Genomic DNA, 144,179 nt, shown 5'->3' with positions numbered 1-144,179 from the left:
TTTCAGGTTTCACATTAGAGACATTTCATGGTTCTGCACTGGTTGAGGTCTAGTAGTATAAGAGTTGTATAGAGAGGCTCAGGACTCCTGGGGCACAGAGCACAGCCATCATCTGCTCAGATTTCTCTTAAAAGTTCCAGAGGAGCCATATGCCGAGTCAAGGCAAGAATTGGGTTGTATGTAACTACCTGCATCTCGATCCAAGGTATGTCTTAGCTTTTATCACAAAGTGAGAAACTATAGATTTTGCAAGACAATATCATAAACATATCATACCATCTTATTTAAGTTTTGTCAACTTAGTCCTTTTTTCATAAGTAATAATTTGACCACAATATTTTACAAACACACAGCACATTATATGAAATGAAATAAGAAAAGCAAATTGTTTCATTTGCCATTTAACTTTTCTTTAGGTCAGTAGAATGACATAGGATTATGGAGACCTAAATAAAATTTACTTTTTCTTAAACTAAACCGTTGCTTTCAGAAAGAAAGTGCAGTGGCACAGATACTCTCCATGGGAATTTTTTCTGCCCCATTTGAAAAGTTAAGCCAACTACTCAGCAAGAACTTTTGTTCAAATAAAATAGGAGGTGGAAGAGTTGTAGCATTGTTAAAGGCAGCATAAGGAGATGTGATTTGTTCAATTTTCAAAATATGGTAAAGGGAAATCTATAGTTCTCTTCCTGTGTACGGAAAAACCCAGTTCTTTCCTCCTGTGTCTCGTGTGTCTCCTTTACTCCTCACACCGAGCAGTTTACTTCTGACACTTCTGGTTGCCAGATGTGTGGGGATTCCGCCTCCGCCCCCCACCAAGAAGTTCTCTGTGACACCACCTGAATGTTCTACAGTTTAACTCAATTCTGACACTATCTATCTGGAGATACTGTCAGATTCCTCAGGTTAAGGGCTCAGTCCCACAAGACTGTTCCACCCTACTTCAGATGCCAGTCACAAGTAGTAGGTCCCCAGGTTACCCACAACTTCTGTCCAGTTTGGCTACAAATCAGAGGTTTCCATAACCCCTTCCTTGGTTTTGACTTATTCACTAGAACAGCTCACAGAGCTCAAGGAAACGCTTTCTTGTGTTTACCTCTTTCTGGTGAATAGCCCCCATCCAGGAGCCTCCCAGAGTTGCCTCATTAGAACAAAAGAAGCTCCTCGTGATCTTATTTAGGGATTTACGAGGCTTTTAGAAGCCCTGTATCAGGAATGGGGTGAAAGACCAAATATTAGAACAAGAGATAATCTTATCACTTAGGAAATTACACATATTTTAATAGCTCCATGCCAGGAACATGGAACAGAGACCAATATATATGTATATTTTTTTCTGTTAACTCACAAATAGTTTCTTATCTGTAATTTCTTTCTAGTCTTTAAAAAAAATTGTCTATACTTGAGCCTTGTGAAAGAACTGATCTCTTTTCTTTTAAAAAAGATCGATGTTTTCTACCTCAGTATGTGACATTTAAATGACCACTAAATTTAATGTGTTCTAATGTCACTTTCCCTAAAAAAGATGTGTGCTATTTTTTTCTGCTATATGCTTAATACTTATATTTATTAGCATTATCCTGAATGTCAATGTGAAGTTTCTGGAACAGAGCAGGTTACTCTTTACTTAAAGAAAATAATAACTGTACCAACTTCCCTTTCCCCAAATTCTTATCCCTGAGGTGGAGTGATGAGAACCAATGTGGTGCTACACATAGTGGGGTCCACCATATGTGAGGAGCCCCCAAAAATGAGCCCCAGCATTTATACAGGAAAGAGAGGCAGCCTATCCTGCTCACCAGACTCACCTTGGAGACATAATGGGGAAGATACGGGTTCTTAACTCTTGGGAATGTAAGTAAATTTCTCATGGAGGAAAATTGGACTAGTGTCTCCAACTTTCGAAGCAGGGGATGCCCTCATGGTCTCAAGTCTTCTCCCTCTTGAGATGTGAACGTGTACCTCCTGGGAGGCACATTTCTCTGCAGTGCTTCCTGCCCATAGATTAACTTCCCAGCTTGTTTTTTTTCTCCCAGGTCCCAAGTTTTAGTAAAAATTTCTCAGAAAGCTCTAACTATGTAGAAATAAGAAAAAGTATTTTCTCTATAGCTCCACATCTTCTAGGTAGTCACTTTCCATATTGGCTTATCTAGCAAATTTGTGGAGCAGCTTTTATTTTTCTTTTACGTATATAAGATTAGGACAGATCATATACCATTGCAGACGTGACTGTGGAATGTGTTGAATAATTTCATAGCTAGCTAAAGTCAAGCAGATTGCGGAACAAGGCCCATAGGGCACTGGTTGCTGCAAAGACCATCAAGTTTCAGCGCTTGGTCTCAGCATTTTTATCTTTCAAGTAAGTGAATGGTTTCAGTCAGCTAGACCATCTTGAGAGTGATTGGTTTGAAGAGAAGTAGGAAAGCAGACTCATTTTAGAGTGCAATCCTAGCCCGAGAGATCATTTTGGATAATAGTGGTAGATGCTTTTTTTGTTTTGTTTTGTTTATTTGCAGTACGCGGGCCTCTCACTGCTGTGGCCTCTCCCCATTGTGGAGCACAGGCTCCGGACGCGCAGGCTCAGCAGCCATGGCTCACGGGCCCAGCCGCTCCGCGGCATGTGGGATCTTCCCAGACCGGGGCACGAACCCGTGTCCCCTGCATCGGCAGGCGGACTCTCAACCACTGCGCCACCAGGGAAGCCCTAGTGGTAGATGTTTTTAAAGAGATTTCTACTCATTACACATCGCAGGTAAATGGGTAAGAGGAGGATAGATATTAAATTCTGTGGGAACATTTATTATATTGGCATTTGACCCACAATGAAATAAGCCACTGAGCAGAATGTAAGTTCCATGAGGACAGGGATTTCTTTGTGTGTGTGTGTGTGTGTGTGTGTGTGTGTGTGTGTGTGTGTAATTGATGTATTTTCATTACCCACAGAAATGCCTTGTTCATAGCAGGCTCCTAATGTATATTACATACATGAGTGAATGAATGAATGATAGTAGAAGGAATTAGGAAATGTGAAAAAGACTCTAGTATCATTTGAAGGATGCTGGTCTTTTGGTATCACCTTATTTTGATTACTATTGGCATTTAACACATTTTTTCTTATTAAAATTATATCCTTCATTTGTTTCCTTTGACAGAATTTTTAAGATACTCATTTTCTCTCGTTGGGCAACCTCTTACTTTAATAAATTACAACTATTGAGCTCAATTCTTAAATTGTACCCAGTACCCAAGGGCTCTATCTTTGTCACCCCTCTTTCTCTATCTTTTCCCTGGATGATATCCTAGCCCTTGGCTTTGACTACTCACTATGTATGCATACTTTCTAACCTCTCGCTTTTAACATGGACATCCCTATTAAATTGTTCCTTGATTCTTTGTACTCAGAGTGTATAAAGCTGAATTTATCATCTTTCTTGCCCAATAGGCTTCTCATCCTATATTTCTTCCTTTTGTGACTGGAACCAATACTTCCCTTAGTGCACAAGCCCAAAACAAACTCCCTTCATTTCTCTCCTTTGCCTTAGAATCTATTATTCAAAATCACTGGTGGAGGAGGTCGTAGAGAGGATGCAATTTCTGGTTTATTCGAGAGATGACCTCGGACAGTCAGAAGGTCCTCACTCTCCCCGGCCCTTGGAATGAGGTTCTGCCCACTTCCTACAGTGGGAGACGTTTTCAAGGATGCAGCCTTGAGAGAGCAGTGTGTTATTGAGACCATCTGGATGAGCCCAGTTAAGGCCCCCATATAAACTTTTAAATTTCTGGCGGGTATATGGGGAGATCTACTTGCCTTGTGATGCCCAAGACAAGCCTTGTAAGGAAGTTCTCTTGCCTATTAAACCTGCCGCCTGCCTTCCCAAAGGCGTCTACCTCCCTCCTCTGTCTCTCCTTGCCTTCTGTGTCCGGGGCCAGTTTACTTTCCTTTTTCATCCACTTCAGTGGTGCCCCTTTGTTGCTAGTTTTCCTTGCTTCCCTTCTATCCTTTAGACTTCTGCCAAAGTGATCGTTCTAAAAAAAATAAATATGATATACGTTCTGATTAAATTTTAATTAATAAATTTACTTAATAAAGTTAACTTTCAAGGTATTCCTCAAATCTTCACTTTCTGAACTCTGCCTTCCTTGAAAAGCCTCAGATTTTACTCTCTTTACACATTCTTGGTTCCTATCAGTAATTCATTTGTTATTTTATTCAGTAGTCAAATATTCATTCTTTTTTCTCATTCAGCAATTGTTAAATGTGAACCTATGATGACACAGGGGGATTTTGCTATGAGCTGAGGCAGCAGCAGAGCACAAAACAAAGTCTGTTTCTTCAAGGAGTTTTCGGTATACTAAGAAAGGTTATAGATAAAGAAGCCAAACAATTACACATTAATCAGTGACGTAAAGAAGAATTACAGAGTGCCTGTAACAGGAGTGCTTGATGTAACCTGTGAAGGAAGGAAGGGTATCCCTGTGGAAATAAAATACATTCGAAGCCATGAATAAGGAGGAATAGTGAACTAGGTATGAAGGGGGAAACATCATTCCAGGAAGGGGAAAAGATGGTGAGAAGACCCTGAGGCAGGAATAACCATACATCTGGAGCAATCTGAAAGACAGGACGTCCATAGAGGAGGGAACAAAGGGAAAAGAGGCCACAGTCCAACGTGCCATGCTGATCTATCGCTCCCTCCTTTACTGGGTAGTTAATATTTCAAAACTTGTTAAAATATCCCCACCTCCTCTATGAGCACCTTGATTTTTAAAAATTAGTTCTTTTTTTTTTTTTTTTTTTTTTGTGGTACGCGGGCCTTTCACTGTTGCGGCCCCTCCCGTTGCAGAGCAACGGGCTCCGGACGCGCAGGCTCAGCGGCCATGGCTCACGGGCCCAGCCGCTCCGCGGCATGTGGGATCTTCCCGGACCGGGGCACGAACAGGTGCCCCCTGCATGGGCAGGCGAACTCTCAACCACTGCGCCACCAGGGAAGCCCTACAATTAGTTTTAATTGGAGTATAGTTGATTTACAATGTTGCGTTAGTTTCAGGTGTACAGCAAAGTGAATCAGTTTGTTAGTTTTAGTGAATACATATACATATATCCACTCTTTTTCAGATCCTTTTCCCTTATAGGTTATTACAAAATATTGAGTATAGTTCCCTGTGCTATACAGTAGGTCCTTGTTGGTTATCTATTTTATATATAGTAGTGTGTATATGTCAATCACAATCTCCCAATTTATCCCTCCCTCACCCTTCCCCCTTGGAAATCATAAGTTTGTCTTTTGCATCTGGAGAACTTTGATTTTTACCTGCTTCCTTTGTGATCTTAAAACACCCTGTGAAGACTTCCATCATAAACTTACCTTTTATCTCTCCCACACTATAATTATGAACTCCTTGTTGGAAAGAACTGTCTGCATCCTTGAGGCTCTGCACAGAGTGTGGCACATGGTAGGAACAATGACTCTGATGTAAGAATGAATGAAAGTCTGTAGATGAGCACAGGCACTGTGGATGCTCGTTTATGAAGTACTACACCAAATAGCTCCTCTTATGTCTTTTTTTATTAACATCTTTATTAGAGTATAATTGCTTTACAATGGTGTGTTAGTTTCTGCTTTATAACAAAGTGAATCCGTTATAAATATACATATGTTCCCATATCTCTTCCCTCTTGCGTCTCCCTCCCTCCCACCCTCCCTATCCCACCACTCTAGGTGGTCACAGAGCACTGAGCTGATCTCCCTGTGCTACGTGGCTGCTTCCCACTAGCTATCTATTTTACATTTGGCAGTGTATGTATGTCCATGCCACTCTCACTTTGTCACAGCTTACCCTTCCCCCTCCCCATATCCTCAAGTCCATTCTCTAGTAGGTCTGCGTCTTTATTCCCATCTTGGCCCTAGATTCTTCATGACCATGTTTTTTTTTAGATTCCATATATATGTGTTAGCATACGGTATTTGTTTTTCTCTTTCTGACCTACTTCACTCTGTATGACAGACTCTAGGTCCATCCACCTCACTACAAATAACTCAGTTTCTTTTCTTTTTATGGCTGAGATATATTCCATTGTATATATGTGCCACATCTTCTTTATCCATTCGTCTGTCGATGGACACTTAGGTTGCTTCCATGTCCTGGCTATTGTAAATAGAGTTGCAATGAACACTGTGGTACATGGTTCTTTTTGAATTATGGTTTTCTCAGGGTATATGCCAAATAGTGGGATGCTGGGTCATACAGTAGTTCTATTTTTAGTTTTTAAGGAACCTCCATACTGTTCTCCGTAGTGGCTGTATCAATTTACATTCCCACCAACAGTGCAAGAGGGTTCCCTTTTCTGTACACCCTCTCAAGCGTTTATTGTTTGTAGATTTTTTGATGATGGCCATTCTGACCGGTGTGAGATGATATCTCATTGTAGTTTTGATTTGTTTTCTCTAATGATTAATGATGTTGAGCATTGCTTCATGTGTTTGTTGGCAATCTGTATATGTTCTTTGGAGAAATGTCTATTTAGGTCTTCTGTGCATTTTTGGATTGGGATGTTTGTATTTTTGATATTGAGCTGCATGAGCTGCTTGTACATTTTGGAGATTAATCCTGTCAGTTGCTTCATTTGCAAATATTTTCTCCCATTCTGAGGGTTGGCTTTTCATCTTGTTTATGGTTTCCTTTGCTGTGCAAAAGCTTTTAAGTTTCATTTGTTTATTTTTGTTTTTATTTCCATTTCTCTAGGACGTGGGTCAAAGAGGATCTTGCTGTGATTTATGTCATAGAGTGTTCTGCCTATGTTTTCCTCTAAGAGTTTGATAGTGTCTGGCCTTACATTTAGGTCTTTAATACATTTTGCGTTTATTTTTGTGTATGGTGATAGGGAGTGTTCTAATTTCATTCTTTTACATGTAGCTGTCCAGTTTTCCCAGCACGACTTATTGAAGAGCTGTCTTTTCTCCAGTATATTCTTGCCTCCTTTATCAAAGAAAAGGTGACCATATGTGCGTGGGTTTATCTCTGGGCTTTCTGTCCTATTCCATTGATCTATCTTTCTGTTTCTGTGCCAGTACCATACTGTCTTGATTACTGTAGCTTTGTAGTATAGTCTGAAGTCAGGAGCCTGATTCCTTCAGCTCCGTTTTTCTTTCTCAAGATTGGTTTGGCTATTCGGGGCCTTTTGTGTTTCCATAAAAATTGTGAAATATTTTGTTCTAGTTCTGTAAAAAATGCCAGTGGTAATTTGATAGGGATTGCATTAAATCTGTAGATCGCTTTGGGTAGTATAGTCATTTTCACAGTGTTGATTCTTCCAATCCAAGAACATGGTATATCTCTCCATCTTTTTGTATCATCTTTAATTTCTTTCATCAGTGTCTTATAGTTTTCTGCATACAGGTCTTTTGTCTCCTTAGGTAGGTTTATTCCTAGATATTTTATTCTTTTTGTTGCAATGGTAAATGGGCATGTTTTCTTCATTTCACTTTCAGATTTTTCATCATTAGTGTATAGGAATGCTAGAAATTTCTGTGCATTAATTTTGTATCCTGCTACTTTACCATATTCACTTATTAGCTCTAGTAGTTTTCTGTTAGCATCTTTAGGATTCTCTATGTATAGTATCATGTCATCTGCAAACAGTGACAGCTTTACTTCTTCCTTTCTGATTTGGATTCCTTTCATTTCTTTTTCTTCTCTGATTGCTGTGGCTAAAACTTCCAAAACTATGTTGAATAATAGTGGTGAGAGTGGGCAACCTTCTCTTGTTCCTGATCTTAGTAGAAATGGATTCAGTTTTTCACCATTGAGGATGATGTTGGCTGTGGGTTTGTCATATATGGCCTTTATTATGTTGAGGAAAGTTCCCACCATGGCTACTTTCTGGAGAGTTTTTATCATAAATGGGTGTTGAATTTTGTCGTAAGCTTTCTCTGCATCTATTGAGATGATCATATGGTTTTGCTCCTTCAATTTGTTAATATGGTGTATCACGTTGATTGATTTGCGTATATTGAAGAATCCTTGCATTCCTGGGATAAACCCCACTTGATCATGGTGTATGATCCTTTTCATGTGCTGTTGGATTCTGTTTGTTAGTACTTTGTTGAGGATTTTTGCTTCTGTGTTCATCAGTGATATTGGCTTGTACTTTTCTTTCTTTGTGACATCCTTGTCTGGTCTTAGTATCAGGGTTATGGTGGCCTCGTAGAATGAGTTTGGGAGTGTTCCTGCCTCTGCTATATTTTGGAAGAGTTTGAGAAGGAAAGGTGTTAGCTCTTCTCTAAATGTTCGATAGAATTCACCTGTGAAGCCATCTGGTTGTGGACCTTTGTTTGTTGGAAGATTTTTAATCACAGTTTCAATATCAGTGCTTGTGACTGGTCTGTTCATATTTTCTATTTCTTCCCAGTTCAGTCTCAGAGGGTTGTGCATTTCTAAGAATTTGTCCATTTCTTTCAGGTTTTCCATTTTATTGGCATATAGTTGCTTATAGTAATCTCTTACAATCCTTTGCATTTCTGCAGTGTCAGTTGTTACTTCTTGCTTTTCATTTCTAATTCTTTTGATTTGAGTCTTCTCCCTTTTTTTCTTGATGAGTCTGGCTAATGGTTTATCAATTTTATTTATCTCCTCAAAGAACCAGCTTTTAGTTTTATTGATCTTTGCTATCGTTTCCTTCATTTCTTATTCAATTATTTCTGATCTGATCTTTATGATATCTTTCCTTCTGCTAACTTTGGGTTTTGTTTGTTCTTCTTTCTCTGATTCCTTTAGGTGTAAGGTTAGATTGTTTATTTGAGTTTTTCTTGCTTCTTGAGGTAGGCTTGTATAGGTATAAACTTCCCTCTTAGAACTGCTTTTGCTGTATCCCATAGGTTTTGGGTCATCATGTTTTCATTGTCATTTGTTTCTAGGTATTTTATTATTTCCTCTTTGATTTCTTCAGTGATCTCTTGGTTATTAAGTTGTGTATTGTTTAGTCTCCATGTGTTTGTATATTTTACGGATTTTTTCCAGTAATTGATATCTAGTCTCATAGTGTTGTGGTCAGAAAAGATACTTGATACGATTTTAATTTTCTTAAATTTACCAAGGTTTGATTTGTGACCCAAGATATGATCTGTCCTCGAGAATGTTCCATAAGCACTTGAGAAGAATATGTATTCTGTTGTTTTTGGATGGAATGTCCTATAAATATCAATTAAGTCCATCTTGTTTAATGTATCATTTAAAGCTTGTGTGTCCTTATTTATTTTCAGTTTGGATGATTTGTCCATTGGTGAAAGTGTGGTGTTTAAGTCCCCTACTCTGTGTTATTGTCGACTTCCCTTTTTATGGCTGTTAGTATTTGCCTTATGTATTGAGGTGCTCCTATGTGGGGTGCTTAAATACTTGCAATTGTTATATCTTCTTGGATTGATCCCTTGATCATTATGTAGTATTCTCCTCTGTCTCTTGTAATAGTCTTTGTTTTACAGTCTATTTTGTCTGAAATGAGAATTGCTACTCCATCTTTCTTTTGATTTCCATTTGCATGGAATATCTTTTTCCATCCCTTCAGTTTCAGTCTGTATGTGTCCCTAGGTCTGAAGTGGGTCTCTTGTAGACAGCATATATATGGGTCTTGTTTTTGTATCCATTCAGCCAGTCTGTGTCTTTTGGTTTAGGCATTTAATCCATTTAAGTTTAAGGTAATTATTGATATGTATGTTCCTATTACCATTTTCTTAATTGTTTTGGGTTTGTTATTGTAGGTCTTTTCCTTCTCTTGTGTTTCCTGCCTAGAGAAGTTCCTTTAGCATCTGTTGTAAAGCTGGTTTGGTGGTGCTGAATTCTCTTAGCTTTTGCTTGTCTGTAAAGGTTTTAATTTCTCCGTCAAATCTGAATGAGATCCTTGCTGGTTAGAGTAATCTTGGTTGTAGGTTTTTCCCTTTCATCACTTTAAATATGTCCTACCACTGCCTTCTGACTTGCAGAGTTTCTGCTGAAAGTTCAGCTGTTAACTTTATGGGGATTCCCTTATGTGTTATTTGTTGTTTTTCCCTTGCTGCTTCTACTTTTTTTTCTTTGTATTTAATTATTGATAGTTTCATTAATATGTGTCTTGGTGTGTTTCTCCTGGCATTTATCCTGTATGTGACTCTCTGTGCTTCTTGGACTTGATTAACTATTTCCTTTCCCATATTAGGGAAATTTTCAACTATAACCTCTTCAAATATTTTGTCAGTCCCTTTCTTTTTCTCTCCTTCTTCTGGGACCCCTATAATTCGAATGTTGGTGTGTTTAATGTTTTCCCAGAGTTCTCTGAGACTGTCCTCAATTCTTTTCATTCTTTTTTCTTTATTCTGCTCTGCAGTAGTTATTTGTACTATTTTATCTTCCAGGTCACTTATCCTTCCTTCTGCCTCAGTTATTCTGCTATTGATCCCTTCTAGAGAATTTTTAATTGCATTTATTGTGCTGTTCATCACTGTTTGTTTGCTCTTTAGTTCTTCTAGGTCCTTGTTAAACGTTTCTTGTATTTTCTCCATTCTATTTCCAAGATTTTGGATCAACTTTACTATCATTGTTCTGAATACTTTTTCAGGTAGACTGCCTATTTCCTCTTCATTTGTTAAGTCTGGTAGGTTTTTGCCTTGCTACTTCATCTGCTGTGTATTTCTGTCTTCTCATTTTGCTTAACTTACTGTGTTTGAGGTCTCCTTTCGCAGGCTGCAGGTTCGTAGTTCCCATTGTTTTTGGTGTCTGTCCCCAGTAGCTAAGGTTGGGCCAGTGAGTTGTGTAGGCTTCCTCATGGAGGGGACTAGTGCCTGTGTTCCAGTGGATGAGGCTGTATCTTGTCTTTCTAATGGGCAGCTGTACATCTGGTGGTGTGTTTTGGGGTGTCTGTGGCCTTATTATGATTTTAGGCAGCCTTTGTGCTAATGGGTGGGGTTGTGTTCCTGTCTTGCTATTTGGTTGGCATAGGGTGTCCAGCACTGTAGCCTGCTGGTCGTTGAGTGAAGCTGGGTGCTGGTGTTGAGATGGGGATCTCTGGGAGATTTTCGCCATTTGATATTATGTGGAGCTGGGAGGTCTCTTGTGGACCAATGTCCTGAACTTGGCTCTCCCACCTCAGAGGCACAGCACTGACACCTGGCTGGAGCACCAAGAGCCTGTCATCCACACGGCTTAGAATAAAAGAAAGAAAGGAAGGAAAGGAGGGAGGGAGCGAGAAGATACGGTAACATAAAATAAAATAAAGTTATTTAAATAAAAACTTATTAAAATTTTTTTAATAAAAAGAAAAGAAAGAAGAGAGCAACCAAACCTAAAAACAAATCCACCAATGATAAAAAGTGCTAAAACTATACTAAAAAACAAAAAAAACGGACAGACAGAGCCCTAGGACAAATGGTAAAAGCAAAGCTATGCAGACAAAATCACACACAGAAGCATACACATACAAACTCACAAAAACAGAAAAAGGGAAAAATATTTATATATTTTTGCTCCCAAAGTCCGCCTTCTCAATTTGGGATGATTCGTTGCCTATTCAGGTATTCCACAGATTTAGGGTACATCTAGTTGATTGTGGAGCTTTAATCCGCTGCTCCTGAGGCTGCTGGGAGAGATTTCCCTTTCTCTTCTTTGTTTGCACAGGTCCTGGGGTTCAGCTTTAGATTTGGACCCGCCTCTGCATGTAGGTCGCCTGAGGGCGTCTGTTCTTCGCTCAGACAGGACGGGGTTAAAGGAGCAGCTGCTTCGGGGGCTGTGGCTCACTCAGGCCGGGGGGTGGGGTGGGGGGGGGGGGGGGACACGGAGTGCGGGGCGAGCCTGCGGTGGCAGAGGCCGGCATGACATTGCACCAGCCTGAGGTGCGCCGTGCGTTCTCCCGGGGAAGTTGTCCCTGGATCCTGGGACCCTGGCAGTGGCGGGCTAAACAGGCTCCCGGAAGGGGGGTGTGGATAGTGACCTGTGCTCGCACACAGGCTTCTTGGTGGCGGCAGCCGCAGCCTTAGCGTCTCATGCCCGTCTGTGGGGTCCGCGCTCATAGCCGCGCTGGCGCCCATCTCTGGAGCTCCTTTAAGAAAGTCTCTTGTCTCTTCGGCAGGTCCAGACTTTTTCCCGGACTCCCTCCCGGCCAGCTGTGGCGCACTAGCCCCTTCAGGCTGTGTTCACGCTGCCAACCCCAGTTCTCTCCCTGCGCTCTGACGGAAGACGGAGCCTCAGCTCCCAGCCCCGCCCTCCCCGGCGGGTGAGCAGACAAGCCTCTTGGGCTGGTGAGTGCCGGTCGGCCCTGAAACTCTGTGCGGGAATGTCTCCGCTTTTCCCTCCACACCCCTGTTGCTGTTCTCTCCTCCGCGGCTCCTAAGCTCCCCCCTCCGCCGTCTGCAGTCTCCGCCTGCGAAGGAGCTTCCTAGTGTCTGGAAACCTTTCCTCCTTCACAGCTCCCTCCCACTGGTGCAGGTACCGTCCCTATCCTTTTGTCTCTGTTTATTCTTTCTTCTTTTTCCCTACGCAGGTACGTGGGGGGTTTCTTGCCTTTTGGGAGGTCTGAGGTCTTCTGCCAGCATTCAGTAGGTGTTCTGTAGGAGTTGTTCCACATGTAGATGTATTTCTGATGTATTTGTGGGGAGGAAGGGGATCTCCGTGTCTTACTCTTCCGCCATCTTGAAGTTCCTCACCTCCTGTTACATCTTGACCTGAGAATATTTGTTGCAATGATTAATTGGTATTAGAATCATACATGTCCATAGTTTAAACCATGTATCAGTCTGTCAGTCTCCCTGTCATATTTACAAAGATTTAAGCTCCCCAAATGTTCAGAATCTCTCTGAGACTCAAATGGAATGGAACTACAATTTTCTTTCCTCAAGGAGCTGTATAGAAAGTGGAGAAACTCTTCCATATGGATCTGCAGGGAATGTATTATTTCAAGTATTGTTTTGCTCAGCACCTTAGAGACCAGCTGCTGAGAAAAAAATGGCCCTGTGAAAAGAAACCTGAATGCTAATCAAACTGTTGCAGCTGCCATTATTAGCTTTGCAGGGCAGATCTTATATATATTAAAGCAGACGTACTTCATCTACCCAGAAATTACATTCTGCATCTCACATTGGCTTGCTCTACCTTTTGAACTCCTTAAATTTCGAATTTCCTTAGCGTCTATACTTACCGCTTTCACGTAGATTAATAAAATCCCATTGGTAATCTGCATGCCTTGTTTACATGAATTTCTTGTACGTGAATAGGACTTTGATTCATGTTTAGGACTCACTGATTCATGTTTAGGACTCACTGACCGTGTGCTCTATTTAAGCAGGAGTATGTGTTGTAATCAATCATGGACCACTCTAAAAACATTTTATAAAAGCACTATAAGGCCCCAGCATAGCATAAACTCAGGAAATAAAAACCACCATCCCACAACAGAGTTTCAATTTATACTCTCTAGCCTTTACAAATGAGATTTTAAGGTGTAATTTAGAGATGCATATTTTAAGAGCATTTATCTCCTTTATACTGTGTGTGTGGTTTTTCAATATAAACAATCATGTGTGAGAGAATTCTCTTAGACTTGAGCATTTGGTTGAATAGTTTGTATCTCTAAGGAGAACACCAATCATTGATGAGGGCTGCACAGCTGCAGCCAATTCACACTACACATAAAAGTATTATTGGTTACAATTTTGGATTATCGATTTACATGGGATGCATGTGGCTGAAATAGTGCCTTGAATTCCCAGTTGGGAAGAGTGGATTCAAAAATAGGTTTAAGCAGTACATTTACATCACGTGCACTGTGTTTAATTCAGATTAAGTACTTAGAAGTTACTTTTTTTTTAAATACTTAAATTTCTTAAAGATATGCACACATATATATGTAAAATATGTGTATGTATATACATATATCTTTTAAAATTAACTAAAATTAGTCACTTTTTTACACTACTGAGGAATGCACACAGAGCTAAACATCCCCCTATACAAATCCTACTTCTATTTCTACTCCTATTTCTACTCCTGTTAATGGTATGTAATGCTTATTGAACATCTGCTCTGCTCAGTTATACTTTACATTTATTCACAAAAGTAATTCTTATGACAATTCTATTAGAGAGATAATTCTGTGTTTATTTATAAATGTATAAGTTGGGATTTGGCAAACTGCCAGAAGTTATATAGTTATCTGGCAGGAAGTGGACCTAGATTTCAGAACCAGTTTTTCATCTACCATGAAGCTGGGAATCTTGCTATATTCTGTGTAACAGTTCTTTAGTCTGTAGTAGGCACTTTTTCACATGTTACCTAAAAATAATATCATTACCATTGCCCCTTAAGATGAGTATTATTGTTATTTTATAGATGACAAAATCAAAGTTATGTCAGGTCAAGCAAATTTCTCATACAGATGCTAAGTGACATGGGATCACTCTGAGTGCAGTGTTGGCAAGTGTGGGAACAGGAAGAAGTTAGGAACCTCTTTCAGTAATCTAGGAAGAGAAGGTTGGTGGCAGTGAATAGGTAAGAAGTGGTCATATTATGGATTGATGACCCATGGTGCATCAGGAAAGGGATAAGTCAAGGATGACTCCCAAAACTCTGGCTTCAGCAGATATAGGTATATATTGGTACCACTTCCTAAATAAAATGTAAAACATTATGAAAGGCACACTCCGGGTATGACCGCAAAGATTTCTTTTTAAATTTGAAGTTCCAGCATGATATCCAAAAATCAATTTACAGGAAGTTGTTGGTTTTTTAGATGGGGGCTTCAGAAGAGAACTTGGATCTAGCAATATCATTTACGGGTATGTTAGCATTGGGGCTGTCACTGAAACCACTGAATAACTATTGGGGGAATGTCACACAGTGAACTGAGGACAAAGCTAAGACTGATTCCTAAGAAATGCCTATGTTTGAAGATCAGGTATATGAATCAGAGCCCGCAAACAGTAAAGAAAATGAATAAAAAATGAAGCAGAAAAAAATCAGAGAATTTGGAGTCATAAAGTTCCAAGGAGGAGGTTTTCTTATAAGGACTTCATATTTTTAGAGCAGTTTTATGTTCACAGCAAAATTGAGAGGAAGGTACAGAAATATCCCATATATCCCTGCCTTCACACCTGCATAGCCTCCCCCCCATTATCAACATCACTCTGCAGAGTGGTACATATGTTACAACTGACGATGTAAGCATTGGCAAATCATAATTACCCAAAATCCATATGTATGTTAAGGTTCACTCTTGATGTTTGTACATTTTATGGGTTTGGACAAATGTATCTCAGCATGTATCCATCATTATGATATCACACAGGGTATTTTTCACTTCCATAAAATTCCCCTGTGCTCTGCCTATTTACCCCTCCCTCACCACCCGTGTCCCCCAGGCAATAACTGATCTTTTTACTGTCTCCATAGTTCTGACTTTTTCAGAATGTCATATAGTTGGAATCATACAATGTCTAGCCCTCTCAGATTGGTTTATTTAACTTAGGAATTTGCATTTAAGTTTCCTCTGTCTTTTCATGGCTTGATAGCTCACTTCTTTTTAGTGCTTATATTTATCCCTTCATTTACTGAAGGGTATCTTGGTGGCTTCCAAGTTTCGGCAGTTATGAATAAAGCTGCTCTAAACATTTTATGTAGATTTTTATGTGTGCATAAGTTTTCTACTTCTTCGGGTAAATACCAAGGTATGTAATTCTTGGATCATATGGTAAGAGTGTTCAGTTTTGTAAGAAACCACCTAACTGTCTTCCAAAGTGGCTGTATCATTTTTCATTCCCACCAGCAATGAATGAGAAGTTTCTGTTTCTCCACATCCTCGCTAGCATTTGGTGTTGCCATTGTTCCAGATTTTGGCCATTCTAATAGGTGGGTAGTGGTATCTCGTTGTCCTTTCAATTTGCATTTCCCTGTTGACATGTGATGTGGAACATATTTTCATATGCTTATTTGCCATCTGTATATCTTCTTTGGTGAGGTATCTGTTAAAGTGTTTGGATGATTTTCTAATTGGGATGTTTGGTTTTTTATTGTTGAGTTTTAAAAATTTCTATATATTTTAAATATGTCTTTATCAGATATGTCTTTTTAAACATTTTGTTCCAGTTTGTAGCTTGTCTTCTCATTCTCTTGACATTGTCTTTTAGAGAGCAGAAGCTTTTAATTTTAATGAAGCCCAGCTGGTCAATTGTTTCTTTCATGGATTATGATTATGGTATTGTATCTAAAAAGTCATTGCCATACCCAAGGTCATCTAGGTTTTCTCCTATGTTATCTTCTAGGTTTCTTATACTTTCTTATTGTACATTTAAGTCTGTGACCCATTTTGAGTTATTTTTGTGAAAAATGTAATGTCTATGTGTATATTCACTTTTCTTCTATCTTATCCTAGTAATTCTTTACCTTCTAACTGGAGTTTGTACCTTTTGAACACCTTCATTCAGTTACCCCAACTCCCACCCCCTGTCTATGGTAACCACAAATCTGATCTCCTTTTTTATAAGTTTTTGGTTTTGTTTTGAGGATCCCACATATAAGTGTGCTTCATACTGTATTTGCCTTTCTCTGACTTATTTCACTTAGCATAATGACCTCAGGGTCCATCCATGTTGTTGAAAATGGCACGATTTCCTCCTTTTTTATGGCTGAATAATATTGTGCATATGTGTGTGTATGTGTGTGTATATATATATATATATATATATATATATATATATATATAGCAAAATTTCTTTATCCATTCATCTCTTGATGGACACTTAGGTCATTCATGTCTTGGCTATTGTACTTAATACTGCTATGAACATGGGGGTGCAGATATCTTGACATAGTAGTTTTATTTCCTTCAGATACATACTCAGAAGTGGAATTGCTGGGTCATATAGTTGATCTATTTCTCATTTTTCTGAGGAAGTTTTATACTGTTTTTGAAAGTGACTGCACCACTTTGCAATTCCACTAACAGTGCATAAGGCTTCCCTTTTCTCCACATTCTCACCAGCACTTTTAAAAATCTCTTGTCTTTTGATACTAGTCATTCTAACAGGCATTCTGACAGGCATGAAGTGGTATCTCATTGTGGTTTTGATTTGCATTTTCCTGTTGGTTGGTGATGTTGAGTATCTGTTCATGTACTTGCTGGCCACTTGTATACTTGTATATTTTCATTGGAAAAATATCGTTTCAGGTCTTTTGCCTATTTTTAAATTGGATTATTATTATTACTTTTTTTTGCTATTGAGTTGTATGAGTTCTTTATGTATTTTGGTTATTAACCCCTCATCAGATATATGGTTTGCAAATACTTTTGCACATTTCGATTCTTTGTTTGTTTGTTTTGCATGTGGATATCCAGTTGAAGAGACTATTTTCTCTTCATTGTATTGCCTTTACTGCTTTTGAAGATTCCTATATTTATGTGGTTCTATTTCTGGGCTCTCTATTCTGTTTCGTTGTTCTATTTTTCTGTTCTTTTGCCAAAACCACACTGCCTTCATGACTGTGGATTTATATAGTAGGTCTTGAAGTTGGGTAGTATCAGCCCTTCAACTTTGTTCTTCTGTTTCAATACAGTGTTGGCTATTCTGGCTCTTTTGCCTCTCCATATAAACTTTAGAATCAGTTGGCCAATATCCAAAAATAACTTGGTGGGATGGGAAGATTGTTTTTCAAATGGGTTGAATACTGTTTTATCAAATAAAAAAAGAAAAAGAATCAATGGATTTACAAATATGTGTGCAATTGGTTATGTTAATGAGGATAATTCCAGTGGAGTACTGAGGATGTGAGTCAGATTAAACTGGTTAGGAAAAGGTAGAAGGGATGAGAGAGTGAGACAGGAAGCTAATAGACAACTGTTTGACATTGTGACATTGTGGGAAATTAACCAGGGAGAAAGCAGTTGCTAGAATATGCTGTGGGATCCAGGACTTCCTTGAGGTCTGTCAAAACTACAATATGGGGCTTCCCTGGTGGCGCAGTGGTTGAGAGTCCGCCTGCCGATTCAGGGGACACGGGTTCGTGCCCCGGTCCGGGAAGATCCCACATGCCGCGGAGCAGCTGGGCCCGTGAGCCATGGCCGCTGAGCCTGCGCGTCCGGAGCCTGTGCTCCGCAGCGGGAGAGGCCACAACAGTGAGAGGCCCGCGTACCACAAAAAAAACAAAAAACAAAAAAACAAACTACAATATGTTTGACATGTTACCTATAAAGTACACAAGAGAACATTATTAACACTTAAGCTTTCCTTTTAAAGTCTGGGGAAACTGACAACCTTGAGTGAAAACATGGTATAAAGTAAGAGACAAAGATTTGGTCAGATATATCTGTGTTTGAATTCTTGGTCTAACACATTAAATTAGGTGGTCTTAGGAAGTTACCTATTCTCTTTGAGCCTCCCTCAAAGAAATAATATCACTTTATGGTGTGGCTGAATGGATAAATTAAGTATTATACCTAGTATGCTTAGCAAAATACCTGGCACAGCATAAATGCTCAATAAATGGTAAATTGAATTGTTATTATAACAGAAATAATTATAAAGGAATAACTGACATACATGATGCTAACTTTTTGATGACTTTACTGTTACTGCTAACCAGGACCCATCTCACCTCTCAGCTATGGTCACTCAGTATTTGCTTACCTTTGGTTTGTATACTTTTGCGTGATTTAATTGCCCCAGTTATGGAGGAGTTTGGTTTCACTCAACCTAGGATACAAAAAGTATGGAACTAAAGTAGTTATGATCAGTTTTTTTTTTTTTTTTCAGTACGCGGGCCTCTCACTGCTGTGGCCCCTCCCCATTGTGGAGCACAGGCTCCGGACGCGCAGGCTCAGCGACCATGGCTCACGGGCCCAGCCGCTCCGCGGCATGTGGGATCCTCCCGGACCGGGGCACGAACCCATGTCCCCTGCATCAGCAGGCGGACTCTCAACCACTGTGCCACCAGGGAAGCCCATGATCAGTTTTTTTTCAACTGCTTTACTGAGCTATGGAGTCTTTGGATTTGCGTATTCTATACGTTTCATATTAAAAGAGTCACACAATATTTAGGTCTTGTGACTTGCTTCTTTCACTTAGAGGAATGTTTTCAAAGATCATCCATGTTGTAGCATTTATCATAGTTCTTTTTTATTGTTGGATAATATCCCATTGTATGAATATGCTACTACATTTTGTTTATCTGTTCATAAGTTTATGGACATTATATTGTTTCTACTTTTTGTCTATTATGAATAATGATGCTACTATAATATTTTTGTAAAAGTTTGTGTGGACATATGTCTTCATTTACCTTGAGTATATACCTAGGAGTGGAGTTGCTGAATCAATGATAATTCTCTGTTTAACTATCTCAGCAACTGCCAGGCTGTTTTCCAAAGTGGCTACAACATTTTAATTTCCAAAAGAAATGTATAAGAGTTCCAATTTCTCCACATTCTTACCAAAACTTGTTATTGTCTATCGTTTTTATTCAAGCCATCCTAGTGAGTATCTCTTTATGGTTTTGCTTTGCATTTACCTGATGGCTAATGCTGCTGAGAATCTTTTCATGTGCTTATTGGCCATTTGTGAACCTTCTTTGGAGATATGTCTATTCAGATTCTTTGTCCATTTTTCTAAATTGGGATTTTTGTCTTTTTATTATTGAGTTGTCTGTGTCCTCTATGTATTGTATTTAAATTTGCTAGATGCAAATCCATTATCAGATATGTGACTTGCAAAACTTTTCTCCCATTTTTGTGCGTTTTTTTTTTTTTTATTTCATAAAAGACCGGGAGGATATTTTAAATTCAAAGCCAGAGCTTTCCACACGCCAAGGAAGTATTAAGGTATGAGTACCACTTGGGTTGGGGTTGCAGGGCTAAAAAGACTCTAAGAATGAGAAATTCAAATATTCAAGTCATACAGGGTTCTTTGGAATGACCTGGAATTATAGCTATGAGTTGTAATGTAATTAATAAAATATGTTCTGAGTTCCAAAAAGCCTGACTTGCAAATGAATGCAACTATTTTGTAATGAGAAGAGTCAAGCAGTGATATCTACAACTTATAAAAATTACTCCCTTTCCACAAAGTACTGCGAGTTAGCTTCCTGATATCTCATTTCAATTTTATTTTCACTCAACATTTGCAGACCATTAATTTGTCAAATACTGTGAGAGGAATTTATTACTTTTTTAAACTCAGTTTTTAAGGTGTTCTCCTAGAACTAAAGTTTTAAACTTTCCAATTTACTGAACATTTTCCTCACCTTCTTTCATTCAATTTGTGTGTGTGTGTGTATATGTGTATGTGTGTGTATGGAGACCTATTCATTCATATACATGTATACATATGTATTCATTCATAAACCTATTCACATATTTAGTATATTTTAGTATTCCAATTAAGACCACTTGTTCTGATCAATACCTATACAGTATTCATGCAGACTTCTTTTCTTGACAGCATCCTTTCACTCATCAGCTCATTTGATCTTTGAAATTTATTTGAAAATACACAATAACATCAATTATTTCATTATTCTAAGGTTCTTCTTCCCTTGCCTACTCTCCATGTTGTACAGAAGACCATGCTTTCTCCTTTTAGATCCCAGTCATCATTTTTATCTGCTTATAGGGAGAACAAAGGACCATCTGAAGTGGATGACACTAATTGTGATTGTGTTTTCACACATCTTCAGTATCATTCACGTCAGACTGTGCATTGTCTTTCCACTTTCCTCTTGGAGTTTTTTACTCTGGTCATTTTAAAAAAGGATCGGTAAGAATGACAGGCAACTGAGAATTCATGAACTACTTTTAAGCCAGTCTTGTGTAACTCCATACTATGAACAGTTTTTTGGTTTTTTTTTTTCACGGTGCAGGAATGAAATGATGTGCATACAAATGAAGTTGCATTTAGACAATACACAAATTTAGTGAGCACTGCAATAACTGTAGGGGCTTCATCCTCTCCTCAATCTTCTCCCAGTGGCTCTATGAGGGTCAGATGTGGGTATTTCACAGGAGCTCAGGAGTGGGCCTCTTCATGACCTTTATCCTTGGTCTCCTTGTAATTATATAGCATCCAAAATGCAACAGAGGGAGCATTGAATTCATCACTGTTACTGCTGCCAGTGGCCTCTATGAAAAATAGCTTCTCTACCTATAGCAAGTCTCCCAATTTCTTCTTTGCTATTTAATACAGAAATAAGGAAAGGGCCCTTAATATCTTGATCACTTTTGTCAAGCTCAGTCTCAACTAGGCCTCAAACAGGATGACAACTACCATGCTAAGTAAATCATTCAAGGCAATTAAAGAAAAAAATTATATAGTGAGGCATTCCATTCTAAATATCAAAAGAACTATCCTTAGTCTTCATCTGGAGAAACCTTGCAGTCTGCATGCCTCACCCCACTGATCAGTCTGAGAAACTAGATCTTGGAAGTCACCACTCGTGTGAACCTACTTGGGAAAGCACCAGCTCTGGACGCAATCAAGAGATATCAGTTTTGGTTTGGCCTGTCACTAACTTGCTTTAGAAGTTTATGTGGCTGGCTTACGAGTGTGTCTCAGTTTGCTCATCTATAAAGTAGTAATAATGATCGTTCTAGTGGGCAGTGTTGATCTGTGGCACAGCTCCCTGGAAAGCCAGAGGTTTGGACAATGAGATGTCTTGTTTTTGAAGGCAGGAGTAGCCTTCTCTATATAGATTGATTTCTTTCCAGTTCTCAGCTCAGTGTCTGCAAGGGAATAAGCCCTTCATGCTTAAGAGATGATCTTGCTATTATTGTTACTAAGGCCTTGAATTAATGGAAAGTGCTTCTTAAGTCACGCATGATTTTCTTATCTGAAATTTGTGTATTAATCAAACTTGTTCAGAATGCATCTCAGAATGAGTTAATGTGATTCAGTTCTATATCTTTAAAGTACAACACAAGCACCAAGTTAGTGAAAATGTAATTATACTGTAACCATTAACAATCAAACATCTGTAACTTCTCTCCCTGCTTCCTGCCTCGTTCCACTAAAATTCATTCTCCACACCTCCTCTACTGTAATATTTTTTGGAAATAGAAATCTGGTCATATCAGGTTTTAATAGCACCCAACGAATTCCCATTGCCTACTCAACAAAACCCTGGCTCCTCAGCATGGCATACACATGCATCTGAAGTCTGGCAACTCTCTCTCTCTCTCCAAGCCTTTTTATGGCTGCGCTGGGCCCTGCAACAGGGAACTATTATCTAGGCATTTTTCCCAATGCTAGTTTGTGTATGCTACCTTTTCTGCATGGTACATGCTCCCTTTTTGCTCCACTGACTACTTCTTATATTTTACAACTCAATCCAAACCCTTTCCTCCTGGACCTTTTCTCTGAGTTAAACATGCTCAGTTGGTGCCCTGCTTTTTGTGTTCACGTAATACGTATACACGTACCTAACTTTGCATTTACCCTGTTTATTAAACTTCTCTCTTAATGAGTCCATCTCCATTGTATGTAAATTCTTTGAGGGCAGGGGAAGTCTTATCTTTGTATTTGTAGCTCTAAACATTGTACAGGGACCCCACATACATGCTAGGTTCTTTGCTAAGCACTTTATATACATTATGTCATCGAATTTTCACAGTAACGTGATATGGTTGGCATTGGTATTCCAGTTTTATTAATAAGGAAATGAGACTTGGAGAGAATAAATACTTTTTCCAAGCTCATGCAGCTACCACGTGGCCGAGCCTGATCTTGTATGTCTCACTTTTGAGCCGAAGTGCTTACTGTATATACCCTTGTTCTACTTCTCCTCAGATATCAGTTCACATTAAATACTCAGTGATAGTCTCAATAATTTCACTAGTTCTACCTACAAATATGTTCCTTCACAAACATTAACTAAGTCTTGATTGAGCCTACTTTAATTTCCAACCATCAGTATATCTCTCTATTCTTTTCATTTCTTGACAGACATCTTTGTGGAATCCCCCCCTCCAGCTATTTCATCGACATCCTTCTCTGATTAGCCTAATTCATCAAGGATCCATATTGTCAAATCTAACAGCTTTTTTCAAGACAGCTCTGAACATACACGTGACATTCTTTCTGCCAGAAATACCATTTTTCTTTCCATTCACCCAACTCAAATACCACCTTTTCTGTGAAACTCCCAGATTGCCCCAGGCACTTGGTTGTCCATAATTTTTAGTCCCCTTAATATACTGTGAATGGCTGAACTATAGCCATTGTCACACTGCACCGAAGTTGTTTTTCCTCCACCTGTATTAGGAAGTGCTAATGAGGAAGACCCTGGGTTGCATCATTCCCCCAATTTTTGAAATGTAGAAGGTACCCACAGTGGTTGCAGAAAAAAAGAGAAATATGTAAATATGATGCTTAGTATATATAAATATATGTAAAATTAATGCTAATATTAGTTTACTCTATATAATTTGTATAGTATTGTATATAACCATGTAACTATATGAGTTATCTATATCTGTGTATATCACTAGTTTATTCAGTACTAATTTATTCATATAATCTTAGACTTAAATTTAGACTCAGGCAAGTGCATATATTGTTTACATGTCCTAGGGAGGTTTACAATGCTATTATTTTGAAAATGTCATATGATTTTTGGATGATGAGATGAAAATTTATTTACATTTGTATCTGTATTCCCTCTGCAAAGTATAGGCTATGTATTCCAAGCAAAACTCTGGAGAGTTTTCTTAAATATCAAAGAGTACTTTGATTATATGTTGATTAGCTAAGACATTACATATTATAAACTTAAGTAAAAATGAATTCAGAATAATTGACAAATTGATTGTTGACACTTTTGAAACAAGGTAATACAAATACAAATGCCATTTTTAACATTAACAATGAGTAGGCTAACTGGATGATCATAATTCTGCATAAAAATGTGACACTCTTCGATGTATTGTGACAGGTGCGTTTTAGTTTATTTATTTATTTATTTTCTTGTTTTTTATTATTATTTGTATTTATTTTTTTAAACAGCAGATTCTTATTAGTTATCCATTTTATACATATTAGTGTATATATGTCAATCCCAATCTCCAATTCATCCCACCACGACGCCCCCACTGCCACATTCCCCCCTTGGTGTCCATACGTTTGTTCTCTACATCTGTGTTTCAACTTCTGCCCTGAAAACCAGTTCATCTGTACGATTTTTGTAGGCCCCACATATATGCATTAATATACGATATTTGTTTTTCTCTTTCTGACTTACTTCACTCTGTATGAAAGTCTCTAGATCCATCCACGTCTCTATAAATGACTCAATTTTGTTCCTTTTCACGGCTGAGTAATATTCCATTGCATATATGTACCACTTCTTTATCCATTTGTCTGTCGATGGGCACTTAGATTGCTTCCATGTCCTGGCTATTATAAATAGTGCTGCAATGAATATTAGGGTGCATGTATCTTTTTGAATTATGGTTTTCTCAGGGTTTATGCCCAGTAGTGGGATTGCTGGGTCATATGGTAGTTCTATTTTTAGTTTTTTAAGGAACCTCCATACTGTTCTCCATAGTGGCTGTATCAATTTACATTCCCACCAACAGTGCAAGTGGGTTCCCTTTTCTCCACACCCTCTCCAGCATTCGTTGTTTGTAGATTTTCTGATGATGCCCATTTTAACTGGTGTGAGATGATACCTCACTGGAGTTTTAGTTTGCATTTCTCTAATAATTAGTGATGTTGAACAGCTTTTCATGTGCTTCTTGGCCATCTGTATGTCTTCTTTGGAGAAATGTCTATTTAGGTCTTCTGCCCATTTTTTGATTGGGTTGTTCATTTTTTTAATATTGAGCTGCATGAGCTGTTTTTATATTTTGGAGATTAATCCTTTGTCCATTGATTCGTTTGCAAATATTTTCTCCCATTCTGAGGTTTGTCTTTTCGTCTTGTTTGTAGTTTCCTTTGCTTTGCAAAAGCTTTTACGTTTCATTAGGTCCCCTTTGTTTATTTTTGTTTTTATTTCCATTACTCTAGGAGGTGGATCAAAAACTGTCTTGCTGTGATTTATGTCAAACAGTGTTCTTCCTATGTTTTCCTCTAAGAGTTTGATAGTGTCCGGTCTTACATTTAGGACTAATCCATTTTGAGTTTATTTTTGTGTATGGTGTTAGGGAGTGTCCTAATTTCATTCTTTTACATGTAACTGTCCAGTTTTCCCAGCACTATTTATTGAAGAGACTGTCTTTTCTCCATTATATATCCTTGACTCCTTTGTCATAGCTTAGTTGACCATAGGTGCATGGGTTTATCTCTGGGCTTTCTATCCTGTTCCATTGATCTATATTTCTGTTTTTGTGCCAGTACCATATTGTCCTTATTAGTGTGGCTTCGTAGTATATTCTGAAGTCAGGGAGTCTGATTCCTCCAGCTTTGTTTTCTTCCCTCAAGACTGCTTTGGCTATTCGGGGTCTTTTGTGTCTCCATACAAATTTTAAGATTTTTTTGTTCTAGTTCTTTAAAAAATGCCATTGGTAAGTTGATAGGGATTGCATTGAATCTGTAGAATGCTTTGGGTAGTATAGTCATTTTCACAATATTGATTCTTCCAATCCAAGAACATGGTATTTATCTCTCCATCTGTTTGTATCATCTTTAATTCCTTTCAGCAGTGTCTTATAGTTTTCTACATACAGGTCTTTTGTCTCCCTAGGTAGGTGTATTCCTAGGTATTTTATTCTTTTGGTTGCAGTGGTAAATGGGAGTGTTTCTTTAATTTCTCTTTCAGATTTTTCATCATTAGTGTATAGGAATGCAAAAGATTTCTGTACATTAATTTTGTGTCCTGCATATCATCTCACACCAGTCAGAATGGTCATTATCAAAAAAATCTACAAACAATAAATGCTGGAGTGGGTGTGGAGGAAAGGGATACTTCATACACTGTTGGTGGGAATGTAAATTGATACAGCCACTATCGAGAACAGTATGGAGGTTCCTTAAAAAATGAAAAATAGAACTACCATACCACCCAGCAATCCCACTACTGGGCATATACCCTGAGAAAACCATAATTCAAAACGATTATGTACCACAATGTTCACTGCAACTCTATTTACAACAGCCAGGAGATGGAAGCAACCTAAGTGTCCATCAACAGATGAATGGATAAGGAAGATGTGGCACATATATACAATGGAATATTACTCAGCCATGAAAAGAAACGAAATTGAGTTATTTGTAGTGAGGTGGATGGACCTAGAGTGTGTCATACAGAGTGAAGTAAGTCAGAAAGAGAAAAACAAATACCGTATGCTAACACATATATATGGAATCTAAAAAAAAATGGTTATGAAGAACCTAGGGGCAAGATGGGAATAAAGATGCAGACCTACTAGAGAATGGACTTGAGGACACGGGGAGGGGGAAGGGTAAGCTGGGACAAAGTGAGAGAGTGGTAGTGTATATGGACATATAAACACTACCAAGTGTAAAATAGAAAGCTAGTGGGAAGCACTTGCATATCACAGGGAGATCAGCTCAGTGCTTTGTGACCACCTAGAGGGGTGGGATAAGGAGGGTGGGAGGGAGGGAGATGCAAGAGGGAAGAGATATGGGAACATATGTATATGTATAACTGATTCACTTTGTTATAAAGCAGAAACTAACACACCATTGTAAGGCAATTATACTACAATAAAAACATTAAAATAATTTTTTTGTATCCTGCAACTTTACCAAATTCATTGATTAGCTCTAGTAGTTTTCTAGTAGCATATTTAGGATTCTCTATGTATAGTATCATGTCATCTGCAAAGAGTGACAATTTGACTTCTTCTTTTCCAATTTGGATTCCTTTTATTTCTTTTTCTTCCCTGATTGCCATGTCTAGGACTTCCAAAACTATGTTGAATAATAGTGGTGAGAGTGGACATCCTTGTCTTTTTCCTGATCTTAGAGGAAATGGTTTCAGTTTTTCACCATTGAGAGTGATGTTTGCTGTTGGTTTGTCATATATGGCCTTTATTATGTTGAGGTAGGTTCCCTCTGTGCCCACTTTCTGGAGAGTTTTTATCATAAATCAGTGTTGAATTTTGTCAAAAGCTTTTTCTGCATCTATTGAGATGATCATATGGTTTTTCTTCTTCAATTTGTTAATATGGTGTATCGCGTTGTTTGACTTGCATATATTGAGGAATCCTTGAATCCCTGGGATAAATCCCACTTGATCATGGTGTATAATCCTTTCAATGTGTTGTTGGATTCTGTTTGCTAGTATTTTGTTGAGGATTTTTGCATCTATGTTCATCAGTGATATTGGTCTGCAATTTTCTTTTTTTGTAGTATCTTTGTGTGGTTTTGGTATCAGGGTGATGGTGGCCTCATAGAATGAGTTTGGGAGTGTTCCTTCCTCTGCATATTTTTGGAAGAGTTTGAGAAGGATGGGTGTTAGCTCTTCTCTAAATGTTTGATAGAATTCACCTGTAAAGCCATCTGGTCCTGGACTTTTGTTTGTTGGAAGATTTTTAATCACAGTTTCAAATTCATTACTTGTGATTGGTCTGTTCATATCTTCTATTTCTTCCTGGTGCAGTCTTGGAAGGTTATACCTTTCTAAGAATTTGTCCATTTCTTCCAGGTTTTCCGTTTTATTGGCATAGAGTTGCTTGTAGTAGTCTCTTAGGATGCTTTGTATTTCTGCGGTGTCTGTTGTAACTTCTACTTTTTCATTTCTAATTTTATTGATTTGAGTCCTCTCCCTCTTTTTCTTTATGAGTCTGGATAATGGCTTATCAATTGTGTTTATCTTCCCAAAGAACCAGCTTTTAGTTTTATTTTTGCTATTGTCTTCTTTGTTTCTGTTTCATTTATTTCTGCTCTGATCTTTATGATTTCTTTCCTTCTACTAACTTTGGGTTTTGTTTATTCTTCTTTGTCTAGTTCCTTTAGTTGTAAGTTTAAGTTGTTTATTTGAGATGTTTGTTGTTTCTTGAGGTAGGATTGTATTGCTATAAACTTCCCTCTTAGAACTGCTTTTGCTGAATCCCATAGGTTTTGTATCGTCGTGTTTTCTTTATCATTTGCCTCTAGGTATTTTTTGATTTCCTCTTTGATTTCTTCAGTGATTTCTTCGTTATTTAGTAATGTATTGTTTAGCCTCTATGTGTTTGTGTGTTTTACGGTTTTTTCCTTGTAATTGATATCTAATCTCATAGTGTTGTGGTGAGAAAAGATGTTTGATATGATTTCAATTTTCTGAAATTTACTGAGGCTTGATTTGTGACCCAAGTTGTGGTCTGTCCTGGAGAATGTTCCTTGTGCACTTGAGAAGAAAGTGTAATCTGGTGTTTTCGGATGGGATGTCCTATAAATATCAATTAAATCTTTCTGGTCTATTGTATCATTTAAAACTTGTGTTTCCTTGTTAATTTTCTGTTTGGATGGTCTGTCCATTGGTGTAAGTGAGGTATTAAAGTCCCGCCCTATTTCTATGTTACTGTCAGTATCCTCTTTTATAGCTGTTAGCCGTTACCTTATGTATTGAGGTGCTCCTATGTTGGGTGCATATATATTTATAATTGTTATATCTTCTTCTTGGATTGATCCCTTGATCATTATGTACTGTCCTTCCTTGTCTCTTGTAACATTCTGTATTTTAAAGTCTATTTTATCTGAGTATTGCTACTCCAGCTTTCTTTTGATTTCCATTTGCATGGAATATCTTTTTCCATCCCATCACTTTCAGTCTGTATGTGTCCCTAAGTCTGAAGTGGGTCTCTTGTAGACAGCATATATATGGGTCTTGTTTTTTTATCCATTCAGAGAGCCTGTGTCTTTTGTTTGGAGCATTTAATCCATTCATGTTTAAGGTAATTATCCATATGTATGTTCCTATTACCATTTTCTTAATTGTTTTGGGTTTGTTTTTAGAGGTCCTTTGCTTCTCTTGTGTTTCCCAGTTGGAGAAGTTCCTTTAGCATTTGTTGTAGAGCTGGTTTGGTGATGCTGAATTCTCTTAGCTTTTGCTTGTGTGTAAAGGTTTTGATTTCTCCATCGAATCTGGATGAGATCCTTGCCAGGTAGAGTAATCTTGGTTGTAAGTTCTTCCCTTTCATCACTTTAAATATGTCATGCCACTCCCTGCTGAGAAATCAGCTGTTAACTTTATGGGAGTTCCCTTTTATGTTATTTGTCATTTTTCCCTTGTTGCTTTTAATAATTTTTCTTTGTCTTTAATTTTTCCAATATGATTACTATGTGTCTCAGCGTGTTTCTCCTTGGGTTTATCCTGTATGGGACTCTCTGCACTTCCTGGATTTGAGTGGCTATTTCCTTTCCCATGTTATGGAAGTTTTCGACTATAATCTCTTCAAATATTTTCTCAGGTCCTTTCTCTCTTCTGCTTCTGAGACCCCTATAATGCGAATGATTTTGCATTTATTGTTGTCCCAGACGTCACTTAGGCTGTCTTCATTTCTTTTCATTCTTTTTTCTTTATTCTGTTCCACAGCAGTGAATTCCACCATTCTGTCTTCCAGATCACTTATCCGTTCTGCCTCAGTTATTCTGCTATTGATTCTTTCTAGTGCATTTTTCATTTCAGTTATTGTACTGTTCATCTCTGTTTGTTTGTTCTTTATTTCTTCTAGGTCTTTGTTAAACATTTCTTGCCTCTTCTCGATCTTTGCCTCCATTCTTTTTCCAAGGTCCTGGATCATCTTCACTTTCATTATCCTGAATTCTTTTTCTGGAAAGTTGCCTGTCTCCACTTCACTTAGTTGTTTTTCTGGGGTTTTATCTTGTTCCTTTATCTGGTACATAGCCCTCTGCCTTTTCATCTTGTCTGTCTTACTCTGAATGTGGTTTTTGTTCCACAGGCTGCAGGACTGTAGTTCTTCTTCCTTCTGCTGTCTGCCCTCTCCATTTTAGTTTATTTTTGCACATTCGGTAGCAACTATTATGCTAAGCAGTACTAGTTCTGATTGTATTCTTCAACCTTAGAGAAAATGCAGTCACAAATCAGACCACTGTAGTGTACATCACTTTCTCTAACAGAGGTTGATATTGTTACAGCACAGATGGAGACAAGCAGTATGGGTCTGGGAGTCTTGAAGACTTTGCAGAAAGTCTCTGGGATGTTTGAGAAGGTCCAAGCAAAGCACACTGGTGAGAGGGTAGACTCAGCAATCTTCTGCCTTTTACAAGTTTGCCCAGTGAAGCTCATTACCCTTTATCATATGGAAGTTTGAATATTTCTCTCTTCCTTACACCTTTCCAGATCTTGTAATTTCCTATTCCAAGGTAAGCAATCTATATATGAAATTCCAGAATAAGTATGTCCTCCAAGCACATGACTGACTCTGAGGTGAAAAGAAACTCTCGTATTTTGTGGTTGTTTTGTCTTTTTGTCTGCTCTTCGTGGCATGTGGGATCTTAGTTCCCCAACTAGGGATTGAACCCATGCTTCCTGCAGTGGAAGCAGGGAGTCTTAACCACTGGATGGACAGGAAAGTCCCCCAAACTCTCATCTTTAATTTAATAAAATTGCATTTTATTTGGAAAATAAGTTTTGATACTTACTGTTTTAATTGTAACTGTAGATTAATATTGCTTATGAAAGTATACTTATATGAGGATTCAGAGGTAACTCAATTACCTCTTACGGAAGGGATAACGAAAAGGTTCATGTCTGAGTTTTCTTTTTTTATCACTTAATCAGATCGTTCAAAGAAAAAAATTTGATGTCAGAGAGAACTAAATTAAATGTCCACTATTCTGTTAAATCCATGTGAAGGCCTAGAGCTTTTGTTTTTTTCCATCTCCGTGTAGATAACACTACTAGATCAGTAATATTTGTGTGTTGTTGATAGCATGTCAATATTATGTTGATTCCTTGTGTGAAAAATAAGTTTAATTGAGTTATGTAGGGAAAGGTATATCCATATTTATGCCATAGAACCATTTTAGGATTAAATTAGATATGATACAGAAAACACCTAACACCATTTCAATGAAATACTCACTGATTCTCTAGTTAGAAAGTGCTCTTAGCCAAAAATCTTCCTCTTCTACCTTCTTTATAAGAGGAACTACGTTTCTGGATCTGAATCACAATTTTCTTATTTACTCTGTTATCTTTGGCATCATAATAACCTAAACAGAGTTGCTTTGAGAATATAGAGGTATAAGTAAAGGACTTCACACATTGTTCTGCCCAGAAAATGATAAATGTATATCACTTGTTTTTATAATTATGATTTTTCTGCATTTAAATTCATTTAACCAAATCATCAGGCTCAGAAAAAGTATTGAACTTAGGAAAATGTTATTGGAAAAGCTCTAGTTTAATATACAGATGACTGAATATTAAATCAGAGATTTTCTTCTTACCTCTGTCCCGCCAGTCATTCTAAGAGATTGTCCCTAACTTGTACCTTATTTTTGGTACCTGATTACTTGCTCTACATTCCTGTCTTTCTTCTTGACTGTACAACTTTTCTTTCTCTGTTGCTCAGTGACAGCCATCCTGCAGAGAACCCTAAATCCTATTTCAGGCGTCCTGGTACTTGCCTGACACTTTGAATCACTGCATAGTTTGGTTGCCCAATTTTCTGTTGCTCGGCTTAAACTGTTTGCATGAATGGCCCTGTTTTTCTGAATTGATATTTTTGATTCTGACTATGTATTTTGCCTGCCAGATGTGCCATTTTTGCCTGACTGAGCTGATTTCTGGTCAACATTTTCAGGGGCAAGTTTAACTCCAGTCAATCTACCATTGTGCTTTTGCACATGTGTGCATATATGTGAGTGTGCAAACACACACACACACAAATCTGCCTGCTTTTCCCAGACTACCCTGACCACCAAAACTTACGAATTTTCTTTTGCATAATAGCAGATGTCAGCACTTAAGATTACTAGATCTAGATCCTTGCTGTGCAATACAGGTTTTTTTTTTAATGGAAATGTATTTGTTAAAATCTTCGTATTTATTTATTGAAAATCTTAATTTGGTTTGAGATAAGACATAATAATTAAGAGTCTGGACTCAGGGGCAAAATTTCTTACATTCCCATTCCAGCTCTGCCATTTACAAATTGTGCTAACATGGCTGAGTTACATCATTTTTTCTGCGCCTCAGTTTCATCATCTCTAAAATGAAGGTGTCACATTGCTGTTGTGATTAAATGAGTTACTGCTTGTAAAGTGTGGAACACTGCCTGACACGCAGTAAGTGTTCAACAAGTATAGATTAGTTTTGGTTTATGTTATTATTCTGTTCGTGAAATAATCCTGCTCAAAAAATATTAACCTCTAAAAGAGAACCCAGATTGTTTTACCAATATTTAATTTTTTTATTTGATATATTCACACACAGCAAAATAGACTTGAACTTATTACCAGGAGGTCCTTGGCATCCAAAGGAATCAGTAATCAGTCAATACATTGGCTTCAGTGAGATAATGTACCAGATTCATGAGAAAAAAATTATTATATTTATTTCTGCTGCTTATAAAGTATCTGTGAAAAAATATGTGTAAATATATTATTAAGTCACTATTTCTTCATGATGGCACAATATGCTATTTTAAATGGTCATACAACTATAATACATCTAGAAACATTTGCATTGATAGGACTAAAATATAAATAAATATTAAACAAAAATATTATTAGTAATATTTACCTTTGATTATATTGGGTGAAGCTTAATTTGTAAGATGTCTATGAAGAAAAGAACAGTAATGTTTCTATATCATTAGATTTAACTGTCACCATAAAACATGATGGGTTATAGAAACCACCATGAATCTTGTATGGAAAAATATATACCAATGAAGTTATGATGCAAACATAAACTAAAATGTGAAAAAATGAAAGATAAATCAAAACAAAAACAGAAGTAATCCACACTGCAAGTATTTTGGAGAATGTAACTGTTTGGATAGACGAGGACTTTACTAAACTGTAAGTTTCTTTCACCACAATTCAGATATGGTTGGAAGCACCATTCAAAGTCAGACCTTTGGGAAAATCTCAATGTCTGAAATGGTCAAACTTGCTTAGAGCCTAGATTAAAGAAAGAAAACTGAAGCAGAAGTTCTGTAGAATTAAACAAGCTTCAATATCACAAATATTCATTTATATTATTATGAAGCAAGTTCTGGAATAAATAGCAGTTATATTATTTGCTTTCAAACTTCGGTTAGAAAGTAGTGACATTGTGTATCATCTAGTTTTTAACAATTAGGTGAATGTTGATGGTTTTAAAGAATTTGTTTTTCAATCTGTTGGAATCTTAACTAATTTTTTTAGCATCTTTATTGGAGTATAATTGTTGGAATCTTAAAGGCTGTTAATATTTTCAAGGTAGTGGTGAGATTCTTTGCTAAATAAATGTCAATATTAAAAAGTCATGTGCTTTGTGAAATGATAAACAGTTTTCAGTACCTGGAAACATTTAATCTGTATCTCTACCATCTCTGTCTCTATAAATCTGTATGTCTCTACATTTGTATCTTCATCTCTTCATCTCTCTATGTAAGGGGGAAAGGTCATCGCCAGCACCACTATTGCTTAGATATCCCTGCTGCTCTGTATATTCACTGATATTTGGTATTCTTTTATTTTTTTCCCCCAAAGTTGTTGTTATTAAAAAATCCTAGGGTTTTAGCCAATATACATTTTTTCTTATCAATGACTTGCTTGTTTACATTATTCCTCTACTGGCACATTGGATCGTTTGGCTTTTATGTATTGACTTGTAATCTTTTATATTTTCAAGATAGCAGTCTAATATTAATGATATGTATTGCAGATATCTAATTCTAGTTTGTAGCTTCTGTTTTAATTTTCTCCAGGGTGTCATTTAATCAGCATAAATTCTTAATTTTAATATAGCCAAATGTATCAAACTTTTCTTTAATTCACTTTTGTATTTTAAGAAATTCTTTTTGTGTTTTAAGAAATCTGTTTCTATCTTGATTCCATATGTTCCTATATTTTATTCTAAAAGTAAAGGTTTTTCTTTCACCTTTAAAAGTTTAATTTATCTGAGATGGATTTCTGTTAGAACGTGAGATAGGAGTATAATTCTATTCTTTCCATATGGATACCGATAGTTTCAGATCATTTATTGAAAAATCCATGTTACCAAAGTACAATAACGCAAGCTAGGTTGTAAATCAAGTTTCTATCAATGTGTAGATTTGATTATGGGCTTTTTATTCTTTTCTAGTAATTTTTATTTTTATATTCTGGCATCAACATTGCACTACCTTTAGTCCAGTTTTATTAAAATCTTGATTTCCAATGAGGCAAATTCTCCCTCTTAGGTCTTAGATGTTCTTGAGTCTTTATTACATCATATTAATTTTATGATTAATAATATGATTGTCATGTTCTACCAAATAAACAAACAGACAACTTTTATATATGAATTGCCATTGCAGCAAATCTCTAGATTACTTTGGGAAGAATTGATATATTTGAAATATTGATAGTCATTATTTACAAAGATACCTTTTGCATATATTTTTCCTATTGTGTGGTGCTGCTGTGTACAGAAGTGCAACTGAATTTGTATATGATGATGGTGTATCTCAGAAACAAGCTAAATTTGTTGATTAATTCTAATAATTATTTGTAAATTACTTTTCCTCTTCTATATACACAATCACATGTCATAATAATGACAGTTTGGGTCATTCATTCCAGTCTTTTTAGTCATCTCTTTTCCTACCATTGACTAAGAATATTTAGAAGTTTTAAGAAAATTTCTTATTTCAAAGGAGCAAATCCACTGTTCATCATTAAATTCTATGCGTTTATGTGTGTGTGCATTTGTATCATGTATAGTACATGCATACATATGTACATTCATATGTGCATACATACATGCATGTATACAGTTACTGAATTTCCCCTTTCTAATTTTTCTTTTAGTTTAAAATTTTTTAAATTATGACCGAATATTGGGTGTTATGTGATTTTTTTGCTTTAATTTGTTCATCTGCTATTGTGAGCAGATTACACTAAATGTCTAATGGTAAGTCAATTTGGATAAACCTAAGTTGGTCTTGATGAATTGATCATTATAAATACTGATAAAGTCAATCTAATTATATTTCACTTTGCATTTTTTTCCATGTACAATGTTAAAATTAACTGATAGCTTTAATTTCTTAACCTGTACTTGTTTTAGTTTTAAACTTTTATTGGCCCTATAAAATGAGTTCTGGGAATGTTTCCTCTTTTCCTATTCTCTTAAAGTATTTTTGTAAGGTTGAAATTCTTTCTTCCTTGAATGTTGGGTAGAAACTCACCAGAAAAAAAGAAAAAATTTGGCCTGACATTTTAATTGTGAGAATATTTTTGACAAATAATTCAACTTCTTTAAATGTGATAGGAATATCTAGGCTTTCTAATTTTTCTGTGCTTCATTTAGTGAGCTGTTATTTGGCAAAATTTTCTTCTCATCTAAGTTTTCAAATTTATTTTATGATGTTGTTTGCAGTACCCTCTTATTATTTTTTAATCTCTTCCAACTCTGTACTCATACCTCTCTTTCATTCTGAATATTATGTAATATTGCTTTCTTTTGACTTTTTTGACCAACTTGTGACTATCTGTGTGCTCTTGCTTGTATGATTATTTTATTTTTCTATTCCTTTCTTTATCACATTTTTTTCCTCAACATATTATGTTTTTTTGGAAGAGAGAGGCTGATTAAACAGTTTTTTTCTTGTCAAGCTCTAAATGTGGATATTTAATTTATTAATTTTAGTCACTGTTTTAGTTCATCATTCCATCTTAAATCTCAGATCTTCTGAGATTTCTATCTATTCCTTCTATCTATTCCTATAATGTTATCATTAATGAAATGTGTTTGTGGAAAATGGAAACATATTTTCTCTGGCTCTAAATGTTACTGAAGTTAGTATTCCACTGTGTTTTGGCTTCCTTTTTTCTCAAGGGTCCAGTTAATTTTTTTCCTCTAGTTGCTTTTATGAAATTCTCCAGTTTTTTTGTTTGTTTTATAGTTTCTTCATAATATTATAGAGTTTTTAAAAAATATTCTCACAATTTTACATGGTACTTAAAAAATCTGCTTGGTTATTTGTTACAGTTTTTTGTTCCTGACTCATATTTTCAATCTTTCATTTTAACTTCTTTAAGCATATTTCAATATTTTTAATCCTCTGGGTCTGAAAATAGCCGTTCTTTAAAGTATTTGCACATCTAATTCTGCTGACTTTTAAGAATTACAAATTTTAAAATTGAAACATTATACACATCTATACACATCTAGAAAAGTACAAATATTACGCACAGAAGGATGAATTTTTACAAACTGAATTAGTAGGTTAACAGCACCCAGATCAAGAAACAGGATGTTATTGGCACCAGAGAAACCCCCTTGGTGCTCTTCTGTCAGGAACCAGCCTCCCCCAAAGGAGTTCCTTTCCTAATTGCTACACCAAGGGTTAGTTTTGCCTGTTTTATTCAAAATAGACTCTTTTGTGTCTGTGTTCTTTCATTTTATCATTCTTCTGCAAGATTCCTCCCTGTTATTGCCCCAGTTGTGGTTCATTCATTTCCACAGTTGAAGAGTACTTCCTGTGTGTAAGTAGCATTTTATTCTATTGCTGATGGGCATTCACTTAGTTTCTAGTGTGTGGCTATTACAAATAGTGCTGCTATTTGTACATATATTTTGGTAAATATACCTATGCATATTTGTTGGGGATACACTAGGAGAATAATTATTGGACATAGAACATGCAGATGTTCAGCTTTAGCAGCTACTTCCAGTTTTCCAAAGTGGCTAAACCAACTGGCTAAAGCAATTTGTGCTCCCACGAGTATCTTAGGAAAGTTCCAGTTGCTCCCCATCCTTACTGTTTTCCATCTTTTAAATTTTATTCTTTTTTAAAATAAACATTTTTGTTGTTTCAGAATAGTTTTAAGGAAAAATTGGGAAGATAGGACAGACTTCATGTATAATCCATTCCTAGTCTGCTGTTTGTCTTGCTCTTGGTGTCATTGTTTGTGTGTGTGTGTGTGTGTGTGTGTGCGTGTGTGTGTTTGTGTATGTGGTGTCTGACTGTTTTCTTCTTTTAGATTCCTTAGAGTTGTTTTCATCAGAAAGGTCAGGCATGGAATCTGGTCTTCTGTGCTGCTAGAAATGCAAGTTTAAGTTCATTCTTCAATTCACTTCAGTAAGGCCTCAAACCCACCAGGGTCTTGTTGCCTAATCCAATGAAATGCTTTTCTTCTCATAGCTTTTACCTAATAGCAATTTCTGCCAAAATCACTTACACCTGCTTTTGTGAAACAGTCCTTTCCCTTACCTTTCATCATTTTCTTTTTTTTTTTTCCACTGGCCACTCCTTGACAGACTCTTTTTGCAGCTTTCTTTTCCCCATCAGATCACTAAATTATGGAATGTATCATGCCTCACGTTCTGCATCCCATCCTGCTCCATGTTTTTAAATAGTTCATATGGTAATAACTCTCAAATGTATATATCAAGCACAAATCTCTTTGCCGAACTGTAATTTTTTTATCCAACTGCTTATAGCATTCTCACTTGGATATTTTATAAACTTTTCAGATTTATTATATACAGACGGGAATTCTTGGTTCTCACTGGCTTCTCAGCTTAGGAGTTTACACGTACTTTCCTTCTTTCAAGAACACTGTTTGTCTCTTTCTTATCCACAGGTTCCATTTAAGATATTGCCTTCATAGATTGGCTTTTCCCTCCTTAAATACTTGCAAATCTATGATTTCTCTTTTATTATTATGGTAGTTTTCTTTTGACTAGTTCTCACAGCCCACTATTACTGTACCTATTTCTTTATTCCATTATATTCTGTGTCACATATTCCTAAGTACGCTCTCTGAGGACAAGATTCCTCTTCGTCTTCATCATTGCTGTGTTTCCAGCACTTCTCACAATCACAATTAATAGCACCTGGTAAACACTGCTTAAATGTTTGTTGAGTGAATGCTGCTTTTGTCTTCCAAGTCTTCTATAGGATGCAGTAAAGAGTGTCAAAGTCTTAGAAACTTTGGCAGCAGAATACAAAAAGGAAAATAGCAGATTTTACTATATATGATTTTGCTTGGAGAATCTTAATATTTTAAAATGCATTTCTTATCCTTGTCCTGGTTTAGGGACCTGGGTCTTGTCTGTGATAACACATTATTTAGAGTTCACAGGAAGATGTGTGACTTGAATTCAGTCAACTCCAGGAATATTGGAAAATCTTATAATTACTTTGCACAGCCTATGCTGGATAAATCAGAGCTGGGATGGAGGCATGGATTCCACTTAAACATTCTTATGAGAAAGCATTTTTATTATGCATTTCCATTAAAAGAGAATTTCAGAATTGACCGTGTGTCTAGGATAATACGTGCATTTCCAGGTCAAATACAAATTCACAGTATCGGTTTTTTATTCCAATCACGAGAAGTCTTTTATTAAAATTTAGTGTTTGAGCAGAATTGAACTTTACTCTTTAATTAACTAGCACATTTTCAATCTACTTCAGTTTTTCAGAAGGTGGTCATTCATTTTTCTGTATGAACGAGGGAGATAGCTGATCTTTGTAAAGATTGGGTTTAAATTTTATCTTGTGTAGGAAATATTCTTCTGGCACAATGAAAACATTTTATTTCAATTTGCATTTTGCTGAGGGGAGGTAGGGAAAGACGAAGGGAAAGAATGAAAATGAGATGGGGTAGGAATAATTTCTTTTTTAAATGAAACTATCAAGGTATCTTTCAATCAGAAAAAGAAGGGATACCACTGATATTAAACCACTTTTGGTGCATCTAGTATTAATTTTTACTGTTAAGTTTACTATATTTTGGCCCATTATTGCAGTCAGAAAATTATCTTCAACCATTAAACATATTTTGTTTTTCATTGCCTGAGTCTCTGGGAAAAAGCATAGTAGCTATGCTCTCATCTCCTCTCAGAAGCACTATTGTTGGTTAATTAGGGAAAGGTGAAACACTATGCCATCCTTGAGAACCAGTATTCATATGTTAAATATAAATTGATGCTATTTATATTTGTTCTATAACAATTATTTCAGTCATGAAATAAGCAGCAAATTCAAACTTATTTATAATTTCCTACCTATTCTTTATTGTATAAAATGTAATTATTTATTAAAACACTCAGATGTGTTGAAGTAAACTTGTTTAATGCATCATAATACATTGTTCGAGTTGGCCACCTCTTTATAAGATGTTGGCAACTTACTTTGTCAACAACACGCCCATACAGGCATTGAGAGCATGAAGATAATAAAATTCTGGTTTAAATACTAATTAGCAAGCAATAGGGGCTGTCAAGTTCAATCATAATTGTCTAGCTGATAGGACATGCAAATACAGAGTGTGCATGTTTGTATTAAAACATTTTCCATTATTTATTAAGACATATGCAAGGATTTTACTGAGCCCACCAATTTCCAAGCTCAAATGAGGATCTATAACTAGGTTAAACAAAGAAAATATGGTGTAAAAAATAAAGGATCATAAGAATTTAAATAAAAATTAAATTACTGCTTTATTGTTGCCAGTTCTTTCTACATTATTGTGTAATCATGAACTAACTTGTGATGATTAACACCTTATTCCATTTTAATATGACAACACCACATGCCGAATTGCCTTTGTAATTCAACAGTGATTATATGGATTATTATTTTCAAAACCCCAAACACAATTTTGAAAGAAAATCACAGCAAAATTGTTGATTTTTAGATTCTCACGAAAGGGTATCTATTTTAGTCACTTACTAAAAAACAAAAACTTCCCATGTATGAATTCCTGATAAATGTGACCCATCTTATTTCTTATTGTTTTTTGAAATAATAACGTTAATTGTGAGAATTTGGGTGTATAAACAGATTCATCATTTCCATCCAGTGGGCCAAGGATATGACTATATCCTCCTGGACCTGGAACTCAGCCTTCATTTCCGAGAGCTGCTCTCCAATAATTGATTGTGCTTCACATGATCATGCATTTATGCTCACACACACACACACACACACACACAATGAGGGTTTTTAAAATTTTTGGTGTGGGAAAATGAAGTAAGACTATCCTGCATATACATGTCCTGATCTTTTTAAACAAATATAATGATTTAGGGCTTCCCTGGTGGCGCAGTAGTTGAGAGTCCGCCTGCCGATGCAGGGCACATGGGTTCGTTCCCCGGTCCAGGAAGATCCCACATGCCGTGGAGCGGCTAGGCCCGTGAGCCATGGCCGCTGAGCCTGCGCGTCTGGAGCCTGTGCTCCGCAACGGGAGAGGCCACAGCAGTGAGAGGCCCGTGTACCCCCCCGCCCCCCCCCAATATATATATAATGATTTAAAATTAGATTTAGTTGATTTAGAATAATAAAGCAGATTAATTTAATTTTAGCAACTCATACTCTAGGAAAAATAGAAAAAACCAAAAATCTTTATGGGAAATGTGCATAGTGTAATATGAAATGAAGCTCAGGATTTTACAAGAGGTATAATTTAGAGATATTCCTGATTAGTCTTTTCATTTTAAAAATGTGGAAATGTGGCCTTCAGAAGTTAGTTGGTTTACAAAAGAATAGATAGCCATCTGAAAGATTACCTGAATTTCAGTTGGTTATTATTTTTCTATATTGTCCTCTCTTCTGTGACTTCACTTTATAGAAGTTAACTTTATAGAACTAATCCAATGTATTATCTCAATCATTGATTCATTCATTCAGTGTCTATTTCTACTAGAATACAAATTCTGTGAAGGCAGAATCCTGTTGTTCTTGGTCACTTTATCCTCAGTGCTTGAACAGTGTCCATCAAAACATGTGTTTGAGGGACTTCCCTGGTGGCGCAGTGGTTAAGAATCCGCCTGCCAGTGCAGGGGGCACAGTTTCGAGCCCTTGTTCGGAAGATCCCACATGCCGTGGAGCAACTAAGCCCGCGTGCCACAACTACTGAGCCTGCGCTCTAGAGCCCGTGAGCCACAGCTACTGAGCCTGCATGCCACAACTACTGAAGCCCACGCACCTAGAGCCCATGCTCTGCAACAAGAGAAGCCACCACAATGAGAAGCCCGTGCACCACGACGAAGAGTAGCCCCTGCTCACCACAACTAGGGAAAGCCCACACACACAGGAATGAAGACCCAACACAGCCAAAAATAAATAAATTTATTAAAAAAATATGTGTTTGATAAATGAATGTTGAATGAATTCATTCATGAATAAAACCTGCCACCCAGTGCTTAAATTACTGTATTCTGACTCCTGTTCTAACCATGCTATGGATAGTACTCAGGCAAAGTTCACCACTGAATGTTATGTCCAAAGGCAAATATCTTCTTTCAGTATTTTTCCTACATAATCTTTGCATTATATATTATTCTGGGAACTACAGTTTCCATAAAATAAAATGCATCAGTTTTAATTATCCTTAAGTAACCTTTGTAACGACTGTGTAATTACCACTCCTGTCAAGATAAAAAATACTTTTGTCACCCTAGAAGTTTTTCTTACGGTTATTTTCAATCATATTCTCACAGGTAAGCATTGCTGTGATTTCTATTATATAGATTAATTCTATCTGTTCTTGAATTTTATTTAAATGGAATTACAGAGTCTTTACACTTTTGTATCTGGATGATTTTGGTCAAATTAATATTTTTGAGATATATCTGTGGCATGCCATGCTTCAGTCATTGTTTTCATTTTTATTGAAGTGTAATATGTCATTGCACGAATATACCAAAATTTATTTATTCGTTCTTCTATTGATGAACAAGCTTGTTTTCAAATTTTGAGCTGTGATGAATAAAGCTGTGGTGAACATTCTGAGACAAACCTTTTTGTCCATATACATTTTCTTTTTTGAGTGGGTAAATGTCTACATGAGGAATTCCTGGGGTATAAAGTGGTTTTATATTATATTTAAAAGATATTGTCAGAGAGTTTTCCAAAATGTTTGTATCATTTTACATCCTCACAAGCAATACGAAGGGAGTACAAGTTATTCTGTATTTTCTTCAGTCGTCTTTTTCATCTTAGTCTCTGAATTGGGTGTTTAGGGGCATCTCATTGTTGTTTTAACTTTCATTACTCTAATGACAGATGACAATGAACAACTTTTCTTATGCTTATTGTTGATTCATACATCTTCATTTTTTTAAGTGTGCTGTTCAAGTATTCTAACCATTTTAATGAGTGACTTATTCTCTTTATTATTGATTTGTATATGTATATATTTATATGTCTATATTTCTATATATTTCATATGTTTATGTATATATGTTCTTCATTGTGGCTTGACTTTGCTTCCTCAGTTTTAATTTTAATGGTCCCAATTTTGTCACTGTTACTTGTCCTACCTTTTAGCTTAGAATTTTTTTGTCTATTAAAGGAATCTTATCTATCCCTATAAAGATATTCTTCTTCCTTGCCTCCTAGATGCTCTATAGTTTTAGCTTTTGCATTTAGGTGTATAAATCTACTTTAGGTAGATTTTTATGGATGGGTGAGGTAGGGGCTAAAATAAATCTTTTTCCATATGGATTTATAGTTTTTCCAGCAAGATTTATTGGAAACTATCATTTTCCCACTGAATTATTTTGATATTTTTGTAAAAAATCAATTGATCATATATATGTGTGGGTTGATTACTATACTTTCCATTCTGAGCCATTGATTTAAATGTTTATCCTTAAGTGAATAACACAGTCATGATAGCTGTAAATTTTCGGTGGCCTTTGAGATCAGCTGTTACAAGTCTTCTAATTTGTTTTTCCTTTTCAAAAATGTTTTGCTTTTCTAAATCTTTTGCATTTTCATATAAAATATATAATCACCTTGTCAATTTCTATAAAGTAAGTTTGTCAGTTGGAATTGCATTGAATCTGTGTAACAATCTGGAGAGTATTTATATCTTAACAAATGAGTTTTATTCTTAAATATACATATATTAGTTATTAAAACTATTGTTTAATTTATAAATATTTGGAGACGTCTTATGTCTTATTCTTATGCATTTTATATTACATGTATGTTATAAGAAACATGATCTGTATGATCACATTCCTTGACATTTTTTGATAATGTTCTAATGCTTTACATGTGATCTGTTTTGTTTTATGTTCCACATGTATTTAGAGTGAGTTGAATATGAATCTAGCAACAGTTTGATTTAAGAAGCTAAGAATGATGATTAAGTCTTACTGATAGTATTGGTTACATTTTCTAAAGCCAAACCTTCTAAAATATTTTGCTTTCTATTTACTAAGAGGGGGGTAAAGAAAATCTCTACATATGATTAAAATATGATTATAAATTTTTATACTTATCCCTTTAGTTCTGACATTTGCTTCACACATTCAGAAACTCAAATCTCTATTACTAGGTGCTGCTTGTGGATAACTTCTTTTTTTTTTTTTTTTACATCTTTATTGGATTATAATTGCTTTACAATGGTGTGTTAGTTTCTGCTTTAAAACAAAGTGAATCATTTATACATATACATATGTTCCCATATCTCTTCCCTCTTGCGTTTCTCTCCCTCCCACCCTCCCTATTCCACCCCTCTAGGTGGTCATAAAGCACCAAGCTGATCTCCCTGTGCTATGCGGCTGCTTCCCACTAGCTAGCTATTTTATATTTGGTAGTGTATATATGTCCATGCCACTCTCTCACTTTCTCACACCTTACCCTTCCCCCTCCCCATATCCTCAAGTCCATTCTCTAGTAGGTCTGTGTCTTTATTCCTGTCTTACTCCTAGGTTCTTCATGACAGTTTTTTTCCTTAAATTCCATATATATGTGTTAGCATAAGGTATTTGTCTTTCTCTTTCTGACTTACTTCACTCTGTATGACAGACTCTAGGTCCATACACCTCATTACAAATAGCTCAATTTCGTTTCTTTTTATGGCTGAGTAATACTCCATTGTATATATGTGCCACATCTTCTTTATCCATTCATCTGATGATGGACACTTAGGTTGTTTCCATCTCCAGGCTATTGTAAATAGAGTTGCAATGAACATTTTGTCACATGACTCTTTTTGAATTATGGTTTTCTCAGTATGTGGGATTGCTGGGTCATATGGTAGTTCTCTTTGTAGTTTTTTAAGGAACCTCCATACTGTTCTATAGCGGCTGTACCAATTCACATTCTCACCAGCAGTGCAAGAGTGTTCCCTTTTCTCAACACCCTCTCCAGCACTTACTGTTTGTAGATTTTTTGATGATGGCCATCTGACTGGTGTGACATGATATCACATTGTAGTTTTGATTTGCATTTCTCTAATGATTAATGATGTTGAGCATTCTTTCATGTGTTTGTTGGCAGTCTGTATACTTCTTTGGAGAAATGTCTGTTTAGGTCTTCTGCCCATTTTTGAATTGGGTTGTTTGTTTTTTTTGTTATTGAGCTACACGAGCCGCTTGTAAATTTTGGAGATTAATCCTTTGCAGTTGTTTTATTTGCAAATATTTTCTCCCATTCTGAGGGTTGTCTTTTGGTCTTGTTTGTGGTTTCCTTTGCTGTGCAATGCTTTGAAGTTTCATTAGGTCCCATTTGTTTATTTTTGTTTTTATTTCCATTTCTCTAGGAGGTGGGTCAAAAAGGATCTTGCTGTGATTTATGTCATAGAGTGTTCTGCCTGTGTTTTCCTCTAAGAGTTTGATAGTTTCTGCCTTACATTTAGGTCTGTAATCCATTTTGAGTTTATTTTTGTGTATGGTGTTAGGGAGTGTTCTAATTTCATTCTTTTACATGTAGCTGTCCAGTTTTCCCAGCACCACTTATTGAAGAGGCTGTCCTTTCTCCATTGTACATTCCTGCCTCCTTTATCAAAGATAAGGTGACCATATGTGTGCGGGTTTATCTCTGGGCTTTCTATCCTATTCCATTGATCTATATTTCTGTTTTTGTGCCAGTACCGTACTGTCTTGATTACAGTAATGTAGCTTTGTAGTATAGTCTGAAGTCAGGGAGCCTGATTCCTCCAGCTCCATTTTTCATTCTCAACATTGCTTTGGCTATTCGGGATCTTTTGTGTTTCCATACAAATTGTGAAATTTTTTGTTCTAGTTCTGTGAAAAATGCCAGTGGTAGTTTGATAGGGATTGCATTGAATCTGTAGATTGCTTTGGGTAGTAGAGTCATTTTCACAATGTTGATTCTTCCAATCCACGAACATGGTATATCTCACCACCCATTTGTATCATCTTTAATTTCTCTCATCAGTATCTTATAATTTTCTGCATACAGGTCTTTTGTCTCCATAGGTAGGTTTATTCCTAGATATTTCATTCTTTTTGTTGCAGTGGTAAATGGGAGTGTTTTCTTCATTTCACTTTCATATTTTTCATCATTAGTGTATAGGAACGCTAGAGATTTCTGTGCATTAATTTTGTATCCTGCTACTTTACCAAATTCATTGATTAGCTCTAGTAGTTTTCTGGTAGCATCGTTAGGATTCTCTATGTAGAGTATCATGTCATCTGCAAACAGTGACAACTTTACTTCTTCTTTTCCGGTTTGGATTCCTTTTATTTCATTTTCTTCTCGGATTGCTCTGGCTAAAACTTCCAAAACTATGTTGAATAATAGTGGTGAGAGTGGGCAACCTTCTCTTGTTCCTGATCTTAGTGGAAATGGTTTCAGTTTTTCAACATTGAGGATGATGTTGGCTGTGGGTTTGTCATATATGGACTTTATTATGTTGAGGAAAGTTCCCTGTATGCCTACTTTCTGCAGGGTTTTTTTTATCATAAATGAGTGTTGAATTTTGTCAACAGCTTTCTCTGCATCTATTGAGATGATCATATGGTTTTTATCCTTCAGTTTGTTAATATGGTGTATCATGTTGATTGATTTGCATATATTGAAGAATCCTTGCATTCCTGGAATAAACCCCACTTGATCATGGTGTATGATCCTTTTAATGTGCTGTTAGATTCTGTTTGCTAGTATTTTGTTGAGGATTTTTGCATGTATGTTCATCAGTGATATTGACCTGTAGTTTTCTTTCTTTGTGACATCCTTGTCTGGTTTTGGTATCAGGGTGGTGGTGGCCTCGTAGAATGAGTTTGGGAGTGTTCCTCCCTCTGCTATATTTTGGAAGAGTTTGAGAAGGATAGGTGTTAGCTCTTCTCTAAATGTTTGATAGAATTCGCCTGTGAAGCAATCTGGTCCTGGGCTTTTGTTTGTTGGAAGATTTTTAATCACAGTTTCAATTTCAGTGCTTGTGATTGGTCTGTTCATATTTTCTATTTCTTCCTGATTCACTCTTGGCAGGTTGTGCATTTCTAAAAATTTGTCCATTTCTTCCAGGTTGTCCATTTTATTGGCATAGAGTTGCTTGTAGTAATCTCTCAAGATCTTTTGTATTTCTGCAGTGTCAGTTGTTACTCCTTGTTTTTCATTTCTAATTATATTGATTTTGAGTCTTCTCTCTTTTTTTCTTGATGTCTGGCTAATGGTTTATCAATTTTGTTTATCTTCTCAAAGAACCAGCTTTTAGTTTTATTGATCTTTGCCATCGTTTCCTTCATTTGTTTTTCATTTATTTCTGACCTGATCTTTATGATTTCCTTCCTTCTGCTAACTTTGGGGATTTTTTGTTCTTCTTTCTCTAGTTGCTTTAGGTGCAAGGTTAGGTTGTTTATTCGAGATGTTTCCTGTTTCTTAAGGTAGGATTGTATTGCTATAAACTTCCCTCTTAGAACTGCTTTTGCTGCAACTCATAAGTTTTGGGTCGTCGTGTCTCCATTGTCATTTGTTTCTAGGTATTTTTTGATTTCCTCTTTGATTTCTTCAGTGATCACTTCGTTATTAAGTAGTGTATTGTTTAGCCTCCATGGTTTGTATTTTTTACAGAACTTTTCCTGTAATTGATATCTAGTCTCATAGCATTGTGGTCAGAAAAGATACTTGATACAATTTCAATTTTCTTAAATTTACCAAGGCTTGATTTGTGACCCAAGATATGATCTATCCTGGAGAATGTTCTATGAGCACTTAAGTAAAATGTATACTCTGTTGTTTTTGGATGGAATGTCCTATAAATATCATTTAAGTCCATCTTGTTTAACGTGTCATTTAAAGCTTGTGTTTCCTTATTTATTTTCATTTTGGATGATCTGTCCATTGGTGAAAGGGGGGTGTTAAAGTCCCCTATTATGAATGTGTTACTGTCAATTTCCCCTTTTATGGCTGTTAGTATTTGCCTTATGTATTGAGGTGCTCATATGTTGGGTGCATAAATATTTACAATTGTTATATCTTCTTCTTGGATCGATCCCTTGATCATTATGTAGTATCCTTCTTTGTCTCTTCTAATAATCTTTATTTTAAAGTCTATTTTGTCTGATATGAGAATTGCTACTCCAGCTTTCTTTTGGTTTCCATTTGCATGGAATATCCTTTTCCATCCCCTCACTTTCAGTCTCTGTGTGTCCCTAGGTTGGAAGTGGGTCTCTTGTAGACAGCATATATACGGGTCTTGTTTTTGTATCCATTCAGCCAGTCTGTGTCTTTTGGTGGGAGCATTAAATCCATTTACATTTAAGGTAATTATCGATATGTATGTTCCTATTCCCGTTTTCCTAATTGTTTTGGGTTTGTTATTGTAGGTCTTTTCCTTCTCTTTCGTTTCTTGCCTAGAGAAGTTCCTTTAGCATTTGTTGTAAAGCTGGTTTGGTGGTGAACTCTCTCAGCTTTTCCTTGTCTGTAAAGGTTTTAATTTCTTCATCAAATCTGAATGAGATCCTTACTGGGTAGAGTAAACTTGGTTGTAGGTTTTTCTCCTTCATCGCTTTAAATATGTCCTGCCAGTCCCTTCTGGCTTGCAGAGTTTCTGCTGAAAGATCAGCTGTTAACCTTATGGGGATTCCCTTGTGTGTTATTTTTCCCTTGCTGCTTTTAATACGTTTTCTTTGTATTAAATTTTTGAGAGTTTGATTATTATGTGTCTTGGCATGTTTCTCCTTGGCTTTATCCTGTATGGGACTCTCTGTGCTTCCTGGACTTGCTTAACTATTTCCTTTCCCATATTAGGGTAGTTTTCATCTGTAATCTCTTCAAATATTTTCTCAGTCCCTTTCTTTTCCTGTTCTTCTTCTGGGACCCCTATAATTAGAATGTTGGTACATTTAATGTTGTCCCAGAGGTCTCTGAGACTGTCCTCTGTTCTTTTCATTCTTTTTTCGTTATTCTGCTCTACAGTAGTTATTTCCACTATTTTATCTTCCAGGTCACTTATCCTTTCTTCTGCCTCAGTTATTTTGCTATTAATCCCATCTAGAGTAGTTTTAATTTCATTTATTGTGTTTTCATTGCTTGTTTCATCTTTAGTTCTTCTAGGTCCTTGTTAAATGTTTCTTGCATTTTGTCTATTTTATTTCCAAGATTTTGGATCATCTTTACTATCATTATTCTGAATTCTTTTTCAGGTAGACTGCCTATTTCCTCTTCATTTGTTAGGTCTGATGGGTTTTTATCTTGCTCCTTCATCTGCTCTGTGTTTCTCTGTCTTCTCATTTTGTTTATCTTACTGTGTTTGGGGTCTCCTTTTTGCAGGCTGCAGGTTCGTAGTTCCCATTGTTTTTTGTGTCTGTACCCAGTGGCTAAAGCTGGTTCAGTGGGTTGTGTAGGCTTCCTGGTGGAGGGGACTAGTGCCTGTGTTTTGGTGTATGAGGCTGGATCTTGTATTTCTGGTGGGCAGTTCCACGTCTGGTGGTGTGTTTTGGGGTGTCTGTGGACTTATTCTTTTAGGCAGCCTCTCTGCTACTGGGTGGTGTTGTGTTCCTGTCCTATGCTAATTGTTTGACATAGGGTGTCCAGCACTGTACCTTGCTGGTCGTTGAGTGAAGCTGGGTGCTGGTGTTGAGATGGAGATCTCTGGGAGATTTTCGCCATTTGATATTATGTGGAGCTGGGAGGTCTCTTGTGGACCAGTGTCCTGAAGTTGGCTCTCCCACCTCAGAGGCACAGCCCTGATGCCTGGCTGCAGAACCAAGAGCCTTTCATCCACACAGCTCAGAATGAAAGGGAGAAAAAGTAGAAAGAAAGAAAGAGGATAAAATAAAATAATGTAAGATAAAATAAAATAATATTAAGAAAAAAAAATTTTTTTAAGTAAAAAAAATTGACGGGTAGAACCCTAGGACAAATGGTGAAAGCAAAGCTATACAGACATAATCTCACACAGAAGCATACACATACACACTCACAAAAAGAGGAAAAGGGGCAAAAATAATAAATCTTGCTCTCAAAGTCCACCTCCTCAATTTGGGATGATTCATTGTCTATTCATGTATTACACAGATGCAGGGTATATCAAGTTGATTGTGGAGATTTAATCCGCCTCTCCTGAGGCTGCTGGAAGAGATTTCCCTTTCTCTTCATTGTTCGCACAGCTCCCGGGGTTCAGCTTTGGATTTGGCCCCGCCTCTGCGTGTAGGTCGCTGGACGGTGTCTGTTCTTCGCTCATACAGGACGGGGTTAAAGAAGCAACTGACTCGGGGGCTCTGGCTCACTCAGGCCGTGGGGAGGGAGGGGTGCGGATGCGGGGCGAGCCTGCGGCGTCAGAGGCCAGCCTGACGTTGCAGCAGCCTGAGGCTCGCCGTGCGTTCTCCCGGGGAAGTTGTCCCTGGATCACGGGACCCTGGTGGTGGCGGGCTGCACAGGCTCCCAGGAGGGGAGGTGTGGATAGTGATCTGTGCTTGCACACAGGCTTCTTGGTGGCGACAGCAGCAGCCTTAGCGTCTCCTGCCGGTCTCTGGCGTCCGTGCTTTTAGCTGAGGCTCGCACCCGTCTCTGGAGCTCCTTTAAGCAGCGCTCTTAATCCCCTCTCCTCACGCACCAGGAAACAAAGAGGGAAGAGAAAGTCTCTTGCCTCTCCGGCAGGTCCAGACTTTTCCCCGGACTCCCTCCCGGCCAGCTGTGGCGCACTAGCCTCCTGCATGCTGTGTTCATGCCGCCAATCCCGGTCCTCTCCCTGCACTCCGACCTAAGCCCGAGCCTCAGCTCCCAGCCCCGCCCGCCCTGGCGTGGGAGCAGACAAGCCTCTCGGGCTGGTGAGTGCTGGTTGGCACCGATCCTCTGTGCAGAAATCTCTCCGCTTTGCCCCCCGCACCCCTGTTGCTGTTCTCTCCTCCGAGGCTCCGAAGCTTCCCCCCTCCGCCACCCGCACTCTCCGCCAGCGAGGGTGCTTCCTAGTGTGTGGGAACCTTTCCTCCTTCACGGCTCCCTCCCACTGGTGCAGGTCCCGTCCCTATTCTTTTGTCTCCGTTCTTTCTTTTTTCTTTTGCCCTACCCAGGTACGTGGGGGGTTTCTTGCCTTTTGGGAGGTCTGAGGTCTTGTGCCAGCGTTCAATAGGCGTTCTGTAGGAGTTGTTCCACGTGTAGATGTATTTCTGGTGTATCTGTGGAGAGGAAAGTGATCTCCGCATCTTAGTCTTCCGCCATCTCAGATAATTTCTGTTGACCTGCTACAGGTTCAATGATCCATTACTCTGTAGCTTCCAATCTACTCCTAATCCCATGTGATAAATTTTTGATTGTACATATTACATTTTCTTTCCTAGTCTTGCATCTGGTTATTTTTAGAGTTTTTGTACGTCTCCTGCAATTCCTAATTTTTTTAACAAGCCTATATTTTTCTTCAGATCCTTTAACATAATCAATAGGGTTATTTTAAAGTCCTTTGGGAATTCCCTGGTGGTCCAATGGTTAGGACTCCGTGCTCTCACTGCCAGGGCCCGGGTTCAATCCCTAGTCGGGGAACGAAGGTCCAACAAGCTGTGCGGCACGGCCAATATAAAATAAGTCATTTAATTGAAGTCATTTGTGGGGGCTATTTCTATTTACCCATTATTCTTACTATGGGTGATATGTTCCCTTCTCTTCACAAGTCTATTAACACTTGAATCTCTGCTCATTATTATAATTTGGGGAAGTCAGTTTATTTTATCTTTCTCTAAAGAGTACCTGGCTTTATTTTAGCAGATGGTTATATTAATGGTGGTCTACTTTCTTTTTGGAGGCATGGTTTTAGTCTTTGTTGGGGCAGATCTATTTTAGTATTGCCCTTGTTTCTAGGATGTATTCTTTCTGGGGTTTCAGTGTAAAGTTTGAGATAATTAACAAGCCCGTCCAAACTGGCAGAACTTGAACTCCAAACATCATTTTCTAACCATTGGGCAACTACTGAAATCTCTAATCAGTTCTTTTAGGTTATTTGCTCTAGTTTTTACCTTGGCTTATTGGAAGTCTCCCCGTCACAATATAGACCAGAAATCAGGCAGAGATTTGAGGGGAATTTGCCAACATATTTTTGCAGCCTATCTTTTGTAATTCTTTCCTTTATCGCATTTTTTCCCCTAGATTTTCATCTCTTCTGGCAGTCCTAAACACCACCTAGGACTCTCCAGCTTAGGTAGATGGCTGTTTTCTGCATGATCTCTATTCTTTTGGTGCTGTGTGTACTGAGGGTGCCCTAAGAGGAAAACCCTAGTCAATGTGGATCTCACCGATGTTTCCTTTCTTTCAGTGTTTTTATCTGCTCCACTTTTAGCCTGCTTTTGGTTGCTTCCCAGTGCTTTTAAATTGTGTATGCATTTTTATTCCAAAGTCCATAATTTTTACCAACATGAGGGTTAGTGTGATATAAGCTACTCTGCCATTATTTGAACCTGGAAGTCAGTATCTAAGCTATGTTTTAAAACTCTTATGTTTTTTGGTTTCTCCAATCCAGAGTTTCTTGGTTCTCCTTTGGATTTCTCTTACTTATCTTCAGCGGCTTCCTTTATTCCACTGCTCCTCCAAATATTACTATTCCCCAGGTTCCGTCTTTGCCCTATGCTCTGCACGTTCTTCCATGGCTTTTACAACATCAACACAAAAATGTTTATTACACCCAAATATACCTTCTTCTATCTCATCCTTAACTTTATATCAGTTATCACAATATTGCTTTTACATCTCTAGTAGAGTTATGTCCCTCAAATTATTTATTGTTTCTGGGCCCAAATTCAATATCAGATGACCAGTTGTCACTATCGAATTTCCTGTTCTTTGGATTGGAGCCTTTGATTATTGACCCCTGCCAAGATACATCTCAAAATCTCTGAATTCTAAGGAAACAGGTGTGAATGTGGGAGGTATATGTGGAATATTTTCCTGTCACAGTGTCATCTTAGCCTATGTCTTACTTCCTTGATTCCATTATAAGTTTTCCCTAGGAGCAAGAGATTCCAGAATCTTGAAGCCAGATGGGATTGCAAATACTAGGAAAACAAGCTTTACTCAATTTTATGACCTGTGATTCCATCAGCAATTCATAATTACCCTCTCTCCAGATATTCCAGAGTTCCTTTCCTACAATACTCCTGATAAGGCACCTGCAATGTTCATTCATATCTGTAATTGTTTCCTAAGTTAGATACTCAGCTAGGTATTTGTTTAATAAAGTCATTTAACAAATATTTATTGAGCATTTACATTGTATAGGTTTTTGGAATAAAGCAATGAAGGGGGGAGACAAAAATCTCTGGTTTTAAGGAGTAAATGACATTACATATACCTACCTTTATAACTAAATCATAGCTTATTGTACTGCTTCTATTTTCTCAGCCATATACGTCTGAGTAATTCTGTCTTTGATCACAACTTCCTCTGAATCACTCATCTGCCCAAAACAAATCTCATAGCCATTATGAGCACTTTGTGCGTAAATATTGCTTAAATTGATATTGCCAAATACTACATAAGGAACATGTCTTTATAATTTCCCACAACTGTCATTCAGAACATTGTTTTTCTGAAGACTTTTATGATCTGTAGAATATGATTTAAAAGATAAAGCAGCATAAAACATTTAAAAATATTTTAATCCATTTTCAATGTGGATAATAGTCTTTGAAAAGATGGACTTCTTGATATAGTTTATTCCTTATGAGATTTTGTTTTTTGCTAATACAGGTAAAAGCAACTATCTGAGCTTTTATATATTTTGAAATAGGTTCTATATAGTTGACTACAAAGAACTGAAAGGTTAATTGGGAGGACCTATATCAACAATCAAATATAGTCACTTCTATATGGTAAGGCAGCTTTAGAGTTTTATAAGTTTAGTGGAACCATTTTTTTCTTCTACCACAAAAGCCTTTGCTACACTGACTTGTCATTATTTTAAACAGAAGATTATCAGTAGAAGTTTTTAAGGTAAAGGAAGAAAGATATAATAATTACTAACATTAATCAAACACCTCCAGTACATTGAGAAAGTTTTATGGTTTTCTCATTTTGCTAGTGGTTTAGAAAATAGGTTTTGGAGGGAAAAAAATCTCAGATTCAGATCTTGGCTTTGCTGCTTCCTAACTGTGTTAACTTTGAGCAAGTTACTTAATCTTATTAGTCTCAGGTTTTTCATTGGTAAAGTAGGGCTAATAATAACTTCAGAGGATTGTTTTGATAATTATTTAGAATGCCTACAAGGCCCAGTGCTATACACATAGGTGGTACTCGATAATTTTTAGCTATTTTTAATATGAACAACCTTGAAAGTAGGATGCTATTATATATTCTCATTATAGATGAAAAGCCTGAAGGTCAGATACATTGTTACTTTAATAGTTGTACACAACTACTGAGTGATAGAGCTGAAATTCTAAATCCAGACATTTACATTCTGTGTAGCTGATAGGTGCCTTCAATTGCAAAAGTAGTTATTTTTTACCACTTAACCTGAAAGGTGGAAATATTTGTATAGGAATGGGAAGTGATTTTAGATTTAACTTGTCAGATTTGATATGGTAAATTCTTGGTGACCAATGAGTTCAAAACTGGTCTAATACTAAAATACTCATGAAGTCCCCAAAATAAGTTTGCCATGTTTACCAATGATGACTTGTGATATATGAATTGTGTATGTGCATACGTACACATATATACACACATGTATATATAATGTTGGGCCTTCAAATGTTCATGACCACTTAATCTCCTTTATTACACTTACAAATAAAATATTTGTCCACATCATTTTCTTAAGACTTCATTTTTTTAGAGTAGTTTAGGTTCATAGCAAAATTGAAAAGGAGGTACAGAATTTTCCATATACCCCCTGCCCTGCACATACATAGCCTCCACTGTTATAAAGGTCTCCCACCAAAGTGGTATATTTATCACAATTGATTAACCCACACGGACACATCATATTCACCCAGAGTCAGTAGTTTGCCTTAGCATTCACTCTTGGTGTTAAATATTCTAAGAGTTTGGAAGAATGTATAATGACATGTATGTATCATTATAGTATCACACAGAGTACTTTCACTGTTCTGAAAATCCTCTGCACTCTGTTTCTACATCATATTGAAACTGGAATGTAAAGTTGACTTTGTTGCTAACATATATTATTAATGAGACTATAGACTGATAACTTCAGAAATGGTGTTTTGCACCCCTTTAATCTTCAGAATTTTGTTAAAGTAAAATATCAACAGATTCACTTTCAGAATACATTCTATATCTTATTTTTGATATACTCAATGTAAGTGATATTCATCTTCAAAGTTTATTGCTGGTAATGTAGAGATCTCTTTTGGTTTTAATTCATATCACAAGAGAGAGGTACATTATGATACTTTCTGCAACCAATTTTTTTTAACAGAAAAGATGGGTAAGGATCCTCATCAATCTTCCTGTCCCAAAAGTTCATTTTAGTGATTTTCTATTTGGCTCACTGGTGGAAGTTCTGCCAGGCCCCACGTTTTCATTTTTAAATTGCAATTTGAATCCTTCATACTAAATCATTTTGATAGCATATTTTTTCCCCCTTTGGAGATTAAAGAACACAACTCTTGACTCAGTTTGAAGCCAGTAATCCTCTTAATGAGAAGATGAACTCAGCCACAACATTTCTTTGATTTTTTTTAGGGACAAGAGTGTTAATTAGAAATGAGTCAATGGTAGCAGAAAGAGTTGATACCCAATTTAATTACATTTCCTTGAAATAATAGAATTGGGTAGCTGGCACACTGTATTCTTCCAGATAGGCATTAAGAACAGTTTTGTATTATTAGTAAGAATTTACAGTAGTTCAAGTAATGATTTAACTTGCATGCGATAAATCTTTTCAGATTTACTTCTAAATGAAGCATGTTAAGTATAATGTTCTTTCAGAATTGTATGATGTGTCTGAAATATTTTTAGGAAATGCAAAGTTTTTGTTAAAACTGCAATGAATGTAAGACAAAACAAATGGATTAATAAAATAGAGCAGTATCTTATTTTTGCACTAGTTAGAATAGTAATCATGAAATGTTTTAAAGTCTCAAGGTGACTGATTTAAGATCTCTATATTAGTGGCTAAATTAGGTGCTAATATAATTATGTCCTCATATGTCCAAACATTCTATGTACACTGCCTTGCCTCTAGATTACATTTGAGGAAGTAAACTTCAGGTTTACTGTCATCTGTGAAACATTTTTATATTAACTCTTATTGAAATATATCTATTTCAGTGTTGTAATTTGATTTTGTAAACATTATAGGTTCTCTATATTGGTTTGTTTTTTTTTTTTTTGGCGGTACACGGGCCTCTCACTGCTGTGGCCTCTCCTGTTGCGGAGCACAGGCTCCGGATGCGCAGGCTCAGCGGCCATGGCTCACGGGCCCAGCCGCTCCGCGGCATGTGGGATCTTCCCGGACCGGGGCACGAACCCGTGTCCCCTGCATCGGCAGGCAGACTCTCAACCACTGCGCCACCAGGGAAGCCCCTCTATATTGTTTATTTACAACTTAAGAGAAAACTTATGAGAAAACTTACATTTATTTCTTCTCCCAAATAGCTCTTTTTCCTGTAAATATCAATTGCTCTTCTAATAAAAACGTTCATCTCTCTTGAAATTTGATTATCTGAAAGTATTACAGTGCTTTTCTCCTACCAGAAATATTTTATATTCTAAGTTTAGGGGACCTGGAGGAGGATTAAATCTCCTCTATATCATTAGCCAACATTCCTTATGGGATTTAGTTAAAACATTAGTGATAAAAAGGTACTCTCTAAAGGGTGAATGGATGTATAATGCATAATTTCATATCTAAGTGACCTAAAGAATCTCCAAAATAACATTGTGTGTTATGACCCTAAAGATATAATAGATACTAGGGAAAATAACCTGTTTCTTTGGTCAAGAATATATTTTATTGCCTGGTATAATATGAAACAAATTTAAAACACTTCTAATTGTAAAATAAATTTTACAATTAGAAAAATTGTAAAATGTAAAAATTTTACATTATACACATTATACGTGCATAATGTGTTGTTATGACCATTACATTAAAGATTGTTTCCTTGAGTAATGTGTTCTTGTCTGATACATGAGCTTAGATATTTCTGAAAATTCATATATGCTGAGTTACTTGTGTGCTGGATCTAGTGATAACTTTTTTCCATTATTTTGAAATATCACTCAAGCAATCTATATTTGAATGATACAATTTTGAAGCAGTGGTCTGACTGTGGAAGTATAAACATTCAAAAAGAACTTATTTTTACCTTAGGGATTAGAGAAATATGACATATTTAGAACACTTTTAAAAACTACTGCAGGGCTTCCCTGGTGGCGCAGTGGTTGAGAGTCCGCCTGCCGATGCAGGGGACACGGGTTCGTGCCCCGGTCCGGGAAGATCCCACATGCTGCGGAGCGGCTGGGCCCGTGAGCCATGGCCGCTGAGCCTGCGCGTCCCGAGCCTGTGCTCCGCCACGGGAGAGGCCACAGCAGTGAGAGGCCCGCGTACCGCAAAACAAACAAACAACAAAAAAAAAAAGCAAAAAAAAACTACTGCAAAAGTAGGGTCCAAACAGCTAGTCAATACATGCTTGGCTAACATTGTATAAGCTTTATTACTTTTACACGTAAAACAATGTTGACTTACAATGAGATTTTTAGGTGGAAAAAAATGTAGGGAAAGGACTTCTTTTCCTTTATCTCTATTCATTTGTTCCTTTAATTGAATTTCTTTATTCTCAAGGCTATTTATCATAAATAATTAAATGATAGCCATTAATTGAAACTCAGGTTCTAAAGGCAGAGAAAAATAGTAGTTTTAGCCAAGTGTCTGTATTTTTAGATTTATTCAGTTGAAGAAACACTGAATTTGTCTATACAATTCTAAAAAGGAATATATTTAACTACATAATATAAAATATATAGTATATGAAATGTATAATACATTATTATGTTATTATATGAGAATATATATATATTTGTGTATATATATAAATTCTGAAAAAAAGAATATTTGTCCATTTTAAAATTAATTTTCTTTAAAACTTAATTTTCCATGCTCTCACGTACAGCAGCTTATCTCCCCAATAATCAAGAGGTAGTGAAATAGTGATTTAAAACTAGAAGTAAACCGTGGGCTAAGACTAAAAGGGCCATATTGCAATCCTGACCCTGGAAAATCTCAGTAAATATGCTCGTGCAAGTAGTTTCACTTCCTGATTGATGGTTTACTCAGTTTTGAACAGAAGAAGACTGGACTAGTTTCTCTACCACATGTTAATAACATTAATTGATAATCAGAATTCAGTTAAAGAGGAAGATTCCACTAATTGCTTATTAGGTGCCCAGTGGATTTAGGGCTTCTACTAGGTGTGAGTCCCCCCATTGAAAATTATAATTTACCTTGTTAACTTCATACTTTGCTACTTTGTTTTAATATAGCATTTAAAACATGAATGATAACATGAACATGTTATAAATGGGAACGCAAATTGGAAATTATAACAAGAGAGAGTAATGTCCTATATTTCTACCTTTTACACTAAGAAAATCTAAAAGATTACAGAACTGTCATAAAACAACAGAATAAATTTGTAGTAGGTCTGGAAACTTAGAAGAAGTGTGTCATCGGCAGGAGAAAGACTCTTGGAGACTAGAAAGCAAGTGGAATCATATTGCTGGAGGGGCAAAAAAAAAAGTGGAGAAAAGTTCAGGTCAAAGCAAGGTCACCGAGAAACTACTCCAGAGGTAAAAGCAATTCCAAAAATATTCAAGTTCAGAGACAACATACACAAAGAGAACCTGGAGGTTCAGGATCAAATGTCAAAATAATTAATTAGGATTACATTAAGGACAAATGGGTACTGTACTCACCTTATCATGAGCTGTAAGCAGCACTTGTAGGTAGGCTGAGGTTAAATTTTGAAAATTGCTTTCAAAGTGTGAACTACTGTCTGAAAAGGGCTCTGAATGTAAGTATTGGGGTTTGGAAAGAAGCAGAAAAGAGCCCAGAGTAGTTCCAGATAACAGCACAGACAGGACGAGATAGGAAAGGGAGCCTCTGATTCTGAGGTTAGCCATCCAGCTAGTGGATGTACTGTACTGGCGCTTAGTGGAGTGGCCACTCTCAGTGCTAGGACTTCAGCATCAGAACAGAGCTCCCAGATAATTTACAACCCTAGAAGGATACAGAGTTATGGTATCCAGAAGTCAGACTAGCTCATATTCTGCTGAGATCACAGTGCGACCCTTTTGTTACAATCCCTTGGAGAGCACTCATTCATCAGCGATAAGAGTCAATAAAACTAAGAAAAGACAGCAAAGAAAAAAACCCTAATATTTGAGGAGAAAGAAATCAACGCTTGATTCCACCTAGAAGATACACCTGCCCATGACTTAGAAGGCAAAAGAGAGGCCACGTGTACAACTCTGCTCCCAAGTATAATCCTAGAAGTGTTTAGTATTTTCTTTGTCCATGCAAATATTGTTTCATCTGGCTGATTGCTAGCTTAATGGATATTGATAGGCAAGGGGTAAGTCATCATGTTTTCGTTCCTGACTTTCTTACTCCACATGTTAGCCTAGATTTAGTGTAGCCATGGAGCCAACACTCTGGGAAATTAGTACAACGTCTTGCTATTTCTCTGGTGCACTTCCAAAGAAACTGTAAGGGTATAATTTAGTGAATTAAATCTCCTTCTCATTAAATGGCCTAGAATAGGTTTTGTAATCTGTAAATGATCCACACCTTACAAAAACCTAAATACTCCCTAATGTGGGAAAAGTTAAATAAATTATGGTATAATCATTCTATGGCATATTATGTGATATTAAAAATAATGTGTTGAAGTTATATGTATCAATATTGATATAGAGATTATATCATTATGTTAGTAAATAATTTTCAGAATGGTAGGAAAATGTGACCTTTTTTATTTTAAAAAACAAGCATATGCAACAGAAACCCAATGCTATATGTATGTGTGCCAGTGTGTGTGTGTGTGTGTGTGTGTGTAAATGTTTTGAAGAATCCTCTTGTTCTTTTTGATAATGAGTAATTCTGGTCAGAGAAGTGGGTTTTTGAAAAAAGAGCATGAGAAACTCTGACTTCTTTTTCTCTGTTTTTTTTAGTTTTTATAGTATACTCATACAAAATATTATTTATATTTAGTAACTTAGATATTTTAATGTCATGCGAGATCCCACATCAGTCACAACCTCTTGCCATCTCTCTAGATCTCCCTTCTTATCTCTCAAATTATTATTTTTTACCCATTGTGCTATTGTTAAATAGCTTCTTCTCTGAAGCCTTGGAAACTGACCACCTCACATACCCCACAAAAACTCAGCTGAAAGGAAGTCTCATACTATTTAATACCAACTGTTAAGATACTAAGCCTCCTTCTGTGGATAGAGGAAGAAGGGACTCCTCTTAGAAAGCTGTACCTTTAATTCCATCAACATAGATGTTCCACAGATGCTCTAGATAGAGGTGGAGTGATTTTCATGTATATCCATCACTGCCAGGGATTTCTTCAAGGGCAAATGCTTATAAACCAAGTGTAGTATAAACCAAATGTTAATATTACTCTATTTAAAGCAAATATTATGATTATCAATGAGAATGCTTCTGCTGACAAAAGACTACTTTTATGTGATATTAATCTGAACCTTCTTACTAACTGAAGTAAAATTAATTTATTTTATATTAAATATCTTTTAATCTGGTTTTGTATAATTTATTTTAGGTAAAAATCTTATTCTACTGTAACGGAAAAGAAAATATTACTTCTGTTGAGATTTCCTGATGGTGACAGCTGTGGGGTATTTTTCTTTAATAAGGCTTTCTAGAGAGAGTCATTGAAGTTGCTTATACTTTTCTGTTACTCTTCAGTCTGGTGTTAGAAAATGCTGACCATAGCAGTAGAAAACTATCTTTCAACAAATATGCAGTTCTTTAGAGAATGAACAAAATAATATTTTGGAAATTAAAACTGTTTTATTGTTTTACCTTTTGCATATGAGACCCATACTGCTTTACTTTCAGAGGCATCCATGTGCCTCTAAGGAATTACTGGATGGTTATTAACTAGTTTGAGAGTGCAAAAATCAGAGTTTAAGAACTTGGAATCTGCATAAACAAACTCTTGCAAGTTTGACCTTTGTAAAATTTTACACAATTTTTTTCTTAAAAAATATGTAGCCACTCCCCAAGGGACATTTAATTTTATTATAATCTAGAAAAATATTTATGATGGATTAGAAAACAGGATATAATGGATGGGAAATCTCTGCTAGAAAGAGCACTAAATAACTCTTCAATATTTGTAGGTTGTGGGAAGGAGGAATGAGTTGGACTTAGGAGGTCATCCATGTCATTCTTTACTTTGCTTTTTGAACTAGAATCCTCCATGGCTCAGTCTGTCTGATATGTTGAAGGGAAAACTAAATGCAGAAGTGTCACATTCCCTGTTTTGAACTCTAGGAGGAGACGACCACACGGGATAATTCAGCAGAAACACAGCCTGGGGAGGGACAAAATGCATGCGTAGTAGAGGGAGACGATTATCCAAATGAACCTTCATCACCTCCTTGTGACATGGAAGGAACTGAGACATTTCTGCTAGTTGATTGTGAAGCAGAGGAGAGGTCATAATAACGCATATCGCTGAGAATCTGGCTAGAGAGTTCCCAAAGGTGCTGCCAAAGGGGCACACAGTAGCCTCCTGATCAGATACTGCAGGGCAGGCTGTCTAGATCAGGGGTCCCCAACCCCCGGACCGCGGACCGGTACCGGTCCACAGCCTGTTAGGAACCTGGCGGCACAGTGAGAGGTGAGCGGCGGGCGAGCAAGGGAAGCTTCATCTGCCGCTCCCCACCGCTCCCCATCGCATTACCACCTGAACCATCCCCCACCCCGTCCGTGGAAAAATTGTCTTCCAGGAAACTAGTCCCTGGTGCCAACAGGTTGGGACTGCTGGTCTAGATTAAAAAGTTACAGTCAGATCTCAGAGCATCATCGTTAGGTCAGGGACGATCTAGGTAACTCTGAATTAGGAAATGATGAGGCGGGAGCAGGATTCCCAAAAGCAGACTGTTAGTTCCCCAGCCACATACTTAGGAGCAGAAACCAGTAGTATTCCCAGAGATGGGAGCGTACTAACCACCTCAGTGAACACCAGCTGGCACTCTCCCTGAGAACAGACCAACCGTGCCTCAGCAGAGTCCAGCACCAGAATCAGATTCAACATGAGACTCACACGGCGACAAAGAGTAGAGGAAGGGCAGATCTGATCCCCATCCTTCCTCTTAATCTTTGTGTAACTTTAAATGAGAATGTATTTTAAAGCTGAGAAAAGCTGAGATATTGTTAAATGATAGATGTACTCAGTGGGAGGATTAAGTCATTTATAGAAATAAATAAACTACCACATATCCATGTAGGACTATTTAGAACATTTCTAACGCCACTGCTAAAATGATAAAAATATACTATTTTAAATTAATACGTGGTTTTACATTGACTTTTCTGTTTCTTTGTGTGTTTATTAAGTGAACCCTAAGTACAGCCTTGAGGGCAAGAAAATTAAAATATTCTGATTTCAAGTAAATTTAGGAATTATACAACAAAAATGCATAGAAAATGTTTTATGAACAAAAATGATAATTGTATTGAATAATATGACATTAGATAAATTCATTTTAGAGAAAATCAATGATTATGTTCCCAAATATGTTTAAATTTATAGCTGCAGAACTTGCATTTCACACATAAAAATCAAAATCTTATAAAATTATACTGTTTTAATCTGTAATTTATAGGTGTAGTTTGGAGTGTAACTTTGCTATCTGATTTTGTAATCGAACATAATGGGAAAATACAGACTCCATAGCTAGGCTGACTGACTCTACCTCTATATAGTTGTGTGAACTTGATCATTAATTAACTTTTGTTCTTCAATTTCCCCACCTGTAAAATGGTAGTAATAACAGTAGTCACTTCACTGGATTGTTTGGCAGACTAAAATGAGAAATTATTCTAAATCAGGTAAAGTGATTAGAATAGTGCCTGGCACTTTGAAGCAGTATATGAGGCTTGGCTTTTATTATCTTCAGCCAGTAGGCAGCAGAAAGAATCCATAGCAAATATCAGATAATGCAGATTTCTGCAATATTAATTTCAAAATCAGATATAGTTAAGTATTATCTTTCTCATTTCTGACCTTAGAAATATTCAACATTCCAATTCCATATGTAGAATCACCAGGCCAGTGCATAATTGTTCCAATTTAAATTTTGCTCCTAAGTGATTTTAGCTCTTATTTTTGAAGCAGCTTATACAGAAATAACTTTAAAAATCACAAGCGTTTTTGGTACACTGTGATACATGTTTTCCAGAATTATTCTTGAATATATTACTTAGAGTTCTTCAAGAAGTTTATGAAATATTCCTATGCATGTAGTGCTAATTGAAAGCTAACGTGAAAGCATCTTCGGCTCAGGGACTTTACAAAGTTCCATAGCAGTGGGCAGAATCTGGAAACTGATAGTTATAAAGGCTTATCTAGGCCTGGATCTCCCCGATAATCAACAAACTTATTTAAAAAAAGTCTTCCTGGTTATGGGGGTACGGTAATACTTTCCTTACCCTCAGCAGGCCTGCTATGTTTGTTTTGAATATATCATTATCTTGGTATTAAAAATTATCCTCCACTGAATGTTTCTACCACTGCTTAGGAAAAAGAAAGTATCTTATACTCCCCTTGTATCAACAAGGAAAGTAAGATAACTTACAAAATCACAGTTTCTTAAAATCCTTCAGCAAGCTGAGGACACAAAGAAACCTATATGAACAAAATCCAGTAATGAGAAGCCTTCCTAGGAGAGACCCAAAGCTTCTTTTAACCCCAATGGAAGAGAAGAAAGCATCCATTAATGAGGGTAAGATAAAGCAGAAGAAATTTTGAAGAACTTTTATAACTTAGCAGGGGCTAGCATAATGATTTAAAATCCCTGGGGGCACTGGCCACAAAAAGAATCTGCACTCAACCACTGTTTCCCTTTGGCCTTCATCGAGGCCCAGTGGAATACTGGGGCCAGAGCAAGAGCTGGGAGAAACTCTCCCTGTCCTGGGTACCCCAGTCCTCAAGGCAGTGGCTTCCTAGAACAGGCGTAAGAGCAGGACAGCTCTTAGTGACCTCCTTAAGGCCCAGGCCCACTCCTACCAGCTGAAGGCAGGGCAGGAGTGAGAGAAAAATTTCTGCAGGAAAACGTCTGAATTTTGTGTGTCATGGAATATATGACAGAGGCCACTACAGCTGGGCTAGGGGCAGGATTGCTGAGAAAAATTCCCTGAGTTAGGAGCACATGAGTTTTTGCTGAACTCTGTGGACAGAGAAGAAATGAGAAAAATCCTCTAGGTACTGGGGTCTTCACTGAATAATGATGTGACTTGGTGGCTTGGCAAAGGGCAGGAGAGCTGCAAGTTACAACATGAGGGACAGGCATGCAGGAGTGTGATGGCTGAGAATGCCACAGCAGAATTGAGAGAGGACCCCCAAGCACTCATACCAGTCCATGCTTGTACAAACAGTTAAAAAATTATTCTACACTTGGACCTCTTTCTTACTTACTGTCATAAATTACACGTGAATTTTCACATCCTGACATGTAAGCTCTATAATCCTAGGGATCTCCTCCTTCACACCAGTTCCTTTTACACTGAGGTCATGCTGTGTGTCTTTCTGTTTCAAAAGTCCACCCTTCTTACTGACTATCCATTTAAGTTCCATACGTTTTTAGCTGGCCTGCCAGTGCCAGGCCAGCTAGGGGGAAGGAGAAGAAAAACATGGCACCCACCAGTGCTTCCTTGCCTGGAGAAAATTCCATCACATTTGTCATATGCCCTAAAATTTGTAAAAAGAATCCACTTCTCATATGACCCAGGCACTTTTCATACTGCTTCTCTGCACTATGACTTGAAACAAGTGAGTTTGTGCATGGGCCGTTCTAGAGTGGGGTATTGGTTTCCCACAGCCCTTCAACTCTTCCAGATGAAAGCCCTGCTGGTTTTCAGAGTCAGATGTCGTCCTGGTGCAGGTCCCCTGTGCAGAGGAGCAGGATATGGGGCTAGTATAGCCTACTCTTCAGGGGGGACCTCACAGTGGTGACATCCCTCCCAGTTGCTACATTGTGGGTATGGGTTCTGACTAGACCTCGTCTCTTCCCCTCGTACCTGTCCCAATGTGTCCTTTTCTTTATATCCTTAGTTGTAGAAAACCTGTTCTGCTAGTCTTCAGGTCACTCTCAGTGATAGCTGTTGTATATACAATTGTAATTTTGGTGTGTTTGTGTAATTGTAATTTTACTCATGGTCATCCCATTCTGCCGTCTTGATCCCAACATGATTTTCCTGTGCTCAATTTCATTGATTTCAACTCTTAATTGTTATTATTTCTTTTTTTTTCTGCTTAATTTAGATTTAATTTGCCATTCTTTTTTTCTAGCTTCTAAGGTGGAAGCTTAAATGATTGATTTTAGGTCTTTCTTGATTTCTAGGATATGCAATCAGTACTGTAAAATTTCCTCTAAGCACTGTTTTCAGTGCACCCTACACATTTTGATAGGTTGTGCTTTCATTTTAATTCAGTACAAGTTGCCTGGCTCTCTTGGTCAGTAGATCATGAGATTCTTAATTTTGTTTGAATATTTAAAAGTTTCTCTTGAGATTTCTTGTTTCACCCATTTTTTATTTAAATGTGTGTTGTTAAATCTCCCAATGTTTTAGGATTTTCCATTTATCCTACTGTTACTGATTTCTAGTTTAATTTCATTTTTGTCTGAAGGCAGTAATTGTATGGTTTCTGTTTGTTTAAAATGTTAAGGTATGTTTTATTGCTCAGTATTTGTCCTATTTTGGTGAATGTTCCATGTGAACTTGAGAAGACTGTGTGTGTTCTGTTGTTGTTGGAATGAAATAGTCTATAGATGTCAATTATATCCAATTGATTGATTTTGTTGTTGAGTTCAGCTGTGTCATTTCTGATTTTCTGCTTGCTGGATCTATCCATTTCTGCAGGAGGGGTGTTGAGGTGTACAACTATGATAGTGAATTCATTTATTCTTTCTTGCAATTCTATCAGTTTTTGCCTGACATACTTTTTACTGTCTGTTTTTAGGCACACAAACTTTGTTATGTCTTCTTAAATAATTGACCCCTTTATTGTTGTGTAATGTTCTCTTTATCCCTGATAACTTTCCTTGTATTGAAGTCTGCTCTGTCTAAAATTAGTATAGCCACTCCTGCTTTCTTTTTAATCTATGTGTGTCTTTACATTTAAAGGGGATTTCTTGTAGACAATGTATGGTAGGGTCTTACCTTCTGATCTACTTTGATGCCTTCTTTTTATAAACTGGTTTATTAACACCATTGCCATTCAAGTGATTATTGGTATTGTTGAATTGAGTCTATCATATTCATCACTGTTTTCTATTTCTTGCCTTGTATTTCCTACCTATTTTTCCTTTTGTAGTTTTAATTGAGAATTTTATGATTCTATTTTTTCTCCTTTCTTAGCATGTCAGTTATACTCCATTTTAACCTTTTTTTTTTTTTTAGTGCTTGTCCTAGAGTTTGCAATATATATTTACAACTATTCCAAGTCCATTTTCAAATAACACTATATTGCTTAATGGATAGTGTGCATAACATAATAACTCAATAATTCTAATTCCTTCCCCCCGTCCCTTTATCTTTGCTGGCCTTCATTTCACTTATATATAAGTATATGATATATAATTATATATGTATATAAATTTATATAATTTTATATGTATATGTGTATATTATATATTAATAAGCACACAGAACTGAATACAGTGTTATTTTGAACAAACTGTTATCTGTTAGGCCAATTAAGGAAAAAAATATGTTTTTATTTTACTTTCACTTATTTCTTCTCCAGTGCTCTTCCTTCTTTTGTAGATTTGAGTTTCTGACCTATATTATTTTTCTTCTCTCTGAAGAACTTCTTTTAAAGTTTTTGCAACGCAAGGTTACTGGTGAGAAATTCCCTCAATTTTTGTTTGTCTGAGAATTTATTGCTCCTTTACTTTTGAAGGATAATTTGCAGAGTACATAATTGTAGTTTTTTTCCTCAACATTTTAAATATTTCACTCCACTCTGTTTTTGCTTGAATGGTTTTTGAGAAGTTGGATGTAATGCTTCTTTTTGATCCTCTATAAGTAAAGTGTTTTTTCCTCTTGCCTCTTTCAGAATTTTTTCTTTATATTTATTATGTTTATAGCTTGAAAATGATATTCATAAGGGTAGTTTTTCAGCATTTATTTTGCTCTGGTGTTTTCTTGGATCTATAGTTTGGTATCTAACATTAATTGGAAATTCTAAGTCATTATTGGTTACATATTTCTTTTTTTCTCTTTCCGATATTCCCATTCACATATATTATAACTTTTGTGTCTAGATATTGTTTTTTCCGATCTTTGTTCTCTTCACTTTTCAGTTTTCAAAGATGCTATTGATGTATCCTTGTTAAATTAAAAGACAGATCCCAGTCTTGAAAACTCCCTAGGTAGACAAAACCAGTTTATTCATACAAACAAAGCTTCATTTAGCTTATTCTGCTAGGCTAACTTGACCTGGGTCATTTCTTGTATGCCTCTGAAAATTATAAGCAAAACATAAACTGTTTCCCCAATTTGATATGAGGTAACCACTAAGTAATTCCCTATCATTTAAGAAAATTTTGGTATTATAGCCAAACAATCTCTGCTGTCTCACTATATAAACCACTTTATAACAATATACCCCTGAGCCTCATTCCATGTTTTGGCTTGAGTGCTTTGGTTCAGGAACTGTCTTTTCGGTGTATGCAAAATATAACTTTTACTTATTATTACTTCAGTGATTCATTGGTTTTACTTCAGCCATATCTAAACTTTTGATATCCTAGCTCAGAAATTCTTACCTCAGCTGTGTCCAGTCTACTAATGAGCCCATGAGAGTCATTCTTTATTTCTGCTTATAGTATTTTTTATCTCTTGATTTCCTTTTTGGCTTTTTCTTAAGATTCCCATCTTTCTGCTTACAATGCCTTTCTCTTCTTGAATGTCATCTCCTTTATCTGTTAGACCTCTTAGCAGATTAATCATAGTTGTTTCAAATTCTCAGTCCGATAATCCCAACATCCCGGCCATGTCTGATTCTGATGTTTCCTCTGCCTCTTGAGACTGTAATTGCTGCCTTTGATATGCCTTTTTTCTCCTGATAGCCAGACATGATGCACTGGGTAAAAGCAGTTGCTGTAAATAGGCCTTTAGTAATGTGATGGTGGGGTGGGGTGGGGAGGGGAAGTGTTCATAATTCTATGAATAGGTCTGAGTCTTTTCATGAGCCTATCCCTCTGGACTGTGAATTGCATATATACTTCTCATTCTCCCTTCCTTTTGTGAGACAGGATGACTAGTATGGTCTGAAGTTTGGTGTTTCCCTTCCAGCAAGTCAGTCAGGTTCAAAACCCCAGCAGGTTAGAATATGGTTAAGTAGTTTCACCTGTGCACAGGCCTTTTTAAGGAGAACAGCATGCTCAGGTGTATTTCAAAATAGTTCCCTTTTCTCTCTCCCTGCTGGAAGCTCCAGAGTCTTTTACTCCAGCATTTACTGTGAGAACTTTGTTGAGCTCCTGGAGGTGAAGCTAACAGTTGCATGGAGGGGCCCACCTATAACTGCGTCCCTTGAAGTTTTTAATTCTTGGACTTGTCTGCTCTGAGCCTCCAGCAACTTGTTAATTAAAGTTCAGCTTTTTTTTTTTTTACTCTGGGACTGGTTCTGGTGGAGTTTCAGCTCATGAGTTTCTGCTCCAGTAAGTTGTGTTTCCTTTTGCCTGCTTATCTGTCTCTCCAATTTGGGTTCATTTGTTTGCTCTGTGATCTTACTTTTCTTTAAAAAATTTGTTGGTTTTTTAGTTTGTTCAGCCTTTTACTTGTTGTTAGAACAGAGTTACAACTTCCAGTCTCCTTACAAGCAGATTCAAGATACATGGGAAAATGTTAATTGTTTTAGACATTTAATAGATTACTTTTTATTTTGTCTTTAGTATGGGATATTTAATATTTCAAATGATAAAGATGATAATGTGGTTTATCCTTATTATAAAGAACTGAGATATCTCCATTAGAAATGTACATGTGCTTTCATATAAATTTTTCAGCCTATGTGAATTATATGCTTTATTTAAAATATTTTAAATAATATTTGATTTTACTAAACTTTTAAGATTTTATTCATTAAATATTTTCTTGGACCTGTTCTGAGCAGAAACTGTTACTAGTGCTGGTTAAACTATAGTTTGAAGACAAAATGGCCTGTCTTCATGGAGCTTCCAGTGAAATTTTTATTTAAATAATTTATTTTTATTTAAAATTTCCATTTTGTCCTTATTTCTTTGCTTAAAATTTCTACCTGTTTGATTTATTTCAAATATGTTTCTTTACGACAGAGAGCATAGTTTTATAATAGGTGCCTTAAAATCCTTATTTGATAATTTTATCATCTGAGTCATCCCAGAATGAAAGTCTCTCAGAATGAAAGCCTTTTTCCTTGAGAATGACTCGTATTTTCTTCAGTTTTGGTATGTTAAGCATTTTTTAAAATTATTATTATTATTATTTCCTGGATGTTGTGAGTTGTGTAGACTCTGGATTTTGTTATAATCCTCTGGAGAATGTTGATGGTTTGTTTCTGTAGGAGATGGAGTTTATTTTGTTAAGACTGCCAGTTGTATTTTACTTTTTGTTGCAATGGCTCAAATTTCAGTTCTTTTCTCAGAACCTTGGTCATGCTGATTTTGGCCTGTCTCATTTGAACCTGTGAGATTCAGGGGTTAGGCTGAGATTTTTCAGGTGATTCAAATGTCAGCTGAGTGCTCAAAATTGTTGCTGTGCTAATTTGGGTTTGTGCAAAGCACATGTGGTTCACTCACTAGGCTGGGAGTTTTATGGGCTTCTACACAGAAATGCTGGCTTCCCCTCCTCTAGGGTTTCCTCCCATACTGTGGCCTAAGTCACTTTCTTCCTTTATTCCCTGGCCAGAAATATCCAAATTTTCTGTCAAAGCTTTAGCTGCACGTGCTGCATGCCACTGTGCAAGTGGTGTCTCCCCTTGGTGCAAAACCATGAAAGAAGAAACGAAGAGAAAACCAGGACAATCACCTGCAACTGGGTTGCTTCTCCATGTTTTGGCTCATTTCCATCACTTATCTGCTCTTGTTTACCTTCCAGGGTCCTCAAGTAGTGTTTGTTTGTTTGTTTTCTTTTGTAATGTATCCAAATTTACTGTTGTAATTAATGAGAGGGATCTGTGCTAAGGGCTTAGATCTCAGAGGCAGAATGGGGCCTCCCATATGGCTTGCACTTTTATTAAGTACATACTTCCCTTCGACAGTAAGACACTGAAGGAGTTTCCACCCACATTTTGAAAAGTAGTATGTTGGTAGAATTTCTGAAGTTGTGTCTGATGAGTCCGTGAATGGTATAGGCTTCTGAACCAGTATTGGATTCAGCACTAAACTGAACCCACACGGTAATTAATTGGCACCAATTAGGTAAACGTGGCCTTATGGCTGCCCAGCTGCTTGGCAAGAAAGTAAGATTGAGAAATCAACTTTGATTTTTGCTATTTAAAGTCACCCGTATCTATTATTTTTGAATTTGAGCAGCTGCGATCTCTTCTGAAAATTGAACAAACACATCTGTCTTAGTAAGCTGCTAGATTTAAACGACAAAAAGCTTTCTGTTAAAGTAAACATTTAAACACATTAAATCCTATTGCTGCTACAGCTCTATCAGGTACTCACATGCAGCTTATGTTTTAACTGGAAAATAATTTCACTCAAATTATACACACTTTTATTCTTTAGTAACTTATTACTAAGAGGTGGCAAAAGATTATACAATTATCTATTAGTTGAGTGCTTAATCTTTTTGTGGTAGCTGCCATAGTCAAATCCAAATTAATGATTAGATTTCCAAGTAAATTTTTTATCTTCTTGCTGATGGCAGTCACTCTGGCATCCTATATATGGACCCTGTTAAACATTTTGAGCCAGCAATATATTTTAAAGCACAGCAGTAAAACTTAACTATTGATTGAATTACTCATATTATATTCCCAAGATGAAGATGGGGAGAAAATCATGGCATCAGTAAATACAGGATACAATTCTATTTTAGTAATCCTCTGAAGATCATCCTGCAAGTCTGTAACAATTTTATTATTAATTCTCTTTATTTGTATGTTATACTCCTGTGTTGGGTAAGTGGGAATGTAACAGATAATAACATATTAATGCCAGACTCGAAGCCCTTGAGTTCAGTGCTGTTTGACTGCATTTTAAGTCTTGGTGTCTAAGAGCCTCATGTCTAGAAAGCCCAAACTCATTAAAGTAGTGCAGATTTGTAGTGTTGAACATATAGCAAAGGCTTTGGGAACCATGCATGTAAATGACAGACACAAACTGGCATAGTAAACACATTGGGAACTGAATTATGACTTAAGTCACCACACACACAAAGGGAAGCAGAACTTACAGCCCGAAACTAACTTTTTGAATATGTGCTGATGAAACATAAGTAAAAGTCTATCTAGTATAGAATTCACATTATCCAGAATATAATGCAGATGATTTGACATACAAGCAGTTAGAATTATAGAGCACATTCTTGGGGGAGAAAACAATGAACATATGCCAACACTCAGTTGTTCCAATGTTGGAACTATTAGACAAAGACTTTAGATCAGCTAATATAACTAAGCACTATGAGGTAAAGGAAAACAAATCTCAAATAAATACATAAAATAAAATAAACTTATCAACAATTACATTTTATTATTCTAAATACTGTTACTTCAGTTAATAAGCAGAATTCCTCAAACAAGATAAGAGAAAAAGATATAACTATTTTGCCTACCAAAGTAAAGAATATTCATAAAAGACCAGAAAACCTATTTTAATAACATAAAATTGTCATCAAAACAAAGATGAAGGCAGTATTATACAATCAAAAAATGGAACTCATATATAAGACACGTGTACGAGTCTCAAAACATGGAGTAGAATATTTTGGCATCCAATTAATAAAATTACAAAAAATAAGTCTAAAAGATCTGAACAAGACTGGCAAATCCTTGATTTAGTTGACATTTTTAGAACAGTATATTCACTAACTGGAGAATACACATTTTTTCCAAAGTTCCCGTTATATATTCACCAAGAGAGACCACATGCTTGGCCATAAAATAGGTCTCCATAAACTTAAGAATTGAAAATATACAATGTTTTCTGATCATAACGAAATTAAATTCGAAATCAACAACAAGAAAAATCCTAATATCTTGAAAGTAAACAACACATCTTTAAACAATTCATGGGCCAAAGGTGAAATCAAAAGTGATAGTAGAAAATGTTTTGAAGTGAATGGACAAAAATTATATCAATACTCATGGGATATAGGCAAAGCAATTCATAGTTTATATACTATCTTTAGTGCTTCTAAATCCAGGGACCTAAGGATTTACATTTCAAAGCCTGGAAAGAAAAGCAAAGTGAAGCCAAATAACTGGAAGGAAGGAAATAATAAAGAGCAGAAATCAATGAAACAAAAAAGCAGCTGCTTGACAGAGAAGTTTAACCAAGACCAGAGCCAGTTCTTTGAAAAGATCAACAAAAGTTACCTATCTTTAAAATAACCTGACCAAACAGTAAAAGAAAAGGACAAAATCAATAATGTCATACATAAAAAAGCAGGGTTATCTCAACAGAGAATGAGTGCAGTAACATTGTGAAAATGGTTTTGACCTCAAGGGCTGGACATGCTGTAAGAATCAATGCTATACAGGAGTGAGCTATCAGTTCAATGTATTTATTTCTTCCAGTGAAAGCCAGATGTCTTTTCGTTCTGAATGTTTTAACATCCTTCTCTCTTTCACATGTCTAGGTATAGATTATTTTATTCTGTTTAAAATCTGAGGGGGGGCTATTCTTAGAATTTTAGGATTATTTTCTTTTTACCAGCTAATTAAATCCTTAGTCACTAGTCTTTCAAATATTGTCTTTCACTTATATTCTCCATTATTTCCTTTTGAAATTCTAATTAGGCAATTGTTAGACCTCCTCAATATCTTCTAATTTATATTTCATCTTTTCCACCCTATATTCTGTGTAACATTTTATATAATGTCTCCATATCTACCTTTTGGTCTTTAGCTATGCACATTTTGCTCTTTCAACTAGACACCAAAATTCTAATTTTAATTATTAAATTTTTATTTACAGATATTCTCTTTGTCCCTCAGATCTCGCTTATCTATTTTAATAGTCTATTTCTACTCACATAGTCAAGATATTCTTATATCTTTTAATATATTTTAAAACCCTTTTATGACTTTCTATATACAGTTTTTACAAACCTGAGGCTATGATTTATTGATTTTGCTGATTAGCAATTATTATAGTTTATATTTTTGTGTATTTAGTGATTTGTTATTGCTTGTTCATGTTCCATTAAATTTTATCTTCGGTGCTTTTTTAAGTCCTGGTTTTAAAAATTGTCTCCCCTGAGAATATTTGAATTTGTTTCTTCCAGTTTTGTAGACACTATTATCCTATTATGTTTAGACGGTATTCCACCTTGGGATTTTTAAGATCAATGGATAATGTAAATTCAGACCCCAATCTTTGTATGTGTGAAATTGGGGTTACAAATCCTCCTGGCAAATGTTTATTCTTTCTTCCTCTACAATTATGGCCAAGGACAAAACAGGCCATTATCTTCATTTTCTCCTTTGCTGGGACAGATTTTTGTTTGGGATTGTTTTTTTTTTATTTTTTTTCCACCCTGAAGTGACTCACCAAGTGTGTTACCTCTCGGGATTATTAACTTTTTGCAGAGTTCTGTAATCTATTATACAACTCTAGTGTCTTTGTAGAACTGTAGTGTCTCTATCACTCTAGTGTCTGGTGTGCAACCACATTTTCTGTGGATTCTTCTTCATTTTTTATTTCTTCTTTTTTTTTTTTTAAAGGAAGAATTGGGAGACTGCCAACTTGGTCCACTTTATCTTTTTCCTTTTTATTTTATCCAGCATTTTTAAGTATGATAAAAGCATTTTTTGAGCATTTAGTTTGTCATCTTGCTCATTACAGAAACTATCGTTTTAAATCAACATTTATTATGGGATTGGGAGGGTTTATTGTTATTTTTTCCTCTACAGACTGAGTCAATATATTTATGTTTGCATATTATTTTACAGCTCTCAACTGTCCAATTTAAATGGTTTGTTAGTTTAAAATATGACTGATAGATTTGTATCATTTTACTTTTGCCTTTAAAATTTTAACACCTACTTAGAAATACTATCAACACTAAAGCAGGATATAAACTTTTGGAATGCCTCATCTTGCCACTATTAATGTCCACTCATTTAATTACCTCTGAGACCCATCGAAAGGTAGGTTGCATCCAAATCCCTAATATTTTTTTCCTAGAGATGAGAACTATTTAGAATCCCTGTCTTTTCTCTCTGGGGAACTGATATGTACTACTCAGAAATAAATCTGGTGGGTTTTCATTTACTTTTTTTCTCAGGAAAAAAGGCAAATTCTAAAGAAAATAAAACTTAATATCAGCAAATTGTGGTATAAGAGACAAGAAATGGGTGGAACTGGTTTTTTTTTTTTTTTTCCTGATTAATGCATGTGTTTCAAGCCCAGTATTTAGAGAGTGTTTAGTGAAGACTTGATTTCAAAAGCAAACATTTATTGAATAACAGTCACAATGTAAAACATTGTGCTACGCTTGTGATCTTTTCACTGTATAACAAATTGTAACTTTCTTTTTGTCTATTTGTGGCTCCTCCATGATCACTTTGCTAAGTGTGTCCCAAGAGTTGAAAGTCATAAGATCTCAAAGTGCTGCTAACCCTAAAGATCAGAGTTGTTCAATTTGTCCCATCTTGTATTCTTTCTTGAAGATAAAACCAACCCTGTTGCTCTGGCCACAGATGATTAATTAGGTCAGTGATTCCCACAACAGCAACCTCAAGTAAATACAGTTAGGAGACCAGAAAGGGGAGCTCTCATGCCCTATGACAAGAGCAGAGCCCAACAGGAAGGGGAAAGACACAGGACTTAGCCAATGAAAAGCCATGACTTCTTTGTTTATTTAGCCTTCCCAGCTTCCTTTTCCCCTCTATAAAAGCATTCTTGTTCCTTCACTGTCCGGGGATTTGCACAAGTCTTACCATGGTTGCAGACCCTGAATTGCAACTCTCTGCTTATCCCAAATAAACCCACCTTTGCTTTAGAAATACCTGACAGTTTGTTTACTTCAGATCAACAATACTTTAGAAATAATAATTTTGTTTGGAAACTCACTGTTAAGGCATATGAAAGAAAGAAACAACATGTATAACCAGTGATTCAAAATAATTTGGCTCTACTATACTTCACTTGAAAGTCTGACAGGTACTCAGCTTTATGGATTTCTTCTTAGAAAACTGCTAGAATTCTTAAGCAAATAAATGTCTTTTAGATGAATATATATCTAACTGCATAATGCAATTATGATTATGAATGGAAGAATATAATACACTTCTTTAATAACTTCTAATTGTTATTCTTATTTTTCTAAATATATTTTATTACTTGAAATTGGTTTCAATTTATAAACTCACAAACTAGATAGTAAACTTAATACTGAGCCTTAGACTATTGATATTTTAAAATAACTAGAATCTAGAAAACTCAGTTTTTTTTCTTTATTAATTATTGCAACATTATTGGGCACACACAGTTTTTTTTTTACTTTATTATTGCAACATTTTTTTTTTATTATTATTTTTTGCGGTACGCGGGCCTCTCACTGTTGTGGCCTCTCCAGTTGCGGAGCACAGGCTCCGGACGCACAGGCTCAGCAGCCATGGCTCACAGGCCCAGCGGCTCCGCGGCATGTGGGATCTTCCCAGACCGGGGCACGAACCCGTGTCCCCTGCATTGGCAGGCGGTCTCTCAACCAGCGCACCACCAGGGAAGCCTTATTGCAACATTATTGAACCTGTTGCATAGAATGGCCATGTTCAGAGACTCCCTATAGAAAAATCAGTCTTTCTCCATAGATAGTCATCATGGTCCCAGAGAGACAACCTCATAACAAATGCTCTGCTAAATCTGGGGAGGAGCTTTGATCTTGCTATAGATCAGGGAGCCAAGATACCGAGTTATCTGCTGACTTACCTTTTTTCCCCAGATTTATATAAAATTCCCTGTGATTAAACTATAGTTGAAATTGCTTCCACATAGAAAGCTACTAGTTTACTTTGCAAGGATGAAGGTGATAACAGACCTCATATTATCAGAATTGAAGATGACACCAACATCTGTTTTTGAAATTTGCTAATTAATATCTAAATATTTTCCCTATTTTCTATCGATAATAATGCTATTTGTGATTTAAGTTACCTTGGCAAACTCTCAAATTAAGTCAGCTACTGTTTGACTTTCAATCTATTTTACATTGCATAGTTTCAACTAATTTTTGTTTTTGGATGAATTCCAAGAGAAATAAGGCATTACTAGTTGATGCACCTAATACTTATTTATCAGTCTCTTATTGGTGTCCAACCTATCATTATATAATGATGTATAACTTACTAGACTTCACAAATATATTTACTGCTTGTTTCCCAGCTTTACTGAGATATAATTGACATATAACAGCATGTAAGTTTAAATTGTACAATGTGATGATTTAATATATATATATATTACAAAATGATTACCACAATAAATTTACTTAATACATTCTTTACTTCATGTAATTACAATTTTGTTGAGAACCTTTAGGATCTACTCTCTTGGTAACTTTCAAATACACAATACAGTAGTGTTAACTACAGTCACCATACTGTACATTACATCCCCAGAACTTCTCTATCTTAGAAATAGAAGTTTGTACACTCTGATCACCTTTACCCATTTCCTCCACCTGCCCCTGCTCCTGGAAGCCACCAGTCTACTCTCTGCTCTTATGAATTCACTGTTTGCAGAGGGTATGGAGAAAAGAGAACACTTATGCATGGTTGGTGGGAATGTTAATTGGTGCAGCCACTTACGGAAATCAGTATGGGAGTTCCCCAAAATAAATGATAATAGAACTACTATATGAACCAGCAGTTCTACTTCTAGATATATACCTGAAAGAAATTGAGTCACTATCCTGAAGAGGTATCTGCACCTCCACGATTACTGCAACATTATTTACAATAGCCAAAACATGAAAACAACCTAAGTGTCCATCGGCTGATGAATGGAAAAAGAAATAGTGATGTGTGTGTTGTGTGTGTGTGTATGTATGTATGTGTGTGTGTGTATATATATATACATATATATATATATGGGTATATATATACCCATATATATATATATATATATACACACACACACACACATATATATATATATATACACATAATGGAGTATTACTATTTCATTTTAGTCACCACTCATAACCCGATAACCTGCTATTAAGGTGTCCTAGTTTTATAGGGTCTTTTACTTTTGATCAATTGGGATATACCTTTAGGAGACCATTGGCTCTAATTGATTTGTCATAGATTAAGCTATCAAGAGGTAAATAATGTAATTTGATCCTGGCTATTTTGCTTCTTAAATGGACAGTTGAAACCACCTCAAAAAAAAGTCTCTGACTCTAAAACATTCATAACACATAAAATACAGATAATATTTATAACATTTTATATGCCAGGAGCATATTTAAGTGCACTATTTGTAGTAGCTAATTTAATCTCAGCACCATACAATCAGATAAGTAGGTAATTTTGCTCTTAATTCATTTTTGTTTTATGGTAGTCCATGTACGTATGTATGCATGTATTGATGTATAATAGTTGATGCATTGTAATGGTAGGAAATGTGAAAAGTATAAAGAGATGTACAGAGAAAGCTCTCCCTCTAATTTCCATCTTCTTTCTACCCAGTTCCTACCCCCTTTACACTTTGGTAGCAACCACTGATCCTAGGGCTTTGTGGGTAATGGCTTTTGTGAACATTTTCTAATATTCTTTGCAAATATGTCTGTTTAGATTTTTATCTCTACCTATGCTGTTTATAACACATAGCTTTTATATGTGGTGTTTTCATATGGCTCATTTATTTTCATTTATTAATCCAAGAATGGAGATAATTTTTGCTTTTTAAATTTCCAGTTTGAAGAGACTTTTCTAATTTCTAATTTTATGAAATAATATCAGAAAAGTTTTGTACCGTTTCTATGTTTTTGGAATTCTTGAAGTGTATTTTGTGTGCTAACATAAAGTCAATTTTTATAAATATTGAATGAAAACCTGAAAAGATGTGCTCTATTTTCAGGTTCTAAATTTTGATATTTATCAATCAGATATGTCCAATTAATTATAGTAAATACTACTATATATTTTTTGTTGTATTAATTACTCATGGATTAAAAGTCTTTAATAGCCCTTACCAATAATTTGTTTCTGTCTCTATCTCTTTCATGAATGTTATTTGCTAATATCTTCATTTTTAGTATTTTTAGCATTATATATTATTGGTGTCATTTTATGTTTTTACCCAAATTATACCTATTTTGATATAAAATAATTGTCTCTTTTAGTTTTCTGTTCCTGCATATTAAACCCATACCTACCCTTTATTTATTGCAAGACTCTATGCAGTGGCAAATTGAGCTGTTCTTACCTAGGGAGGGGATATTTTCTGGTCTTAGGTAGCTTCAACTATGCTTCTGGCCCAAGGTACCGGATTGGCTAGAGACTGGCAAGGGTAGGAGGACGTCATCTGGACATGTGGAGGTCAGGTGTCTTGTCACTGGTCACTAGGGTGTCTCATCTTCCAATAGGCCAGGTCAACTTGTTCCACAGACAGTGAGACTCTTAAAAGCTCCATAGAGAGTGTTCTGTACAGGTTGGAGCTGGCATTACATCACTCCTGCTACTTTCTATTGTTTCAGACGTGTCTCAAAACGAGTTCAGATACAAGAGGAGGGAACAGACTCCACTGTTTGACGGGGGCAACTTTAAAGTTTCATTGCCAAGAATGTGTCTCTAGGAAGGAGTAAAGGATTGTGGCTGATTTTGCATGAGAACATACTGTGGTCTGTGTGTATATATACTACTCCTTTGCCTATATTTATTATTTTCATACTTCCGGTATTTTTTTTTCCTGGCATACTTATCTTTTTTACATATTTATTGGACTATAATTGCTTTACAATGGTGTGTTAGTTTCTGCATTATAACAAAGTGAATCAGTTATACATATAGATATGCCCCATATCTCTTCCCTCTTGCATCTGCCTCCCTCCCACCCTCCCTATCCCACCCCTCTAGGTGGTCACAAAGCACCGAGCTGATCTCCCTCTGCTATGCTGCTGCTTCCCACTAGCTATCTATTTTACGTTTGGTAGTGTATAATGTCCATGCCACTCTCTCACTTTGTCCCAACTTACCCTTCCCCCCTCCACATATCCTCAAGTCCATTCTCAAGTAGGTCTGCATCTTTATTCCCGTCTTGCCCCTAGGTGCTTCTGGCCAAGTATTTTCATTTTTTTCCTTTAGATTCCATATATATGTGTTAGCATACGGTGTTTGTTTTCCTCTATCTGACTTACTTCACTCTGTATGACAGACTCTGGGTCCATCCATCTCACTACAAATAACTCAGGTTCATTCCTTTTTATGGCTGAGTAATATACCATAGTATATATGTGCCACATCTTCTTTATCCACTCATCTCTTGATGGACACTCAGGTTGCTTCCATGTCCTGGCTATGGTAAATAGAGCTACAATGAACATTGTGGTACATGACTCTTTTTGAATTATGGCTTTCTCAGGGTATATGCCCAGTAGTGGTACTGCTGGGTCGTATGGTAGTTCTATTTTAAGTTTTTTCAGGAACCTCCATACTGTTCTCCATAGAGGCTGTATCAATTTACATTCCCACCAACAGTGCAAGAGGGTTCCCTTTTCTCCACACCCTCTCCAGCATTTATTGTTTTGTAGATTTTTTGATGATGGCCATTCTGACTGGTGTAAGATGATATCTCATTGTAGTTTTGATTTGCATTTCTCTAATGATTAATGATGTTGAGCATTCTTTCATGTGTTTTTTGGCTATCTGTATATCTTCTTTGGGGAAATGTGTATTTAGGTCTTCTGCCCATTTTTGGATTGGGTTCATTGTTTTTTTGATATTGAGCTGCATGTGTTGCTTGTATGTTTTGGAGATGAATCCTTTGTCAGTTGCTTCATTTGCAAATATTTCTCTCCTATTCTGAGGGTTGTCTTTTCGTCTTGTTTATGGTTTCCTTCGCTGTGCAAAAGCTTTGAAGTTTCATTAGGTCCCATTTTTTTATTTTTGTTTTTATTTCCATTACTCTGGGAGGTGGATCACAAAGGATCTTGCTGTGATTTGTCATACAGTGTTCTGCCTATGTTTTCCTCTAAGAGTTTGATAGTGTCTGGCCTTACATTTAGTTCTTTAATCCATTTTGAGTTTATTTTTGTGTATGGTGTTAGGGAGTGTTCTAATTTCATTCTTTTACATGTAGCTGAGCACTTTTCCCAGCACCACTTATTGAAGAGGCTGTCTTTTCTCCACTGTATATTCTTGCCCCTTTTATCAAGGATAAGGTGACCATATGTGCATGGGTTTATCTCTGGGCTTTCTATCCTGTTCTATTGATCTATATTTCTGTTTCTGTGCCAGTACCATACTGTCTTGATTACTTTAGCTTTATAGTATAGTCTGAAGTCAGGGAGACTGATTCCTCCAGCTCCGTTTTTCTTTCTCAAGATTGCTTTGGCTATTTGGGGTCTTTTGTGTTTCCATAAAAATTGTGAAATTTTTTGTTCTAGTTCTGTGAAAAATGCCAGTGGTAATTTGATACAGATTGCATTCCATCTGTAGATTGCTCTGGGTAGTATAGTCATTTTCACAATGTAGATTCTTCCAATCCAAGAACATGGTATATCTCTCCATCTTTTTGTATCATCTTATTTCTTTCATCAGTGTCTTATAATTTTCTGCATACAGGTCTTTTGTCTCCTTAGGTAGGTTTATTCCTAAGCATTTTATTCTTTTTGTTGCAATGATAATTGGAAGTGTTTTCTTCATTTCACTTTCACATTTTTCATCATTAGTGTACAGGACTGCAAGAGATTTCTGTGCATTAATTTTGTATCCTGCTACTTTACCAAATTCATTGATTAGCTCTAGTGGTTTTCTGTTAGCATCTTTAGGATTCTATATGTATAGTATGTCATCTGCAAAAGTGACAGCTTTACTTCTTTTCCAATTTGGATTCCTTTTATTTCTTTTTCTTCTCTGCTTGCTGTGGCTAAACCTTCCAAAACTATGCTGAATAATAGTGGTGAGAGTGGGCAACCTTGTCTTGTTCCTGATCGTAGTGGAAATCATTTCAGTTTTTCACCATTGAGGATGATGTTGGCTGTGGGTTTGTCATATATGGCCTTTATTATGTTGAGGTAGGTTCCCTCTATGCCCACTTTCTGGAGAGTTCTTAACATAAATGGCTGTTGAATTTTGTCAAAAGCTTTCTCTGCATCTATTGAGATGATCATATGTTTTTTTTCCTTCAACTTGTTAATATGGTGTATCGCGTTGTTTGACTTGCATATATTGAAGAATCCTTGCATTCCTGGGATAGACCCAAGTTGATCATAGTGTATGATGCTTTTAATGTGCTGCTGGATTCTGGTTGCTAGTATTTTGTTGAGGATTTTTGCATGTACGTTCATCAGTGATATTGGCCTGTAGTTTTCTTTCTTTGTGACATCTTTGTCTGGTCTTGGTGTCAGGGTGATGGTGGCCTAGTAGAATGAGTTTGGGTGTGTTCCACCCTCTGCTATATTTTGGAAGAGTTTGAGAAGGATAGGTGTTAATCTTCTCTAAATGTTTGATAGAATTCGCCTGTGAAGCCATCTGGTCCTGGGCTTTTTTTTGTTGGAAGGTTTTTAATCACAGTTTCAATTTCAGTGCTTGTGATTGGTCTGTTCATATTTTCTGTTTCTTGCTGGTTCAGTCTCAGAAGGTTGTGTAATTTTAAGAATTTGTCCATTTTTTCCAGGTTGTCGATTTTATTGGCAGAGAGTTGCCTGTAGTAATCTCTCATGATCCTTTGTCTTTCTGCAGTGTCAGTTTTTCCTTCTCGTTTTTCATTTCTAATTGTATTGATTTGATTCTTCTCCCTTTTTTTCTTGATAAGTCTGGCTAATGGTGTATCAATTTTGTTTATCTTCTCAAAGAACCAGCTTTTAGTTTTATTGTTCTTTGCTATCGTTTCCTTCATTTGTTTTTCATTTATTTCTGATCTGATCTTTATAATTTCTTTCCTTCTGCTAACTTTGGGGTTTTTTTGTTCTTCTTTCTCTAATTGCTTTAGGTGTAAGGTTAGGTTGTTTTTTTGAGGTGTTTCTTGAGGTAAGATTGTATTGCTATAAACATCCCTCTTAGAACTGCTTTTGCTGCATCCCATAGGTTTTGGGTCATTGTGTTTTCATTGTCATTTGTTTCTAGATATTTTTTTATTTCCTCTTTGATTTCTTCAGTGATCACTTCGTTATTAAATAGTGTGTTGTTTAGCCTCCATGTGTTTGTATTTCTTATAGATTTTTTCCTGTAATTGATATCTAGTCTCATAGCATTGTAGTTGGAAAAGATACTTGATATGATTTCAATTTTCTTAAATTTACCAAGGCTTGATTTGTGACCCAAGATATGATCTGTCCTGGAGAACGGTCCATGACCCCTTGAGAAGAATGTGTATTCTCTTCTTTTTTGATGGAATGTCCTATAAATATCAAATAAGTCCATCTTGTTTAATGTATCTTTTAAAGCTTGTGTTTCTTTATTTATTTTCATTTTGGATGTTCTGTCCATTGGCGAAAGTGAGATGTTAATAGCCCCTACTATGATTGTGTTACTGTTGATTTCCCCTCTTATGGCTTTAGTATTTGCCTTATGTATTGAGGTGCTCCTATGTGGGGTGCATAAATACTTAAAATTTTTATATCTTCTTCTTGGATTGATCCCTTGATAATTTGTACCATATGACCCAGCAATCCCACTACTGGGCATATACCATGAGAAAACCATAATTTAAAAAGAGTCATGTACCACAATGTTCATGGCAGCTCCACTTACAATAGCCAGGACATGGAAGCCACCTAAGTGTCCATCCACAGATGAATGGATAAAAAAGATGTGGCACATATATCATAAATTTTTAACCAACCACATTTTTTTGTTTTTGTCAGTGTTCTTTTGGCAAGTGATCTTCAAAAAGTAATAAGTATAATTTTTTTATTTTGTCTTCATTTTCCTTATAATATCCTTCTGAGCATGCTGCATCATTGTCTTTTTTATTACTCACATTTGACTTGTATGTTTTCCTGGATCAGAAATCATTTGCCAAGTTTCCTTTAGACAGAAAATGTCTTCCAGGCTATCTGGCATTCACCACCCATAGCGTGTCTTCTTGTCTGGTGCCTCAGATAGAGACTATATCATTCATATAGTCCTGTCCTGTTTGCTTTTGTTGTAGCCTGACTCCCCATCTCCTCTTCAATTCTGAAGGCAACACTGCTGGTCCCAGTGTCTATATCTTTGATTGCAAACAGTGAATAAATAATTTGCACAACAGGGTCTTGGCTGCTAGTGTATTTTTGTTTGGTTTGTTTGTTTTGGTTTTTTTGCTAGTGTTTTCTGAGAACCTGTTATTTGGTCCCTCTCGTACCTTTACGTGTTTCTTCTCTTTACATCCTTTCAGATGGATTCTACCATCTATTTTAGCTGTCACACAGATTAAAACTGCAGGTTATAACTGTTACCTACTCCTACCAAAAATATGTATATCTTTTTATATTTATTATATTTAAATGCGTTATATGAAGACCAAGGGAATTATAAATTTTGAATCCATGTTCCTGTTTAAAACAATGTATTGTTAATAATATTTATTTTACAAATAAGGACATTAGAACACCCAGAAGTTAAGCCATACACACCAAATGAGGTGACCAGTAAGGAGGAGAGCTAGGATCCTACTCAGGGAATCTGGCCCCAGAAACCACACTCAAACATAGATAATATTCCTGAGAAATTCAAATATGAATCTAGTTCTAGGTTAAAAATAATTTCCCCAATTAAAGCAAAAGGTTTTTTTCAAAGCAAACTACTTGTTTTTGAAGATATACTTATAAAACCATAATTTATTTCATGAATTCTCTAATTAATCCTATCTGGGAATTGCACTAACTGGTGCTCAGTCATTGAATATTATACAAACTAGGCATATATTTATATTTGTAAAAATATAAGTATATAAATATATGTATATTCTCTTATGTAGGACTATATACCTAATTTTTCTTTATATTTAAATCCATTTAAATCAATTTTTTTACAATATTTTAAATTGGAACAACTATGCTTATGTTTTGGTAATGTATAAGTTTTATTTAACTGTTGTTTCAAAAAGAAGTCTATTTTGTTTTTTATGTTATTATATTTGTAGCCTTACTGATATCCTAGTCCTTGTATTCTGCTTTTTATTTTTCACATGAAAAAATTTTGTCACTGAAGTTTTTTTTTTTTTTTTCTAATTTTCAGGGTCTGTATGTTATATTCTCTTTCTGTTCTATTATTCAGTTTATTTGTCAACTTTTTCTTTTCTAAAAAGAAAAGTTCTCTGTTCTAAAAAGCTGAGAGTTCTGTCATAAGTTTATGCTATGATTTTAAAAACTCTTTTTTAAGTGTTGGCAGTTATGGCTACTAGGAGAATGTCTTTCTGTTTATTGATTTTGATATTTGAGTAAAAATTCTATGTTTATTTCACTTTATTACTTTTTTCTTCTGTATATTTAGTTTTATTATCTGAATATGTCCTAAGTGTTCTATGAGGTGACTTTACATTGATTTATTTCCCATATCTCACTCAACTATGATAGTTTATTTCCTTATGTTTTGCAGTAGAACTCAGTCCAATCATCAAAAACAGAATAAATAAGTTGTAAACATTTTTTTCTATTTTTGAAAGTAAGTAGGAAGTATTTCTAAGTTTTAAAAGATTTTACACCCATCATATTTCTTATTTTACTTTCTAGAGTTAAATGTATAGTTCAATAACAGAAAACTCAAGGTATTGTTTTAACATAAAGTCTTGCTATGGTATGTGTTAGATTGAAAAAGTTTTAAACAGGTTGACTAAATATTAGGTTGACTGGCTGTTAGCTCAATGTACCTGACAAATTTTCTGGAGACATTTTCATTGCTGGTTGATACAGTCATTTTTATTCAAAATGTAACATCTACTAGCAGCCTTGGTTTATTTCTTTTTCTTTTTCTTTACAGTATCTCACATGTAAAATGTGGAAAAGTATCACTTGGAAATTCAATAAAAATTATAGTTTGTGACAATTTAGAATACCTCTGTTTAAAATGCTAAAAATAATTATTGAAAATCTCACAAACGGCATTGCTAAAACAGTGCAATATATTTATTCAATCTCTGTACAGAAAAAATTTTTGAAGGTTGCGATCATAGGAGAGTTGAAATTTTTGCTAAGGTAGTTTATACATATTTAACAGTAAATGATTCATTATAAGGAAAACCATTGCATTAGAGCTGAGAAAGAGAAAGTGTAAATCTTCATCAGAAACATATGATGACTCAGGGATAGTCACTTGGAAAAAGGAAGTTTTGATCTAGATTTATGAGATAAAGAGAATTCTTAAGACCACTTTAATTTAGTGAAAGCAATATTGCATGTTCCTTATATGAGAACACATGCATTAAAAATAATGCGTATGGGCCAAATTTTATTTCAGAAATAAATCTTCTTTTATCAAGAAATTAAATATTTGAAATCTAGTATAATGCATTATTTTATTAATTCCCAGTCACTGAAGGGTTTATTTCTTGTGTTGGTGATTATGGTTGTGGTAGTGAAAGTTTGGTTAATATTTCAGAAGTCACCTAACTAGCACGTGCTGCAATTCCCGGTTACATTACTAGGCATCAGTACACATTTTTAAAAAATGAAACAAGATGTTCTCAATATGAGTATAATCTTTCTTTGAGAAACATTATCAGTTAATCGGTTAATATAGCTTGTTTCTTATATAATCTTTAAGCATTCTCAAGGTAAGAAGGCAAAACTACAGGTTTTAAATTTAAACTTGGAAATAAAATATATATTTATAGAACATATAGTAATAAAATATATAACTATATAAATGCTTATATTACTGTAAATGTATATAGTACTAAAAAATAAAACGCTTTTCTGTTAGTTTGAATATCGAATAGATACAGCACAATTATAGCAGGTTGAAAAGCCACATGACTAATTTACTAGTAATGCAGCTCAAATCTGAATAGATGGAAAATATGAATAAAAAGCTACAAAATTTAGATAATCAGTTGACAAATCTAGCATCTTTATGATAGGATTTTAAGCTGAAAGAATAGAAAAAGCAAAAGGCTAGAAACAATTCTAAGAAATGCTACAGAAAAATTTTATATAACTGTAGAAAACTGAGTATCAAAAATTTACAGCCCACTAAGTGCCAAGCAAACAAACTCCCCATTAACGGCTTCCAGAAATAAAAAAGAGATGGGAGAATAAGAACATCCCTAATTATCAAATTCAGATAATAGAAATCAGTAGAATTTCTTTGCTGAGGAAAAACAACTCGCAACTATGATGTGTCCACACAGTGTAAGGCTTACAGAAATTTAAAGTGAGTTAAAGATATTCTCAGTCATTCTCTGGCTCAGAAATTTCACTACCCATAGATACTTTACAAAAAGTGTCGTTAGCATATATACTGCAGCAAGAAGAATAAAATGAATCCAGGGGAAGACAGGAGGGTAAAGGAAGCAAATAAAAATAAATAGAACAAAACACAAAATAAAGTAGCAGGAAAACTTGCAAACATATGTGTATTCACATTATAGGAGAATCACTAACTATACTGATTGGAATGATTTTTTGTTGTTTATTTTTTGTCTTCCCCACCTCTCTTCAAGCCATAGGCTGTTCCAGACTGTCAGAGAAATAAAGAAATAAATAACATAAAATGCAATTTTATCATAATGCATTATTTAAAATAATGTATTATTTTAAAAAATAAAGATGCCAGCTGTACACTTATTATTCAAGTAGGCTTTCTTTGGGGCCAAAATGTTTTTCAGGATCCCATTCCTTGCTATCTTAATTTTCCCATTCTTTTCCTTTGTAGTTGGTTCCAGTCTCAGTCATAATCTCTTTAGGTAACCCTAGGAAGATCTCTGTTTCTTTTCACGGACAAAAGGAAAACCATGCTCTATTTTTATTAACCACTTTTTAAAATTGAAGTATAGTTAATATAAAATGTTGTGCTAGTTTCAGGTGTAAAGCAAAGTGATTCAGATATATATATATATATATGTATATATATATATATACATATATATGTATGTATCTTTTTCAGATTCTTTTCCATTATAGGTTACTGTAAGATATTGACTATAGTTCCCTGTGCTATACAACAGGTCCTTGTTGTTTATCTATTTTATATATAGTAGTATGTATATGTTAACTCCAAACTCCTAATTTATCTCTTCCCCCACCCCCTGCTCTCCCCCTTGGTAATCATAAGTTTGTTTTCTATGTCTGTCTGTTTCTGTTTTGTAAACCATGATGTTTTAATCCAATAGCTTATTATTCCTAATTGTCCTCATTTTTATTCTGAGCCATTTCTGAGTCAATCACAAAGGCCAATGTAATTTCATCTTTAGAGGTAGAGGTGAGAGTCAACCCCATCCAAATCACAGGCATAAAATATTTGGGTACTGTAGGGTAGAATGAAGGGGGTAATTAATATGGGGAGGGACCCACCAAAGTCTGTTACTAGACTCACCTACTAAAGACAGAGACATTCAAGGTGGATTAAAAAAAAAAAAAACTGAGTTCAGGCAATATATTATTTGTAAGAGAAATATATATTCATGATGCATGCGTTATGTAAAATAGTAATTGAAAACAATATAGTAAGCAAATGCTAGCCAAGAGCAGCAAATGTATTAACATTAATATGAGAATACTATTATCAAGTCTAAAACATTATAAGGAAAACAATATTTAATTATTAATAAGTAATCTAAGAAGTAGATATAATAATATTAAATATTAAATCTTCCTTCCCACAAACATAAAAGTTTTTAAAAAATTCATCAGGCCTAATCTATTCATCTCATGTTGCCAGTTATATAAATTGCCACACAGCAATCAGATTCCAGGGTCATTTCTCATTTCGTGCATCTAATTACTGTAAGGCTCTGTGACAGATTGGACACACCAAGCCCACTGCCTCCATATTTTCCTTCCACCTTACTTGCTTTATTTTTTCCCCATCACACTTATAATAATCTCACAATTCATACATTCATTTATTTACTTGTCAACATCACTTCACTAGAATATAAACTGCATCTTAATAAAAGAATGAGTAAATCAACAGTTAAAGTAAGGATATATGGAAATTGAATCAAACAATACAAAATTTTGTTAGAAATAAATATTTTCATATAAATGTAAAATATTCATATATGGCCACATAGTAAGCCAACCAGGAAATATTAGCAAATTCCAAAAGTTATCATTCAGGGCATAGTCACTGACCAGAGCACAATAAATTTAAAAATCAACAAAGAAAGTCAATTACTGTAACCTGTTATTAATAATAGAAAAATTTAAAGCTATAAATATTAGATGTAAGAAGAAAAACATGAAAATTATAAACTACTGAGAAATGAATGACAATGAGAGAAATAATGTCAAAACTTTGGATATGAGACCAAATTAGTACTCATTGTTAAAAGAATGTATTAGCAACAAAAGCATTTCAATTTTGAAGTAACATATAAAGAAAATAAACAAGAATTATCCAAAGAAATAAAAAACAGTAGAGGGAAAATATACTAGAGATAAAAGCAATACATAATTATAAGGCAAGTACATGGTAAAGTTAATAAAACAAAGGCTGGTTCTTTTAAAACCCAGAAAAATAGATGAAGTTTGATAAGTATAATCAAGAAAATTATAGAGAAGAAGCTAATAAACCACAAAGGTATATACTAAAGTGGTTACATAATTTTAGAGTTAGAGAAGAGTTACAAATTTATAGGTGACTATCAAGGCCGAGTATTTCAAAATTAATGTGAATAGGAAGATAAGAAGGTGATATTTTAGGGGAAAAATTATACATTGATTAATTGACAGTGAGAAGAACACTCAAATAAACCAGTAGATATAGTAGATACAGAAAAAATTCAAATTATATGTTAAATGTCTTTAAAAAGTCAATTAAAAAATTGACTTCATGTCTGTCCCTTAGACCTTGGCAAAGGACTAATCCAAAACACTTTTCAGACCTGGTTAAAATTCAACAGAAATTTTAAGAAGCAGGGACTTTAAATCTTATTCAAAATAAGAAAACTAAATCATTTTGCAAGAGTAAGATAACTTTGATACAAACACAAAGGTCATACTGGACCAGACAACTGTAGGCCAGTTTTACTTAGAGAAAATCATGCAAAAATCTTAAAGGTGTTTTCGTAGAATAATCAGTTTAGTAAAAATACATTAGGACTAAGTAGATACAAGGATGGCAAAACATTAGATCATTTACCAAAGTTATACAGATTAAATAGTTAATGGATTAACTCAAAAAGTTAATGGATTAAATTAGCAAAATTTATGGCATATAACAAATATGTAAGCATCTTACAGATAGCAAAAATTCATCTGTAAAATTCAACAAAAACAAGAGAGATTGAAGGGAATGCTCTTAGCTTGATAGAATCTAGTGTCTATCTAAAGCAGATGTCGTACGTGCTGGGAAATCATTAGAATCTTTTCCTTCACAGCCCTACCATCAGTGAATGAATGTTCCCATTGTTCCACAAACTTTAGCAATCTAGGGCTTTTTTATTTTCCTGACCTGTTAAGTGTATAATTGTCTCTTATTGGGATTTTATGTTGCATTTTCTGATTACATATGAAATTAAGCATCTTTTTATATGTTTATTTACCATTTTTGATTTATCTTTTGTGAATTGCTAGGTCATGCTTTTGTGATTTTTCTAATGTTGATTTTTCTCATGGATTTGTCATGTAGTTATATACACACAGGAATATGTATTTACCCCCCTCCTCACTCTCTCTCTGTTTTTGTCTATCTTGAATCTTCCCATTTATGTTGGTCGCAGATATATTTTCTAGTTTGTAGCTTGTCTTCTGACTCTCAACTTTTTTTTGTGGCACAGACTTTTAAATTTTTTTAAATAGTAGAATGTATTACTATATTCCATTATAGTTTACATGTTTTGCATAAAAAATCTTTTACTATGCAGATAATAATGCAGTGATTGAGAACATGGCCCAAAGCCAAGCAAACAGGGTTTGAATTCTCACTCTCTCCTATACTAGCTGAGTAATCTCAGGCAAGTTATTTAAATCCTGTATGGTAAGCAGAATTCTAAATGGGCCCCCAGATTTCTGCCCTCTTGGTATGCATACTCTGTATACTCCCCTTCTCCTGAAGGTTTGCAGAACCTTTGGATATGATGGGATATCATGCCTGTAATCAATTGTCTTTTGGTTAATCAAAAGGGAGATTACTTGGATGGGGCTAACCTAACCATGCACATCCTTAAAAGGGACAGGATCGTTCCCAGGTTAGAGGGAATAAAGTTGAGAGGGCTCATGCCTCAGGAGGGTTCCTTAAGTAGATAGGAGGCAGAATGAAGTGTGAGAGGGCCTAGGGAGAAGATCGTGTACCAAGGACCTGAAGACAGTTCCTGGTCACCTGCTAGCAAGACAATGGGGACCTCAGTCGTACACACCCAGGGAATGAATTCTGTCAACAACCTGAGGAAAGGCCCCCTGGGAGGGAACCTTTTCCTAGACGAGCCTCCAGAAGAGGACAGAGCCAGCCACCACCTTGATTTCAGCCTTGTGAGTCCTGGGGCAGACAACGCAGCCGAAGTGTGCTGGGTTCCTGACCCATAAAAACTTTGAGATAAGAAATTGGTGTTTTTTCAGCTTGAAGGGTTGTGATTATTCATTATTAGAAAGCTAATGCATCCTCTATTCCCAATTTCCTCATTTGTAAAATAAATAGTAGTGTCTAGCTCATAGACTTGATTGTTAAGATTGCAAGAGTACATCAGTATAAACTTGGAAAGTGCTTAATGCGCAATGATTGATTAAGTAAACATTATATAAATGATTAAAATATGAAGAATATTGTCTTCCATATTTTATTCTAAAACCTTTAAAGTTTTATTCTTTCACTTTAAGTTTATGATCTACTTGATATTTATTTTTGTGTAAGATCTAAGGGAGGAATCCATTTTCCCTTCCATTTCCCTTCCCTTTTCCTCCCCTCCCCTCCCTCCCTCCCCCCCTTCCTCCCTCCCTCCCTCCCTTCCTCCCTCCCTCCCTCCCTTCCTTCCTTCTCTTCCTTCTTTCTATAGCAAATCAATCGTGTCAGCACCATAGTTGAAAATTACATACTTTGCTCAGTGATCTGAAAAAACATCACTTTCATAGGTTAAGTATTTATTCATGAATGCGTTTATTTCTCTCCTCTCTCTAGTGTTCCACTAATTCATTTCTTTTCTTTTCTTACACCAGTAACTCAGTCATTAACATAAGTCTTAATACCCAGCAGGGGAAATCCCATCAACTTACTCTTCATAGGTTCTTCCTCATTACTTTTTTTTTGGAGGAGTGCGTTAATGTTAACTATATGGATCAAGTGTTTTTTTTACATACATGTACTTCAGGCTAACTATCAGCCAGACCAAGATGTATAATATTAGCAACATGCATATGTCTCTCATGTGCAGCCCAAGTCTATAAAACCCCTTCCCACCACAGAGGAAACCATTATTTGGGTTTCTAAAACATAGAGTTGTTTTGATTGTTTTTGAACTTCTTGTAAGTATAATTTTTTATATATTTTTTGTTTGTTTATAATCTTTAACTCAACATAATATTTTTGAGATCCATCCATTTTTGTGTGTAGTAGGAATTTGCTTTTTTAAAATTGCTGAGTGGTATTCCATTGTGTGATTATACTGCAGTTTTGTTAATCAGTTTGCCTGTTAGTAGGCACTAAACTTCTTTGCTTTTTTTGACTATTTTATAGTCAAATAGTTAATAATGCTGCTAAGAACAATCTCCTAGAAGTCTTTTTATTAATATATGCACTTACTCCCTCGAATATACAGAGAAAAGTAGAATCACTGGGTCATAAAATACATACATGTTTAATTAGAAACTTCTAAATATTTGTCCAAAATTGTTGTATAACTTTATACTCTTACCCCCACTGTATGAAAATTCTTGTGACTCCATGTTTTCACAAATATTTAACATGGTAAAGCATTTTATCTTTGGTCATTCTATTTTATTTTAGCCAGTCATTCCCTCATTGTAGTTTTTATGTGCTTTTCCCTGATAACATATATTTTATGCTTATGTTCTTATTGACTTTGAAAATCTTCTTAGTGAAATGTCTCTTCAGGTATCTTTTGAGTTGTCTTTTCCTTACTGACTTGTGATTTGTTTTACGTATGTACACAATACACACATGTGTATGTGTGTATACACACACACACACATATATTTAGCTTTTGTAAATATAAATTGTAGTCCTACATATGACTCTATTGAAATAAAGGGTTTCATGCAAAAAAAGTTTAAAATTAATGATACATTCAATTAGCAATTATTGAGTGCATAATGACTAAAGACACAGACAATGTTTTGAGCACTGACTATTCCAGGCACCATGCTAGGTAATGAGAATAAAGCAGTGAGGCACATAAATGCAATCCTGATCTTGTGGAGCATGGAATGATAGACAATAAACAAACAAATTAATATTGTTGCAATATGTACTTTAAAAATGAGGCTCCGCTTAGAATGAGTAACAGCCGATGTATCCTAATCAAGGAAGTCAGGGAAGAAATCTTAAAGAAGGACCATTGAAGTTAAGACCTTAACTGTGGCAAAGAAAAACATGGCACGACAGTCAAGGTTTTTGGTTATCTGAATGAAAAGAAAAGACAGATGGTGCTGTGTGATTCAAGGTTATGATAGCAGAAATCCATGTATTTTGCAAGCACATAGAAGGAACAACCGGTCCAGTTTGGTTAGAAGTCTTAGAGGAATTAATGGTAACACAGCTAACTAGGATTTCTGACATTTTAAAAACAATTTCTGAATATTAAATTTTTACTCCTATTGTACGTTGCTGAGTTATTTTCTCTATGTTTAGGAAATCTCATGGTACTTAAGCGTTAGGTATCTAGTATCTTTATGGTGCATTAACAACAAAAATTATTAGGCCCTGGGCTCAGGTACCATGCTATGACTGAACTTGATGCAGTTGTTACCGTGTGCCTACAACCAGACAGAAAAGTATGCCAAATGGACCGGGTTAAAGTGATATAAACTGACCTAATATAGATGTCAATGAAATAGATTATTTACCTTTGGCTTTTAACATAAATTTACATCATGTTTGTGTCAATGACACCAATGATTTTTGAACAAGGATAGCGTTCTTATATTTAAGGGCCTTTATCTGAATTCCATCAACCCCCAAAGAAATTCTGTATGCACGCACACAACATACATTATAAATTATGGCCTGAATTAATCAACTGCGTAATGCACAACCATTACCTTTTTTCACACAAAGATAAATCATGAAAAACAGCCTCAGATTTGCTTTCTTGGTGTCTAACATGATTAATTGTATTTTTGTGATTTGAAAAGGCAAATGATTTGCTGTTATGAAGAATGATATTATTAGAGTTTTAGGCTGTGCTCTTTTCCTTCATCTGGAAATTCTTTAATTCGATAATGCCAATTGAGAGCAGGTTTCAAAGAGGCCTTACCTCCCTGTTCGACTTTGTTTTACGTCTAGCAGAGTGCTGCTTTTTGGAAGCAGTATTTTCATTATGTAAGATTTCAAATCATAGGTGAATCATCTTATTGTATACTAGAATGAAGTTAAAGTGGAGTGAATATTGTATAATCTTGTTCAAAATGGATAGAACTACTTCCTCAATTTAACATTTTGAAAATATCAAATTCCTTATAATTCCTTGAAGGCTAAGATATTTTTGTTCTAAGCCTATGAAAAAAAATGGGGGGGATATAAATAAAGTACATTTTCTCAATTTTAGATTTCTTTAAATTGGTAAAACAGAAAGCTTGAAACCTAATGATGACTTCTTTGATGACTTATGTTTTCTGTATACTTTACTTGAATTTTGAAAGCTGGCACTATTTTACTATTTAAAGGAAGGGATGTATAACATCCTGCTGCTGTTTATAAACAACTTGTTTTTATTACTCAATGTCGAATAATTTCTTATGATCCTAAAATCAGTGCCAATGTTTTATATAAGTTGTGCTTGTGTAAGCTACAAACGATGAGTAAATATATGGAAACATTCTTCAGGAAAATTGATCTGAATAAAAGTATCTTTTTACTTACCATATCCAGGCCTATATAGCCAACACAGAAACAGAGCAGAGAGAACAGCTGCAGGAAGTCACAAGCAGAATGTTATAAATTCTGATTTCAGCAGCCAGAGAAACACCTTGAAGGGTCGTGTTGGAAGACAGCACTGAGGCAGGAATATTGGAAGGTGAACAGTACTCTTCCCACAGAAAGTGGATGACAAAACTGCTTAATATTCAGTTCAGATTGAAATCGATAGTGCAGAGTTGAGCATATTAGATAATTCAAAAGGGGAAGCCTCAGGAAAGAGGACCTCTTTTTACCAAAATAAGATTAATATGTCCTTTTTATCATAATAAACAGACACTGAGTAAAAGACAGGAAAAAAAAAAGCAACAACTATTACGCAGTGCAGCTGGCAAAATGCTTCTGCAGCCAGAAAAAAGGCAAATGATATACAAGTCAGAGAGGCCCAAGAAATGATAGAATAGATATCAAGGGAGAAAGATAATTTAAATTAAGATGAAGAAATACTCCTTTTAATCTAAATACACAGGGATGTTACCAGTTTTTGGTAAGGAGGTCACACTTGAAGATGATACACAGGATGTTTACAGGCAAGGACTGTGACATCTACCTGCTGGTATCCAAGTCCATGCTTATCCATATACAGTCCTGAGCTGTCTTGTATCTTGTATCAAGTCCAGTGTGTATATTAGCTCTCCTTTTTCTTTATAAAATAAGGGTTACAATGCCTAAGTTATATGTGTACCATGAATCTGATAGGATATCTACATCACCTACATTGTATACTTATCCCAGATTCTGACATGTGGTAGGCACTCAATAAATATTTGTTTAGTGAATAAATAGATGGCTTATATAAGTTTTCAGTAAATAAGATTTTATATTTACACCTATTGAATTTTAGTTCTGTATTTTTTTTTCCAAATTCAATTAAATAAAGCATTAATCTAGCACACCTTTCCAATCTGAGCTCCCACTGTGTATATGGACTGTATTCCAAAATAATTATTCCTATTCGTTGAATATACTCTAACCTGTTAATTTTGCCTTTACACATCCAAAAATGACCTAATTTCTTTTTATCCTCCTCTCAAAATTGTTTATCCGTAAAGTGAAAAATCTCATGTACTCTTCCATCACTGAACACTCACTTCCAAATAATGACTTAATCATAACACTAAGATTGGGGTATAAAAGCACTTTAATATACAGTAATTTATTCTCATTTTATATTAATTCTAATCCCTTATTTAAGCAAAATATTGATGTCTTTGTGTGTGTGTGTATATATATATATATATATATATATATATATATATATATAGTCTTTCTCGTTTGTAAGTTTGTAATTTTTCTGGACAGTTTCCTTCCATAGACTGTATTGATATATGAGAGTGTGTGTGTGTGTAGCATTTCTTTTTGTCTTCCACTCTGTCTTACTTGGTGTAAGTAACATCAAGGCAGAAATCTTTGTGTTGTTCATTAATATGAACTAGTGAATCAAGTGCTTAGAAAAGAGCCTGGCACAAAGGTAACATACAACAAATGTTTGCTGAAAAATGAGGTCTCCTGCTTAAAGAACTCTTAATTCATGATCTGATGAGATCTTCAAATGCAATTAGATGCCCATGTATTGTACCATGTGTTTGCAGTAGGGACCTAATTGTTATATCCAATGTCACTGCTGGTACAAGACGTAATTCTTTCCTGCGATAATACCTTTTAAAAGCAAGTCCAGAGCTGAATATTATTACATTGTAAAACCACTTAATTCTAGGGGTGAAGATGAGTCTGGTTTTATGCCACAATTTCTTCCTCTTCAAATCTGTAGTAAGAATCATTCATGTTATTATTTTGTAAAGTGGCCTTCTTTTCATGAGGTTTTGTCAATTAGAGGTACTCACTGTACATTCTAAGTCATCAAAATTTTACATAGAATGTAAAGCAGGAATGATATATGTATACTTATTTCAGTTTTAAAATAATTTAAGAAAATATAGACAAATATTTTCAGACTCTCGCTTTAAATAGGGAATTGGAGGTGTCAGAATTGTGGTGTAATATTTGCCAGACTCTTGGGACCTCATTAATAATGTGTATTTATAAGGTGATATTTGTTCTCTTCACTCTGATTGAGGTGGAAGTGCACTGTGAGTAAAGTTTCTCTTTTATGAAGAGAGATGAACAAAAAAGTCAGGAAGTTTGTAATCAAGGGTGCAATGTAGGTTATTGATTTCATATTAAATTCTTACCATTTTATGAACAACTTTAAATTTACACTCTCAGTTAACCATGGGTCATCAGTATTGGCTGACAGAAAATTTAGTGTCATTTAAAAATCTATGGATCTTTTAGGAAGTGCATTTCTAGGCTGTTGTCGTTTCAAATACACATTCAAAAATCAGGATGCTGTGCAGCTTCTAAAATATAATTGGTGTAAGTTACATCAAGGCAGAAACTTCTGCAAACTTCTTTTTTCCAGCTAGGAGCATTCTGCATGTCAGAATACTCTTTGAAACTAAACACATGAGGATGAAATTTTTAAAAGCAACTTTTATTCTAGAATTTACAGTTCTGACATGAATTAGCCTCTCCTCCTTGGAGAACTGGGATAGCTAAAAAGTTAATGTTATTCCTATGCTATCTTATATTTGCAGTAGAACAGATACTCTAAAGTTAGGCAATTGAAAAACAATATTTACTGAGCATTACTTTGACTAGATTAAGGAGCCATTTAGTAAATTCCATTTCAAAAGTTCAAATAGGGCTTCCCTGGTGGCGCAATGGTTGAGAGTCTGCCTGCCGATGCAGGGGACGCGGGTTCGTGCCCCAGTCCAGGAAGATCCCACATACCACGGAGCGACTAGGCCCGTGAGCCATGGCCGCTGAGCCTGCGCGTCTGGAGCCTGTGCTCTGCAACGGGAGAGGCCACAACAGTGAGAGGCCCGTGTACCGCAAAAAAAAAAAAAAAAAAAAAAGTTCAAATAATTTTAAAAATATTGCAATGAAAATTTAGAACTAAAAGAACTGCATTATCTTTTTTACTTTAGAAATTTAGCCTAATAAGATTTCTCAGTATAGTTATACTAATATAAATATAACTCATAGTTAACATTTAAGAATGCCTAACACCTTAAGTCTATTGACTTGCAAAATTTTAAACTGTGTTTTTCAAACATTTATACTTAAATTATTTGACATTATTTAAGTGTTAGATTCTAATTCTGTTGAGCAAATTTTAAGGTAGCTAGAGGCAGAGAAATAATCATCTTATGGGTATTTCACATTTATCTTTTCTTTTCCTGACACAAATATATAATTTTGTCTGTTATCATATCTCTTAACTTTCTAAAAAATATTAGACTTGACCTAGGGTTCATACTTTTTTTACATCATTTTTTTAAATTTTGAGGCAACTCCTGATTTTGTTGAGGAATATACCAGAGACAAAAAGCATCAACAAGCAAATGAACTCTTCCCTTTGTTGGTTTTTAAATATTTTTATATATTATTTTACTTTTTATCTCTTCTGATTTAACAAAATTCAGCTATTACTTACCTGTCAGCAATAGACACTCTTTAGAGGTCTTTTTGTTTCTCATAAACAATTGTGATAATTTATTGAGGTGCTTTTGCAACACATAAATATAATATTTTGTGATTTTATATATCTTAATGTGTACTGACTCTGCTATAAAATATCTTTAACTTTTATGATTAGCTATTCCAGTGTATCTCGTACCACTCAATAGCCATGCATAAAACATCTGACGATTATGCTGTTTGAAATCTAGCTTCAGAGATTGCAATTTAAATAATTAGGAAATTGGTGAAATATTTTCTCGCATGTCATTTAACAATTTTTTTCTCTAAACTACTAGAACAGATTTCTGCAAAGTACTATAATTGATGCCACCAACACATACCAGGTGTCACTTCTGATTCTATTGACAGAGATTTCAGTTAGTCACTGTAATAAAATATTCTTATGTGCAGATTCTGTGCAGAGCAATGTTTAGTTTGCTAGAATTAGACAAGAGATATCAGTATATTGTCTATTGGACCCGATGTACAATAAATCAGATGAAAGCTTAGCCCACATGCCGCACTGCAGAAAAATGACAACCAAATTTGGAGAGTCTGAGATGTTACAAAAGTTGATTTTGTTTCTAAGTTCCAATGTATGAAAATAATTGTTTTAATCAGGCTTAACCATGAATTTGCAATTCTTATTCTCACACCACTAAATACCTTGATGGATGAAAATGGCGTAGCATGCTTTTGTTTTTCAAGAGAAGCCTAAATATTATTGTATATTCTAAATGACCAAAGGCAACACTTTTAGCAACCTGGGCACTTGTGCAATAAGGATTGAGTGTGAAAATGATAAACACTTATTTAAGGTATAATAGGACTTAACATAAGTTTAGATAAAAATCAGCAATAATTTGTATACAGAGAGAATTTTTAATATTGGCTTTAAGCAACATTAGTCTGCAGGGTGTATACCATACCTCCACTTCAGAAAGGTGCCCAGCAATATAAAATTGGGTTAAAGTCAGAAAGAAAAACATTGGTCTGAAATGTAATTTTACAGGAATTATAGCTATAAGCCCTATGTTACAATGTTTTCTGAAGAAAATTTGTTTTTTTAATATTAGAATCTTCCAATTATTTTTTCTAATCTACCCTTTAACTCAAGTATTTAGAAAGAGATGGGTGCTCTCTCATGCTAGCTTCTCCATCCCACATTATGTGAAAGTTCTATGTGGTAGCCGTGGTTAGACAGGTGCTGTGGATGTCTTAGTGCCCCTCCCCCCAGACTGAATGTAAATCAGTGCCACTTTTATTTTTCTCTTTAGGTCATTAGGACATGAGCACCTATATTTTCTCAGGTTTCTTTTATCCTAATACTTTCAGTGAACCTAGGGTTACTTGTGTATGTTCAGAAAACCATTGCTTCTGTTAGCTTTTGCCGTTTATCATGTTATCTAAGAAAGAGAAATTAGATTAGTACCCAGAAGGTAGAATGCCTATATGATGGATTTCAAATGGTCTTGCCTTTAGGCCTTTGTTGCTTTCTGGGCTGAGTGGTGAATGTTGAGGCCCATGTGGGATGCTGAGTTAGGATGCTGAGTTAGGTCACTGTTTTAGGTGCTTTGTTCAGTGCCATCAAGAATGTGTGGACAGGCATCTCTCAATTAGGTTGAGATTCTATTACATGTAAGGATTATGTTAGTAAAATCATTTCTGCACTGTGGTAGGCAGAATTCTATGATATCCCCCAAGACTCCACACCCCCTTTTTAATTCCCAGGATGGTGAGTCTGTATGATGGCATATTATCCCTGTGATTAGATTATGTTATATGCCACAGTTGACTTCAGAAGATAATCTGGGCTGGTTTAACCTAATTTGCATGAGCTGTTTTAAAAGCAGAGGATTTTCTCCTGCTAGTTACAAGAAGGGAAGTCAGAGATTTTAAGTGTAAGAGGGCTTCAACATGAGGACATTTTCCATTGCTGAGATGGAGGGGGCCACATGGCAAGGACTTGAGAGCAGCATTAAGAAGTTGAGAGTAATCACACACACACACACACACACACACACACACACACACATATTTTATGCTTACAAAATAACTTTGATCATGGGTTTAATCAAAAGTCCATAAGCTTACTGTTCAATATTTACCTGAGTGTTACGTTATGCCAGACATTTAAAATAGACTCTCATAGAATTGCTTATTTGAAATCTCTACTCTTTGTACACATCAGAGATTTGTATAGTTGAAAAGACATTAAGAGAAAAATAATGCATTATATTAGAAATTTTATGGTTAACAATGTTTGATTATTATGTGCAAAAATTGTTTGCAGTTTAAGAGAAAAAATAAATAATAACCAAGTAAAAGCTGTCAAAAAACACTCTAAACTACAAACAATGCTTTTTCTGTTTTAGAAATTTTGCACGAAAAATTAAATTTTGGGTACAACACATGTTGGAAAGAAAACCAAGAAATTCTTTTTTTTGTAGGTTAGTAATATACAAATAGTATTTTGGATATTTGAATTCTCAAATAGAAAAATATGTTTGCTGTACTTTTTAAGATTCAAATATATAATCATTGGCTCTCTATAACAGTAGCATTATCTGGAACAAGTTTTGAAAGAAAAACATTATCATATATCTTAGGTCAAACATTCATGATGTGCAGCACAAAAAACAATATGACAAATTTATTGACCATCAACATGTATCAAGAGCCTATATTCAACAATTTTTTTAAAGTTTAGTTTGGCAATAACAATGTTGAACAGATAAAGGAAAATTCTGTATGATTTAATGGTTTTAAATGATGATTTTATGATTATAAGCTTTCAAAATATATTCCTTCCTATAGGAACATAAACTGATATATTGAGTTTTTGTTTTGTTTTTTAATAAAGTGAAAGCAGGTTTATTGAGAGAGATACACATTCCATAGGCGGAATGTGTCCATCTCAGAAGGTGAGAGCAGTCCCAGGGCATGTGGTCAACCATCTCTGAAACTGAAAGCAGCCCCAAAATATGGGGTGGTCAGTTTTTATGGGCTGGATAATTTCATAGGCTAATGAGTGGGAGGATTATTCCAACTATTTTGGAGAAGGGGCAGAGATTTCCAGGGGTTGGGCCACCTCCCACTTTTTGGCCTTTTATGGTCCACCTTGGAACTGTCCTGGTGTCCGTGGGTGTGTCATTTAGCTAATGTGCTACAGTGAGCAGATAATGAGGCTCAAGGTCTACTGGAAGTCAAATCTTCCACCAACTTGGGCCTAATCAGTTCTAACCAGATTTTGTCATGTATTCTGAGAGTTTGGTTGAGCCAAATTGTGTTGGGAATGATCTTTTGCTATTTAATCTAGCATGTAGAATATATATAAATTTCATATATTTTTCTGGAAGTGTTCAGTGAGATCATATATGTGCTACAAAAGGGGTGCTAGGATCCTTTCTAAGATTCAGGAAAGAATCACTCCTAATTTTATAATAAATAATCTATTTAAATGTATAAATTGTTTCAATGTTATCTTTTGATTTAGAACACAATACTATGTATGCTATGTATATTTTATTTTAAAAATACAATGCCATAGGGTTTCAGCATTTTTTTGGAATTTAAATGTAAATTTAAATAATGTAAATTGAAGGTTTTCTGTTAGTTTGTTTAGTTTGTTTTTAGACAGATCTTGGCTAAGGCTGCAGAAATCTTCTATATGTGTATGTATATATATTTCATTACTTTTCTATAGGAACTTATAATTTCATTTGATAATATAACATGTAAAAATGATTGTCCTAAATAGAACATTCTTATTCATTCAAAATCTCCATTAGATGAGCAACATTTTGTTTCAAGAATGTAATGTATATTTCAGAAAAAGCAATGAATTCTGGCCTTTGTAAATGATAGAAGTGATGGTGTAATTTTAGAGTCAGAACAGTCAAATTTTCAGTCTTATTATTCAAGGTCATTTTGGGCTCAGGGAATATATAAGCTATGCATAGATAGATCCATTTAGCAGAAATATTTTTGCTCATCTCATGAAGACACAGATATGAAATTAATCATAATTGAGGGAAGAGTAAAAATGTAGTGCTTTAAAAATGCAATCAAACTTAAGCAACTGTCAGCTTAAAATAAACTGCTATAAATATATTACTCGATATATATGACTATCATGGTAACCACAAACCAAAAACCTATAATAGATACACAAAAAATAAAGAGAAAGCAGCCCAAACATGACACTAAAGAAAATAATCAAACCAAGAGGCAATAGACTAGAGGAAGACAGGAACACAGAACTAAAAAAAAAAAAAAATGAGAAAACAATTAACAAAATAGAAATAAGTATATACTTGTCAATAATTAAGTGTAAATGGATTAAATGCTCCACTCAAAAGGCAGAGTGGCTAGATGGATAAAAATATGAGGTCCATCTATATGCTGCCTATGAGACTCAATTCAGATCTAAAGACACACACAAACTGAAAGTGTAGGGATGAAAAAAGATACTCCATTCAAGTGGAAACAAAAAGAAAGCTGGGCTAGTGATACTCATATCAAACAAAATATACTTTAAAACAAAGACTATAACAAAAGACAAAGAAATGATTTACATAATGATAAAGGGGTCATTCCAAGAAGAAAATATAACATTTGTAAATATTTGTGTACTCAACATAGGAGTGCCTAAGTATGTATTGGGAGAAACGGAGAAATTGACAGTGATAAGATACTACTAGGAGACTTTAACACCCCACTTACATCAATGGATAGAACATCCAGACAGAAAGTCAATAAAGAACAATTGGGATATTATACCAGTGGATTTAATAGATATATATGAACATTCCATCCAAACACAGCAGAAGAGACATTCTTTTCAAGTGCACATTGAACATTTTCCAGGATAGGAATTATACTTCAATTATACTTCAATTAAAGAATTAAAAACAAGAAGTGCATCATAATTTTCAGTAATTTGAATAAACTCACTTTTTTCTCAAAAAATAATTTGTGCGGTCATAGGTAGTTTGCCCTGTTGCTTTTGAAATAATAAACACAGGATAAAATTTTGATCTTTAGGGATGAACTATTTTTCTTCTAGTATATGATCCAGACTGCCATGCTCTCCCTCTATAATATCTTCTAAACTAAGTTCATTTAATTAGAACATAAACTGAATACAGTATGTATACCAATGTATTGGTACAAATACATCATTCATAGAAAATCAAGTAATGATAGACAAAGATAGAACATTGCAGTGCTATATACTTAGAAAATAAGTCATATTCACAAATAATATTTTATAACAATTGTTATTGGCATTATATTCATTCTGATATTTATACTTTGTAGAATATTATTTCTTTTAGTGCTCTAGTGATGCCATTTTATTAAGAACTTTAATTAGGACCCCTAATAATCTTCACATTTCCTGGATATAATTAGATGTCACAGGGTATAGATAGATTCTCTTACTTTACCAGAATCCATATTTAGTTGTTTTTTTTTTAATGTCATTTGGTAACTCTTCCTAAGAATGTTTCTATGAAAATGTTAACTATGAAGTAAATATTTGTGTGAATTAAAAATAGTTATATTTGATGATCAGTAACTTCTATTAACACTAAGAAAACCTATTGTGAACCAACTCATCTTCATTATGAGAAGAATTTGTTTTAATAGACACATTACTATCCTGTGAACTTTGGTCAGCAATGGTACAAAAACCCTCATCCCAAAAGAAAAATGCCATTATAAAAACAAAGCTTCTTCTGGTGGTACTTTGTTACATATTCATGCTCATGCAAAGAAAATTAAACTTGAAGGTAGAAATTCATACAGGAAGAGATGAGTTCAATCAAGCATAAAATGAGAATTTTTTAAAAAATTATTTATTTATTTATTTTTGGCTGTGTTGGGTCTTCGTTTCTGTGCGTGGGCTTTCTCTAGTTGCGGCGAGCAGGGGCCACTCTTCATCGCGGTGTGCGGGCCTCTTACTGTCGCAGCCTCTCTTGTTGTGGAGCACAAGCTCCAGACGCGCAGGCTCAGTAGTTGTGGCTCACGGGCCTAGTTGCTCTGCGGCATGTGGGCTCTTCCCAGACCAGGGCTCGAACCCGTGTACCCTGCATTGGCAGGCAGATTCTCAACCACTGTGCCACCAGGGCAGCCCTAAAATGAGAATTTTGAAATTCCCAAAAGATGCCATGACATTACATTACTTAGAAATACTATTCACTGGGAAAGTAGGAGGTTTTTCAAAAGAGGGAGGTGTGTTCTGATTTTGTTTCATCTCAAACAGGAATTTTATAATATATGCTTTGCTATACTAAAACCCATTTACAATTTCTATTTCTATAAAATTGTGTAAATGTAAAATAGGTACCTTTCTAGTTAAGATAGGCATTTAAGCAAAAGGCAAAGGATTCTGAAACTTCTACGCATCACACCAGAAAAAACATTAAATTTAGATTTATTCATTAGTTCCTTCTTTAAGAAAGATGTATTAAGCTCACACACTCTATGCCAAGACTCCCTGGCAGGCAAGGAAAATGCAGATGTACATGATGAATACAGTAAATATCTAACCTCAAAGATTTGATATTTACTAAAAAAACAGAAAAAACAACAACAACAAAAACCCAGTTGGGTATATAACCGAAAAGGAAACAGTAAAAGCACTGAATACAGTGCTGGACATGTCATTGGTATGGTTTGTTCTGAAAGGTGGGCACTGGCCATCCAGAAAAGCTTACTCATGGAGATGTGGCTTGAGAGGCTGAGTAGGACTTATTTGACAAGAGAACATACCTTACATAAAGTTACAGAGTCTAGGAGAAGCATGTGGTAAGAAGAGCCAGCAGTTTGGTGCTGCTTAAGGGTGATCAGAGAATTGCAGGATGCAGGACCAAGATGTCTTTTATGACACCTTAACCATCATGGCCTGTATAGACTATGGACTGATAGAGCTCGTTTTTTTATTCTGATGTCAAATATCAGGCAAAAATCCAAATCCACTGTCGTAATTTCATACAGTGTAGAAACTATGAAAATTACTGAAGGATTCTAAACCACTGAGTAAATTGGCTATTCAGACAGATCACTCTGGAAGCTACTGTGGAGGATTACTGAGCAAAGTAAAACAAAAGGGAGAAGACTAGAGTTTGTTGGCATGTCCTAGAAATAGACTTCAGCCAAGTCAGTGTTAAAATTACTGTTACTACAACTGCAGTGGTTATTAATGCCTACATTTGAGTGTGTCCTGTACATGCTAGGCACTGTGTTAATCAGTCTATATATTATCTCATTATAATGTGAAGGACACACCTATAAAGATGATATTTACATCCCTAGTTTTAGTCCAGATTCTTGGCAAAGCAGACACCAAGAAGGGACCAAATGTGCAAGGACTTTTTTTTTTCTTCCCCTTCCAAGAGAAATGCTTGTGTTGGAGAAATGGGGAGAGATCCAGAGAAAGATGGGAAAGTCTTCAGACCATGATGAAAGACTGACCTAGAGTTGAAGAGCAGAGGGCCTGAAGATTGGGTGGTAGTGATCTGTATGGCTGCGGATTCTAAAATAGCTCTGCCAAGGCTGTCAGCAAATGTTTGCATTTTATATTTAGGCATCTATACATTTTTAGTTAATTGAAAGGTGTGATGTCTGGGTCTAGATTCTTTTTTTTTTGCACATGGATGTCCAGTTGTTTTAGCACAATTTATTGAAAAAACTACCTTTGCTCCATTGTATTGCCTTTGCTCCTTTGTCAAAGATCAGTTGACTATTTTTATGTGAATCTATTGGTAGGCTGTCTATTCTGTTCCAGTGAACTATATGTCTATTCTTTCACCAATACTTTCACCTTGTTGACTGTAGGTTTGATGACTGTAGCTTTTCAGTAAGTCTTCAAGTAGGGTAGTGTCAGTCCTCTAACTTTGTTCTCTTGCAGTATTGTGTTGTATATTTTTGGTCGTTTGCTCCTAGATATAACTTTTAAAATAGTTTGTCAATATCCACACAGTAATTTCCTTGAATTTTGTTTGGGATTGCATTGAATCTATAGATAAAATTGGGAATAACTGATATTTTGACAATATTAGTTCTTCTTATTTATGAACATGGAATAAAGAGTAGTTCTAAAGAGGTATGATAGATTCCAAAGTCCATAGGATGTGAAGTTCATTGAACTTGGTGAGTGATTTGATTGGCTGAGGGATGTTTTGTAATGAATATAGCATGGGATTCTTGCTTAACATGAATTGGGTACCTATGGCAGAGACAGCTAATTCAGATAAAGAAACTGGTTTTAGGCGTAGATCTTGAGAACGTTTTTGGACATGCTGGTTTCAAAGTGCAGTGTAACATGTAACTGAAGATTTGAAGAACTCAGCTGTGTGCGTGAGTCAGAAGTCTGGGTGAGTGGCCTGTCCAGAAATTTAAAATGTATATTATTAGAACATTGTCCATTTATTGGCCCATCTGAAATCAGTGATATACAAATGCAAAATGATTTTATTTTTATCTAATTATTGCCTTTGACAAAGAAAAGAAGTAGCCACTCAATTGTCAGCTGAGAGTTGACCTTGAGGTAACAGCTAGGTCACAGTGTTCTAGGGAACAGAAGCATTTCAGCAAACACCAGTATCAGACAAGGTCATTCTGTGACTGTGATAGAGTGAGGTAAGGGCAAGCCCCTCTGCAGTCATGGCTGAGTGCAGATAAATGCAACAACACTGTCTAGATCGCAAAAGAGCAAACACCCCCTTCTTCAGGCTAACACGAATGCCTACTTTTCTACTACCAATTTCAACGTTTGCTGTGCTCTGTATGCTGTGTCTCATAGTTAAAACAAATTTGATACTAATCCCAGAACAGTTCACTCTGAATGCCATTATCCAATCCAGAACAAAACCATGGCGTTCCTGATGGGTGATGCATGCACTGGGGGTACACACTGCAGTCTCATGTTCTTGAATATCTTTGCTGACCAGTCCTGTTGTTGTGTGGGGTTTCAATAATACACCTAAATTACAGTTCCCTTCCCATGGTGAACTCCTTAGTGGGCCAAAATGTAGGAACGTGTGTACTTTACTGGTGCACCCCTTGTCCATCATTACATCATGTTTCTTATGTTGTTTACTTTCTCTACTCAAATGGGCAGCAAAGTAAGATTAGCTGAGCTGTTCTGTAAGAAGTGGGTATGGGATGTCCACCTTCCTTTCCTGCTCTCATCGCTGATATCTGTGTGTTTTTTGAGATGCCGAATTTCTGAGAACGGAGCTCCTTTCTTTGATATTAATAGTGATGGGGAAAAAATGTGCATTTTCACCATATGGGAAAAGGAAAATACAATAGTACCATGCCTTAACTCTTCTGTCCAATAGCCACTAGTCATATGTGGCTATTTACATTTAAATTAATTAAAATTAAATAAAATTAAACACTCAAGCTTCTTAATATTGCTAGCTACATTTCAAATGCTCAGTAGCCATGAGTGGCTGGTGGCTACTATATTGGACAGCTCACATATAGAACATTTCCATCATCACAGAAAATTCTACTGGACAGACTTCCCTAGGGGAGACACATTCTGGTTGAATGGAATAGGATAGCAGAGCAATTTCATTGGTGTGTTCATTTTCTTATTGCTTTGTAACAAATTACCACAGTGTAGGAGCTTGGATAAACACATTCTTATTAACCCACAGTTGTCAGGAGTCAGGAGTCAGGAGTCTGGGCATGGCTTAGCTGGAGCCTCTCCTCAGGTCTTACAGGTTGCAGTCAGGACACTGATCAAGCTGTGTTCTCATTCCAAGCTCATTCAGGTGGTTGCAGGGCTTCAGTTTCTTGCAGTTATGTGACTGAGGACCCCAATTCCTTCCCAGTTTGCAGCCAAGAACTGCTCCTAGGATGCACTTGTAGTTCCTTGCCCTGTGCTTCTATAGGCACTTTACAACATAGCTATTGCATTCTTCAGGGCAGTAGGAGTAGCTTATCTGACTTTTTCTCTGTGATCCATCAGAGAAAACATGCCACTTTTCAAGGGCTCACCTGATTAGGTAGACCCACCCAGAATAATCACCCTTTTCCCATATAACATAATTATGTAAATTATATCTCATAGTTACAGGTTCCACCCAAACTCAGTGGGATTATACAGGGTGCTGATACCAGAAGAAAGGTATCTTAGAGACCAGCTTAGAATCCTGCCTACCACGATTAACCTCTTCATTCTTAAATGGGTGTCTTGGCCCCAAAGCATTGCAACTTCTTTTACAATGTGAAATAGTTGACACAAGCTTTGATTCAGATTTAGAACTTGTTTATCAGATTTACAATGGAAAATGTCTCTTCAGCATTTCTTAAGGCATGCAAGTGGTTGAGATCAAGCAGAGAGATTGCCTAACACTAGAAGAGCAGAGGGAAAGAAAAATTAATCCAGGCGGTCAGCAGATGTTTAAGGTATTGGTGGAGGTCATGGAGTGAAGAAAGAATAGTCAGAGAATCTGAAGAGAAGTAGAGACAGTGTTACTCTGTTAGGTCAAGGAAGCCAAATGAATGAAAACTGTTAGGATAAAAACAAACAAACAAGCAAAAAGACACTTCACAACACAGTCACATGTAGTAGTTTGGATTTTAAGGAGAATCATTGGATTTGTCAGTGAGTTCGATAGTAGTAGAACAGAGTGATGGTGGCAAGATACATTAGAAAAGGATAGGGGAAATTATTTGAATGAGGATGTTACAGTAGCCATAGAAAATAAGGAGGAAGTATCTTAATTTTGTTTTGTATTGTATTTTTGCTGCTTATTTCTGATATAGAAAGACTTGAGGTTGGTTACCTGTAGGCATTAGGAAAAGAAACAGGAAAACATAAAAAAAGGTTTAAAAATCCATGAGATGGGACTTCCCTGGTGGTCCAGTGGGTAAGGCTCCACACTCCCAATGCAGGGGGCTGGGGTTTGATCCCTGGTTGGGGAACTAGATCCCACATGCATGCCGCAACTAAGAGTTCACATGCCGCAATTAAGAGTCCACATGTGGCAACTAAGACCTGGCACAGCCAAAATAAATAAATAAATAAATAAATAAATAAATAAATATTAAAAACGAATCCATGAGAGAAAGGGGATAATTGATAGAATAGGAATCTGTAACAGAAAAGATAGTACTGGGGAGGAATACTCTTTCCTTCTTCCTTTCTAAGTTCTTTGGCTGACCTAATAAGTAAATTGACATAAGAGAGATCAACAGGAGAAAAAACAAATTTAATTTTGTATGAATGGGAGCTCATAAAATGGGAGACTCAAAGATGTGACCAAATCAGGCAGCTTTTATATCTTTTAGACAACAAAATAATAAAGTTTTCAAGAATTAACAAGACAAAGGGGCTTGGGATCCGGGTAGTAAATTAGTGAGGAAGTAACCAGGTTTGTTTATATAGCTTTCTGGCCCTGGATTCCCTATCTCTGGTGATACGAAAGCCTTCTACTCTCCAGGTGCAGTGGGGTGCGGGGTACCTTTCATGTGGGAGATTTATTTCCTGCTTTCAGAGGGACAGGGAACGGTCATAATATCCTTTTTGCATTGGCTATTTCTTAAGTAATTTTATTCAAAATTATTAATATGCCAAAGTGATATGTTTTGGGATGGCATATTTTGTTCTCTCTCAATAGAATGAAGGATACATGTATAAATAAAACTCATCCAGAGATGCTTGAGAAGACATAAAGTTGGGTGTAGAAATACAAATAGTTACATTGTACATCAGATGCATTTAATTTTCTAAATGGAACATATTCAAAGGAACAATGTTATTTCTTGGGAGTAAGAGTTATAGTAGTTGAGTAGGAAACTTCCTTAACCTGATAAGGATTGGGAAAATGTATTGCAGTCATGAGATGATCAAAGCTGAAAAAAATAAAAAAGAAAAACAATAACAATGGAATGCTGTATGAGACCGAAGTACAGTTGAAGTGGGGGATCAAGTATTTTATTGGCATAAGTTTGCATAATTATGTGACTTTCCACAGCAAAAGTTGATCACAGTATATATAAAAACAAGAACCCAGTTGTAACATTGAGAGAGGGTTTACACTTCGCTACTTTACCAAGGATTAAAGAGAGTTGGATTAGGGAGAAAGGTAGGTGCTTTGAAATAGAAATAACAAAGCACAGGATAAAGAGAAGCAAGGCCAGGACAGGTAGACTGAGAGAAAATACCAAGTTAGAAAGACTGTGGTTAGAAAGAGAAAGATTGGGCAAAAGTTGGATGGGAAGACATCAAAGATAAAGATGTTATTTAATTTTGTTCGAGCAGTTAGTAAGGAATTTTATGTAAACAGTTTTATTTGTTTATTGTATATGTAATCCTTAACAATTTTTTTTATATTTTAATTAAATAGCAGTCTAGTTTCTTCCGTAATATGCCTATAAAACCTGAAAAATTATTAAAAATTCATTAAAATTTTCCCAGAAGAACTGAGATAATGTGCAATTATCTATTTCAGTATGACCTTAAATATGTAGAAGCAATGAGACAAAACATGCAAAGATAATAGTGTTCCTTTGCCAAATAAATAGTAAAGAATGGGGAAAAGGGGCAGTTTTTGATGCCACAAGGTGTGATTTTGGGAGGAGGCACACAGGTCCATGCTGTTGGTGTCTTTTACTGTGGTCAATCTGGAACCACTTTGTGAAAGATGGAGGCTGACAGCTTGACTAAATTATTGTGCTACTAAAATCACTAAATGCCGTCTTCTTTCTTGAAGGGGAGCAAAATATGCCACCCCAAAATATGCCATTTTGACATATTGATCATTTTGAATTAAAGTTACTTAGGTAACAGCAGGTAAAAGAAGACACTCTGACCCTTCTTTGTCCGCCTGAAAGCAGGAAATAAATCTCCCACGTGAAGTTACCCTTCCTATCCCAGGAGGATAAACGACATCCTCCTTATGGACAGAGATAGGGAATTCAGGGCCAAGAAAGCTGAATGAACAAACCTTGTTACTTCTTCACTAATCTGCTATCCCATGCCTAAACCCCTTTGTTTTGTCAGTTCTTTACAAATTTATTGTTTCCTTGTCTGAAAGGCATAAAAGCTGCCTGCTTTGGTCACTTCTTTGAGTCTCCTATTTTATGAGCTCCTATTCCTACAGAATTAAATTTGTTTCTTTCCTGTTCATCTTTTTTATGTCAATTTAATTATTAGGTCAGCCAAAAAACCTAGAAGGGAAGAAGAAAAAAATTTTCCTCCCCTACACTCTACACAGTTAATGTCTCTCAAACTTTATAAATTTTTACTCTATTTAGGATGATTATTACTGTTTTAATGGCAACTCATAAAAATAGTTTATTTAGAAAATAAACACTGTGGTAAAAAAACTATTAAAATATGTTAAAAATAACAAATTCTGAACCTAAGTTGACAGTATCACATCAAGAAATCATATTTATTCATTGCCTTAAGAGAGACTTTTATGGAAATTTCTAATGAAAAGCAAAGTGACTACATTTCATCTTGACTATGGGAGCTTCATAAATGATAGTTATTTTGCATTTCAGTGAACAGGTGTCGAAGGACAACGCCAACAACGAAATTAAATGTAAGAAAATAAAAACAAATAATCTGATCTCTGGAATAATCTAAGAGTCTATTTCTGATATGAAAAGGAAGACTGTTCTTATTCAAAAGCACTTTAGCTTAATTACGCATGTTTGTTTCCCTTTCTAAATCAAGACACACTTAACTTACTTTTGCATAATGAGGACATATTTTGTTTGCAATTATAGTAAACATCTATGTTTTTAAGCTTATGTCACTAATTTTAGAATAAAATAAGAATTTTTTCCAGTGTCTCCTATTTTATAAACACATAATAAATCTTTGTTGAAAGTAAAATCCAAATGACGGATTTATATTACATTCAATGGAATGCATATGTTGACTTTTAAAATATGAAAAAAAATATATATGTTTGTATATATATATAGTCCTTCTATATATTCCTTCTTTCCTGCATTTATTTATTTGGTGATAACAGAAAAAATGTTCAAGTATGGAATTAACACAGCAAAAAATGGAAACATATCTGGCACAAGATTCCACTTTGTAACACAGTTGCTAAAGGATTTTTGCTTAGAAGAAAAACATCCTAGTATATTTTAATTTATTTTCTTTGAATGGCATTTGTGATATTGTGATTTATAATAAGAAATACAGCTGTTTTTTGTCCCCTTTTCTGTCACAGAGCTCCTAAACCCTTGCAACTTCCTAAGTGCTGAGAATAGCAAAGGTATCCTTTGTTATGTTAATGAGGTGACTTTTGGACCCCACCTAAAGATGGGGGCTGTTTGCCAGCAGAACCAATTAGGTAATTAGAGAGTTGGAACTTTCAGTCCCACCCCCTGATTTCTGAGATGGGGAGAGGGGCAAGAAGTTGAATCAATCACCCATGGCCAATGAGTTCATCAATCATGCCTGTGTATTGAAGTCTCCATAAAAACTCAAAAGGACAGGGTTTGGACAGCTTCCTGGTTGGTGGAGGTGTTGGGAGAGTGACACAACTGGATGTCATGGATGTTCTGCACTCTTTCCAACACTTTGTGCCCTGTGCATTACTTCCATCTGACTGTTCCTGAGTTACATCCTTTTATAATAAATGGGTGTTCAGTAAATAAAATGTTTCTCTGAGTTATGAGTTGCAAATTAATCTAACCCAGAGAGGAGATCATGGGAACCTCATTAATAGCCAATCAGTCACAAGTATAGGTAACAATCTAGGCTTGTGACTGACATCTGAAGTGGGAGGAGGGCAGTTTTGAAGGAATGGATCTTTAACCTATGGAATCTCATACTATCACTGGGTGGATAGTGTCAGAATTGATTTAAATTCTTGGATTCTCTGTTCCAGAATCGTTTTTTGGTGTGGGGGGAAACTCTGCCCCACATTGGAAATTGGGTCCAGTAATCTGATTTAACATTTTGTTATGAAGTGACTAAACTTAGAAGAAATTAATACATGCACAATATAAAAAAGTAAATGGTATCAAAGTTTGTTTAGTAAAAAAAAACTATATTGCCTTATTCTAAATCTCTAGTTCAATTCAAAAGACATTTATTTTTATCTATTTTTTATTTTGTTTCTCTTAGTGGCACCTTAAAAGGAAATACCAAGCTTATCCTTCTCTTATTATACTTTTTAGACAGATTCTTCTGAGTCTCCTCTGTGAAAGATGAAAATTTTTCTCACATCTCAACTCCCTTCATCTCAGTACCAAATAATTCATGCAAATCCTTTTACTGGTGTCATTAAGACTTTAAATATTATTCCCAAATTGCATTTCTTGATACATCAATTTTTAAAGCATTTTAACTATACTAAATAATAAAATAGTGCCTCTCGACTGTTTCTTGCTGCTCGTTACTTCCAATTTCCTAATTCTGTCATCTATATCTTTATTATTATTATATAAATTTCAGGTGTACAATATTATAGGTCAACATCTCTGAAAATTACACAGTAATCACCACCACAAGTGTAGTTACCATCCATCACCATACATTTGACCCCCTTCATTCATTTTGTCCACACCTAAACACCATCCCCTCTGGTAACTACTAATCTGTTTTCTGTATCTATGTTTTTATTTGTTTGTTCATTTTGTTTGTTTATTTGTTTAGATTTCACATACAGTGTTAATCTTTCTCTGTCTGACTTACTGATATTTCACTTAGCAAACCTTGAAGGTCCATCCATCTTAGATAATTTCATTGATCCTTTTAATTTTTTTAGTCTATTTCTGGTCTAATATTGCTTTTTTCTTCCCTTCTATTAATTTTGGACTTTGTTCTTTTTCTAGTTTCTTTAGGTGTCAGGTTAGATTGTTTACTTGAGACTTTTCTTGTGTCTTGAGATAAGCCTGTGTTGATATAAACTTCCCTCTCAGAACAACTTTTGCTGCATCCTGTAGATTTTGGTATGTTGCATTTCTATTCTCATTTGTTTTTAGGTATTTTTTGATTTCTCCTTTGACTTCTTTGATGACCCAGTGGATATTCAATAGCATATTATTTAATGTCTGTGTTTTTGCTGTGTTCTCATTCTTTTCCTGTGATTGATTTCTAGTTTTATACCATGGTGACTGGAGAATATGCTTGATATGATTTCAGTCTTCTTGAAATTATTGAGACTTTTTTTGCAACCTAACATATAATCTATCATGGAGAATGTTCAAAGTGCACTTGAGGAGAATGTGTATTCATCTGCTTTTGGATGGAGTATTCTGCATATATCTATCAAGTTCATTCAGTATAATGTGCTGTTTGTGGCCAATGGTTCTTTATTGATCTTCTGTTTGTATGATCTGTCCATTGATGTAATTGGGGTGTTAAAGCCCCCTACTGTTATTGCACCACCTTATATCTTGGTACTCCTACGTTGGATGCATACACATTTATAAATATTGTATCTTTTTGCTGGTTTGATCCTTTATCATTAGGTAATGCGCTACTTTCTTTTACTACAGTCATTATTTTTCAAGCCTATTTTGTCTGTTACGAGTATAGCTACTCCAACTTTCTGTTTCTATTTGCATGAAATATCTTTCTCCATCCCATTACCTTCAGTCTCTTTAAGTCCTTACTTCTGAAATGAGTCTCTTGTAAGTAGCATATAGTTGGGTCTTGTTTTCTTATCCATTCAGCCACCCTATGTCTTTTGACTGAAGCATTTAGTCCATTTTACATTTAATGTAATTTTTGATACTTAGGTGCTTATTGCCACTTTGATAATTGTTTTCTGGCTGTTTTGTGGTTCTTCTCTGTTCCTTTATTCTTCTCATTCTCTCTTCTCTTGTGTTTTGGTAGTTTTCTTTAGTGTTATGTTTAGGTTCCTTTCTCATTTTTTTTGTGTATAATTACTATAAAGTATTTTTTTGTGGTTACTGTGAGATTTACATATGACATCCTATGTAAATAGCAGTCTATTTTAAGTTAATAGCAACTTAAATTTGAACACACTCCAAAGCTTTATCTTTTTAATGCCCCCCCACATTTTATACTTTCATTTGCACATTTTACATCTTTTAATTTTAAGTATCCCTTAACTAATTGTTGTGATTTCAGTCAGTCTTACATTTGTCTTTTAACTTTCATGCTTGCTTTATAAATGATTGATCTACTACGTTAGTACATATTTATCTTTTCCAATGAAATTTTGGTGGTAGAGAATTCTTGGTTGGAGGTTTTTTTCCTCATCATTTTGAATATGTTATTCTATTCCTTTCTGGCCTGTAAGGCTTCTAAAGGCTTCAGCCTGTAAGGCTGAAAAAAATTACTTATAGCTATATGGGGTTTCCTTTGGTAACAAGTTGATTTTCTCTTCCTGCTTTTAGGATTCTCTTTTTATCCTTAACTTTTACCATTTTAAGTATAATGTGTCTTGGTTTGTGTCTCTTAAGTTTGTTTTATTTGGAACTCTCTGAGCTTCCTGCACCTGGATATCTGTTTCCTTCCCCAGATTAGGCAAATTTTTAGCCATTATTTTTTTCAAATAATTTTTCTGGCCCTGTCTCTCTTTATTCTCCATCTGGGAATATTATTCCTATAAGGCAAATGTTATTCCACTTGGTGTTGTTTCAAAGGTCCAGTAAGGTATCTTCACTTTTTACTTTATCTTTCTTCATTTTGCTGCTCTGCCTGGTGAGTTCAGTTGCTTTGTCCTCCAGCTCATTTATTCATTCTTCTTCTTCACGCATTCTGCTGTTGAACCCCTCTAGTGTATTTTTTTAGTTAAGTTTTACCTTCTGTTTGGTATTTTCTTATATTTTCTATACCTTTGTTGAAGTTCCACTGTGTTTGTCCATTCTTAACCTTGAGTTCAGTGAGAATTTTTATGACTATTTGAACTCTTTATCTGATAGATTGCTTATCTACATTTCATTTAGTTCTTTTTCTGAAGCTTTATCTTGTTCTTTCAGTTGGAACATATTCCTTTGCCTCCTCATTTTGCCCAATTCTCTGTGTTTGTTCCTGTGTATTAGGTAAATCAGCTACCTCTCCAAGAACTGAAGGAGTGGCCTTATTTAGGAGATACCCTGTGGGACTTAAAAGTACAATCTTTCATGGCCACCAGAGCCAGGAACTCAAAGGGTATTACTGTGTGGGCTGTGTGCCCTCCTACTGTGGTATGCCCATGGCTGCTGCTGTGGTGCACTAGTGGGCAGAGCTGGCCCTGGAATGGCTGCAGGACTATGCCATGGCAACTGCCTGGTGCTGGTGTGTGGGCCTGACAGAGGTGGTCACTGGGTGCTGGTATGTAGGGTTATCCCCAGCTGACTGTGAGGCTTGGCTGAAGCATGGAGGTGGGTAGGGCTCTCAGTGGGTTGCGCCACTGATGCTAAAAGGTTAACTGGAGATTTCCAAAATGGCACCCGCCAGCACTGACATTAGCGAAGTAGACTGAAATAGCAAAAAATGGCTCCTGTCAGTGTCTCATTCTATGGGGAGGGTCTCAACTGGTTCTTGCTTCTTTGGCAGATGCTTCAAGATTAGCAAGTGGTTCCCCTTTCAACAGTGGTTTATGTGCTTTTCAATTTGGCATTTTTGTGCTGGTTTTGGGCTCCTGTGAGTCTATGCACAAGCCCTTTAAGAAGAACGTTTCTGTTTCCTGTAGTTATACAGTTTTCCTGGACATATTCCCTGTTGGTTTTCAAAGCCAGGTGTTTTGAGTGCTTGCCTCTCTTTGGGATCTAAGAGTTGTGTGCCTGATGTGGAGCTCAAATCACTTTCTCCTCAGCAAAAATAACTGTACCTTTGTGATCCTTCCCAATTATGGATCACCAGGGCTGGGGTGTGGTTTTGTCTTGAATGAGATTATATCTCTGTTTCTCCTACACATCTCAATGCTATTCTTTTACCCTTTTTTTTTTTTTTTTCTGGAGACTGTTGATCCAGTTTTCAGATCCCTTTCAGAAGGAATTATTCTATATGTAGTTGTAGAGTTGTTGTGTCCCTGGGAAGAGTTGAGTTCAGAATCTTCCTCCTCCATCATCTTGAACCCTTGGGCTATATCCTTACTTTTGAATTCATGAAGTTTAGATTTTTTAAAAATATGTTGTGTACTATTGCCTATGCTTCTGTGATAGCTGTTGGCTGCAACACAAATCTAAATAATGTTAATAATGTAAAATACTTCTGACAGTAGATCCCGATTTATTTGACCCATACAGAAAATACATTCTAATATCACTAAGCATGTGTTTCAATGGGAAAAAAATTCTCATACAGAATGAAGTGGTCTTTGAGCATAGGGCACTTTTATGCATCAGTGCAATAAAAGAGATTCAATCATCACACTGAATTTGACACCAGACTCTCTGACTTCAGTCTGCCTGTACCCTTTAATACAACAGAAACTAAATGAAATAGAAGCTGAACAAATATTTGTAAGCTAAAATTAAACATTATTGAAAGTGTCACAATGATTTGAGAGCCTTGGCATAGTGGCTTGTGACTCAAGGCAAGAGTGTAAAAAAAGTGACCCTTACATTTATTCTGCATTACAGTACAATGAGCTACTTGGGGGACAACAGTCCCATTCTGTCAGTGGGAGATGCTATATCAAGCTTAGCTTTCCATAGGAGCAGAAATTTCTTCCCACTTTCTAAGGTGGAATTCCAATTTTCCAAGGCCTTCATAGTTTCATGTATTGGGCAACAGGCTTTCTCAGACAATTATTGTACACAGTTACTATCCAAATCCAGTGAGCAATTGTCATGCTGTTTTACTCTTAAAAGTTGTTCTTATGCTATAAAGCAATAGAGAGTGCTATGGTCTGAGTGTTTTTGTCCCCCCTCTCCCCAATATTCAGATGTTGAAATCCTCTAACACCCAAAGTGATGGTATTAGAAGATGGAGCCTTTGGGAGGTAATTGGGTTATAAAGGTGGAACCCTCACAAGTAGAGTTAGTGTCCTTATAAAATAAATTCCACAGGGCTCCCTAGCTCCTTCCACCATGTGAGAACACAGTGAGAAGTTGGCTGTCTGCAAGCCAGCAGAGTGTTCTCACAAGGATCCCACTATACTGGCACCCTTATCTTGGCCTTCCAGACTCCAGAACTGAGATAAATAAAGTTTTGTTGTTTCTAAACTATGTAGTCTGTAGTATTTCATTACAGCAGTTTAAATGGACTAAGACAGAGAGTAAAGGTCTTTCCCTGGAAAGCAAACTCCTGTGTGTCCCACAGAGCTGGTTCTGATAGAACTCTCCATGGAAGCAGTGAGTGTCCTTTTCTCGCTTCCCTGGTATGAGAGTGTCCCCCCAAAGCCTGTTCTTCTGTGATCCATGATGTGTCATGTTGTGGAAGACATCCCAGGATCTGGGATGCACAGCATATGCTGTGCAATGGAGACTATGCAGTAAATGTCGGGCACAGCAGCCTCCGCAGGTAGACTGCTGGGTGTGAATTCTGGCTACACGACTTAGCTGAGTTTCTTACTTTGCCATGCTTCAAGTCCCTCATCTGTAAGTGAGAATGATAATAAACCTACTTCATAGCACTGTTCTAATGATTAAATATGTTAGTAGATACAATGTGCTTATTAGAATAGTATTTTTGTGAAAAATTTGTATTAATTAGCCATCACTGTGTTTTGTGGTTGTTTTTATGCTTTATATTATTATTGCATCAATAATGAGTCTTTTATTTGAGCAACTGTTTGAATTTTGTGAAATATTTTTCAATGATTTTTTTCCTTTTAATCAGAAGAACGTATTATAAGTATACTCATCAAGACTTTTCATCTAGATCAAATCAGCATATAAACTTACATTCACCTGGTTTCTGCTGAAGGACACGGAAGAATAGTTGGGGTTTCATTAAAGATCATATACTGCTCCCAGACACCGTAACAACGTTTAAGAAGTATAAAAATATTTGTAGCATTTGTTTATTTATTTACTCCCTTTTGCGTAAAACCAGATAGAAGTTACTCCTTGGTTACATTTTAAAATTTCAGGTTCTCTGGTTTCTTGAGATAAGCGATGTTAAAATCCAGCAGGTACTATGTTTTCTGGCTTTTCGTAATTGATTTCTAAGCACCTAGTTTTTAAATCTGAGTGTAATTTTTCATATAAGTCAATTTTTCACTCTTTTCAGGCCCTAAAGTCAAAAAATTTCTTTAAAATAGCTATAGCTTTTTTAATTTTATGAATTTTTATATCATAATATTTAAGTAGTATCATTAACACTTTTGAAAAATATACAAAATAATATTAATAAGGATACAATATCACCAATTAGAGCTGCAATTAACATTTTAGTAGATTTAATTTCTGTCTTACTCATAAACATGTGTCAGCCACATAAAGACTATACTGGATATACAATCTTGACCTGCTTATATCAACTAGTATTTTACCCTGAGTGATTTATTTCTCTAGTTTATTAAGAAGAAGGTTTGCAATAATTTATAAAGATTAAATTTCATTCCATTGCGTGTACATTTCCTTACTCTTTTATTTTTTAACATCCTTATTGCAGTATAATTGCTTTACAATGGTGCGTTAGTTTCTGCTGTTTAACAAAGTGAATGATCTATACATATACATATATGCCCATATCCGCTCCCTCTTGTGACTTCCTCCCACCCTCCCAATCCCACCCCTCTAGGTGGTCATAAAGCACCGAGCTGATCTCCCTGTGCTATGTGGCTGCTTCCCACTATTTACCTATTTTACATTTGGTAGTGTATATATGTCCATGCCACTCTCTCACTTCATCCCACCTTACTTAAACTTCCCCCTCCCCGTGTCCTCAAGTCCATTCTCTATGTCTGCATCTTTATTCCTGTCCTGACCCTAGCTTCTTCAGAACCATTGTTTTTCCTTTTAGATTCCATACATATGTGTTATCATACAGTATTTGTTTTTCTCTTTCTGACTTACTTCACTCTGTATGACAGACTCTAGGTCCACCCACCTCACTACAAATAACTCAACTTCGATTCTTTATATGGCTGAGTAATATTCCATTGTATATATGTGCCACATCTGCTTTATCCATTCACCTGTCAATGGACACTTAGGTTGGTTCCATTTACTGGCTATTGTAAATATGGCAATGAACATTGTGGTACATGACTCTTTTTTTTTAAACATTTTTTTGAAGTATAATTGCTTTACAATGGTGTGTTAGTTTCTGCTGTATAACAAAGTGAATCAACTACACATATACATATATACCCATATCTCTTCCCTCTTGAGGTTCCCTCCCTCCCAGCCTCCCTATCCTACCCCTCTAGGAGGTCACAAAGCACCGAGCTGATCTCCCTGTGCTATTCAGCTGCTTCCCACTAGCTATCTATTTTACATTTGGTAGTGTATATATGTCCATGCCACTCTCACTGTTTCCCAGCTTACCCTTCCCCCTCCCCATATCCTCAAGTCCATTCTCTAGTATGTCTGCATCTTTATTCCCGTCTTGCCCCTAGGATCTTCATGACCATTTTTTTGTTTGTTTGTATTTTTAGATTCCATATATATGTGTTAACATATGGTATTTGTTTTTCTCTTTCTCACTTACTTCATTTTGTATGACAGACTCTAGGTCCATCCACCTCACTACAAATAACTCAATTTCGTTTCTTTTTATGGCTGAGTAATATTCCATTGTATATATGTGCCACATCTTCTTTATCCATTCATCTATCGATGGACACTTAGGTAGCTTCCATGTCCTAGCTATTGTAAATAGAGCTGCAATGAACATTGTGGTATATGACTCTTTTTGAATTATGGTTTTCTCAGGGTATACACCCAGCAATGGGATTGCTGGGTCATATGGTAGTTCTATTTTTAGTTTTGTAAGGAAACTCCATACTATTATCCATAGTGGCTGTATCAATTTACATTCCCACCAACAGTGCAAGAGGGTTCCCTTTTCTCCACATCCTCTCCAGCATTTATTATTTGTAGATTTTTTGATGATGGCCATTCTGACCAGTGTGAGATGATATCTCATTGTAGTTTTGATTTGCATTTCTCTAATGACTAGTGATGTTGAGCATCCTTTCATGTGTTTGTTGGCCATCTGTATATCTTCTTTGGGGAAATGTCTATTTAGGTCTTCTGCCCATTTTTGCATTGGGTTGTTTGTTGTTTTTGATATTGAGCTGCATGAGTTGCTTGTAAATTTTGGAGATTAATCCTTTGTCAGTTGCTTCATTTGCAAATATTTTCTCCCATTCTGAGGGTTGTCTTTTGGTCTTGTTTATGGTTTCCTTTGCTGTGCAAAAGCTTTGAAGTTTCATTAGGTCCCATTTGTTTATTTTTGTTTTTATTTCCATTTTTCTAGGAGGTGGGTATAAAAAGTATCTGGCTATGATTTATGTCATAGAGTGTTCTGCCTATGTTTTCCTCTAACAGTTTGATAGTGTCTGGCCCTACATTTAGGTCTTTAATCCATTTTGAGTTTTTTGTTGTGTATGGTGTTAGAGAGTGTTCTAATTTCATTCTTTTACCTGTAGCTGTCCAGGTTTCCCAGCACCACTCATTGAAGTGGTTGTCTTTTCTCCGCTGTATGTTCTTGCCTCATTTATCAAAGATAGGGTGACCACATAAGTGTGTGGGTTAATCTCTGGGCTTTCCATCCTATTCCATTGATCTATATTTCTGTTTTGATACCAGTACCATACTGTCTTGATTACTGTAGCTTTGTAGAATGGTCTGAGGTCAGGGAGCCTGATTCCTCCAGCTCTGTTTTTCTTCCTCAAGATTGCTTTGGCTATTCGGAGTCTTTTGTGTTTCCATACAAATTGTGAAATTTTTTGTTCCAGTTCTGTGAAAGATGCCACTGGTAGTTTGATAGGAATTGCATTGAATGGAGAGGTCTACCATGTTCTTGGATTGGAAGAATCAACATTGTGAAAATGACTATACTACCCAATAGTAGTCATTTTCACAATGTTGATTCTCCCAATCCAAGAACACGGTAGACCTCTCCATCTGTTAGTATCATCTTTAATTTCTTTCATCAATGTCTTATAGTTTTCTGCATACAGGTCTTTTGTCTCCTTAGGTAGATTTTTACCTAGGTATTTTTTTCTTTTATTTGCAATGGTAAATGGGAGTGTTTCCTTAATTTCTCTTTTGGATTTTTCATCATTAGTGTATAGGAATGCAAAAGGTTTCTGTGCATTAATTTTGTATCCTGCTACTTTACCAAATTTATTGATTAGCTCTAGTAGTTTTCGGGTAGTATCTTTAAGATTTTCTCTTTATAGTATCTGTCATTTGCAGACACTGGCACTTTTACTTCTTTTCTGATTTGGATTCCTTTTATTTCTTTTTCTTCTCTGATTGCTGTGGCTAAAACCTCCTAAACTATGTTGAATAACGGTGGTGAGAGTGGGCAACCTTGTTTTATTCCTGATCTTAGTGTAAATTTCAACATTGAGAACGATGATGGCTGTGGGTTTTTCATATATGGCTTTTTTTATGTTGAGGTAAATTCCCTCTGTGCCTACTTTCTGCAGGGTTTTTTTTTTATCATAAATGGTGTTGAATTGTGTCAAAAGCTTTCTCTGCATCTATTGAGATGATCATATGGTTTTTCTCCTTCAGTGTTTTAATATGTTTTATCACATTGATTGATTTGTGTATATTGAAGAATCCTTGCATTCCTGGGATAAACCCCACTTGATCATGGTGTATGATCCTTTTAATGTGCTGTTGGATTCTGTTTGCTAGTATTTTGTTGAGGATATTTGCATCTATGTACATCAGAGATATTGGCCTGTAGTTTTCTTTCTTTGTGACATCTTTGTCTGGTGTTGGTATCAGGATGATAGTGGCCTTGTAGAATGAGTTTGGGAGTGTTCCTTTCTCTGCTTTATTTTGGAAGAGTTTGAGAAGGATAGGTGTTAGCTCTTCTCTAAATGTTTGATAGAATTTGCCTGTGAAGCCATCTGGTCCTGGGCTTTTATTTGTTGGAAGATTTTTAATCACAGTTTCAATTTCAGTGCTTGTGATTGGTCTGTTCATATTTTCTATTTCTTCCTGATTCAGTCTCAGAAGGTTGTGCGTTTCTAAGTATTTGTCCATTTCTTTCAGGTTGTCCATTTTACTGGCGTATAGTTGCTTGTTGTAATCTGTCGTGATCCTTTGTGTTTCAGCTTTCTGGTACTTCTCCTTTTCCGTTTCTAATTCTGTTGATTTGAGTCTTTTCCCTTTTTTTCTTGATGAGTCTGGCTAATGGTTTATCAATTTGTTTATCTTCTCAAGAACTAGCTTTTTGTTTTATTGATCTTTGCTCTTGTTTTCTTCATTTCATTTTCATTTATTTCTGATATAATCTTTATGATTACTTTGCTTCTTCAAACTTTGGGGTTTTCTTGTTCTTCTTTCTCTAATTGCTTTAGGTGTAACTTTAGGTTGTTTATTTGAGATTTTTCTTCTTTCTTGAGGTTGAATTGTATTGCTATAAACTTGCTTCTTAGAACTGCTTTTGCTTCATCCCATAGGTTTTGGGTCATCGTGTTTTCATTGTCATTTGTTTGTAGGTATTTTTTATTTCCTCTTTGATTTCTTCAGTGATCTCTTGGTTATTTAGTAGCGTATTTTTTAGCCTCCATATGTTTGTATTTTTTACAGTTTTTTTCCTGTAATTGATATCTAGTTTTATAGCATTGTGGTTGGAAAAGGTACTTGATATGATTTCAGTTTTCTTAAATCTACCAAAGCTTAGTTTGTGACCCAAGATATGATCTATCCTGGAGAATGTCCTATGAGCACTTGAGAATTAAGTGTATTCTGTTGTTTTTGGATACAATGTCCTATAAATATCAATTATGTCCATCTTGTTTAATGTGTCATTTAAATCTTGTGTTTCCTTATTTATTTTCATTTTGGATGATATGTCCATGGGTGAAACTGGGGTGTTAAAGTCCCCTACTATAATTGTGTTACTCTCTATTTCCCCGATTATGACTGTTAGCATTTGCCTTATGTAATGAGGTGCTCCTATGTTGGGTGCATAAATATTTACAATTGTTATATCTTTTTCTTGGATTGATCCCTTCATCATTATGTAGTGTCCTTCTTTGTCTCTTGTAATAGTCTTTGTTTTAAAGTCTATTTTGTGTGATATGAGAATTGCTACTCTAGCTTTCTTTTGATTTCCATTTGCATGGAATATCTTTTTCCAACCTCTCACTTTGAGTCTGTATGTGTCCCTAGGTCTGAACTGGGCCTCTTGCAGATAGCATATATATGGGTCTTGTTTTTGTATCCATTCAGCCAGTCTGTGTCTTTTCGTTGTAGCATTTAATTCATTTACATTTAAGGTAATTATCAATATGTATGTTCCTATTGCCATTTTCTTAATTGTTTTGGGTTTGTTATTGTAGGTCTTTTCTTTTTCTTCTGTTTCCCGCCTAGAGAATTTCCTTTAGCATTTGTTGTAAAGCTGGTTTGGTGGTGCTGCATTCTCGTAGCTTTTGCTTGTCTGTAAAGGTTTTAATTTCTCCATCAAATCTGAAAGAGATCCTTGCTGGATAGAGTAATCTTAGCTGTAGGTTTTTCCCTTTCATCACTTTAAATATGTCCTGCCATTCCCGTCTGGCTTGCAGAGTTTCTGCTGAAAAGTCAGCTGTTAATTTTATGGGGATTCCCTTGTATGTTATTGTTGCTTTTCGCTTGCTGCTTTTAATATTTTTTCTTTGTATTTAGTTTTTGATAGTTTGATTAATATGTGTCCTAGCATGTTTCTCCTTGGATTTATCCTATATGGGACTCTCTGTGCTTCCTGGAGTTGATTGACTCTTTCCTTTCCCATATTAGGGAAGTTTTCAACTATAATCTCTTAAAATATTTTCTCAGTCCCTTTCTTTTTCTCTTCTTCTTCTGGGACCCCTATAATTTGAAGGTTTGTGCGTTTAATGTTGTTCCAGAGGTCTCTGAGACTCTCCTCAATTCTTTTCATTCTTTTTTATATATTCTGCTCTGTGGTAGTTTTTTCCACTATTTTATCTTCCAGGTCACTTATCTGTTTTTCTGCCTCAGTTATTCTGCTATTGATTCCTTCTAGAGAATTTTTAATTTCATTTATTGTGTGTTCATCATTGTTTGTTTGCTCTTTATTTTTTCTAGGTCCCTGTTAAACGTTTCTTGTATTTTCTCCATTCTATTTCCAAGATTTTGGATCATCTTTACCATCATTACTCTCAGTTCTTTTTCAGGTAGACTGCCTATTTCTTCTTCATTTGTTTGGTCTGGTGGGTTTTTACTTTGCTCCTTCATCTGCTCTATATTTCTCTGTGTTCTCATTTTGCTTAATGTACTTTGTTTGAGTTCTGCTTTTTGCAGGCTGCCGGGTCATATTTCCTGTTGTCTTTGGTGTCTGTCCCCAGTGGGTAAGTTTGGTTCATTGGGTTATGTAGGCTTCCTGGTGGAGGGGAATGGTGCATGTATTCTGGGGGATGAGGCTATATCTTGTCTCTGTTGTGGGCAGGATCGCGTCCGGTGGTGTGTTTTGGGGTGTCTGTGAACTTATTATGCTTTTAGGCAGCCTCTCTGCTAATGGGTGGGGTTGTGTTCCTGTCTTGCTAGCTGTTTGGCATGGGGTGTCCAGCACTGGAGCTTGTTGGTCATTGAGTGGAGCTGGGTCTTAGCGTTGAGTCAGAGATCTCTGGGAGAGCTCTTGCTGATTGATATTACGTATGGCCCCGAGGTCTCTGGTGGTCCAATGTCCTAAACTTGGCTCTCCCACCTCAGGGGCTCAGTACGGACACCTGGCTGGAACACCAAGACTCTCAGCCCCACGGCTCAGAAGAAAAGGGAGAATGAAAACAGAAAGAAAGAAAAAGAAGATACAATACAATAAAAGTTATTAAAAATTATTAAAATAAAAAAATTGAAAAGTAATAATAAAAAAAAGGAAGAGAGCAACCAAACCAGTAAACAAATCCACCAATGATAACAAGTGCTAAAAAATGTACTAAGGTAAACATAAAAATTAGAAACTAGTCAGTCACATACAGCAAACCCCAAGTCTACAATTGCTCCCAAAGTCCACTACCTCAATTTTGAGATGATCCTTTGTCTGTTCAGGTATTCCACAGATGCAGGGTGTGTCAAGTTGTTTATGGAGATTTAATCTTTTGCTCCTGAGGCTGCATGGAGAGATTTCCCTTTTGCTTCTTTGTTCGCATAGCTCCTGGTTTCAGGCCTTGGATTTGGCCCCGCCTCTGCATGTAGGTCACCCTCTGGCATCTCTTCTTCGCCCAGACAGGAGGGGCTTAAATGAGAGGCTGATTAGGGAGCTCTGGCTCACTCAGGCCAGGGAGAGGGAAGGGTACGGAATGCAGGGAGAGCCTGCAGGCGGCAGAGGCAGGCGTGACGTTGCACCATCCTGAGGCGCCTCGTGCGTTCTCCCGGGGAAGTTGTCCCTGGATCACGGGACCCTGGCAGTGGCAGGCTGCACAGCCTCCCAGGAGGGGAGTTGTGGATAGTGACCTATGCTTGCACACAGGCTTCTTGGTGGCTGCAGCAGCAGCCTTAGCGTTTCTTGCCCGTCTCTGGTGTCTGCGCTGATAGCCCTGGCTGGCTTCCATCTCTGAAGCTCATTTAGGCAGTGTTCTGAATCCCCTCTCCTTGCACACCTGGAAACAATGGTCTCTTGCCTCTTATGCACTTCCAGACTCTTACTCTTTTATTATATATGTAGGCAGTTTCCTAAACTTTTAAATTAGAAACCATACATATTGGCATAACAGAAAAGTCAGTAGATTGCATGTCAGTGATCAGATCCGTACATGTGTTAATTACATAAAGTTTATTTAGCTTGGCAATGGGCGTATAAAATTATTCAGAGCATCCCAAGGGAGCAAGGGAAGAATGTTATGCACTCAGCACTAGCTTAGATGAATTCCATGATTTATTTATCCCTATGGAATTGGTATTTTTGCACAGGGTCAATCTTGTTGAATGTAAGGAGAAAAATCAGAGCTCCTCACCCACCCCTATATAAGCTTCACTTTTGAGGGATACTCACAGGTACATACCTTAGTAAATAATACATTCAACTGACTGTGAGTCATTAGTATATAACACATTCAGCTTACCAGGGTATATCTCTCTCTACTACGCTTTCTACCTGGTTTTAAGACCCTTCATTGCCATTGTGAAATTCATGGTCATCCTTTACAAACCCTATTATTTTCAAAATTAGAATTTTCTATTATTAAACATTATATAATATTTCATATAATGCATACATGAATAATAATAATAACATTCATTTATCTTATTCACATTGAGAAATAATGCATGAGAACAGCCCCCTCTCTTCCACCATCAAGATATTTTGGTGTTTCCTCTTATTGTGCACTTCTATGCATATTTACTGTATAAATTTTAACTAAAAAGTATATAGCTTAGTTTTGTGTTTAGTGAATATCAATACCTTTAATAACCTGTAATAGTTCTCAAACCTTTATTTATTCACTGACATTTTTCAGTTTTTGCCACAATTTTAGATAAAAGTTTGAAACATACTATTTATCTCAATTTTCTCTCAAATTTTCTCTCTATACATTTGCCTTTTGCTCGTTCATAGAATTTCCATGACATTCTCCTATTGGTGGTACTTTATATTAATAGCCAAAATTAAGGAAAATCAGGCAGTTACTAATAAATTTCATATGGTAGATGGGAAAAGGGAGAATTCAAGAAGCTCTATAATTTACCCAAGCCTCACAGCTAGTAAATGACACAGTTGGGACTTGTGCTTAGACTTCTCTGCTTAAAATCTCTTGTACTTAACCACTATTCTGCTGCTTCTTGGTATATTATGGTTATTTATGTATTACTCTATAGCTTTCTGTGTCTTTTGAGTAGGACTGACATTTTAGACAACTTTATATGCCCTTCTTGCACAATGACTGCTTTGAATAGGTGCTTCATAAATGTTGCTTATTTCATCTATTAATCATGTAAATGAATGGCCTTTTCATGCTTTATTGTTCAAAGGCTAAAGAGACTTAATAGTACTCTTAATCAGAATAGGATAGTCAAGTCACTCAAAAGAGTCCAACTTGCCTGCCAATAGACATAGAGTGTATTCTCTGATTTGAATTGACAAATACTATACATCTTACAAAAGTCTAAGTATTTGGATGGATGAAAAACTATACAGTCATTTTTAAGACACTTTTACAAATTTTTGGTATACAGTATAAGAATCAGTCTTTAAAAATAACAAGAAAGAATTTATCAATATGAAAAAAAGAACAAAAAGCTTCTATATAGATACAGGCCATGAGCTATTTCTATGGTTAAAATATCAGTTCAGAATGCAGGAAAACCACATGTAGAATCTGGACTGAAATTATTTGACCCAAAAGCCAAAGAAGGAGTAACTTAAAACTCTACCTTCCAGTGCAGGTGCTAATCAAAGAAAGAGAGAATACCAAGAAAGCATTTAGCGTCTTTACTGAGAAATGTCACTGACAATAGGAAGAAGCCCAGCTGTCTGAGATGAAGGATGAATAGTATCATGTAAAAGTAGATGGATAGCTAAGAAAATATTTACACAAATAATTCTAACCAATACATAACGTTAAAATATATATTTTGTGTAGTGTCAACATGAAAGATAGAACAGCTGGTTATTTTACCAGTTATGGGTTTATTCAGGAATAGCAGAGAATTGCAATTAAGGACAAGCAAGCTATGGTGACTCACAGGCAGAGGAGAGGGGCTTGCTTTTATTAGGTTTTAGGAGGAAGTTAGGGTTGTTCCAAACAAAAGTTCATTGGAGAAGAACAAGAGTTGAAGGTTGTGGCAGTTTCTCATTGGTTGTGCTTGGGGGTTAGAGCATTGCCACTGAGAGAGGGAGGGATTCTGCTTTTTCTGCAAAGCAGGAGATAAAATTCCCATGTGATTAGTGTCTTCCCTTGCCTAGATAGTTCTTATCTTCCTTCTTCCGGCTGGTTATGCAGGCTACATGAGTGGTACACGTGTGAGCCCTTTCACAGGGCTTCCTGACTCCATCTTAAGTGAAGTTTTCTTTATTTTCACAACAGCTCTTCCTTCACTTACAGAGGGGTTGGGTCCCAATAAACCCTTCGTAAGTTGAAAATATAGTAAGTCTAAAATGCATTTAATATGCCTAAACTACCAACTTAGCCTAGCTGATCTTAAACTCAGAACACTTATGTTGTTAGCCTACAGTTGAGTAAAATCATCTAACGCAAAGCCTGTCTTATAATAAAGTGTTGAGTATCTCATGTCATGTATTGAATGCTCTACTGAATGTGAAAAACAGAGTCATCGTATGGGTATAGGATGGTTGTAAATGTATCGGCTGTTCACCCTTGTGATCACCTGGCTGACAGGGAGCTGCAGCTGCTACTGCCCAGCATCACGAGAGAGTATCATATGGCATAGTGCTAGCCCCGGGGAGGGGGGAGGATGAAAATTCAAAATTCAAAGCATATCACTTTCACATCATCATAAAGTAAAAAAATTGTCGAACCATCGTAAGTCAGAGACCATCTGTATAATTTCACTGAAAATGTGGAAGGGCATTATGAAATTAAAAATTACTGTCATGAAATATTCTTTGTAAATAATTATAATTATAAAAATACAAACGTTAGAGAGATTATATAACTTGCCCAATTTACCCAACTCTTAAATTGTGGATCAAGGATTTGAACCCTGAAGTTTGACACTAAAGCCTGGACTTATACTTAAATGTATTCTTCCTATGTAGCCATTTTCCCATTAGGTCAAATTTATAATTTTGTACTTTTCTAGAAAACTAACTCTAGTGTGCCTAGAGTTAGCTACCAAGCTATAGATGTTTTACCAGAAAGTAATTAATACACCTCATTTGAATTATTATGTATCTTCAGCCTTAATTCAGTGGCAGAAACCATCACAAGGATGACTTACCAACTCAGTTTCCTGCAATATAATTATGGTACATAGTAAATCTGCAACATGTATAAGAAAATAATTATACAATGCTCTATGTATCTTACCTAGAAAGCAACTCTGCTTTTATTCTGAGAGAAGGAAATTATTGCTTTTGTTTCTTTTTTATACAGCATATATCTTACATATTTGTTAAATGAATCCACAAGCACCATACTTGTTAGGTGAAGAAATATCTAAATACTTAAATATGTAAATTTATTTCATAATATAATTTGGATATTTGTCAGATAAACTTAATGCATATTTTCTGGTGAGTGAGAAGAAAAATATAAAAAAGAGAAGAAAATAAAACAGAAGGTAGAAATTAAGAGAGCTGAAAAAATCAAACTCTATGTAATCTTAATGCACATCATAGTTTATTGTGAGCTACTAAACAGGACCCAAAGTGAAACTAAGAGGTACAAACACTTGGACTGCTGCTACTTGAAGCAGCATATATGGGAGAATCTGAGTCACTTTTCCTAATATCTGGTTTGTTAGCAGTAGCTGTCATAGCCGTACAAGCACCAAGACATTCTTTCATTATGTAGGTGTGTTTAATTAAACAAGGAGGCCATTAGACTGAGGCTACCTTAATACCTTAGCCACGTGCATAAGCAACCCAAAACCTGTAAATGCCTCAAAGTTAAGAATCAAAACCTAAGTACAACCAGTCACAAACAACCAGCTAGTCTTTTCCAAATAATGCAAACACTTGAGCTGTAGCCAATTAAACAATTTCCTGGGTTTGGTTTCTCCACATCTTTCCCCAGGTCTGGTCGGTGGAGTGTTCTTAACCAGCGCAAAAAGTGTTCCAGTTTTGCGCTGCCTGAATCAAATTGATTTTTTTCTCAAATGAACTCTTAAACAATTAATATTCCTCAGTTTATCTCTTAACAGTTGCTTCTGGCCACTGGAACAGATACAAAGTTAGACTGTGGCCAGTCCTATAATAAAAGTACTGGCATCTTTGTCAGTATAAGCAGCCATGGTTTCAACAATGCTTATGTCTGCTATACTCAGACATGAGCTGTTCCTGTAGTTAGGGAACAAGTACTCTTGGCTATTAGATTTCCTTATACTGAATAAATGTTGCTTTGAGGATGTGAAATCAGAAAAGGAATTAATCTAAAAGCAAGAACTCTGCCCCTGACATGGAACCCTGATACTGACCACGACGTTAACCCTAATTAAATGTATAAATAAATCCCTAGAGAAAACTTTACACCAAATCCTCAACAAAATTCCAATATCATTCCCTAAATGTAAAGCTATAAATGCTTCAGAGTTTGATATCCCTTTTGTCACATGGCCCTGAGTACAGAGTTGTAGAATATGCAGTGAAAACATGTCAGGGGGAACTGGAAAGTGAGTGTTTTAATAAGCAGTATCTATTGATAACAATATTTTCTTTATGACAAAAATGGACGATTTAGTGGTAATGTGGAAACCTAGAGAGATTTGTGTATACACACACAATGTTTCGATGAATTAATTTAAAACCATTAATTATTACTGAAGATATCACTACCTTTTTGTGGAGTACATGTTGGAGAAGTTTAATAACTAATGATAACAATATTATTTAATCTGCGTAATCGGAAAAATATATAATAGACCCTTGAGCTGAATTAGTTTTGTGAAGTGTCTTAACTCCGTAAAGGGAAGATCAACATTATCTCTATTAATAGTTACAAAAAATAAAACAGGGAAATCAAGTTAGTTGCATGAATTTGACTGACTAAAGTGAAGCAAAGGCCCCTATGCAGGTCAGAACTGGAAAGTCACATGCAGAACAATGAAAGCTATTGACTAATTCAAGATATATTCACAGAGAAATCTTGCTCCAATACAGGGAAGCCAAGGAGTTCATCAGTGTGATTCCCATTTTTTAAGATTGATCTATATCAGTGGGTTTCAAGTTTTAGTGTGCATTAGAATGACTTGCAAAGCTAATTAAAACACAGCATTCTGCGCCTTACCTCCAGAGTTTCTGATTCAGTAGGTTCAGGATGGACCCTAGAATAGGACGATTCTAACTTCCCAGGTGATGTTTATCCTACTGGTCCAAAAACTACACTCTTAGAAGCACTGGACTAAATCATTATTTTCAAATTTATAGGAGCATAAGAATTCCTGTAGATCTTATTAACATCCTTACCCCATGGCATGGCTGCTCCCCTGTACAGTGTCATTCGTTGAGTTTGGGTGACTCCAGCAATTTGTGTTCTTTTTTCAAACACCCTACATGATTCTTATGATGGAAGTAGGACTGTGAGACACAAGTCTGAGTACCTGGGGTGGGCAGGAGGGGCATAAAGAATGGTTGGCTCTGTTTGCCAAGCTTGTATGTCTAGAACTCCCAAACTCAGGTGGTAGCACTTTTGTGGTGCCATTTCTTGTACAAATTGACCACCCTCATTTTCTTCATAGAATTGCATTTCTGTCATGTATTATTATTTTAAATGCTTAAATAAAAATTACTTAGGAATTCAGTCCTTGGACACTCAGCAATCAAAACAGCTTCTGTAATTCTTACTCATCTTGAAGACAGAAGTTTTGTGTTTTGGAAGAGAATGATTGAGTTTGATGTTTTTAATTAGAAATGTCTTCAATCAATAAACTGGAATTTGTATCATGAGGAAACATATTTTTTGTGCAATTTCAATTCCAAGAGACTTTTTAGACAAGGATTAGCTGCAATTGTTGCAATGGTTTTCATGATTCACACGTCTTTACAGAGGTAGAGCATCTTTGTAAAACATTGCAATGCAACGTTATTTTAAATTTTTATTGCAGTACAGTTGATTTACAATGTTGTGTTAATGTCTACTGTACAGCAAAGTGAATCAGTTACTCATATACATATATCCACTCTTTTTAGAATCTTTTCCCAAATAGGTCATTACAGAGTCACTCTTAATATCAAGATTCTTGTGTATTTTTCTGCTTCTGATTTGGATTGAAATAATATATAGTAAGAAAGAATCATTTAGGAAGTAATTCAATGTTTTAAATGTAAAATGGTACTTACATATTAGGTAACTTGAAGGTATATTTTATTTCTTCTTGATGTGTGAGAACTGAATGCCAGTTGAAGAAGAAATTACTTCCCCAGCACGCTCACAAAAAATGCAGTAAGGTGGAGGATTTAAAATTGACTTTTAGAAGATGTATGGTTGACAAACTGAAAAGAATAATGTGACGTGTCATTCAATATTTCCTCTATCAAAAATCTGAAACTATTATACGTTATGTCTGTTTCCTCTTAGAAGAACTGCTGAACTTAAAGTTTCTGACAGCTAGTATGTAACTCTTATATTTCTAGTCATTCCTGCGCTTCATAACTGGCAGTTCCTGAGGCAATATCGAAGTGGGCAAATGGTACATCTAATCAGATATGACTGTAATACAATGTAGCACATGAAAAGCTAAGTGTGTTTTCTGTGTAAATGCATTATTTCCACAATTCCTACGAGGATAAGCATTTCTGATATAATACCATTTTTCTGAGACAAGTGTTAGTTTTCTGAAAAAATTCTTCATAATTTTCAGGAATGTCATTAGAGTCAGCAAACAGTTTCCTATAATGGTGACTGTGCCTTTGTAGTAAAATAGCAGAATTGTGGAACTAGGGAAAGAAAATCTGAACATCCCATCAATTCAACCATATAACCTAGAGCACTTTAAATACAAGGCGAATACTTTAAATACTTTAAATACTCTCCTCAATACTCTGTAATGACCTATATGGGAAAAGAATGTAAAAAGAGTGGATATATGTATATGTACAACTGATTCACTTGGCTATACAGTAGACACTAGCACAACATTGTAAATCAACTGTACTACAATAAAAATTTTTAAAAAATAAGGCGTTTTATAGACGTGCACATTTTAAGTGGTGGAATCTTATTGATATTTTAAAATGGATAGAAACATGGTTAAATGGCTTATCTGTCAGATTAATTAATCTGAGCATGAGATCTCTATAAGAACAAAATAATGCCAAAAAATAAAGGAGTTAAATATTCAGATGAATAATGTTACTAAAGCCGCTTAAAGATAATTCTTGATTTGCTGAATCTTTTTATACACATTTACTGAAACATACAACATTTTTGTCACCTGTACAAATAGTATTTAATGAATACTACGCATACCTTTAAAAATACCTCATTATGACCATTTTGTAGAAATGTTGGCCATGTTTCTGGACATGTGATACAAGTTCTTGTGTAGTCTTGGATTAAGTGAGAAAATGATTGAATGGACATCTAATACTACAGTTATTGGCATTAGACGCTGGGCAAAATATACAAGGCAATTTATATTCAGGTAAAACAGGACTGCAAACCCTCAGAGAAGAGAAACTCACAAGGTGAGGCGATTTCCCTGCTCTCTGCCAAAGGAGAGCAGAGGTGGAATCTGAGCGGAGCATGGTGGCCCTGCTGAGCTGAGGAAGCAGAGGACAGAATTTAGCATGGTTTGCAGTTTGGGATTTTTTAGTACATATCAGCAGCAAAGAATTAGGAAGTTTTGGATAGTGTCTATTAACAACATGTATAACAGATGTTTTTGGAAATTTACAATGGAAAGTTGTGGTATGTAATCATTTTCCTAGATAAATTACTGTTCAACCTAAGGCCCCAGAGTTAAACAATACATTTCTCTATTGTTCCCTAGGGAGCAGCTTCTCCCTCTGCGTTAGTGGAAATTGGTATTTGCTTTGAATCCCTCTCTGTCTTCTCCCACTATCCTGCCTAGTAATCCTATCTCCAGGACAGATAAACAAAGCTTGAGGTTACTATGTTTATGCATGTCTAAATATGTGTTACTTTTATTATTATTATTATCATTACCATCAATTTTATCCTATTTGTTCATAATTCTATTTCTCATTCTTGTCCTTGAACTGAACGAAGAGTGATGATCTGTAAACTTCTGGATACTTTAAATTTCATGATCAGCTACTGTCTACCAAACCTAAACCCCCAAACCTATCTTAACCCTAAGAAATATGTCTAATGGCACAAACTATTATCTGGGTAATATGACAAAATAGCATGCCTAAGTAAAGAATCCCAAGATTTTACACCTCTTATTTATAGCTGTTTTATTCACTTTTACTGATGCTAATACACTCCGTGAATATTTTCTGTATGAATGAATTATGGACACCAGACCTAACATACGTGCTTTCCTCTTGTATTTTGTTTCTTTCTTGTTTTATCTTTATATTTTTCACTATCTACTGCCTTTGCTGTAGTGTTTTTTTGCGGTACATGGGCCTCTCACTGCTGTGGCCTCTCCCGTTGTGGAGCACAGGCTCCGGACGCGCAGGCTCAGCGGCCATGGCTCACGGGCCCAGCCACTCCGCGGCATGTGGGATCTTCCCGGACTGGGGCACGAACCTGTGTCCCCTGCATTGGTAGGTGGACTCTCAACCACTGCGCCACCAGAGAAGCCCTGTGCTGTAGTTTTAAGATACAGTTTACTTCCCTAACAGGCCCCTGGCTGGGACCATGAGATGTGGATGGAACCAGAAAGTGACAATCGCTAATACAGAGCCTCTCAGTGGTATGAACATGCTACACATCCCCAGCAAGTCACACTCAGTCATCCTCTGCCACTTTGCTTACTGTTCTGACAGCTACTTTCTCACATCTACCGTCAAAGGTCCCCAGGGCCATATTGGAAATCTCATTTAGCTCTTGAGTCTTAAGTGTTGCAGTATTAAAATTGAAGAAAAATACACTTATGATATTTTTACAAGAGGAATCAGAAGGTTGATTAATTCTGGAATGCTTTATAATTATGTAGTTATTACAGCTGGTGTTGAAATAGAGATGCCACAAATTAATAGAGCAAATGTTGTTTAGTCTGAACCACTTTCATGAGAAGTACAAGGCATCTTTAACTCATGAAAATTAGTTGTAAATAGCCTGGCACAAATTAGAACTAATTTTCCATTAAAACTCTTTAACATTTCATCTATTTTGAAGCAGGACTCTGACCATTTACATTGAAAATAGCACATTCTATAAAACAAACAAAACTTTGGGGAGTTTTCCCCAGAATTTTGGCCTAATTTTTTTAAGTCCTACACTCATTCTGCTCCTTATTTCTTTACTGAGACACATAGAGCTATGAAAAGAGTTAGTGGTATGAGTAAAATGACTTGGGTCATCTTTGTATTTTGGTCAGTATTATTGGCTGTCGTGGGTTAAAGATGTAGAATGTAGGTTATATATGGAGTTAGACCACGAGGACTTAATACATTTTATTAATTAGAATATGCTTAGCCAGAGACAGAGCTTGGAATTTGGTGATGAGGGCCCAACCAGTGATCCATAGTCTGGACTCTGAAGGATTATTGGGTATGACTTTGAATCACCCAGGTAAGTAGCCCATGAAAAAGGAAATACAAAGAGAAGTGTCAGCAATCAATGCATTAGAAACCTGAGCACTGCTATGAAGTTCTTCTAATGGCAGGGCCTTAGAAGGCAGAAACAAAATGGAATAAAAGAGACAAAAAGGGAGTGGGAATCCTCCCACATCCTCTGGCTCATGTGGTCCCTTTACAATCTTCTGTCTAGAAAGAGGAGGCTATCTTTCAGAGTTTTTTACTGTGTTCACCCACAGTTCAGTTCCGGGACTCAGCCCCACCCTTATGTAAACACAGGGAGAAAAAAGCAAAAATAAAATGGCGACGTTCAACCATTTATTGGTCATAATGTTTAGCTTGCACTTTCCTCTGTGATCCGCCTGCTGTTAACTCATCTTTGTCTTCTGGCAGTTGCTCTTTGTGTTTTGTCCTGAGTTTCTAGCTGTTATCAGCAGGGGAGACCTGCTATAGGGATCTCACTCCATCTTGCCTGGCAAGGCTGCCAACCCCAAGATTAACGTACAAAGTACAGTAAGATTTGTATAGACTAGCAGTAACAACTAGAACATACATACATTTGGGTTGGACGGCATAGGGAAAACTTTATGGGGAAAAGTGAGATTGAATTTCTAATGAATGTCTTATACAAAGGTAAACTCCAGATGAAATAAGATCTAAATGTGATCTACAAAACTGCAAATAGTATGGACAAAGTGGTGGACATCATTGTGTCATGGGGTAGAAAAGTACTTCTGTATACCTGAAAAGCACAAAATATAAACGAACAACCAAAAATAAACAAAGTAAGAAGCAGTTTGCTTTTATCTGGTAAGGCCAGTAACAGTGTCCTGCTTCTGAGGCATATCAGTTCTCTAGCTCTATTTCATAATGTAGTAAACAGAGAACTTAATTGCACTTCGCTTCCACAAGGACAACATACTTGCCCATTGCCTTGGTAACATGCTGATGAGACCTAGTGAGCATGAACTAGCAGCTACTATAGATTTATTGGTAAGACACAAATTCAGAGGCCTTCTTTCTTTAGAAAAAATGTCTAGGGATACAGTGGTGTAGGGCATGTAGAGATATCCCTCCTAAGGTGAAGGATAAATTGTTGCATCTGGCCCTTCTAGTTTTCATTTCCCTTTTTTTTCTCACCTTCCTGTGGATTATTTGAACATTTTGGAGGGGAATCTCCATCTGCATTTATTATTATTACATGTATCCTTTTGTATATTTTTTATCAAGGTCGCTTTGGGTGTTACATCATACATATATAACATAATACATATACTTTTTCTTTATTTTTTTTGAAGTATAGTTGATTTACAATGTTAGTTTCAGGTGTACAGCAAAATGATTCAGTTATACATACATATAAATATTTTTTTCAGATTCGTTTCCCTTGTAGGTTATAAAATACTGACTACAGTTCCCCATGCTATAGAGTAGGTCTTTGTTGTTTATCTATTTTATATATATATATATAGTAGTGTGTATATGTTAATCCCAAGCTCCTAATTTATCCCTCCCCCCTCTCCCCTTTGGTAACCATAAGTTCGTTTTCTACGTCTGTGATCTGTTTCTGTTTTATATATAACTTCATTTGTACCATATTTTTTCAGATTCCACATATAAGTGATATATGATATTTGTCTTTCTATGTATACTTCTAACAGATGTTGGTAATAACATTAACCACTTGGAGTGAAATGTGGAAACCTTATTTCCATTCAGGTACCTTTACTTTTCTCACTTTTAAATATCATTGTCTTGAGTATCAGATGGTATTAGACATCTTTATTTCCATTATCAAATATGATTATAAAACTCATCAGAAGGATAGTCTATTATATGTACTCATCTTTCTATTCTTTCCATTGTCCCTTTTTCCTTCTTCATGATCTAAGCTAACTTTTTATTATATCCTTTCAATTTGAAGAACTTCCTTTAACCAGTCTTCAGGGATAGGTCTGCTAGTGATAAATTCTTTTAGTTTTTCTTCACTTGAGAATGTTTTTATTCCCCATTCATTACTGATGTGTAGCAATTGAAAAATACGGTGCCACTTTCTTCTGGCTTCAGTGGTTACAGATGAGAAATTTGCTGTCATTTCAATCGGCAGTTTTTATGGGTAATGTGGTCTTTCTGGCTGTTTTTAAATATTCTTTTCTTTGTTTTCATTTTTTAAAAGTATAATTGTAATGTATCTTGGTGTGAATTGGTTGATCACATTTGTAGTTTATCTTTTGGGGACTGTAGGTTTCTGTTTTTTGCCTAATTTGGGAAGTTTTCTGCTATTACTTTTTAAAATATTCTTTCAGCCCCTCTCTTCTTCCTTTCCTTTTCGGATTCTAACATACAAATGGATCTTTTGTTATTGTTCCACTGGACCCTGAGGCTCTGTTCATTTTTCTCTTTTTCAGTCTATTTTCTGTTTTTCAGATTGGGTGAACTCTATTTCTCTGTCCCCAGTTCAGTGATTTTATCCTCTGTTATCTTCACTCTGATAAAAACTCATGAGATTTTAATTTTTGCTCTGTATTTTTCATATCTGTAATTTCCATTTGTTCTTTTCTATAAATTTATTTCTTTGCTGAGTATTTCTAATTTTTCATTTGATTAGGAGAGTGTGCTATGGAATGTTGAAGGGATTTTATGAGGACTTTTAAAATTGTGGTCAAATAATTTCAGCATCTGATTCAACCTGGGATTGGTGTTAGTTGATTTCCTTTTCTCATTGCAGTTGTGATATTATTGATTACTGGTGTGATGGGTCATTGTTTGCTGTTTCTTGGACTTTTTTGTCTATTAGGTTAGGAGACTCTGGGTCCTATTTAAATATTTTATTTTAGCTAGTGGTCACACTGTTTAGAGTTAGCATGTGGGTATTGGCCTACTTTGGTGTAGTGTGTTTCCAACAGCTTGATTTTCATAGCCCTTTGTCCTGCTTGGCTTATCTGGTGCTGCAGTTGTTTCCATGGGACTTTGCTGGTACTGCCCTGCAGATCAGAAAGCATGTCTCCTGGCCAGGTTGCTTGGTCTCTCTAGGTAGCGGAGGGGTCACCCTATCAGTGCCCTCCTGCTGCCCCATGTCCCTGAGCAGGTGAAGGGACCCTCAGGCCTGTGAGGACAGTGAGGATGCCTGGATCATGCTGTTTGTTGTGGTTGGGTCCTTTCTGCCTGTTCAGGTCGCTTGTCAGGTATGTCTGGACAGGCCAGGAGGTTCTTCAGCATCTAGGACAAATAGCCTTCTAGGATGAGGCCACTTATGTGACTGGATCCCTTTTTCTTGTTCCACAAACCCTCCCCAATATCTCTGAGTGAGAAGGAGAGTCTTGGCCTGGAAGAACATTCTTTTTTTTCTTTTTTTTTTTGTGGTATGCGGGCCTATCACTGTTGTGGCCTCTCCCGTTGCAGAGCACAGGCTCCGGACGCACAGGCTCAGCAGCCATGGCTCACGGGCCTAACCGCTCCGTGGCATGTGGGATCCTCCCGGACCGGGGCACGAACCCGTGTCCCCTGCATTGGCGGGCGGACTCTCAACCACTGCGCCACCAGGGAAGCCCAAGAACATTCTTATTGACTGGACAGCTTGCTGTATCTGGGTCTCTCTTGTAGGTGCTGCCTACACACCTTAGAGTCTCTTGGCCGAAAAGGGGAGTCCCAAGCCTGACAGCTAAAGAAATTGATTCCCTTGGCCACTTATTTTTGGGTTCCCAGTAGACTCTCTCTTCCCAGTAGGTTTGGCTTTTTCTGAGGTTTTCAGAAAAATTCCCATTCAAGCTGACAGAGAAATAAGCTTTCCTAGCTGCCTTCTGTCACTAGGTGGTGAGTTGGGATAAGGGAGGTCTGAGTGGTCTCTGTTGAGGGGATAACACACTGCCACGTCACTGTGGTGGTTCTCCAGTCCTGAGGTTCTACACAGGCTTGCTTTCTTCTTGTCACCTTTGAGAATTCTCCCTTGGTTTTATCTTGTGTCATTTCTAGAGTTTATAACTGTGATTAGCAGAATAGAGCAGGGGGAAAAAAAGGTCTACATCATTTTTTCCAGTACAGACATCTCTGGGTTAACTATTACCATTAAAAATTATGTTTATTATTCCTAGTTCATTCTTGTGGGATTTCAGTTGATCTCTGCCCATCTTTTAAAATATATATGATGTTTGCTCAATATCTTTATATATGAATTCTGTGTTTAGTGTCTAGTTTACCTCATCTCATTTATCATTCACAATTTGTTATATCTTCATTTTACAATGAAGAAAAGTTCAGATTCAGATATGTGACTTTGTTAGTTATACTTAGCCAGCAAACGGAAGAGCAAGGATTAAAATTCTAACTGGACTGAGTCCTGATCTCATTCTCTTCTCTTGGCTTTACACAGCCTCTTTCATGAGTAAATAATTGGGTGTTTCTTTCCTTAACATATAAAGTAATTAAGTCTCCTTTTTGTTTTTTAAATAAAATCTTTGATGGCACTCCTGTTGTCCATACCCCACAGATAGTGTTAAGTACAGCATACACTTTGTTAGGGTAGTAATTTTGGTAGTATTAGTGTTTTTGCTTATGACAGTGATATACCCATTTTTGACTATAGCAAGTTACCAGAGGGACTCACACACGTATTTTCTGGTGTGTGTTTAACAATACAAACTACCCCTGCACATCTGTGTATCTTAATGAGTATGTGTTATAAAAGCAGGGATTTATTTGCTTATCTCAGAGAATGATTTTTCATGACTGTATTTTTGTGCTTTTTCCTTTTATAGAGTCTTGCTTATTATTGTTCAAGTTTAAACCAGTTTCTAAAATATACCTATATACACCCAGGAACTCCTGCCATCTGGTGTTCATTAAAATTAGCATAGAGATTCCCTACACACACTCATTATTTCAGGCTACAAGTTCATCATTGTACACTTCAGCGGCGCCCAACCTTTTTTGGCACCAGCAAGACAATTTTTCCACAGACGGGGGGTGGGGGGATGGTATGGTTCAGGAGGTAATGGGAGCAATGGGGGGGGATGGTTCAGGTGGTAATGGGAGTGATGGGGAGCGATGGGCAGTGGCAGGTGAAGCTTCGTTCCCTCACCTGCTGCTGTGAGGCCCGGTTCCTAACAGGCCATGGCCTGGTATCCAGGGGTTGAGGACCCCTGCTGAAACTGGCATCTATTGGGAGGAACTGCGCTCCTGAAGGACGCTTAGTATTTAGAGAAAGCAGCATAAAAAATGTTCTGGTTTTTCTTCTCTACATCTAGAAAATATGCAAGACTTGTTATGAGCTAAAAAATAATCATTTCATACCATTAATAAAAAGCATTTTTAGGAACGCTACTCCTAGCCAAGAAAGAAAAATAGGGGCCAGATTTACCCTTCTGATAAATCTTTAAATTTAAAAAGATTTATCCTTTTTAAAAAATTAATAAATGTATGATGAAATGGTTTTCAAGCCATTGAACATTAGGCGATAGAGAAGAGTGATCCTTAAATACAGGACACAAACAACGTGAAGTGAACAACTCCCCAGCCTTCGTGCCTTCAGAGATTTTCCAGACTATGGTGCAGGGAGCAGGGGCTCAGGCAGGGCTCGGCTGACTCTCTGAGTTGAAGTGATGTCGCTGAGTTTAGAAAAACCATGGCAGATAAAGTTCACAGGGCAAAGAAGTGGAAAGAAGAGGGATTCAGAGAGAGAACTCCAGATATCTGCAGAAGGCCCCCTTAGGTACCGAGTAGAATACTGATGAGCTCACACATGTGAAGACACTGCCTGAGAGCAGGAAAAGAGCCACATGAAAGGATCAAAAGAACTAGTACTCAGTACTCACACAAGGCCAAAAACTGAGCCTGTTTTCAGCATAAATTGTGGAGCAGTGGGTAAAGCACACAAAAAGATCTTGTCTAGCTGTTGAGGATACTTAGACCTAGACTAAATGCTGCCCTAGAGCTGCCTGAGAAATCTTCAGAACAAGACATGATAACTGTTGAACAACTCCTCATTGTTCAATGGACATAAGGTTTCAGTTATTCCAGATGAATAAGTTGTATACATCTACCCCACCACACAGGGCCTAGAGTTACCAATACAGTGTTTTGCATGTCAAAATTCATTAAGAGGTTGGATCTCATGGTGAGTGTTCATATCACCAAAAACCCCCCAAAAAACACCACAACAAACCAAAGATACACAGAAACTCTGCTAAGTTTCTTTTACTATATGCAAAGTGGCATAACATCATTTAGAAATAGATAGAAAGTAGCTAATGATGTATACTAGAAACTCTGAAACAACCTCTAAAATAAAATTTATTAGAGTGTTATAGCTAACAAGCCAAGAAGAGATATAAAATAGAATAATAGTACTGGATTAATCCAAACAAGTCAAAAAAGAAAGAGAAATGTAACAAAGACCAGATGGGACAAATGTAGACAAATTGCAAATGAAAAATTCATACACAAACATAAATAATATTCATAGTAAATGGTATGAACAGACTAATTCAAAGGTAAAGATGGTCAGATTGCATAAAAAGCTAAGAACTAAAAATATGCTGCCTTTAAGGTATTCATTTTAAACACGAAATCACACAATATTTAAAAATAAAAAAATAACAGATATACCTTTCTAACACTAATCAAAACGAACCTGAGGTAGCAATTTTAATAGCAGATAAAGTAGATTTCAGAGCAATAAATAAACCAGTTTTAAAGTTTGTTTTATGATGACAAGGGTAACACTTCATGAAGAGGTTATAACAATCCTAACCCTAATATTATTATATACTTAATAACAGAGCTTCAAAATACAGGGAGCAAACAATGATAAATCTCCAGTAAGAAACAGATAAATCCACAAATATAGTGAGATATTTTAATAGCAGATCTCTCAGTATTTGACAGACTGAAAATCTGACTAATATTTGACAGACTGAAAATAACTAAGGATATAGAAGGCTTAATAGCAATTTAATGGATTTAAATCCAAATATATCCCATCCAACAAGAGAAGAACACAAATTCTTTTGAAGGGCACATCAAATGTTTAAAAGAATTGTTCTTTCCATATTCTGGACAATAAAACATGTTTAATACATTTCTAAGGGAGTTATATCATACAAAATGTATTCACTTAATATAAAGGAATCAAATTAGAAATCAATTTTGAAAATTTCCAAATATTTGATTATCAAGTAAGTCAGTTTTAAATAACCTAGGCATTGAGGAAGAAATCAAAAGTAAATTAGATTTTTAACTGTACAAAAGTGAAAACACAACATATCCAAATTTGTGGTATGCTTCTAGAACAGTACTTAGGTGATGATTTATAATACTAAACATCTATATAAAAATAGAAGAGGGCTTCCCTTGTGGCGCAGTGGTTGAGAGTCCGCCTGCCGATGCAGAAGACATGGGTTCGTGCCCCGGTCCGGGAAGATCCCACATGCCGCGGAGCGGCTGGGCCCGTGAGCCATGGCCGCTGAGCCTGCGTGTCCGGAGCCTGTGCTCCGCAACAGGAGAGTCCACAACAGTGAGAGGCCCGCATACTGCAAAAAAAAAAAAAAAACAGAAGAAAGGTCTCAAACCAAACACCACAACTTTCATTAAAAAAAACAATGAAGAGCAAATGCAGCAGATGAAAGTCAAAGAAAGGAGAAAAAGACAATAATAGAAGTGAGCATAAAAATAAATAAAACCCAGAAAAATAATAGCAAAAATCATAATAATCAAAAGTTGGTTCTTTTAAAAGATCAGTAACATTGACAAAATTTAACCAGACTGATTAGAAGAAAAGGAAAGAAGACACACATGACAAACACCAGGAATGAGAAGGTTACATCACTACTGATTCTACAGAGATTAAAATATTAATAGAGGATGACATATCATTAAAAAATTTATGACAATAAGGACAACAGAAAATGGACAAACCTTAAAGCCATTCCTAAGAAAAACTCTCAGCAGATAGAAATACAGGGAAACTTTCTCAACTTGAAAAGAGCATCTGTGAAAAACTTACTGCTAATATCATATGTAATGATAAAGACTAAGTACCCTGAAGATTAGAATAAAAGAAAGATGTCCACTCTCATTACTTCTATTCAACATTGAATCAGATGGTCTAGTCAATGCAATAAGAAAAGATGAAAATAAAAACATTCTGACTAGAAAGTATTCAAAGTCTTTTTTTACAGAATATATCATCAATCTAAGTAGAAAATTCAAAAGA

Source organism: Monodon monoceros, unplaced genomic scaffold (genome assembly GCF_005190385.1).
Source record: "Monodon monoceros isolate NGI ecotype Baffin Bay Population unplaced genomic scaffold, NGI_Narwhal_1 Super_Scaffold_18, whole genome shotgun sequence".
Classification (NCBI taxonomy): domain Eukaryota; kingdom Metazoa; phylum Chordata; class Mammalia; order Artiodactyla; family Monodontidae; genus Monodon; species Monodon monoceros.
Note: the sequence above shows the minus strand (reverse complement) of the source record.